The following is a 144,179-nucleotide window of genomic DNA, read 5'->3' on the forward strand; positions in this document are numbered from 1 at the left end:
ACAGTTGAAACTGGAACAGCAGCAAGGCCAGGTGGACTGGGGACAGCAAGGAGTCATCATGCCCGGTAGTCCTGACGCATGGTCCTAGGGCTCAGGTCCTCCGAGAGAGAGAAAGAAAGAGAGAAGGAGAGAATTAGAGAGAGCATACTTAAATCCACACAGGACACCGGATAAGACAGGAGAAGTACTCCAGATATAACCAACTGACCCTAGCCCCCCGACACATAAACTACTGCAGCATAAATACTGGAGGCTGAGACAGGAGGGGTCAGGAGACACTGTGGCCCCATCCGATGATACCCCCGGACAGGGCCAAACAGGAAGGATATAACCCCACCCACTTTGCCAAAGCACAGCCCCCAGACCACTAGAGGGATATCTTCAACCACCAACTTACAATCCTGAGACAAGGCCGAGTATAGCCCACAAAGATCTCCACCACAGCACAAACCAAGGGGGGGCGCCAACCCAGACAGGAAGATCACGTCAGTAACTCAACCCACTCAAGTGACGCACCCCTCCTAGGGATGCCATGAAAGAGCACCAGTAAGCCAGTGACTCAGCCCCTGTAATAGGGTTAGAGGCAGAGAATCACAGTGGAGAGAGGGGAACCGGCCAGGAAGAGACAGCAAGGGCGGTTCGTTGCTCCAGAGCCTTTCCGTTCACCTTCACACTCCTGGGCCAGACTACACTCAATCATATGACCTACTGAAGAGATAAGTCTTCAGTAAAGACTTAAAGGTTGAGACCGAGTCTGCGTCTCTCACATGGGTAGGCAGACCATTCCATAAAAATGGAGATCTATAGGAGAAAGCCCTGCCTCCAGCTGTTTGCTTAGATATTCTAGGGACAATTAGGAGGCCTGCGTCTTGTGACCGTAGCGTACGTGTAGGTATGTACGGCAGGACCAACTCGGAAAGATAGGTAGGAGCAAGCCCATGTAACGCTTTATAGGTTAACAGTAAAACCTTGAAATCAGCCCTTGCCTTAACAGGAAGAGTGTAGGATGCTTTGTTGCGAAATAGAAAGCTGATTCAAGATTTAATTTGGATTGGAGATGCTTAATGTGAGTCTGAAAGGAGAGTTTACAGTCTAACCAGACACCTAGGTAGTTGTCCACATATTCTAAGTCAGAACCGTCCAGAGTAGTGATGCTAGACGGGCGGGCAGGTGCGGGCAGCGATTGGTTGAAGAGCATGGATTTAGTTTTACTTGCATTTAAGAGCAGTTGGAGGTCACAGAAGGAGAGTTATATGGCATTGAAGCTTGTCTGGAGGTTAGTTAACAGAATATCCAAAGAAGGGCCAGAAGTATACAGAATGGTGTCCTCTGCGTAGAGGTGGATCAGAGAATCACCAGCAGTAAGAGCGATATCCTTGATGTATACAGAGAAAAGAGTCGGCCCGAGAATTGAACCCTGTGGCACCCCCATAGAGACTGCCAGGGGTCCGGACAAGAGGCCCTCCGATTTGACACCCTGAACTCTGTCTGAGAAGTAGTTGGTGAACCAGGCGAGGCAGTCATTTGAGAAACCAAGGCTGTTGAGTCTGCCGATAAGAATGTGATTGACAGTCGAAAGCTTTGGCCAGGTCGATGAATACGTCTGCACAGTATTGTCTTTTATTGATGGCGGTTATGATATTGTTTAGGACCTTGAGCGTGGCTGAGGTGCACCCATGACCAGCTCGGAAACCAGATTGCATAGTGGAGAAGATACGGTGGGATTTGAAATGGTTGGTGATCTGTTTGTTAACTTGGCTTTCGAAGACCTTAGAAAGGCAGGGTAGAATAGATATAGGTCTGTAACAGTTTGGGTCTAGAGTGTCTCCCCCTTTTAAGAGGGGGATGCCCGCTGCAGCTTTTCAATCTTTGGGGATCTCAGACGATATGAAAGAGAGGTTGAACAGCCTAGTAATAGGGGTTGCAACAATTGCGGCGGATAATTTTTGAAAGAGAGGGTCCAGATTGTCTAGCCCAGCTGATTTGTAGGGGTCCAGATTTTGCAGCTTTTTCAGAACATCAGCTATCTGGATTTGGGTGAAGGAGAAATGGGGGAGGCTTGGGAAAGTTGCTGTGGGGGATGCAGAGCTGTTGACCGGGGTAGGGGTAGCCTGGGGGAAAGCATCGGCAGCTGTAGAAAAGTGCTTATTGAATTCTCAATTATCGTAGATTTATCGGTGGTGACAGTGTTTCCTAGCCTCAGTGCAGTGGGCAGCAGGGCGGAGGTGGTCTTATTCTCCATGGACTTTACAGTATCCCAGAACTTTTGGGAGTTTGTGCTACAGGGATGCAAATTTCTGTTTTAAAAAGATAACTTTTGCTTTCCTAACTGCCTGTGTATATTGGTTCGTAACTTCCCTGATAAGTTGCATATCGCGGGGGCTATTCGATGCTAATGCAGTACGCCACAGGATGTTTTGGTGCTGGTCAAGGGCAGTCAGGTCTGGAGTGAACCAAGATTGTTCGAGAACGACCCATCAACTAGTGGGGGACAGAAGAAGGAAGCCAGATTGGCACACACTGAACAAATCTGATCTAAAAAATTGTGGATATTTGTCAAATCCGTCATGATTGATGTGTTGTAACAGGCCCACAGTGTGAACATGTATTGGAATTGACATCCATACAAGCATTATACTCAGAATTTGTTACCTCAACATAGTGTGAAATACACATAGAAATATTAGCCTAAATGTAGGAAAAGTTTTGCTAGGGTGCAATGAGGAGATTTGGGATCTTTCCCCCACACATTTCCTTGGCATTTTCATTTTTGGGGTCAAGTTCCATTGACCTCTTTACCCATCTATTCCAATTTTAAGATTAGTTCATGCTTTTAAAACTACATTACATTTCAAATTTGTGGTAAAGAGGTCAATCAAACTGGAATGGAATTGCCATGTGTGGGGGAAAGATGCGAGTATCCTCATTGCCCCCGAGAAAAATATGCCTACATTTATTTTGGCTATTTATATGCATTTCACACAATGTTGAGGTAAAAATGTTAGTATAATGCTTGTATGGAAGTCAACCCCAACACATGTTCATGTCATCATTACCAATCAACTGCATTACAGTTAAAAACTACTTTGGCTACCACCGATTTCTGTATGCTAGCTATGCTAACCAGTTTACGAATGGGAGTTAGCATTTAGCAGTCTCTTCTTCAAAACCTTAAAAAGGACAACTTCTACATGTTATGTAGCGAAAACAGTCAAATAGATCCATATCTGGCTTAAGTAACCACATTGTGGGCCTGTTACAATACATAAATCATGACGGATTTGATGACTTTGTTAGATCAGATTTGTTGAATGTGAGCAATCTGGTCAATGCCTTCTATTTACTCTTTTACCGCATCTATGATCACTGAGGGGAGCTACAATCAAGTTCTGTCTCGTGCAGTCCAACCCTCGCAGGCCCAAGAGCATGTGTAGGGAGCTATGGAGTTTTTTAATAACGGAATGAATTAGATGTTTTTATGCTTTTTGTTGTTGTAATAGTGTATGTGTGGATTCATGTTTTTTTCTTCTCCATAATGAATGTACTTTTTTTCTTCACCCCGTCCAGTTGGGGGCGGCAATACAACAATAGTTGTGGTGCACCATAAAATCTCAGAGAAGAAGATAATCTGCGACTCCTCCAGAAAATGAACTGTTAGATGGATTGTATTAATATTTCTCTGCTGTGATTTCTAAATATTGAAATGGAGGAGACAAAGGAAGGTTTAACATGTAAAGGGGTCGCTGAAAGGCTGACACTCGGCATTACCAGAGTACTTGGTAAGCATTCATTTTCGCTGGCTTGCTAGCGTTTGATTTAGCAAACCTGTTGTTGTTGCTGCTAGGCTAGCTTGCTCGCTAGAAGCCTGTTTGGGACGTCCTGTTAGGATTTCTTTTTTCCTTCATTGCATTACAGTTGTGGCTCACATTAATTGTCTTTCTGCTGTATAATATTTTGGTGTCACAGAGAGTATGCCCGGGGTGATGGACGTGCGTTTTGTAGAGAGGGAGCCTGCAGAGAAGCGATGCCTGCTGTCATGGGAACAGGTAAAAACACAGGCTGGCTGCATTTCAATACTAAAATGGCTCCTTCTCTCCATCATGTCAGTGTAGGACAAGTGGAGGGAGAGAGGTTCTTATCCCGGTTTGGGAGGGAATTCTGTGTAAATCCATTTGAATTCAATCATTTTTTGATAGCATCACTTTTTGACAGCAACAGAACTTTCCATACATATTTGCCCATGGAAGAAGTGGTCAGAAAGTGACTTAATGGACCCAGCCCAAAGGCCGGCAGATGACGATATTGAGTTGTCATTTCAAATGCATTGTATGCAGCCTGCAAAACATTAGTATCCCTCGTGGACCGGTATGTACCTAAAACATTATCCATTCAGGCTGCATAGGCTTTGATTGCCTCCTTAGATGGATACTTTGGAATTATACCAATGAGATAGCGCAATGCATGGAGGTCTATGGCTAATGCTAGTTAGTATTTGCCAAACTACCTCTGACGAATGCCTTCATACTGGACATAGGCATATAAAGGTATCCACAATTTCATCTGACTCTGGGGAAGTAAATAAATTGCCTCATTGCCAAAATCCCTTTAATTCTATGTAATGGTGAGAATGTGGAAAATAATAGGAAAATATGCATACTTTCCATATGGAACACCATTTTCCACCACCATGCTATACTGGCTAAATGCTAATCCCGGATGTTGTCTATCATTTGCAGGCAATCAAGTTGCAGCAGCAGGCCTGCCAACTTTTGAACATACTGTAGCCTGGAGTGAGATTTCGATTGTGAATGTCATTGGCTCCACCCCAAGTCCGTGTTCTGACCAAATCAATTAAACAGATAATACAATAGTTCAAATCTGCCTCTACATCCAACCCAAATGATCTTTCAATGTATCCCCCCCTAGAATCAGTTGGGTTCACAATCTGTTTGGGCAAAGATATTGTTCATAATTAGACAAATCAGGTCACCCTACCAAAATGAGATGCTAATAAGGCTGACCTAAAAGAGGCAGAACTCATGGTCTGATAGTTTTCAACCGGATTGGCTAAACGTGATACACAATATCCGGGATTAGCATTTAGCCACTATAGCATGGTGGTGGAAAATGGTGTTTCATAAGGAAAGTACGCATTTTCGGCCTTCTCGCCATTAAATAAAGTTGAGGAGGAAATTGAAGCCTATGCAGCCTGAATGGAGAATGTTATAGGTACGAACCAGTCAACGTGGGATACAAAAAGGACTGCAGTTGGGTCAAGACCCTGGTGAGGACGACGAGCACATATAAGCTTCCCTGAGACTGTTTCCGACAGTTTGTGCAGAAATTCTTTGGTTGTGCAAACACACAGTTTCATAAGCTGTCCGGGTGGGTGGTCTCAGACGATCCCACAGGTGAAGAAGCCGGATGTGTAGGTCCTGGGCTTGCATGGTTACACGTGGTCTGCGGTTGTGAGGCCGAATGGACGTACTGCCAAATTCTCTAAAACAATGTTGGAGGTGGCTTATGGTAAAGAAATGAACATTCAGTTCTCTGGCAACAGCTCTGGTGGACATTCCTGCAGTTAGCATGCCAATTGCACGTTCCATCAACTTGAGACATCTGTGGTATTGCATTTTATTGTCCCCAGCACAAGGTGCACCTTTGTAAGGATCATGCTGTTTAATCAGCTTCTTGATATGCCACACTTGTCAGGTGGATGGATTATCTTGGCAAAGGAGAAATACTCACTAACAGGGATGTAAACAAATTTGTGCTAAAAATGTTAGCGAAATAATATTTTTGTTTATGTGGAACAATTCTGGGATCTTTTATTTCAGTTCATGAAACCAACACCACATGTTGCATATTATATTTTTGTTCAGTTTATTTGGTCACCTCTTGAAGAGCATATCGGCCAGAACAACATGCTCTTCATGATCAGTAAACACCAATTGATTTAGTCATTTCTCAATATTGGTCACTATTATTTGGATATTTGAGTGATATAAAAGTGAACTATACTTGACAAGTATGGGTGATTTAGGTTTAATTTTCCATCTTTTGTGGGCTATGCCTGTCAAGCAGCAGAAGGGGGCATTTGCCGATAGCTTGCAAAGTAAACATTAGGCTATCGGTAGAAACTTTTGGTTAAACATAGCGGTAAGCAGACCTAATGTACTTTTCTCCAACCAACGTAGGCCTACCTAGTAAAGTTATTTAACTTTGTCCCCTATTCAACATGACTTTTAAGAGTGTAGTGTTTAATCACAGTTGCTGCTGACAGACATGAAACAGTGATTTGATGGGCCATGTTTCGTATTATGTTACGAATTTCCAAATGCACTATATATTATGACTTTGCCAAACGTATATGTTACAAATTCTAGCTAGGTGGCTAACGATAGCTAGCTGGCTAACATTACCTAGGTTAGCGGTTAGCATTAAGATTAAGTTTAGGAGTTAGGTTAAAGGGTTAGGGTTAGCAAAAAGGGTTAGGGGAAGGTTTAGGGTTAGAGCTAGGAGAAGGGTTAGCTAACATGCCAAGTAGTTGCAAAGTAGATAAAAAGTAATAAGTTGTTGAAAAGTTGCTAAACTGCCAAAGACCAGACTGAAGCTAAAACATATGCAATTTAAAAAAAATACTTTAAAAAAATGTAAAACTTTTTTTCTTACGAAATTCTAAAATAATTTGACAACGCTGTTTTGTAAGCCCTTAAATTATATAAATCTCAACCATTTATATTTTCCAGTGATGAGACATGGATGTCTCATGGTAGGGTATGCAAAATGGGTCAAATTTGAGCACATTTATCTCTTGATTCAGTTCCAAATAGTCACGTTTTGATCACTTCTACAATGGGAAAATATGTATGGAAAGTTTTGTTCAAATCAATAGGGGTGCTGTGAAAAAGTGATTGAATTTACCCTTCTGTGTTGTCATTGTTTGTGCGGTTTACAGAAAAATACCTGTGTTCTGCCCGAGGACCTCCGAGACTTTTATCTCACAACGGATGGTTTCACCCTTACCTGGAGTGCCAAACTCGAGAGTAGGTAACCCTGACAGTGACACATTCAGCTCCAAACATCCAAAGAAGAACAGACAACTGAACACTACCTGTTCTTCTCTCTGTGACACTCTTTTCTATATTGTACCAGATGAGTCTGTGCCTTTAGGATGCATGGTGCTCAACGGTGTGGCCAACCTGCGTCCTCTTTGCCAGTCATCGTCAGTGTTCTCCCTCCCCAACGCACCCTCACTGGCTGACCTGGACTGGGACGAAGAACAAGTTGAAGGTGACACCACCTCATTCAGCTACTTAGTGGATTCTTTAGTTTCAGCCTCCAATGTTATTGTATACTGAATCTTCTAGCTATGGGTTCCTTGTCGAAATGTTGGACATATTGTAGAATACGGGGCATGGAAGCAAATGTTCCATAAATTGCTACGTCATGTATAGATAGGACTATCTAATTAACATAGTAGGACACACAGACAATTCACACATTCTGTTTCCCTCAGAGTCAGAGTGTGGGCCGGCGGAGCCCCATTTTGATTCCAGGAGCCGTATCTTTGAGCTGGACCCCTGCAGTGGGAATGGCAAAGTCTGCCTGGTCTACAAAGACTGCACAAAAGGTACTTTCCCATTTACCCATGTGATATGCCACATGCAATGTGTGTGTAAAATATAATGAAAGAATAAGAGAGGAAGACAATTTCCATTTGCCATATTTTACACCACACTTTATGAAAGGTAAAAAGCTAAATGGATTTTGACTGGTTAATATTCATGGGAATGTGCCCATAATTATTTCATCCCCCTTGCTCTCTGTCCCATGGCTGTTTGGTTCCAGGTGTGGTGGCCCAGAAGTGTGAGGTGTGGTTCCTGGATCGCTCTCTGTACTGGCACTACCTAACGCCCAGCTTCACTGCCTACTACCGCCTGATGATCACCAACTTAGGCCTGCCAGAGTGGCAGAACGCCTTCACCCCCTACGGCCCCAGTCCCCAGGCCAAGGTAATACACCGTCACCCCCTAGAACAGTGCTTCTCAATTATTTTCTGTTACACCCCCACTAGGAAGAAGTAAACATTTCGCGCCCCCCAACTCTCCGCCGCGACTGTAAATAGTATAATTTGTCTATGAAATTATTATAAGTACACCTCTGCATAACATCGTATCCTTATTAACATTAAAGAAAACAAAAAAAGAAAAACGAAAGAAATATAGATCAACTTACAACAAAGAATAACTTTATTAACATTGTTTTTTAGTCTGTAACAGAAAATACTTAAATTTAAGACTTAAGACTTAAATCAATTTGCCTGAAATTAAAAAAAAAAAAAATCAACCCTTATTTAAACTGTAAACATTTTTTGACCATTTGATACTGAAAAATAAAATAAAATATAATCAATAAATAATAATACATTCAAATTGATCAGCAACATTAACTCAGGAGCACAATATATGAAACACTTTGACCTATAAAACAAAAATGAATAAAACAATTTCTGCTGATTTAAAAAAAAAAGAAATCTAAATGAGGAAGTCAGGATTAATGGCTACAATGAGCACGTTTTGCAGAGCACAGCTTTTCGAAGCGGGGTTTGAAGCATGATACTGCAACTCTCAGCTCCTGCTCAATGTTTAGCTAGGACCTGTACTTGGTCTTCAGTGCAGCAACAGCAGAGAAGCCAGTCTCACAAAGATAAGATGTTGCAAAAGGAAGAAGAATGCCCATGGCCCTCTGCCCTAAGAGTGGATACTGCCTCTCTACACTCATCACAGACACTGAGTGAATTCTGGCTGTGAACCTCAGTCTCAATGTGGAGTCAGACGTCATATCAATGAACTGGTCCTCCTCTGCAGAGCTGAAACCAGTTGGAGCCGGTGCATTGAAAGGATCTCACCCAGTCATATTGGGAACTGTTTTCAGGGAAGTACTTTTTAAAGAATCCCATCAGTGATGAAATATGTTCCTTAATATATGGAATCACTGAGGTGGCATCATAGTCAGTAGTGTCAACAAATTCATGCAGGTTCTCGAATGAATCAGTATTTCCTTCATCAAGTGGCCTGCCCCACATTGCAAGCTTTCGAGTGAAAGAGCTGATCTTGTCTGTGACCTGAGGGAGGTGTTTATCTTTCCCTTGAAGCTGTAGATTTAGTTCATTTAGCTTTCCAAATATGTCACTCAGGTTTTGCCAGGAAGTTCTCATCACTAAATGTTTCTGCGAGGTCATACTTGTGCTCCTGCTCCGAAAACATTCTTATCTGCTCTCTGAGCTCAAACTCGGGACAAGACTTTTCCTCGTGACAGCCACCTTGCTTCACTGTGAAACAGCACAGCTTGATGTTCAGCTCCCATCTCCTCACAGATAGCAGAGAAGACTCTTGTTTTTAGTGGTCTGGTCTTTATAAAATTGACTACACCTACAATGTCAGTCATAACCTCACTTAATTCAGAGGAAAGGTGCCTTGATGCCAGTGCTTCTCTGTGTATAACACAGTGTGTCCACTCAGCATTAGGTGAGGCCTTCTTGATGAGTGCCCAAAGTCCTTTTCTATCCCTGCCATGGTCTGTGCACCTTAACTGCAAACACCAATGCAGTTCTCCCACTTTAGCCCATTCTCAGTCAGGAAGCAGTCCAGCATTTTGAATAGCTCTTCAGCTGTGGCTCTGTCTCTGACATATTTACAAAAAAGTAGATCCTCACACAGGTAGTTTGTCATGTCAAAACGTACATAAGCAATAAACAAACAGTCTTTGTTGCTGTCAGTTGCTTCATCGAACTGTAAGGCAAAACGTTTGTCTTTGAGTTTATCTATCAGCTGTTCTTTAAGATCGTTAGCAATGTCATTTATACGTCTGGCGACAGTGTCATTGGACAGAGGGATAGTTTTTATTTTTGCAGCACTTGCGTCATCCAGCATGACAGAGACCATGTCTAATGCTGCAGGCAGTATCAGCTCCTCTGCTATGGAGTGTTTTTTTGTTGTTGCACTGAGCAATTTGGTACGCCACCTTATATGATGCTAACAGTGCTCGCTGGTTTACTGAAGTAGCATTCACAAAGGGGGACGATTGTTGGCAATATTCGGCACGTTTTCGCTGAAAAAACTCAAGCGGCTTATCAGCGTGAAATGTCTTTAAGTGACGCCTTAATTTATTTGGCTTCATGCTGTCCGCTGCCAACATTTTTAGACACAGTAAACTTACCGGTCTTTCCTCGTCTCCCACCGTAGTCACAGTGAAGCCAAGCGCTACATACGCGTCGTCATATTTCCTCGTCTTAGCTTTCGGGAGACTTACGTTTGTCTCATTATCTCCGTCTCTCTCCGCCTTTCTTTTCATCCCTGTTAAATATTTTTCTATGGTGTCTCTTAAGGGTTTGTTATCTGCACTTCATATCTCCTGCTCTGTGCCTTGTGCTCTTGTTCGGTGCAAAAAAACCCTGCTCCCTGCGGCAAAAAAAGCATGTTCCCCAGGGTCACACGCGCCCCCCTGGCATCGCTCCGAGCCCCCCCAGGGGGGCGCGCCCCACTATTTGAGAAGGACTGCCCTAGAAGGAGCGAGGCTGGGGTTATGGGATTTTGTTGGAATTGGGACAACATTTAAGAGAATACTTTGGGTGTCTAAGAGCACTTCAAATAGTGACCATTGTTCTTATGTATTGCATGTAGATATCATTGTAGATGTGTTACAATTACATGTATTATAGGCCTACTACCATGTATGTAAGTAAAAAAACTAAATCAGCACAGCCAAAAAGGTGATCCATTACATACGAGGTAAACATAGATTTTATTGTTTCTTTCAATGTACAATATGTAGTCATGTCAAACATAACATACCCCAGTTAGGCTATGTATCATCACTTTCCGGCCACATCAGCTAAAACAGGGCCTAGAACGAAAGTGTGACTGAGGTATGTTGTACGTTGACCCCCAAGCTCTGACCCTATGGAGGGTCATTAAGTGCATTTGTTTCATTGCACAGTCGGCCTTACATGCCTTGACTAGGCCTCACAAAAAAATATTAGTATTTTAGTCATTTAAGTGTATCCTAAAATGAGTTATACCGTAGTAAGCAACTTAGAAACGTGTAGCTATACTTTTTGATTAGTAAACTTAACAATAAGGTTTGTTATATATATGTTTAAGACAAGTCCGTCTCATGAAAGAGATTTCTCTCAGCACGCAAACCTAAATAAGTACAGCTTAACAGTAGGAAATAATGCCATGAGTTTTTGTTTGGTTAGTTACTTTACCCATTGTGCTTGTGTCATCTCTCTCCCCAACAGCAGTGGGCGTCTCTCTACCAGCCCCTGAGTTTCCACTGTGAGCCCAGTTTGGCCGACCTCGCCGGAGAGCCGCCTGTCAACAAGTTGGACCCCAGCAAAGCCTTCCGGGGCAAAGCAAAGCTGCCCGCCCCGAAGAAGAAACAGTCGGCCCAGGGAGGGGTGGGGGGCACTACCAAGGGGCAAGGGAGCTCGGGGAGGCATAGTGGGGGCAGGCGATAAGGAAACTTCACCCTCCCCCACCAAAATAAATACATATTCAATGGGCTATGGCAGTGTTTCCCCTGCATTTGTTTCTTGAGTGGGGTGAAAAGGGCCCGGAAGCAACATATTTGGCTGCTATGCTACCATTCAGAATATTGAAGCTAACGTTCTATGTGCTAGCTAATGGGGCTACAGCGCTTGGCTTCTCGAGTAAGTAATGGCAGGGAAACGTTAGCTATGTATTATACCACTATAAATGCTTCTTCTACTGAGAGTGAGTGTGTGTGTGCCTGACATGTTTTTTCTAGCAATGCTGCTATTCCCTGTGAAGCCTTGGGCCATCCTGTTGATCCTATTTATTTCCCTTTTGTGTCTATGGCTGTATGTATTTCCTATTAAAGGCAGATGAGAATCGTTTCGGCTAAACCTGTGTTATTGTCGATGGCCATTTTAATGAGTCCAGATTTCCTCCAGTGTCCTCAGATGTGCTGCATTGTGCTTTGAAACCGATACGAGTAATGAGCGCCAATTACATTCTTGACATAGTCTCTCGCATTTTGCCATCAGTTTCAAGGCTCCATAGTTCTATTGGTTGAGGGGTAAGCTACAGTAAGCTGATCCTAGACTTGTACCTACAGGCAACTTCTATATGCAGCTTTGACTTCTGTTAGAGGTGGTCTCATTCATCCTTCGCCTGGAAGCCAAACTGAATTCATGCTGTTTCACAGTTGTTTCACTTTCACAATTCATTCTGGACTGCCTGTCACTTGGACTTGGACCGTCGAGAGAATAACCAGTCCAATCAGTGTCCTCTCAGAACTACATCCCCAATTGTTCTCCAATGTTTCTGTTCCATTGGATCCTTCTTTAGTTACTTTGGGTGTAGCAAGTGTGTGCACACATAGCAGGGGTGCCTCACACACACACCTCTGGGCTGAGGTATTTCTGCATATCCAGAGGGGCAGCTTCCTCCTCTGCCTCGTCCTCTATTTCCCTCCTGTGTTCACAGGGGGAGGGGTGGTGCAGTTCCACAAAGACCTTGTAGATGGAAGCCCCTGTGACTCCTCCCACCATGGGGGCAAGTACAGGTACCCACCACCAGCCGTTACCTGCCCTGCACAACAGAGAGAAAGAGAGACAACAGTGTGGAGATTGGTTACAGTGGTCAAAGTCAGTCAAATACGAACAAAAATAGCTTTGGAGTTTTGTCCTATTTAATTATATGTTGTATTATTTGGCAGCCCTTGATCTGAATTCAATCTTTTGTCATTTCAAGGCCTATCAGAATTCCTAATTGACAAGTTTTCCTGATTATCACAGTGGGCTTGTTTGACATTTCAGCTGATATTGAAGGTGACCGTAGACTGACTGACTGTACAAATTATCATAAATAACACATTTATATTTGTAGATCAGTCAGTCACAATTTACCCAAAATGTGTCATGTCAGTTGCAATTTCGAATAACCCCAAAATCATTTGAACCATATTATGAGAGGGACTTATTTTTTGTTGCTACCAAAATTGGAACGTAACTGGCCAGTGAGATCCAATTAGATGCCATAATAGGGTGAGATCAAATCAGATGCCACAACAAATGGGCACAGCTCTTTTCCTGTTATGGTAGGAACAAGAGGACAGAACAGTACAAAGAAACATCAAAAAGAAGTGACTGGCTAGGACAGAGGAAATAATGCAGATTGGCATGGGAAACCAGACTGTCTACTCCAAAGTACCTCTACTGTCCTGTAATTGACCCCTGAACCACTGAACATTCTACCAACACCGCCATCAACACCTGGCTGAGTTTAAACTCTGAAGGCAAAACTTGTGAATGTTGCTAATCTAAAACACCAAGGCAATCTCAGTCCTGCCAGTTTGTTGATATACACTACCTTAAGAAAGTATTCTCACACCCCTGCTTTTTTTCTAACATTGGTTAAAAAAATGTATGATAAATCAAACACATATCTTGATTAGATAGCATTCAACCTATCAAATATAAATGTGGCTGTGAGTCTTTCTGGGTAAGTCTTTAAGAGCTTTGTACACCTGGATTGTAAAATATTTGCCTATAATTATTTTCAAACTTCTTCAAGCTTTGTCAAATTGGTTGTTGTTCATTGCTAGAGAATCATTTTCAGGTCTTGGTATAGATTTTCAAGTAGATTTAAGTCAAAACTGTAACTGCCCCTCAGGAACATTCACGGTCTTCTTGGTAAGCAACGCCAGTGTAGATTTGGCCTTGTGTTTTAGGTTATAGGTGAATTAATTTCCTACTGTCAGGTGGAAAGCAGACTGAACCAGGTTTTCCTCTGGGATTTTGCCTGTGCTTACAGTAGCTCCATTCCGTTTCTTTTGTATCCTGAGAAACTTCCCAGTCTTTAACGATTACAAGCATACCCATAACATGACGCAACCCCCACTATGCTTGAAAATATGGTACTCAGTAATGTGTTGTATTGGATTTGTACCAAACATAACACTTTGTATTCAGGCCAAAAAGTGAATTGCTTTGCCAATTAATTAATATTATTATAGAATTATCTTTTTTTGCCATTTTTTTTTTGCAGTATTACTTTAGTGCCTTTATGCAACAGGATGCTAGTTTTGGAATATTTTATTCTGTACAGGCTTCCTTTTCATGCTATCAATTAGGTTAGTATTGTGGTATAACTACAATGTTGTTGTTTCCTCCTCAGTTTTCTCTTATCACAGCCTTTTTTTTAACGCATCTACCAATAGGTGCCCTTCTTTGCGAGGCATCGGAAAACCTCCTTGGTCTTTGTGGTTGAATATGTGTTTGAAATTCACTGCTCAACTGAGGGACCTTACAGATAATTGTATGTGTGGGGTAAAGACATGAGGTAGTCATTCAAAAATCCTGTTAAACACTATTATTGCGCACAGTGAGTCCATGCAATGTATTAATGTTTGTGACTTGTTAAGCACATCTTTACTCCTGAACTTATTTAGGTGTGAATACTTTCTGAAGACACTAAGATAAAAAGCCCTTCCAAGACTAGCAGGCAAGGTTGGGGTCAATTCACTTTTCAATCCACTCAGTTCTGAAAATGGCCAATTCACTTTTGAATCCACAAATTGAATATCAATTAACTAATTAACTGAACCAAAACTGAAACCTGAATTGACCACCACCAAGTCTTACTCCCCTCCAGTCTTACCGGAACACCTCTGGCCCCCAGCCTGCTATAGCGGTGAAGATTCGAGGTCCCAGGTCACGGCTAGGGTTGATTGCGTATCCGCTGTTGCTCCCCAGAGAGACTCCTATGAGCAGTACCAACAGGCCCACAGCGATGGGCTCACCCCCCGATGGAGCAGGCTGGTTCCTTTGGTCAGACAGAGCCATCAGGCACAGCAACAACATGGCCGTGCCGATCACCTGGTACACACAGCGAGAAAGCGGGCATTAGGTTGATATGTCTACTGTCTGTGAGAGAGTTAAACAACCATGATTGACACTATGGGATCAAATCAGACTTAGGAAATGTATGCCTTTTTTCATTCTGATTTAAGCACTTCTCAGTATTTGGTATTCAGACTTATCATATGCATGAGCATAACATGGTTTGCAGGTGTGGCTCTCTTGCACGCACTGAATACATTTAATTCAATCCAACAAAAACACACCTACTGGGTCGACCAATTTGATCAGAGTTTTTCTTCAATATGTTTTTCTGTTCATCTTAAGCAATCCCTCTAAATAATGTGTACCTTTTAACTTGAATTTGATAGGCACAACATTACAATGCAGCCTATGAAAAATGCTTTCAGAATGGATATCAATGAAAGATAGCCATCAAAACATGCATATTTGTCTCTGTTCAGAACCCATGTCTAGATTTCAAAACACTGATATTTTACAGTATGTTTAGGGAAGTTTTCATGAACCGTAGGTAGGCTACTTCATGGAAAAATTAGGGAAAAAAGCAACTGTTTTGATTAATAGTGAACATATAATTATAATAGGGAGAATAGTGTACAGTAGTATACCCTGGCCCATTGCCCGCACTGACCATGGAACTTAAGGTTACCTAATGCAGGGGTTCTCAAAGTGGTATCTGTGGACGAGATAGGCTACTGCAGGGGGTCCGTGACCAGATCTTAAAATAAAAGTAATAACTGTTTTTATACATATTTAATTTTTCAAATGAATATTACTAAACTCATTTTGTCCAAAGATCAGTGGAACAAGTTTAGATGGTGTAATACAATACAATGTAATATTATTCAAAATACAATTTATGTTCTTAACTCTGGGAAACATAGGCCAAACATTATTATTATTATTATATACTTTTTTTTAAAACATAAAATGCATTGTAATTTAAACTTTATAACTGCAAAGTTTTCTTTCTGCCTCATGGCAACATGTGTGGAATTGCAGAAAATTTGCTTGCAAACGGCAACATTTCCTCGAAAAGAGGCAGGCCTTTAAAATGTTCCTCCCGGACTTGGTTCATCCAACCATGCCCTGCCGAAGTCATAGTAACACTCCTTGTATGCTATTGTTATCTTACTGAAGTTGTGTTATCAAATCAAAATGTTTGTCACATGTGCTTTGTAGTCACGGGCGGTGCATTTGCCATACCAAGCGGTGATGCAGCCAGTCAAGATACACTCAATGGTGCAGCTGTAGAAGCTTTTGAGGATTCAAAAGAATCTGAAGAAGCTGTAGAATCTTTTAAGCCTCCTTTTGGGTAAAGAGAAGCTGCTGTGCCCTCTTCACGACTTTGCGGGTGTGTGGATCATGTTAGGTCCTTAGTAATGTGGACGTCAAGGAACTTGAAGCTCTCTACCCGCTCCACAACTGCCCCGTCGATGTAGATGTGCTCTCCCCTCTTTATCCTACAGGCCACGATCAATCCACATTTTGTTCACATCGGCCACAGAGAGAGGGATCACATAGCCATCTGGAAAAACAGGAGCTTTCACGCAAAGCCCAATGTTATATTCCTCGAAGCGAGCATAAAAGGCATTTAGCTCGTCTGGGAGTTCTGTATCGCTGGACAACTCATGGCTGGGTTTACTTTTGTAATCAGTTATCGTTTGCAAGCGCTGCCACATACGACGAGAGACAGCGCCGGTATAATAGGTTTCCACCTTCCTCCTATATTGTCCTTTTGCATTTTTGATGTCTTGTCAGAGTTCGTAGCAGGATTTCTTGATTGCTTCCATGTCCGTGTCCTGTTCCTTGTAAGTGATAGCTCTAGCCTTTAGCCCAGTGTGGATATTGCCTGTAATCCATGGATTTCCCAGTCTGTACTCGCAAAACAGTCTTGTAACCTCGCGTCTGCTTCATCTGACCACTTCCGTAGTGAGCGCATCACTGGTACGTCCTGTTTGAGCGTTTGCTTGTAAACAGGAAGCAGGAGAATTGAGTCATGGTCAGATTTGCCAAAGGTGGTACAAGGGAGGGCGTTGTATGCATTTCTGTGGGTAGAATAAAAGTGGTCTAGAGTTTTGTTGGCAGAAGTGAGGTAGGACGGTTTTAAGTCTCCATCAGTTAAAATCTCCCCCCACCAGAAACGCTGCCTCTGTGTGAGCGATCTCTTGTTTGTTTATGGCCCCATACAGTTTGTTGAATGCCAGAGTTGTGTTGGCTTAGGGCGGGATGTAGACAGCCGTGATAATTAGGGATGATAACTCTCCTGCTAGAAGACAGGGTTTGCAGCTTACCATTAGGTATTCTATATCAGGTGAACAAAAGTTCGAGATTTCCTTCACACTTGAAGCAGCACACCAGTTGTTATATCTGAAAAAACACACTCCACCTCCTTTCGACTTCTCCGAAGGCGCGGTACGATCCTGCCGCTGCATGGAGAATCCATTGAGTACTACATGCATAGCGTCATCATCCGGCCATGTTTCAGTACTCAACGTCACACTCCACGTCAACAAAACAAAAGAGATGATCGTGGACTTCAGGAAACAGCAGAGGGAGCACCCCCCTATCCACATCGACGGGACAGTAGTGGAGAAGGTGGAAAGTTTTAAGTTCCTCGGCGTACACATCACGAACAAACTGAAATGGTCCACCCACACAGACAGCGTGGTGAAGAAGGGGCAACAGCGCCTCTTCAACCTCAGGAGGCTGAAGAAATTTGGCTTGTCACCAAAAACACTCACAAACTTTTACAGATGCACAATCGAGAACATCCTGTCGGGCTGTATCACCGTCTGGTACGGCAACTGCTCCGCCCACAACCGTAAGGCTCTCCAGAGGGTAGTGAGGTCTGCACAACGCATCACCAGGGGCAAACTACCTGCCCTCCAGGATACCTACACCACCCGATGTCACAGGAAGGCCAAAAAGATCATCAAGTACAATATCCACCCGAGCCACTGCCTGTTCACCCCGTTATCATCCAGAAGGCGAGGTCAGTACAGGTGCATCAAAGCTGGGACCGAGAGACTGAAAAACAGCTTCTATCTCAAGGCCATCAGACTGTAAAACCGCCATCACTAACATTGAGTGGCTGCTGCCAACATACTGACTCAAATCTATAGCCACTTAAAAAAAAAAAAATTGGATGTAAGAAATGTATCACTTGTCACATTATTAAACAATGCCACTTTATATAATGTTTACATACCCTACATTACTCATCTCATATGTATATACTGTACTATCTACTGCATCTTGCCTATGTCGTTCGGCCATCGCCCATCCATATATTTATATGTATTGTACATATTCTTATTCATTCCTTTACACTTGTGTGTAAAAGTAGTTGTTGTGAAATTGTTAGATTACTTGTTAGATATTACTGCATGGTCGGAACTAGAAGCACAAGCATTTCGCTACACTCGCATTAACATCTGCTAACCATGTGTATGTGACCAATAAAATTTGATTTGATTTGATTTGCGAAACGCTTAAGTGCAACAGTAGTACCTTTATTGAAAGGCAGTGAATGAACCCGGAACGGGGCAGTGTTCATGGCAACTGAAACCTTGTTTTCCGGCCTCTGACAGATCAAACAAGGGTGTCGAGTGGAGAGCTACAGTATGAAGGGCACTGTGGGGGAAAGTGGGCTGTCTCCATCTTCCCTGTGTCTAGACACAAAACAATGTGTTGCAGCAAGGGGGAAAGTGTTCTGACAAAATAGACATGCCCCTCTTGCAATTTGCGTCAGGTGAAAAGTCTTTAGCCCGAGAGGGTGAAGGGCCGGACACTATATGAGCCGTGCTCTGCTCCCCTTTGCCACTGTGGAAGGACCCCTAGGACGGTCTCCCCCTCAGGGGAACCTTTGGGGTGTGACCTCAAAGCGGCTGCTGCGTAGGAACGTCTGCCCCCAGTTTCGTCTGCCTCTAGTCTGAACACTTACTTGTGGGCTAGCAGTCTGCTGGGCCTGGTGCCCCTGGCGGAGGAGTACTGGCCTCTTCCTGCTGAGTAGGCACGCTGGCTCATGGCTGTGGAGGTTGGACCGGGGTGGGACCCGGGTTGGCGGGGCAGGCAGAAGTTGGAAGCTTCTCCTTCTGCTCTGTACAGTTGCAGTCATTAGGGCCAAACAGTTCCTTTGGCTCAATAGGAGCATCCAGGAAGTCTGCCGTCTCCTTCTCCGTGAGGCTGGACAGGTTCAGCCACAGGGCTCTATCCTCCACCACTGCAAGGCTAATGACACGCCCACAGCCTTGGATAGCACCCCTGGAGGCACGGAGGTTGAGGTCTGAGGCGACACAGATCTCTTCCCAGAGCAATGGGTTGGGCTCGTTCTTGTTCAGGAGGTTGCCCATCTCTTCCAATAGCTCACCCTGATATGCCATCAGTAGAGTGGTGACGTTCAGAGTCCTAATCTTGAGCTTGGCTCAAGCCCGTTTCCACACATCCACGAGCCCGTACCCCAGGGTAGGAGAGGGGACATCTCTTCCTTGTGTGGGTCTGGGAGCCAGGGCGTCCTCCTCCCCCTCTTCTTCTCCATCACGGAGGAGACGAAGGATGTCGTCTTCATCCTCATCTATGATCAAGTCATCTTCCCCTAATGCTAGGTCGTCAAACCGTATATCCGGGGGGAGACTGTCCATAACCTCATCCCTGTCAACCTCGGTACAGACAGGACGGGGCAGGGGTAGACAGCATTTCAATTGAGTGATGTAATGAAATGAAGGAAACTAACATTAAATTGGCAGTTCAATATGTGTGGTTATTACTGACATTTGAGAACATGATAGAAATAGAAGGAACCAGAGAAAGTTGAGACATATAATTCAAACATTCGAGAGTGCCCAAAGGTTAAATTTGGTGTGACTGTCATTGTGCATCATCATCACATGCTCCAGGCTGCAGTAGCCTACCCATTTGGCTTGCATCTCCAAGTTTCATAACTGGAAGTTAAAAGGCCATACAATTAAAATGATGCATAAGGTCACAGCATGTTGTACTTCACTGTGGGAAAAGGGCAGAAATTCTTGTCATGCTTTTAGTTTGCTTCTATGACTGGTTTCACATTCTCCAGCGATCTGAAGGAAAAGTCTTCTCTTTTTTAACCCTCTTCTCCAAACAGATGGCTCATTTACCTAGCTCTTATCAATTGCTCTTATCAATTTATAAATTACAGTGCATTTAGAAAGGTGTTATTTCTATCTGAAAAAAAATGAAGCATGAGTTTCCACTTGGAACGAACAGGTTCGCTCGACCTTATTCGTGGTTTCCTCAAGCGCAAAAGTGGTGGAATTCTGAGCGAATTAAGTCGAGGTCAGAATACAGATATCTGTAGACACACCTCTACCACACCTCAATTTCCGTGATCTCCACCCCAAACGTATAGCTGGCTGGCACATGCATTTCCCCAAGCTTAAGTTCAAGGTCAGACTACGCATTGAGAGAAAAGTGCATAAAAAGGAAATGAAGTTCCATTTACGTGCACAAAACTTGGGTCTGAATTCCCCCCTATGTGCTTAATATCTGGACTACACACAATTAACACACACACACACACACACACACACACACACACACACACACACACACACACACACACACACACACACACACACACACACACACACACACACACACACACACACACGGTGAGAAAAGAGGAGATAGCTTGAGTTGTCCTCCGTCAGTGGTAGATGAACGTCCAGAGTAAAATATAGATCAGGGTAAACTGGCTTGACAAACCAATTCAACAGGTGTCTTTATGGAGTAAAACGGGGTTGAATTACCCGTTTGATGCTTACCTGGTCTAAGAATCCAGCATGAAGTGAGAGGTAGGTTGCTGGGTAGGTAGCAAAGATCCCAGCTGTAGCCTTAGGGCCAGACACAGTCAGATTCCCTCCACAGTAGTGGTATATGGCATCTGGAAATACAGTGACACAGCAAGTTTCACAGCATTGCACAGCGCCTCATAACCATATTCAACCAACACACTACTACTATCTGTAGGATTTCAAGTGTTAAGGTTGGGAAATGTACATGTATCTCAAACAATATTATTGAAACAAACATTTCCGGCCCTCATAGTGATGTTTAATGCACACAAGTGCTTCCTTGTACTGGCTGTATGATTTCCCAAATGTTGTCATTATGTTTTTACCATAGTAAAGGGAATATATGGTCCCAGCAGCCAAGAAGGAGCCTATCAGCTGACTGAGGATATAGACTGGAAGCATCCTCCAACCCAAACGACCAAAGAGACACATGGAGAATGATACTGCTGCGTTCATATGGGCCCCTAGGAGGTAGAGGAAGAGAGAGAGAGAAGTATTTTTATTTTGCACTTAAATGTGCTGTATAAGAGGCACCATACATGAAAACAATTTAAACCATTACCCATGACAAAAGGAGTGGTGTTGTGTTATGTACCTGAGACCCTCCCGCCAATATGCACTCCCATAGCCACGCCCAGGCCGAAGCCCAGGTTGACACTAAGGTACTCTCCGAATACACCCCGTCCAGTCACGACCTGTGCCACAGAGCCCAAGCCAAACACCTTGAATATAAACACAACATAAACACAACCCGTCAAAAACAGACATCCAGAGAGGCAGTGGGAGAATTGATTACAATCATTTATTACAGCTGAATACATCCAAGCGTGTTTTGTGGGTCTACATAACGTATTCCTTCTGGTGCATTTGGATTCACTAACTCAATTAAACAAAGGATTACTGTTAAAGTAAAAACATGTCACTTCATAAATCTTCCAACAAGCTTTGTCACAAGTTTCAATTCCCTCATTAGGAAATGTGAATGAGAACTAGATTTGGGTCTTGGATGCGTCTTTGATGTGAGTGTCTCTTGCAGAGGTGTCATGTCAATAGGGGGCACAAGAGCACATTCCCCCTCAGATTTGTCCAGTTAAAAAATTTTCTGATGTTAAATTACTTATTAAACTTAAACATAATTATTTATAAAAAAATATCTGTCAGCGGTATTTTGTGGAGGGGCACACTGACTGGACCAGGCAAAGAGTATCCCCATTCTCCCTAATAAGTGTTTCCTTCCAAGGCCACCATGGAGCAAAGACACAGCATTTGATTTGATTTTAGCTGCCGATGATCGGCAGGAGTCACAGGAGGTATGTTGATTCCTATTGATTCCTTCTTGATGAATAAATAAAACTAAAAAAAAAGTATTTTTATGTTATACAAGACACCTAGCCATTTTATGGAGTTGGTTTTAGTTAGCCAGCTAGATATTCCCAATCTCCCAACCTCATAGCTAGCTACTAAGTCATTTCAGGCTACCAATCAACTTAGAGTAGCTTGTCTAATTACGGTATCTTAGCTGGCAGGCTGCTGGCAAAGTTGCTAGAATTTAGGAAAGTGTACAATTACTTAATGTACTCAATAAGACTCACATTCCTTTCACCTTTTATCCAGATTTTTCTTTTTTCAGGTGTTTGAAAAATGCAAAATTATACAATGTAAATGTGACAATATGTTAATGTTGCTCATCTTTGAGCTGTATTTGTATCTGAATTTCTACAAATAATAGTTGTTTGAGGTTTTTAAGTCACTGGAATTTGGAGCTATTTACATTTAAAATGACTGTCCAATGTACATTGTGTAATTTACTGATTGTCCCTAACTAGCCCTCATAGGGATATCGAACGTCAAACCAAATTGACCATGAGCATTACGATGGGGTCGTGTGCAGCTGCGCTCCAAATTTATGATTAGCTGTGGGAGTGTGGGCAGGATTGAAATAAACCCAACCCAAGGAAAACTGTTATGGTACCCTTGATTCCGTGACATACTTTCCCCTCCTAATTATCTTACAAATCTCCGTTTTGGATGAGACTGACTTTATGACCATAATTATCCTATTTGCACTTTGTAGGCAATTTTGACACTAGAACAAAAAACATCGGAATAATAGCACTGCTCTATAGGCCATTTTCTACTAGAGAAGTTGTTCATTGCCCTCAGTTGCTCTTTAAGACGTTTAAGGTAATTATCACGTCTTATCCTTGAAACCTGTCAACTCATTTTGAGTGATGTACCTAATTAGTTATAAGAATATAATCAGTTTAGGCCTTAGGGGGATGTGATTATTGTATGAATATTGTATCTATGTAGGTCACTAAGGTGATGACTTACTTCCAACCCACACGTATGCCCCAAGGCTACTCTTTTGGATCAACCCCCCCAAAAATATTTTAACTGGTTACTAGTAAATTCGTTTTTGAAACCAAATATATGATTCAATGTCAACTGTTGAATTTGATTATTACCAAACCTATATTTCAAGTTGCAAACTATTTATTTGAACACTCATAAACCTAATATATAACTAATATAAATGAATATTTCATGTAAATACAACACATTTTTTCATCTTGTTCCAAGTTCACTTTTTAATTTGGAATTACCTATAACAATTTCAACAATTGGGTTACAAGCAATTAAATAATTCCCTGTAAATCAAGATATTAAGTTGGTTCAAAATAATGTTTCCACATTTAGTAGCCACAATATCATAACCAAGCATTGTGTACAGTAACATAGAAACCATATCAGGATCTTTTGTATCAAATATAATTATGCTAGTATGGTTACTGATGCTATTGGTGAAAAAACGACTACAAAGACCAGATTTACATGGAATGACATTCACTCTCACGGGTGTGCAAAAAGAACCAACTGAAAGCCACAACCCCAATAAGCCACGCCTCCAACTCTTCTGAACGGCTGCTTCCGCTACATTTCCCCCAATGCTATTCAATGTGCAAGCGCATGAGGTGTTGAAAGCGTTTTAGAACCTTTTAATCAATTAAAAAATCACATTGATCTGTCAAATTTGTTATTTGATTTCTGACAAATTTAACAGTGTCATTTTCGAACATTCCATTCAGTAAAAGCACTTAAGATTAACAACAGCATCGTCCTATTTTTTAGTGTAGGTAAGTCACAAAGGAAAGGGAAAGCTCCTTATATAATTACTGTATAGTAGTAAAGACAACATCACACAACTACCACGTGTGTGTCTTCTGTCTGTGTCCTAAGCTCTAAGAATAGGATTCGTTGTCAGGCATGTGACAAACAGGCAGCAGACCCCGGCTATGAGACTATTGACTGCTTTCGCAAGGGACCCAATACCACGTGTCTGGGACTGTGTGTGTGCGCGTGTGCATGTGTGTGTGTGAGAGAGAGAGAGTGCATGCCGCCAACTGGCCAGCCGTGTTATCACAGGGTCAAGCGCATGACAGTGACAACCAATGCCACATGATAAGCATCTACATGGGGAGCGTATTGCATCATGCAATGTGTATGAATATTTCTAAGCAGAATCACAGTTGAGTGGAAATCTATCAATGAATTTACACACTTGTAGTAATAATAGTAGTAATAAACTAGTAATACTAAATACCTTTAAATACAACATTTTATTTATTCATTTATAATCCTTGTCTTTCTGGAAATATGCAACAACCAAAACATATTACATGCAAATGTAAAATGCAAATAACCAAGGGAGTCAGGGTGAGGCCAGACTGACGCGTGGATACGGACACCAAATTAGAACGGATACATTTTTCTCCTTGCTTGTGTGAAGTGTGTGATGTAAGTGATGTAAAACACCTCCTCTTTTCTAATTGGCTAAGCGGATGGTTACGTATCCGTCGGCCCATCAAAAGTTCAACTCATCTGAACTTTTTGTCCGTGAAAATACGTTGACGGTCATCAACGTATGACTCCCATTGAGAAAGCATTGGAAATCACGGATACGGATCAAATCTTACGGGCCAGTCTGGCCTTGCCCTTAAGAAGTGAGAGGTTGATGGTGTCCTCGAACCCTTTCTCTCTCTCTTTCTCTCTCTATCTTTCTCTTACCATCATGACATAGGTGCTGAGGGTTTCTGCGAGTCCCACTCGAACATGTTCATTTATCACCCAGATCTTGGACAGTTTTCTACTTCTTCCATGCTCTTGAACGCTCCCCTGCTCCATCGCATGCATTGAGTCTTTTCTTCTTCTGTCTGTCTTGTATACCCGCTGCTTGTTTTTCCCTTATTTCCACAGAGTCACACTCAAGTTTACAGTCCTTTGTAGGTTGTCAAGTTATCCGGAAGAATTTGGGCTACGACTTTCAAAATCGCAATCGACACACAGCCTTGTTTGTTTCTCTTTCTCTTTCTCTTCCCACTTCCTTTCTCTCGCTTCCTTTTGGCTCGTATTTTATGGCCTCCTCTCCTCTCCCACCTTCCTAATCTCACACACCCTCTTTCCTCCACGCACAGACACACACACACACACAGTCACACACATACCCTACAATGGACATATGTCTGGGAGGGGTGTATGCTTAAGGGGGAGGGGTAGAAAAACAATGTGGCTTGTCACAGAGAAATGTTCCTAATCAAATGTGCTGAATACAACAGCTGTAGATTTTACCGTAATACTGTATGTTAACTTAGGAACCCTATCCCAACGATGCAGAGTAAAAAAATATATATTTAAAAGAGGAATGAAAATACACAACAATTAAGCTATGTACAGGGAGTACCAGTACCAGATCAATGAGGTAGATATGTACGTGAAGGCATGGTATAGATAATAACAAGAGTAAAAAAGGAACAGAGTAGTAGCAGCATTTTTGATGAGTGTGAAAGAATGTGTGTGTGTGTGTGTGTGTGAGAGTGTCAGTGTGGTGAGTGTGTGGGTGGAGTCTTATGAGTGTGCATAGGGTCAGTGCAGATAGTCTGGGTAGCCGTTTTGATGAACTATTTAGCCGTCTTGTGGATAGATGCTGTCACGAATCCTGTTGGGTCGAGACTCGATGCTCCGGTACCACTTGCCAGGTCTCTGACCTCCTTCCTGTAGGCTGTCTCATAGCCGTCGGTGATCAGGCCTACCACCGTTGTCATCAGCAAACTTGATGATGGTGTTGAGGTCATGCGTGGCCACGCAGTCGTGGGTGAACAGAGAGTACAGGAGGGGACTAAGCACACACTCCTGAGGGACCACTGTGTTGAGGGTTAGCGTGCGGAATGTGTTGTTGCCTACTCTCACCACCTGGGGGTGGCCCGTCAGGAACTCCAGGATCCTGTTGCAGAGGGAAGTGTTCAGTCCAAGGGTCCCAAACTTGGTGATGAGCTTGGAGTGGGCTATGGTGTTCAACGCTGAGCTGTAGTCATTGAACAGCATTCTCACATAGCTATTCCTCTCAGGTGGGAGAGAGCAGTGTGAAGTGCAATTGAGATTGTGTCATCTGTGGATCTGTTGGGGTGGTATGTGAATTGGAGTGGGTCTAGGGTGTCTGGGATGATGGTATTGTTAGGTTCTAAGTAACAGGGTAAAAACTGACAGACAACTATGAAAAGCTCAAAACAAGTTTATTCACCCAAAGGGTCAGACAGCTGAACAGACAAAGACATGTTCACACAAGCACTGGTATTTAACACTTCCTCCTATGCTGAGTCTCCTCCTTACACGTCTGAACAGCCAATACACCTCTGTTGCTAGACAGAACTTTAGTGATATCTGTTCTTCCTCACTACATCTGACCCGACCTCGGCCCAAATTTCTCACTCCTCCCCAACTCACGACTGTCCTGTTGACTTGTACCAGACTGTGGCCCTTCTCCTTTCCATAGGCTCCCTGATATCTAACAATAACATTTTCTGACAGAATGTAAACATTCTACATTCCCCACTCTCCCTCTGTAACGTTCGTCTTCCTCCTCGTCTGAGGAGGAGCAAGGATCGGACCAAAGCGCAGCGTGGTTTGAATACATACTATCGTTTATTAAACGAAGACGAAAAAACACTTGAACAAACTACAAAACAATAAACGACGTGAATAGACCTGAACTTGAGAACATATAAAACATGAACACACGAACGAACGAAACAGTACCGTGTGGCGAACAAACACAGACACAGCAACAATCACCCACAAACAAATAGTGAGAACAGCCTACCTTAATATGGTTCTCAATCAGAGGAAACGTAAAACACCTGCCCCTGATTGAGAACCATATCAGGCTAATACAATGAACCCAACATAGAAACACATAACATAGAATGCCCACCCAGCTCACGTCCTGACCAACTAAACAAGGCTAAACAAAGGAAATAAGGTCAGGAACGTGACACCCTCAGTAACATGAATAAGGATATTACCTATTTTCAAGTTTAGAAGTGAGAACCCATCAGTATTGATTTGTGACATGACCAGCCTTTAAAAGCACTTCATGATTACAGATGTGAGTACTATGGGACGATAGTAATTTAAAAGCAGGTTACATTGGAGCTCTTGGGAACAGGGACAATGGTAGTCTTGAAAACTTGAATTATACAACTAGACTCAGCACCGGATTAACAACCCCAGTCGGGGGAAGACAAGGTCTCAATTTACTACAATTTAGAAATGTTGTTGAGCCTCAGCAGTTTTTTCTCTTGTTGTGTCAGTCACTGACAGTCACTCAATTAGCCATGTCAGCTAAAAAAAATTAGATTGTAAAGTTAATCTAGCCAGCTCTCTAAACGTGTAGTAATCATGGCTGAATACCGACTGGGAATGCAGGGCATGTGCCCAGGGGCCTGTGAGGGCATTTTCTGTTAAACCTTACTAATGCTTGTGTACTAAAATATCCTTCTTTAAGCCTAGGCATTGGGCTTAAGATTGTTAAAGAAACTAAATAAGTGTGTGTGTGTGTGTGTGGTAGTATAGGCCTGTTCTAACTGTTGTGTGTGTGTGTGTGTATGTGTGTGTGGTATGACCCCATGATGTCTGGGCGCTCAGCCAAGAGCTGATAGAAACTAACTAGTTCCTCTTAGCTTAACTGGAGAAAGAGCAAAGTGTTATATCCTGCACACCAGGATATTGTTGTTCTGTGTGGAGCCTGTTTCTGGGCGAAAGGTTCATGCTTGTGTGTATGTGTGTAGGGGTAGGACCATACATCATCTGGGCCGAAAGTCAAAGGTGCTTGCTTGCCCAACTTGGGGGAACCGTTGAGCTACTGTTAGAGGAAGTACGTCTGACTTCCTGTCACTTTGGCACCTATTGTCCTCCCTCAGTTGCGACAGAATGAGACAAGCTTTTCATTATAGCCTGTACCCTGTAACCCAGTTGCGTTTCTCCCCACATACACATACACATACATAAAGTCACGTGTTTTGCTGATGCTTGTATAAGACAGCTTGACTATATAAGGCTTCCGTACTCTTTGTGCGTGGGCTCTCACTCCATTCACTTGTGTGTGGTGTGACCAGCTCCCTTATTGCAATAAGTTTATTAATAAAAGTAATACCTTGATTGATTGTTGACCTTGCCTCTCCTCATTATTAATTAAAGGTAGAATTTGCACCACAGGCTCGGATATCCAGGGGGCCCCCATTGATTTTGTTAGTCACTCATATCATTAACATGGCATCATAGCAAAATGTGTAGAATTGCAGAAAATTAGCTTTAAAACTGAAGAGAAAAAAAATATCCGCCCTTTGGCAAAATGTGTCGAATTGCAGAACACTTGCTTTAAAACTGCAGGATTTTCTCTCAGCCCCATGGCAAAATGTGTAGAACTGCAAAAATTAACTTTAAAATGTACCTTTTATCCCCAACATCAAGAGGGGGGCCACTAAAGTGTTTTACCCGCAAGGTGGGGGGCAAAAGGATAGGACTGGCCTTGAGGTAGGTCTACCAAGGTAGGTCCCCCCATCTACTCCCCCCATCTAATGATTATCAAAGTGGCAGTAGGCTACAGACCAGACCACAGGCTGCTGTGGTTGGCGGCTGCAGTAATAAAATATATATATATACACAGTACCAGTCAGAAGTTGACACGCCTACTCATTCAAGGGTTTTTCTTTATTTTACTATTTTCTGCGTTGTAGAATAATAGTGAAGACATCAAAACAATGAAATAACACATATGGAATCATGTAGTAACCAAAAAAGTGTTAAACAAATCAAAATATATTTAAGATTCTATATCATGTTTCAGGGAAGACCCAGATGCAGACAATGTCGAAGTAACAAAAGTGTATTACTAGTACAGGGGCAGTCAAAACAACAGGTCAAGGGCAGGCAGAGGTCAGTAATCCAGATAGGGTGCAAAAGGTCCAGAACGACAGGCAGTCTCAGGGTCAGAGCAGGCAGGGGTCAAAAATCCAGTGTGGTGTGGCAAGGTACAGAACGGCAGGGAAGATCAGGGTAGGCAGAATGGTCAAAACTAGAAAACAGAAACTAGAACAGACAGGAGCAAGTGGAAAATGGTGGTAGGTTTCACGAAACAAAACAAACTGGCAACAGACAACACAGAAATAAATACACTGGGAATAATGGGGAAGATTTGCGACACCTTGAGGGGGGTGGAGACAAGCACAAAGACAGGTGAAACAGATCAGGGTGTGACACTTCTCCTTGATGACAGCTTTGCACCCTCTTGGCATTCTCTCAACCAGCTCATGAGGTAGTCATCTGGAATGCATTTCAATTAACAGGTGTGCCTTGTTAAAAGTTAATTAATGGAATTTCTTTCCTTCTTAACTTCTCTGGGATATGTGGGACGCTAACGTCCCACTTGGCCAAAAGCCAGTAAAAAATGCAGAGCGCCAAATTCAAATAAATTACTATAAAAATCTAACTTTCATGAAATCACACATGAAAGACACCAAATTAAAGCTACACTTGTGAATCCAGCCAACATGTCTGATTTCAAAAAGGATTTACGGCGAAAGCACACCAAACAATTATGTTAGGTCAGTACATAGCCACAGAAAAACACAGCCATTTTTCCAGCCAAAGAGAGGAGTAACAAAAAGCAGAAATAGAGATAAAATTAATCCCTAACCTTTGATGATCTTCATCAGATGACACTCATAGGACTTCATGTCACACAATACATGAATGTTTTGTTCGGTAAAGTTCACATTTATATCCAAAAATCGGAGTTTAGGCGATACGCTACTGTCTCACTTGGCCAAAAGCCAGAGAAAATGCAGAGCGCCATATTCAAATAAATTACTATAAAAATCTAACTTTCATTAAACCACACATGAAAGATACCAAATTAAAGCTACACTAGTTGTGAATCCAGCCAACATGTCAGAATTCAAATAGGCTTTTTGGCGAAAGCAAACGATGCTATTTGCTGAGGATAGCAACAGAGTAAACAAAGAGAGAGGCATATTTCAACCCTGCAGGCGCGACACAAAACGCAGAAATAAAAATATAATTCATGCCTTACCTTTGACGAGCTTCTGTTGTTGGCACTCCAATATGTCCCATAAACATCACAAATGGTCCTTTTGTTCGATTAATTCCGTCGATATATATCCAAAATGTCCATTTATTTGGCGCGTTTGATCCAGAAAAACACCGGTTCCAAATTGCGAAACGTGACTACAAAATATCTCAAAAGTTACCTGTAAACTTTGCCAAAATATTTCAAACTACTTTTGTAATACAACTTTAGGTATTTTTTAACGTAAATAATCGATAAAATTGAAGATGGGATGATCTGTGTTCCATACAGGATTAAAACAAACTGTAGCTAGCCTTCCTGTCATGCGCCTCTAACAAACAAGACACTCCCAGTGACCCTAGTTCAAGATGGCCGTACTTCTTCATTACACAAAGGAAAAAACCTCAACCAATTTCTAAAGACTGGTGACATCCAGTGGAAGCGGTAGGAACTGCAAGAAGGTCAATTAGAAATCTTGATTCCCAATGAAAATCCATTGAAAAGAGAGTGACCTCAAAAAGAAAAAAATCTGAATGGTTTGTCCTCGGGGTTTCACCTGCTAAATAAGTTCTGTTATACTCAGACATGATTCAAACAGTTTTAGAAACTTCAGAGTGTTTTCTATCCAAATCTACTAACAATATGCATATCTTATCTTCTTGGGATGAGAAGCTGGCAGTTGAATTTGGGTATGCTTTTCATCCAAACATGAAAATGCTGCCCCCTATCCTAGAGAAGTTAATGCGCTTGAGCCAATCAGTTAAGTTGTGATAAGGTAGGGGTGGTATACTGAAAATAGCCCTACTTGCTAAAAGACCAAGTTCCTATTATTGCAAGAACAGCTCAAATGAGCAAAGAGAAACGACAGTCCATCATTACTTTAAGACATTAGGGTCAGTCAATCCAGAACATTTCAAGAACTTTGAAAGTCTCTTCAAGTGCAGTCGCAAAAACCATCAAGCGCCAATGATGAAGCTGGCTCTCATGAGGACCGCCACAGGAAAGGGAGACACAGAGTTAACTCTGCTGCAGAGGATAAATTAATTAGAGTTAACTGCACCTCATATTGCAGCCCAAATAAATGCTTAGCATAGTTCAAGTAACAGAATCATTTCAACATCAACTGTTCGGAGACTGCGTGAATCAGGCCTTCATGGTTGAATTTCTGCAAAAAAACACTTCTAAAGGACACCAATAAGAAGAGGACACTTGCTTGGGCCAAGAAATACAAGCAAAGGGCATTAGACCGGTGGCAATCTGTCCATTGGTCTGATGAGTCCAGTTTGAGATTTTTAGTGTCTTTGTGAGACGCTGTCACGACTTTCGCTGAAGTCGGTCCCTCTCCTTGTTCGGGCGGGATTCGGCGGTCGACATCACTGGCCTTCTAGCCATCGCCGATCCACTTTTCATTTACCATTTGTTTTGTGCTTGTCTTACACACCTGGTTTCAATCCCCCAATTACTTGTTCATTATTTAACCCTCTGTTCCGTGATTGTTTGTTTGTAATACGGTCCGTTATTGTGGGCTCGTTTTATTGTGTTTGTATTTGTGTAATTTTGGTTCATGTTTTGTCTACTGATACCACATTCTCATCTACCGCTCATATGCATATATAATACTGGATTAAAAAATGATGTAGTAATAACTGCTTACTGTACCTCTCTCCACTGATCTCCACAGTGACCTGCTCAAAGGGTTCCAGGACTCTGCACACCTCCTCCACCACCTCCCATTCCTCTTGGGTCAGAGCATCAACAGGTGCATTGACAATGGCCAGGGTAGAGATGATGGCATCCTTTGACTCAAAAAAACGCTTAAACATATAAAATGTTGAATTCCACCTTGTAGTACAGTCTTGTTTAGGCCTCAGCTCAGGCACCCCCATCTGGCGTTGTGTAGACTTTAGTTTTTTAGCAACTACTGTGCTCCTGTGGAAGTACTCCACAGCTGCTTTCACTTTGTCCACTGTGGGATTCATCACCTTCAGAGCATCTCTTACAATCAGGTTGATTGTGTGGGCAAGATATGGATGATGGGTCCATTTAAAAATGTTCATGGCTTTGGTTATGTTAGCTGCATTGTCGCTAACACAACAGACCACTTTTCCATCTACTTGCCATTCTCTGGCCACTCTCAACAGTTCCTCTGCCAAGTTCTCTGAGGTGTGTCTGTCGCTGAACTCAAAGCAGTCCAAAAGACAGCTAGACATCGATAAATCTTCAATGAAGGGACATGTAACCGACATGTAAGAAGTGGTTACCCTTGATGTCCAGCAGTCAGTGGTAAGTCAAACTGCAGTAGCTTTTTGGACTCTTTCCCGCACTGAAGCCTGTGTGCTCTCGTACAGTTGTGGAATAAGTGATTTTGAAAGGGTTTTTCTGCTTGGAATTGTGTACATTGGATTTAGACTATTGTTATAATTTCTAAAACCTCTGTTCTCCATGATCGAAAATGGCTGGAAATTGGTGGCAATCATACAAAATCAATATGGCCTTGTTTTGCTACAGACATAGACTTTGGCATAAACTGGTCCATAAAAGACTGTGTTGCTGTGGGTTGCGGAGAAGGCCTACTTGACTGAGTGGATACATCTCCATGTGTGGAGGTGCTGATTACACCACTATCACTTGCAGGCCCGCTAATTTCTCGACATTCCGCTACAGCTAGCTTCACAGTTGGGTGCACAGTTCGCATATGCCGGTGTAGGTTGTGCATAGAACCGGCTTTATATTACATTTTATTTTGGCAAATTCTACACTGCTCTAACGTTGTTTAAATTACTAAAATGCATCCAAATGCTACTGTGCTTCCAACTCATTTTCCAGCTGTTGTTTTCACAGCTGTCCTTCCTCTCTCTCCTCGGCTGCTGAGTGTGTAACTGTGAATGAGTTGGCTCGGCCCTCCCTCACGCATCTTTGCTTCATTGGTTGACACTGCGTGTCTGATTGACAGTAACAACAGGTGAGGTTGTTAGTCTGAGCTGACAGTCAGAACGAATGTGTGTGCACTTTAGCATTTAGGCCTGTATTATATTTATTTTTTCATTCTTTGAATTAATTAATTCTATTAATTTAAATCTTTTGATTATTCATATCTTAATTTTGTAATGTTTTTAAAAATAGATTCGGCTCTTCTGATATGCGAGCCGGCTCCCAATGTTCACCTACAAGAGCCGGCTCTTAGAGCCGAATGTTTCTGGAGTGAATTTACATAACATGAGCATCTGTGTTTATGTGCTGGAACAACAAGCACATCATAAGGGAACAACTGTGTATGTATGGTGTTAACTCTGCATCTGGATGAATGCATGGTAGGCCCACCTGTCTGTCAGTGGCAAATGTTCTGTCTGTCAGTGGCAAATCTTAATTAGAATAATAGACTATTCATACGATCTTGTCATGTCTTGAATTCTATTTCGCTTTGGTGATCTTGAACATGGAAATATACACTCTACCAACTGCAATTGACATTACTGTGAGATTTATAAAACGTATTTTGTTCAATTAAATAGTACACATTTGACTTATTATTAACCGTTTTAGTTAAAAATTGATAGCACCAGTGCTGTCAAAAATGTGGGTATCCTGTGTTTTATATACATTTCCACACTATGAGGTTGAAATAATACTGTGAAATTGTGAAAATTATGATAATGCCCTTTTAGTGTAAGAGCTGTTTGAAAAGAAGGCTTGTTTTGGTGGGATGGAGTTTTGGCCAACTGTCCCATATTAGCCGGGATGTCCCTTATATTGGGCTAAATTGGTTTGTCCCATACGGGAACTCCCTTGTCCCGTATATTCATCCAATCACAGTATAGCGTAAACGTACCAATTCCTGCAAGGTAATTTCTGTTGTTGTTCTGTCGGTTTGGCATATCAAGGAATATGTATAAACCTGCAAAAAAGAAAAGACAGTGCAGCTACAACAAACAATGGGAAGCAAATAAGACGTGTGTTAAGCCCGTCAGTGGTGACTAGACGAAAGCTTTCTGTACTTTATGCCGTCGGGAATTCTCAATTGGCCATGGAGGGGAGAATGACCTAACTCAGCATGCATACACAGAAATGCACAAGAAGGCCACGCTGGCTAAAGGTGCTAGTAATATCGGTCCATTCTTCGTGACGTCTACTGCGGAAAATGCTTTGTTTCATGACTCACTGTGTTGTGAAGAAGATGCACTTTTGGAAGAACGAAAGCTGAGATGATTGCAATTAATGTTTTAGGACCAAAGAGTGTGCGGGATATTTTGGATGATCTGTCCCCGACCGAAGGTGAGGCGGTGTATTTCTCAGTTGCCAGTGATGCCTCAAACAAGGGAAATAGAAAAATGTTTCCAGTGTGCGTGAGATATTTCTCTGTGTCTGATGGAGTGCAGTGCAAGTCACTTGACGTTTATGAAGACAGTGATGAAACTGAAAATAGCACACATCAAGCTCTGACGAACTGTCTGGAAAAGCGTGAACTGGATATTAGACACATCACAGCCTATGCCGCAGATAATGCCAATGTCAACTTTGGAAAACACCACTCCGTTTACCAGTTATTGAGCAGTGACAACGATCGCATTCTGAAAGCTAATTGCCCAGCTCACGTAGTTCATAATGCCTGCAAGCACGCCTGCGATCAGCTGTCAGTGGATATTGAGACAATTGTTTTAAAGATCTACAGCCACTTCTCAGTTTCTGCTTCCCGAAGAGAGGAACTGCGTGCATTTTTTGCCTCTGTTGACATTGAGTGGCGTGAAATTCTGCAACATGTTTGCAGTAGATGGCCCTCTCTTCATCCAGCTGTCGATCTTCTCCTGCAAAGCTGGCCAGCTCTTACTTCATACTTCAGGTCCCTTGGGGAGATCTGTCCTGTGACACTGAATAGTATTTTTGAGTTTGAAGAAAAAACGGAAGCTGCTGAGATTTATCTGTGCTTTTTCCACAACGTGGGGTGTGTTTTTGACCAACTCATAAAAAGCTGGAGGAAACAACACTCTGCATCACAGATGTTTACGAGGAAGTCCAAAAGTCCAAAATGTAGATGCTTCAGCGGAAACAGGAAATCTTTTTTGGCAACCAGACCAAGCAGCTGATGGACAAACAATTGTCAGCGCAAAGGTCCAAGCAACAACAGGACTTTGAAGTTCGATGACATTGTCATTACATACATTGACAAGTGGTTTGATTTCTCACCAGAAAATGTAATGTTGAAACTGAAACCAATCGGCCTCTATGAGGAGCTCTCCTTCACTGACCTGGAGCAGGTGGTGGTTGCCCTCAAAATGACAGAGACAGTCAGTATGGACCAACTCTATGACGAGTTTTGTGCTAGCTGGGAGGAAATACACAAAGCCAGACAGGATACCACAAAATCCACCAGTGAGAAGTGGGTGGCAGTTTTCCAAAACCTAGGGAAAGCCAACTTGATCAACATGTTCAGGATTATCTCATTTGTCCTCAGTGTGCCAGGCTCAATGCCTTTGTAGAGAGGATTTTCTCTGATGACCATTAAATGGTCAGACTCAAGAAACAGATGCAGCACAGAGCTGATCAAAAGTGAACTTCAAATATCTGTGAACTGTGACTTGTCATGTAAGGACTTCTCTCTGGCAATGCAAAAGGACAAATGACTGCTTGAAACAGTCAAGAGCAGCAAAAAATATCAATGGAAAAAGTAGACTTGGTGAGTGACTCATGCCCCTCTTTTCCTCTTTTGCATTTGGAATGTTTTTTTGTTTGTTGTTGCTGTAAAGGTCCAAATTGTGATTTCTTTGATCATTTATTTTGAGGTTTATTCACATAAGTTTACATGATGATTCAGTTTTAGTAAAGTTATAGACTAATTGGAATATAAAAATGTTTTGCCTTTCCAATTTAATAAGAATTTACACTGTATTCATTCCCACAACACTATACCCACACCGCCGTGACATGGTGCACTGGCACGCCACCTTTTGTCCCTTATTTGGTAGTGAGAAAGTTGGAAACCCTACTGGTGACAGCCTATTTCTCTCTAAAAATATTGGACCAATTCAAAGTGCAATGTAAAATCAAATTCAAACGTTATTTTAAATTGCATTTAAATATGTATTTGCCACAGTACTCTTGCATGTTCTGATGGGACAGGAAGCTTGCCAGAAAGACGGAGACAAAGGAATTACCAGTGACATTACCGATGGGGCTTTTTGAATCGAGATTCCCTAAAAACGCGCCATTTCGATAAAGATACGACTTACACAGCAGGTTAGGAGAATTAACATAGTAGGTTAGGGGAATTAGGTTAAGGTTAGGAAAAGGGTCATCGCTGACCGGACTGTCCGTCAATTTGTGGTGGACGGTACATCACAGGCACACAAACTGCATAGCGCTGCAAAGCTGAGTCTACTGCAGCCATAGGAAGTCTCATCATTCTATATCGATTTTTTAATTTTTTTTAAACTAGAACACAATTTGAAGATGTGATACAAAACCACTTTGTGTTCTTCACAGTGGGATAGAGACGTCAATGAATGAGAGCAGTGCACCGATTGTCCGATTTTCCGACCACTAGTTTTATACCAAAGTATTACAGTGTATAGGTACTGTTCATGGCCCTGTTCATGGCCCTCTCATGAAGATATGTTTTATACAGCCATCCACTACACATTAACATTCAACAGGTTAACTAGCATAAGTTCATCATAATTGACGGTATTTAATCTGCCTATAAACTCTGCATTCTTTTCCACGTCGTGGTGGTTGTACAACATACATACCATCCATCGCGTGACTCCAAGTGTACTTCGATATGATGGTTATTATATCAATATTTGCGCTTAATTGCGTTTCCACTACAATTGTCGCATAATCTATTTCACAGACCTCAAAAATGATCCATCCTTGTGAAGGTTATTTTGTTTTGTCGACATTGGGAAATTTTAGACAAATTTGCCGTTTCCATCAGGCCTTTCGTGAGTTTCTTTTATCCGTCAGGTAATTCATCCCCATGAAGTTGGATGGAAACCTGGTTATATATATAGAGAAAAAGATGGCGATGTCATCAATAGCCATTATTTTTTAAATAATTTTTTTAACCTAAAATGTACCTGGAAATTAAGTCAACTTAAGCGGAAAAGCAACAAAAAAAAGATACAACAATAATGATGCATCAAATTAATGATACAGCAATATTTTATTATATATATATTATAATATTATACAATCATCCCCATGAAATGGTTGGATGGTTATAGAGAGAAAGATGGCGATGTCATAAATAAAATAAAGGCTAACTTAAAATTTACCTGGAAATTAAGTCAATTTAAGCAGAAAAGCTACAAAAAAAGCTACAACAATGTCACATTAATTTTACAGCAATATCAGTAAAACAAAGTATGGTTTAAGATCAGTTTCAGTCATCTTAAGAATTCGGTGAAAGATGCTAGTTTATCTAACACAATTGTACACTGTTGGGTGTTAATGTTAAAAAGTAGCATATATGCACAGCAATGCTCAGTTTATTTTAAAGATTTTCTTGTCACACGAAATGCATACTCAATCAAAATACCTTTCTCCGAGAGCCGCAGATAACTTATTTAGGCTTCTACATGGAAGTGAAATGATACGACCACAATGTAAAAAATATAGAAATAAGGAACTTCATTCCAATCTTAAACTTCAGGGCTCACTAACTAATCTCTTAATACTCATTCTATTTTTAAATTGCATGTTGTTGGAGTTGCCAGAGGTAGTCGTTGGCGAAGTTCATAATCTGAGTCATGGCGTTCAGTATCAGGATATCCATGTCGTTATCCAGCATCCCCTCCTCGTGGTAGTTCTTCACCGGCAGGATGCAGTTCATGGGAAGGCCTAGCTCATTACTGCAGAGCTCCATCTGAAAAACGGAGACAAAAAGGGCACGATCAGTTTTTCTTGAGTGATGATCATTTAATCACGTCAGCACACCCATGATTTAATGGCTGACTACATCGCAGACATTACATTGCGTCAACAGATGGTTGCGTGCCACATCATCATGTCAAGGCTTTGGGTAACTGGTGAAAAGGAGTCAGGCGCAGGAGAGTTGAGATGCGTGAACAAGGTATTAAATACACAAAATAACACCAGTATAGAAACAATACAACGGTGCGTGAAATATATCGGTACCACGAATAAACGTGCGTAAATACAAAACCCGGCAACAAAATACCAGCCGTCATATACAGCCATCAATATAGAACAAACACACACACAAGCATGGGGGAAACCAGAGGGTTAAATAATGAACATGTAATGGGGGAATTGAAACCAGGTGTGTAAAAACCAAAGACAAAACAAATGGAAAATGAAAAGTGGATTGGTGATGTCTAGAAGGCCGGTAACGTCGACCGCCGAACGCCGCTCGGACAAGGAGAGGGACCGACTCCGGCGGAAGTCGTGACACATCAACTGTGCAGTTGGGCATCAGATTGCCTCTTCATATTATACGGTTAGCTGAAATGTTAAACACTTGTCCAAGCAATGTGAAATTTGATCAGGTCTGAAGTCATGTGATTTACCTTCTCTTTGATTGCCTTGCTGTAGTAGATTCTCTTCACATCCTTGTTCACCAGCTCACAAGCCTTGTCTGGCATGGTCATGACAACAACTTGAGGGATTTCTGCCGTAGAAATGAATATTTAATGAATTGAAGGACTAGCATAAGTAACACTGTATAATGTAATAGTGAAAAGTCAAGAGCTGCAGCTGAAAGGTGACAACTGATCGCCAGCCATAGTTGTAGTTACCATTGAGAAACAGAGTTTAAAGAGCGTACTTACTCAGTCTGCTGGCTTCTGCCCTGATGTTCTTCATCTTGTCTATGACATCCTTTGACATGATAGAGATTTTGTCCGCTGACACAATACTCACCAGGCAGTGAGTTTTGTCACTTAACCTGGGATTCTGAATGAATTCCCTTTTTTGGTCCGATAATGGGTGGAAAGGATTGAACTGGCCAAGAAAATATAAGATTTGTTAGTGTGTGTGTGTGTGCGTGTGTGTTTGTGTGTGTGTGTGTGTGTGTGTGTTTGACTTTTGCATTACCTCATAGCCCTCTGGTAGATGGCCCTTCAGAGCATTGACGATGTCATCAGGGTGCAACCCATTTTTTTGTGTTTCCAGACCCATGACATCATTGAATGCAAAGGGAAGACGTTTTTCTCCTGAACGGCCTTGAATGTAGTGTGTGTCATACTGAAAATACATTTTTTATTTATTAACATGTATCTTTTTTTTCTATGGAAAGGATAAATACCCTCACACACATGAAACATACCAAACTGAGGCTCAGAATCAACAAATATATACACTGAGTGTACAAAACATTAGGAACACCTGATCTTTCACCTGATCTCTACCTACAGTACATGTACATAATACCTCGACTAACTGGTGCCCCCGCACATTGACTCTGTATTGGTACCCCCAGTTAATAGCCTCGCTATTGTTATTTTACTGCTGCTCTTTAATTATTTGTTACTTTTATTTGTAATTTTTTATTTATCTATTTTTTTCCTTAGCACTTATTTTTTCTTAACTGCATTGTTGGTTAAGGGCTTGTAAGTAAGCATTTCACTGTAAGGTGAAACAACATCTGTTGTAGTCGGCACATGTGACAAATAAAATTTGATTTGATCTTTCCATGACAGACTGACCAGGTGAAAGCTATGATCCCTTGTTGATGTCACTTGTTAAATACACTTCAATCAGTGTAGATGAAGGGGAGGAGACAGGTTAAAGAATATTTTTAAGCCTTGAGACAATTGAGACATGGATTGTGTATGTGTGCCATTCAAAGGGTGAATGGGCAAGACAAAATATTTTAAGTGCCTTTAAACAGGTTCTGGTAGGTTCCAGGCGCACAGGTTTTTGTCAAAAACTGCAACGCTGCTGGGTTTTTCACGCTCAACAATTTCCCGTGTGTATCAAGAATGGTCCATCACCCAAAGGACATCCAGCCATCTTAACACATCTGTGGGAAGCATTGGAGTCAACATGGGCCAGCGTCCCTGTGCAACGCTTTCGACCCCTTGTAGAAAATACCCTGACGAATGAAGGCTGTTTTGAGGGGAAAAGGGGGTTCAACTCAATAGTAGAAAGCTGTTCCTAGTGTGTGTGTGTGTGTGTGTGTGTGTGTGTGTGTGTGTGTGTGTGTGTGTGTGTGTGTGTGTGTGTGTGTGTGTGTGTGTCTGTGTGTGTGTGTGCGTGTGTGTGTATACAGTACCAGTCAAAAGTTTGGACACCTACTCATTCAATGGTTTTTCTTTATTTTTACTGTTTTCTACATTGTAGAATAATAGTGAAGACATCAAAACTATGAAATAACACATGGAATCATGTAGTATCCAAAAAAAGTGTTCAACAAATCAAAATATATTTTATATTTGAGATTCTTCAAAGTAGCCAACCTTTGCCTTGATGACAGCTTTGCACACTCTTGGCATTCTCTCAACCAGCTTCACCTGGAATGCTTTTCCAACAGTCTTGAAGGAGTTCCCACATATGCTGAGCACTTGTTGGCTGCTTTTCCTTCACTATGTGGTCTAACTCATTCCAAACCATCTCAATTGGGTTGAGGCTGGTTGATTGTGGAAGCCAGGTCATCTGAGGCAGCAGTCAATCACTCTCCTTGGTCAAATAGTCCTTACACAGCTTGGAGGTGTGTTTTGGGTCATTGTCCTGTTGAAAAACAAATAATAGTCCCACTAAGCGCAAACCAGATGGGATGGCGTAGTGCTGCAGAATGCTGTGGTAGCCATGCTGGTTAAGTGTGCCTTGAATTCTAAATAAATTAGCAAAGCACCACCACACCTCCACACCTCCTCCTCCATGCTTCACGGTGAGAACCACACATGTGGTAATCATCCGTTCACCTACTCTGCGTCTCACAAAGACACGGCGGTTGGAACAAAAAATCTCAAATTGACCAAAATACAGATTTCCACCGGTCTAATGTCCATTGCTCCTGTTTCTTGGTCCAAGCAAGTCTCTTCTTGGTGTCCTTTAGTAGTGGTTTCTTTGCCACAATTCGACCATGAAGGCCTGATTCACGCAGTGTCCTCTGAACAGTTGAAGTTGATGTGTCTGTTACTTGGATTTTGTGAAGCATTAATTTGGGCTGCAATCTGAGGTGCAGTTAACTCAAATGAAGCAGAAGTAATTCTGGATCTTCCTTTTCTGTGGCGGTCCTCATGAGAGCCAGTTTCATCATAGCACTTGATGGTTTTTGCTACTGCACTTGAAGAAACTTTCAAAGTTCTTGAAATGTTCTGGATTGACTGACCTTCATGTCTGAAAGTAATGATGGACTGTCATTTCTGTTTGCTTATTTGAGCTGTTCTTGCCATTAGATGAACTTGGTCTTTTACCAAATAAGGCTATCATTTGAATATCAACCCTACCTTGTCACAACCCAATTGATTAGCTCAATTGCATTAAGAAGGAAATAAATTCTACACATTAACTTTTAACAAGGCACACCTGTTAATTGAAATGCATTCCAGGTGACTACCTCATGAAGCTGGTTGAGAGTATGCTGTCATCAAGGATAGGGTGACTACTTTGAAGAATCTCAAATATAAAATATATTTTGATTTGTTGAACACTTTTTGGTTACTACATGATCCCATGTGTTATTTCATAGTTTTGATGTCTTCACCATTATTCTAAAATGTAGAAAATAATAAAAATAAAGAAAAACCCTTGAATGAGTAGGTGTATCCAAACTTTTGACTGGTACTATAAGTTCAGAGCCTTTACTCAGGCCCTTTATATGAAATTGATTTAGGGCACAGTACCCCGAAATGTGCATAAAGTAAAAATGCAAGACCAACGTTTCAGTTTTTAACTCAAAGTATATAACTAAGCAGTAGAATACTGGGTGGTTCGAGCTCTGAATGCTGATTGGCTGACAGCCGTGGTATATCAGACCGTATACCATGGGTATGACAAAATATTTATTTTTACTGTTCTAATTATGTTGGTAACCAGTTTATAATAGTAATAAGGCACCTCAGGGGTTTGTGATATATGGCCAATATTCCACGGCTAAGGGCTGCGTCCAGGCACTCTGTGATGCGTCATGCTTAAGAACAGCCCTTAGCCGTGGTATGTATATATATCCTACTTTTGCAAACCTACACCCCTGTAATTGACTACGTTTTGCAGTTAAATTAGCACAGACAACCTCTCTTTGTTCCTGTAAGTCCCTCTTCAAGTCTCTGCCTGTTTGTAGCTCATGAAATACTGTGTCTTAGTGTACCAGGGTATATTAGGTAGCCATATCCCATGCCATTGTGTCTGTTAAATGTATTAGGCACTGCAGCTTACTGTCATGGTGAAGCTTGTGCCGGAGGTAGAAGCTACCAGGGCACTACTTGTTATCCGATTTTGGAAGACATTGTTGACTGAGTTGATGAAGCTGGACTTTCCTACACCGACTGGTCCATATAGCAGGCATCTGAGCTGACCCACGTCAGGATCACTCAGTTTAAAGTTCCTCAGTTCATCCACCATGTGGTCTCTCTCTTCTTTACTGTGAGAGACAATGAAGAGTACCTGTTACTTCTTGTTTTGTTTACCTGGCCACTGTTTCCAAATGCTAACCTTTTAGCATTTGTGGCACAGATTCAATGCCAATAAATGGTACCGATTGTTTTTGCATGATTCATGTCCTAATCATCCTACAGTATTTCAAATTGATTGTGTAGCTCAATTAAGTTACTTATAGGTGATTGACATGAAGCGTGGAAAATGCTAATTTCGGTACCATTAACTTGCAATGGATTTGTGCCACAAATGCTAAACATTTAGGATTTTGAAACAGTGGCCATAGACTGCTTATAATTATGTACAGGGATATATTGTATCAAGATAACACCAGGACTAATTTAAGATGGTGGGAAAACTGATATCAGCAATTTAGTATAGCACACCATTCACACAACACAACCCTTGATAGTGATTGTAATTATAACCTAAACGTTTGTTTTACTTTCTCTTTCATCCTCCATATTGGTCAGTCAGTACAGTACTTACCTCCAACATGTTTTCCTCCATTGTTGGTCAAATTCTGTGTGAACACATGGAACACATTTTGATTAAATTAGTTCATTATTGTTTTCCACATTCCAACACCCCCCATCTCTTATTTTCAAAAGAATTTGAAGATTGATTACAAAGACACATAATTAATGAGAGTAGGCTACAGTCAATGATACAGGGTATGTACTATATATGTAATGCCTTGGGGCTGTGGTCAATGCATGCACTAAAACGGTGTAAGCAGGTTCCCAGAACAAGTAAAAAGAATTGGGACCGATGCATTGTGCTTGAACAGAATTTGCACTCACACCTTCTATTAACTATCAGGGGTTCACTGTATTTTACAGATATGTCATCTCTCTCTTACCCTTCTTTGGTGGGGGTGGTGATGGTGTCCGTGCTGGCGTTGATTCTTCTCCACCCATGTTTGCTTTTCTGAGAGGGAATGTAACAGGGTTGGGGTCAATTCCAATTTCATTAGAAATTCCAATATAATTATTGAATTCACTGATGGAAGGGGAGAATTTATATTGAATTAAATTTCAACAATCTTTCAAGTTATTGAATTGGAATTAGACTGCATGCACTTTTTTTTATTGGAATTTAATCGGAATTGTAAAACATTTAATCTGTGGAATTGAATTAAATTGGAATTCAGTATTTTTACATTTCCCAGTTAATGCAATGTATCAAACATTGACTGCAGGATTTGTATTTCTATAGTTCCAGTATAGTTAGGCTGTCTGAACAGTCACATGATCAATCTGAAAGCCTGAGGGAATTGAATTTTAATTTGTGGAATTGTTGTGACCTAATATTGATTTGGGAATTGATTTCTTGGAATTTACCTAACGTTGGAATGGAGAAGAATTTAGTTATCTAAATTCAAAGACTGACATGGAATTATAATTGAATTAAATCGAAATTACAGATATAATTAAATTATTTCTAATTGAATTTGTGGAATTAGAGGCCCAGTGCAGTTAAAAATGTGATTTCCCTGTGTTTTATATATACTAACACACTTTGAGGTTGGAATACTGTGAAATTGATGATAATGTCCTTTTAGTGTAAGAGCTGTTTTAAAAGACCGCTTGAAACTTCAGCCTGTTTTGGTGGGATGGAGTGTTGGCCTCCCTGGTGACATCCCCAGGTGGTAAATTAGTTAGTAGACCAATAAGAAAGAGCGTTCCAAACCTCAATGCCAATAACAGATCGTTTTCACCTCCCCACTAAGACCACTGCCAGACAGTCCTATCAACATTTTTGCTTGAGAAATTGCTCTCTGCTAAGAAGCTATTTGTGTTAGTTTTTAACCATTTTAATTGAAAACAATCACAGAAAGGTACTTAATTGTTAGCCAAAAATGATTTGATAGTGAAATAAAACCGGCTGCATTGGACCTTTTAACTCAACCCTGGAACAAAAAAATACTATTTGGGTTGAATAGTACGCCATGTCTGCACTGAAGCTATTAGGGCTGGGTGGATACCAGTATTACAATATTTTTTCCATGGCAAAAATGAAAATACGAAGCAGACCTTTGGTCCTTTAAATACCTGCTGTATGTAAGATATTGTGTGCTATAGCTTGAAAAGTAAATACTTGTGACTCTGAATGGCAACATAATGATGTTTGTTTCCAACATTAGGGCTGTTTTCCTAAAGAAGTTTAATCCACTTCATGTTTTGTTTCCTTGCCACGATACTAAGGAATATTGTGATATTGGTATCGTCACGGCCCTAGTAGCTACACTACATGGCCAGATGTATGTGGACACCCCTTCAAATTAGTGGATTCAGCTATTTCAGCCATACCCATTGCTGACAGGTGTATAAAATTGAGCACACAGCCATGCAATCTCCATAGAGAAACATTGGCAGTAGAATGGCCTTACTGAAGAGCTCAGTGACTTTCAACGTGGCACCATCATAGGATTCCCCCTTTCCAACAAGTCAGTTCGTAACATTTTTGCACTGTAGAGATGCCCTGGGCAACTGTAAGTGCTGTTATTGGGAAGTGGAAATGTCTAGGAGCAACAACGGCTCAGCCGCAAAGTGGTAGCCCACACACGCTCACAGAACAGGAACAAGAGTGCTGAAGCGTGTAAAAATCCTCTGTCCTCAGTTGCAACGCTCACTACCGAGTCCCAAACTGCCTCTGGAAGCAACATCAGCACAAAAACTGTTTGTCGGGACCTTCATTAAATGGTTTTCCATGGCCGAGCAGCCGCGCACAAGCCTAAGATCACCATGCGCAATGCCAAGCGTTGGCTGGAGCAGTGGAAACACATTCTCTGGAGTGATAAATCACCCTTCACCATCTAGCAGTCCGACGGACTAATCTGGGTTTGGTGGATGCCAGGAGAACGCTACTTGCCCCAATGCATAGTGCCAACTGTAAAGTTTGGTGAGGGAGGAATAATGGTCTGGGGCTGTTTTTCATGGTTCGGGCTAGGCCCTTTAGTTCCAGTGAAGGGAAATCTTAACGCTACAGCATAAAATTACCTTTTAGATGATTCTGTGCTTCCAGCTTTGTGGCAACAGTTTGAGGAAGGCATTTTCCTCTTTCAGCATGACAATGCCCCCATGCACAAAGCGAGGCCCATACAGAAATGGGTTATTGAGATTGGTGTATAAGAACTTGACTTGCCTGCACAGAGCCCTGACCTCAACCCCATCGAACACCTTTGGGATGAATTGGAACGCCAACGGCAAGCCAGTTCTAATCGCCCAACCTCACTAATGATCTTGTGGCTGAATTGAAGCAAGTCCCTGCAGCAATGTTTCAACATCTAGTGAAAAACCTTCCCAGAAGAGTGGAGGCTGTTAAAGCAGCAAATGGGTACGCCATATTAATGCCCATGATTTGGAATGAAATGTTTGACAAGTAGGTGTCCACGTACTCAAGGATCGGAAACTGTTGCAAATTATGTTAAATGCAGTAATACAATCAGTACATGTATAACATAAGTGGAACTATCATTTAACGGCACTCAAATTTTTAAAACTTATTTTGCAGATCTACAATGAGAAAAGAAGGCAGTTCAGCCTGGTAAAGAATTATCCTTATGAGATGGTGGAGAAGGGAGCGTCAGACATCGAGAAGCTACTGGTCAAGACATGCAAAACTGATGTAAGTCAGCAATTTGACTTTCTTTATTTCACAAAAAAACACTACATTTAGTGTCAGTTTGACAGACACAGATTTAGCTCGGTTCTGGGCTAAAAGCAAGTTCAGCAGTGAATCTCCATTGAAAATGCTTCTTAATCCAGGATTCCCTACTGGATATTTCACCCAAAATGTACACATTGCGTTCGCAATACTAACATATTCCATGGCATATGAAATTACTTGATAACCTGTTTCAGTATATTTAGTAACAAAAAATACACCCCAAACCAGGTGTTTGTGAAAGCAAAGACAGGTGTGATGCATTTTTAGCAAGTTACAATTCCATTTGTGTTACAGTAAACATTTATTGTATAGGTTTAATATATGTCCAGGAAACTGCCCCATAATGTAGAAGATGTATAGGAACAATTGAAGACAAGGTTACAGATTTCCTTTCTGCACAAATTATAGGTAGCTTCTACAAACATTGCAGTATAGCAATTAGATTTTTCCTTTTGCAATGCAAATATTGTACTGTATATCGATCAGGTCTACCAATTTTTTTCTATCAGAAGAATAAGTTGTTTATAAAAGATAATATAAAAAATGAATTTAAAAAATGTGAATAGACTTACCTTGTTGGTACTAGTTCCTCCTGAGATTCTGATATAGTTCTGAAATAAGGATTGCACCAGCACCTATTTATAAAGGCACAACAGAAAGTGAAAGTCAAGTGAGGACGACTGTCTAGCTCTCCTATTTCTCTACCCATTTCCTGTAAATGGGGCCATTATAGTAATAGAGGGACCATAGTTTTACTTTCACTTTTATTTGACAAATAAGAACATCAGGTGGTTATGTGGTTTACACAGAAAGACACTCAGCTCGTATAGTCTTCTAAACCCATTACATTTCTATGAAGTCAGACCATTTATGAACACAATTGTTTATATTTTATCAATATCATTACAAGTGAGAGATGGTCAGTGAACTATTAACATAAATATTGACAGTATTATATTATGTGAACTGCTGTCATATAATATGCTTATGTTTCTCATAATACTTGTGTGGTTAATTTGTCCTGAAACTTCCAGTACGTATAGAGTTCATCCAGGCTACTTTAGAAATGGGCTTATGAGGTGAAATAGAACCAGAACCGCCCATGTCCTCCGTCCTCCGCGAGCACTATGAGGTAAAATAGAGCTAGCAACCAGCATAGCAACCAGAATAGCAAGCTGCATAGCAACAGACGCTTTGGTTCATTGCGTAGGCCGGTCAGGATTTGACAGGTTCTAGCCACGTCCCCAGCAACAAACGCTAACAGCTAATTGACCCAGGGGTGGAAAGCATTTGGCAGTGGACACTATTTGACATGGCAGGCCTTGTTATAAATAATGTGAATATAATTTTTTTTAATATCCCTCCCATTCAACTAGGCCTATTCAAAATAAAGGGTAGGACCTTTTTTTTCTCTGTTCTCTAACCTGCACTCTTGAACCTGCAGAGGCTGGCCAGTGAAGCAGAACGTGTCCAGCGAGACCATCCCTGGCACGATAGCATCAAGGTAACACTACTGTAACACACCCTACCAGCAGACTGTCTGCATTTGTAATGTATAAAAGATTCAGCAGGGGGTCATGATACAAAGCACATCCCCTATTGATGTAATGATTATATCAACAGTAAATGTTCACACAACCATCATCATGCACTCCTCAAAGTCATCAGTGACCTCACCGCTGCTGGTGCCCTCAACATCCTGATTCTCCTTGATCTTAGTGCCACCTTTGACACTGTGAGACATCATATCCTACTCAGCAGGCTGGAGGGTCTGGGTGTTGAGGGCACTGTAGTCTCCTGGCTACAATCCTACCTCACCAACCGGACCTCCTACATCTCCCTCAATGGCCACATCTCAGACTCACTGCAGTTTCACTGGGTGTCCCCCAAGGCTCTGTGCTGGGCCTCTTACTCTTCACCATCTACATCCCCTTTTGGTCAGATCCTCCTTCACTTCAACCTTAACTTTCACTGCTATGCTGATGACACCCAGATCTACCTAGGCACCAAATCCCTCCTCAACCCACCTTTGACCCACATTGAATCATGCCTCTGCAATAAAAACCTGGATGCAACAAAACTTCATCAAGCTCAACAGTGCTAAAACGGAACTCCTCCTCATAGGCACCAAATCCATCCTCACCGAAGTTGGCACCCTCACCATTGATGACACCACTGTCTCTTCCTCCCCCCTTGCACGCAACCTTGGCACTATCCTGGACTCCACCCTCTCCTTCGACCACCACATTCAGCAGACTCTCAAATCCGTATTCTTTAACCTCTGCAACATTGCCAAAGTCAGGTCTCCTCCCGTCTCGACTACTTTACTCTCAGGCTTCAACTTAAGCTCCCTCCATAAGCTCCAAATGGTTCAGAACTCTGCAGCCTGATTTCTCACCCACACTAAGTCCTGGCACCACATCACCCCTGTACTCCATGAACTCCACTGTCTCCCTGTCTCCCACTAGATTGAATACAAGATCCTCCTCCTGACCTACAAAACTCTCCAACACCTTCGCCCCCCCCCCCCTCTTCTCCCCTAGCAACCCACATGCTCACTCTGTTCCACCACAGCAGGCCATCTTGTTGTCACCAAGTCCAAGCTTCATAGCTTCGGTGATAGGGCTTTTTCAAGGGTTTCTCCATGGCTCTGGGCCTGGTTGCATAAAACACCTTAACGTTACCAGTGCTGCCAACTTTCACGCATTGGGCATGAGACACATGCAATTGACCCTCTTCTCACGCTCACTTGCCACACCTCCTATTTCTCACATATTGAAAAAAGCACTGCTTTTATCCAGTGTATCAATCCGCAACTTTTCAACTGTGACTCTAAATTATTTACAAATTGGAGCCTGATATTCTACATCACAAGCATTGTAACTTCAGCAGCTTCATGATTGCTCATGCTGTAAACACAGTCCAGTTCAAAGTGAACGGCACAGATCCATATATGGCAATTATTTGTATATAGGTCTACTGCATCTCTGATTGGTTATTCCACAGCGCAGGGAGTCAGGAAGCAGGTGCAGAAGGTGAGTTTAATAATAATAAACATGACGATAATACAAAACAGGAGATGCGTACTAAATGTAACCAAAAAAACAATACTGCCTGATGACACAGGCTGCTGAGGGCTATATGAAGGGAGAGTAATCAGGGTGGTGATGACGTCCAGGTGTGTGTAATGATGGGGAGCAGATGTGCGCAATGGTTGCCAGGTGTGCACAATGTGGGTTGCCAGGACCTGTGGTTAGTAGACCGGCGACATCAAGCTCCGGAGGGAGGGAGCAGGAGTAGTCGTGACAGCTGGCATTCGCAGATTCTGCTGTTACGATCCTCGAGTTGCCGGTAGGTAATAGGCTACACCAGGCAACCTTTTCCATTTGGAGTGCCAATTTTCTTACCATTTCTACCGATTTGCGTGCCAGTTATAATTTCCATATGCACATTTTCGTGGAACAGTTTTATTTAATTTATAAGAAAGTCTTTATATCTCAAAATCATTAACATGTGGTTAAAAACTTCTTATGGATGTAACGACGGGTGAGTGAAATGAGTGAGGAGTCAAATGCAGAGAGCGAAATGAACGGGAAAACGCTTCAAAACGTCCTTCAAAACGTAACAGGTCCAAAACATGGGTGAATGCCCAAAACACTGGCGCTAAACAAACCCCAAACCTCGTTACAAACACTGGACAGCGAAAACCCAAAACAAAACACGATACATCACCAAACGTAACAACCAACAAGCCCGCACAAACACCAGCGGGCAAAACTAACATAAATAACACCCATCCCAAAACCCCAACAAGGAACAGGTGAAAACAATTAGACAGAAACAAACGAAAAGGAAAAAGGGATCGGTGGCAGCTAGTAGACCGGCGACGACGTCCGCGCCACCAGAACAGGAAGGGGAGCCACCTTCGGTGGTATTCGTGACAATGGATCAAATCCCTTTAGCGGGATCGATTTGACAACATCCGGTGAAATGGCAGACCGCCAAAATCAAATTAAATTACTATAAAAATTTAACTTTCATGAAATCACACATGCAATACACCAAATTAAAGCTACACTTGTTGTGAATCCAGCCGCAGTGTCAGATTTCAAAAATGCTTTACAGCGAAAGCAAACCGTGCTATTAACTGAGGACAGCACCCCATCAAACAAAGACAGACAATCATAATTCAACCCGCCAGTCGATATAATTCATGCCTTACCTTTGACGAGCTTCTTCTGTTGGCACTCCAATATGTCCCATAAACATCACAAATGGTCCTTTTGTTCGATTTATTCCGTCGTTATATATCCAAATTATCCATTTATTTGGCGCGTTTGATCCAGAAAAACACCGGTTCCAACTGACGCTACATGACCACAACATCTCTCATAAGTTACCTGTAAGCTTTGTCCAAACATTTCCAAAACTTTCATAATACAACTTTAGGTATTTTTTAACGTAAATTATCGATAAAATTTAAGACGGGATAAACAGCGTTCAATACCGGACGAAAACAAAGAAAGCATGTTCTAGGTCGCACGCTCCAAATCATTAGAGTGCCCCTGGAGTGACACAGGAAAATAACAGGGCTACTTCTTAATTTCTCTAAAGAAAAACCTGAATTTCTAAAGACTGTTGACATCTAGTGGAAGCTATAGGAACTGCAAGGATATTTCTATTAAAACGGCCTTGCCATAGAAACCCAATGGAAAACAGATTGACCTCAAAAAATGTTTTCCCTGGATGGATTGTGCTCGGGGTTTCGCCTGCCAAATCAGTTTTGTTTTACACAGACTTTATTCAAACAGTTTTAGAAACTTTAGAGTGTTTTCTATCCAAATCTACCAATTATATGCATATCCAAGCTTCTGGGCCTGAGTAGCCGGCAGTTTACTTTGGGCACACTTTTCATCCGGACGTGAAAATAGCGCCCCCAAGCCATAAGTTAATCAAAATTCTAAAACTTCTATTGCCATTGACAACTATGAAAAAATAGCCTACATAAAGACAACAAGTAAAAACCTTGCAGCCTGCAGGTAGAAAATATCCTGCTAAAAGCAAATATCATAAATCACAAATCGCTTCGCATGGCTTGTCTGCAAGGAACTTGAAACATTGTATCAACTATTAACTTGGGTCCAGCATGAAGCTCACACTAGTAACTTGCAACATTGGATAAAATATTCTGGGCCCTCTATTTGCATCAGGGATAATAAGTAATCAGGTAGGCCTATTTTTGACGTTTCCACCGGATCAGAGCATTACTATTTTTTCACTTTCATGCTGAGTGGTTATCAAATAGGCTACATTGAGGAACTATTGTCATTCTCAATGGATCTAAAAACAGACTTTGTTTACTTGCTGTTGGAGGTGAGAGAAAAAAAGTACTTTGTCTTAACTTACCACCACAGTGGAGCTTCTCAATCAGAAATAATATCAGATCCCCAAATGGCCACATGTATAGGCCTACATTTGCACGCAGGCCAGGTAGCCTAGACCTACTTCTATGCATAATCAGATGCGCGTCTTTACTCAACATTGACAGGAGCACTACAAACAAAAGACAATGAATAAAATTGACAACTCATAAATGGAATGAAAAAACAAAACTTGTTCCTCACAAGTGTACTGTAGCATCGGTTGTTGCGGTCCGCAAACATTGTGTCCACTACGACAATGATAACGGTAAAACACTATAATATATATTTTTAATGAATTAACAGAAATTGCCGAAACCATACAAACATTGTAGATAAGAAATTATGGTAAATGTACTACTGGTGATACTGGTGTGCCATCCCCGCGGCCTTCGCAATGGATTAGTCCACTGAGACAGGCGTGAATCAGACAGGTGTCTCATTTGCCATAAAATACATCTCTCACACACACACTTCGGAAAGTATTCAGCCACCTTGACTTTTTCCACATTTTGTTATGTTACATCCTTTTTCTAAAATTGATTAAATATTATTTTTTTTCTCAGCATTCTACACACAATACCCATAATGACAAAGCGAAAACAGTTTTTTATACATTTTTGTTTAAAAAAAGCTGAAATACCTTATTTACATAAGTATTCAGACCCTTTGCTATGAGACTCGAAATTGAGCTCAGGTGCATCCTGTTTCCATTGATAATACTTGATGTTTCTACAACTAAATTGGAGTCCACCTGTGGTAAATTCAATTGATTGGACATAATTTGGTAAGGCATACACCTGTCTATATAAGGTCTCACAGTTGACAGTGCATATCAGAGCAAAAACCAAGCCATGAGGTGGAAGGAATTGCCCATAGAGCTCCGAGACAGGATTGTGTCGAGGCACAGATCTGGGGAAGGGTACAAAACATTTCTGCATCATTGAAGGTCCCCAAAAACACAGTGGCCTCCATCATTCTTAAATGGAAGAAGTGTGGAACCACCAAAACTCTTGCTAGAGCTGGCCGCCGGGCCAAACTGAGCAATCGGGGAAGAAGGGCCTTGGTCAGGGAGGGGACCAAGAACCCTATGATCACTCTGACAGAGCTCCAAAGTTCCTCTGTGGAGATGGGAGAACCTCACAGAAGGACAACCATCTCTGCAGCACTCCACCAATCAGGCCTTTATGGAAGAGTTGTCAGACGGAAGCCACTCCTCAGTAAAAGGCACATGACAGCCTGCTTGGAGTTTGCCAAAAGGCACCTAAAGACTCTCAGACCATGAGAGTCTCTGTTCTGACGCTGAATACCAAGCGTCACGTCTGGAGGAAACCTGGTACCATCCCTACGGTGAAGCATGGTGGTGGCAGCATCATGATGTGGGGATATTTTTCAGCGGCAGGGACTGGGAGACTAGTCAGGAGTGAGGCAAAGATAAACGGAGTAAAGTAAAGAGAGATCCTTGATGAAAACCTGCTCCAGAGCGCTCAGGATCTCAGACTGGGGCGAAGGTTCACCTTCCAACAGGACAACGACCCTAAGCATACAGCCAAGACAACACAGGAATGACTTCGGGACAAGTCTCTGACTGTCCTTGAATAATCCAGCCAGAACCCTGACTTGAACCAGATTGAACATCTCTGGAGAAATCTGAAAATATCTGTGCAGCAACTCTCCCCATCAAAGCTGACAGAGTTTGAGAGGATCTGCAGAGAGGATTGGGAGAAACTCCCCAAATTCAGGTGTGTCAAGCTTGTAGCATCATACCCAAGAAGACTCGAGGGTGTAATCGATGCCAAAGGTGCTTCAACAAAGTACTGTGTAAAGGGTCTGAATACTTATGTAAATATGATATTTCAGTGTTAAATTAGTTTTACATTTGCAAAAATTTCTAAAAACCTGTTTTTGCTTTGTCATTATGGGGTATTGTGTATAGATTGATGGAGGGGGAAAAATATAATCAATTTTAGAAAAAGGCTGTAATGTAACAAAATCTCAAAGGGTCTGAATACTTTCCGAATACACTGTATATTTGCGACTGCTCGACCAAAAAAATCTTGGTCGGCCAACAGCCCATCGACAAAACAATCGACAAAATTGTGTCAGCCCTAAAGTCAACACACCGATATTTTAGCAATAATTATCTTTAAAAAATGCTACATTTTCTCTAAGCCTCATATCAAAATGTGTAGAATAGCATGAGATTAGATAGAAAACTCCACATTTTTCTCTTTGCTTAATGGCAAAATGTTAACAAATTTCTGTCTATGCCACTGGTGATTTAATCCACAGGCTACATGTTTCACCTTGTTTGGTCATTGGCAATTTAGCGCTAGGTTCATTTGGCTGTAACAACGAAAAGGCATCATTCAGCAGGCATTTTGGTAGTGTCACGTCCTGACCATAGAGAGCCTTTTTATTCTCTATTTTGGTTAGGTCGGGGTGTGACTAGGGTGGGTAATCTAGGTATTTTTATTTTTTTGTTGGCCTGGTATGGTTCCCAATCATAGGCAGCTGTTTAGCGTTGTCTCTGATTGGGGATCATATTTAGGCAGCCATTGTCCTGCTGTTTTTTTTTGTGGGATCTTGTTTATGTGTAATTGCCTGTGAGCACTCCATAGCTTCACGTATATTTTGCTTTTTATTGTTTTGTGCATTTCACGTCAATAAATATGTGGAACCCATATCACGCGCTTTGGTCCAAATGTTCTTACGACGATCGTGACAGGTCGGGTGAACATTATTTTGCCCAAACAGATTGTGAACCCAAATGTGTAACTGATTCTAGTGGGGGGGGGAGAATACAGTGCCTTCAGAAAGTATTCACACCCCTTGACTTTCTCCACATTTTGTTGCATTACAGCCTCACTTTAAAATGTATTAAATGTAGATTTTTTTTACACACACAATACCCCATAATGTCAAAGTGGAATTATGTTTTTCAAAAATGTTTGTCAATAAGTATTCAACCCCTTTGTTATGGCAAAGCTAAATAAGTTCAGGAGTGAAAATGTGCTTAACGAGTCACATAATAAGTTGCATGAAGTAACTCTGTGTGCAATAGTAGTGTTTAACATAACTCTGTACCCCACACATGCTGTACAGTTATCTGTAAGGTCCCTCAGTCGAGCAGTGAATTTCAAACACAGATTCAACCACAAAGACCAGAGAGTTTTTCCAATTCCTCGCAAAGAAGGGCACCTATTCTGCCCTACAAAGCAGAAGAGCATTAACTGCACATTTGGTCAGAAATGTGTTATTGACATTTTTGATGGTGCTTTATCATGTGGAGAAATATCCTGCCTCCACTGTGTTGTTTTGGAGAAAAGGTTACAGTGAAACCACAGAAAAAAATCAGTAACAAAAACCATCACTCACTTCAGTTACTGCCTTTAACCTTGGTTTCACCGAGATTTGGGCTGCAGTTACTACGGTTGACCTAGTTATTATTTATTGTTGTTTGCTGATACAAGTTTCAAACTATATAACACTGACAGCCACATACAAATAAATCTATGAACACATGTTTTGTAAAAAAAAAACTATCATAATGGACATGTATTCCAGTGGGTGTACCAAGCAAGAAGGCAGTAACTGCTGTCTATGGTCAAAGGTCATGTCAGAGGCCAGGGTCAATATGAATAAAAAATAACCTCATAGTTAAACAGATAACTACATCTCCAATGATCAGACTACAATTCATTTGACTGGAAAATGTAAAAATGTTTAAGTCCTTTTTCTCAGTTTCAATCTATGAGCAGTCCCTGCTCTTTTACTTGGTAGGGCAGTATCGGTAGATGGGTAAAAAAAACATTTAATATCCCTTTGAGCATGGTGAAGTTATAAATTATACTTTGAATGGTGTATGAATAGACCCATTCGCTACAAAGATACAGGCATCCTTCCTAACTCAATTGCCAGAGAGGAAGGAAACCGCTCAGGGATTTCACCATGAGGCCAATGGTCCCTTTATAACAGTTAGAGTTGAAAGGCTGTGATTGGAGAAAACTGAGGATGGATTAACAACATTGTAGTTACTCTACAATATTAACCAAATTGACTGAGTGAAAAGAAGGAAGCCTGTACAGAATACAAATATTCCAAAACATGAATCCTGTTGCCAACAAGGCACCAAAGTAATACTGCAAAATATGTAGCAAAGCTATACTGAAATGCCCCTTTCCTCAAATAACCTCTTTTGCTGCTAGGCAAAAATGGTAGGCATAAATGCAGAAGAGCTTGCCTATGCAGAGTAAGATGATGGCAAGGTTTTGCAAATCAGCCTCAACCACCTGAAAATCAAATGAATATCAATTTTTCTTCAAAAAGGCTTTACAGCGAAAGCACAACATATGATTATGTTAGATCAGAGCCAAGTCAAAAAATCACACAGACATTTTTCCAGCCAAAGTTAGGAGTCACAAAAATCAGAAATATTGATAAAATGTATCACTAACCTTTGATGATCTCCATCAGATGACACTCATAGGACATCATGTTACACAATATTTGTATGTTTTGTTCGATAATGTGCATATTTATATCCAAAAATCTGTTTACATTGGCGCGTTACGTGCAGTAATGTTTTGATTCCAAAACATCCAGTGATTTTGCAGATAGCCACATCAAATCCCAGAAATACTCATAATAAACATTGATAAAAGATATAAGTGTTATTCACAGAATTAAAGATAGACTTCTCCTTAATGCAACCACTGTGTGAGATTTCAAAAAAACTTTACGGAAAAAGCATAATCTGAGTACGGCGCTCAGAGCCCAATCCAGCCAAAGAAATATCCGCCATGTTGGAGTCAACAGAAGTTAGAAATAACATTATAAATATTCACTTACCTTTGATGATCTTCATCAGAATGCACTCCCAGGAATCCCAGTTCGACAATAAATGACCGATTTGTTCCATAAAGTCCATAATTTATGTCCAAATAGCCACTTGTTGTTAGCGTGTTCAGCCCAGTAATCCGTCTTCATGAGGCGCGAGCACTGCGTCCAGACAAAAACTCAAAAAGTTCTGTTACAGGTCGTAGAAACATGTCAAACGATGTATGGAATCAATCTTTAGGATGTTTTTAACATAAACCTTCAATAATGTTCCAACCGGAGAATTCCATTGTATGTAGAAAAGCACTGGAACGAGAGCTAACTCTGTCGGGACTGCGCGTCACGAGCCTGAGACACTCTGCCAGACCCATGACTCATTCAGCTCCCATTTCCCCCTCCTTTATAGCAGAAGCCTGAAACAAGTTTCTAAAGAAGGTTGACATCTAGTGGAAGCCTTAGGAAGTGCAACTTGACCCCATAGACACTGTGTATTCAGTAGACTAAGCTTTGAAAACCTACAAACCTCAGATTTCCCACTTCCTGGTTGGATTTTTCTCAGGCTTTCGCCTGCCATATGAGTTCTGTTATAATCACAGACATCATTCAAACAGTTTTAGAAACTTCAGAGTGTTTTCTATCCAATACTACTAATAATATGCAGGTATTAGCATCTGGGACAGAGTAGCAGGCAGTTTACTCTGGGCACGCATTTCATCCAAAAGTGAAAATGCTGACCCCTATCCCAAACAGGTTAATGTATTTCGCCTTTGAATTGTCTCGCTGAAATTCTTACTCTTTCAAATGACTGCTCGACTTGAACTTGTTTAGTTGTTGGAAGTGTGCGCTTATATTTTTCTGCAATGTTATAAGTAGTCGCTGAACGTCTGGGGGTGATGCACATTCAAATGAGTAATTAGGTTTGTGGTATTGAAAGATTCCACCTTCTCCCCTCCTCGGGAAATAATTGTCACGCCTGCTCCCACTCTCCCTCCCTGGTGCTTGAGGGTGCCAGGCTGCCTTTCATTACTCACACCTGTCACCATCATTGGACTCACCTGGACTCCTTCACGTTTTGATTGCCTTCCCTATATCTGTCTGTTTCTTCTGTGTCATCCATGTCAGCATTATTGTCGTTTCCATTTCCCCTGTCCAAACACTGTCTGTATTCTCTTCATGTCCGTGGTTATTAAATGTTCACTCCCTGTACCTGCTTCTCGTCTCCAACGTGGATCCTTACAATAATAGCAGCTCAAACATTGCATATGGCCTTTTTGTTATCTTCCTTTGAAACTTCAAAATAGATCCACACAGCAGACATTGTGGGCTAGGTTAGGAATGCTGTGTTGCACGTGTAATGCTGTATTTTTCATTACATCATTACATCCTCTACCTAAGTTATACAGGTATTTTGCAAACTGCAGACATGCAGCAATGTTTTTTTGGACAGCAGTGGCTTCTTCTGTGGTGTCCTCCCATGAACACCATTCTTGTTTAGTGTTTGATGTATCGTAGACTCGTCAACAGAGATGTTAGCATCTTCCAGAGATTTCTGTAAGTCTTTAGCTGACACTCTAAGATTCTTCTTAACCTCATTGAGTATTCTGTGCTGTGCTCTTGCAGTCATCTTTGCAGGACGGCCACTCATAGGGAGAGTAGCAACAGAGCTGAACTTTCTCCATTTATAGTCAACAAGCCTACCAGACGAGCTAAACTACTTCTATGCTCACTTTGAGGCAAATAACACTGAAACATGCATGAGAGCACCAGCTGTTCCGGAAGACTGTGTGATCACGCTCTCTGCAGCCAAATTGAGTAAGACCTTTAAATAGGTCAACATTCACAAGGCCGCAGGGCCAGACTGATTACCAGGACGTGTACTGCGAGAATGCGCTGACAAGTGACTTCACTGACATTTTCAACCCCTCCCTGTCTGAGTCTGTAATACCAACATGTTTTAAGCAGACCACCATAGTGCCTGTGCCCAAGAACTTCTAGGTAACCTGCCCAAATGACTACCGACCCGTAGCACTCATCTCTGTAGCCATGAAGTGCTTTGAAAGGCTGGTTATGGCTCACATCAACACCATCATCCCAGAAACCCTAGACCCACTCCAATTTGCATACCGCCCTAACAGATCCAAAGATGATGCAATCTCTATTGCACTCCACACTGCCCTTTCCCACCTGGACAAAAGGAACACCTATGTGAGAATGCTATTCATTGACTACAGCTCAGCGTTCAACACCATAGTACCCTCAAAGCTCATCACTAAGCAATGGACCCTGGGACTAAACACCGCCCTCTGCAACTGGATCCTGGACTTCCTGATGGGCCGCCCCCAGGTGGCAAGGGTAGGTAACAACACATCCGCCACGCTGATCCTCAACTCAGGGGTGCATGCTCAGTCCCCTCCTGTACTCCCTGTTCACTCATGACTGCACGGCCAGGCACGACTCTAACACCATCATTAAATTTGCTGATGACACAACAGTTGTAGGCCTGATCACCGACAACGACGAGACAGCTTATAGGGAGGAGGTCAAAGACCTGGCTGTGTGGTGCCAGGACAACAACCTCTCCCTCAACGTGATCAAGACAAAGGAGATGATTGTGGACTACAAGAAACGAGGACTGGGCACTCCCCTATTCTCATTGATGGGGCTGCAGTGGATCAGGTTGAGAGTTTCAAGTTCCTTGGTGTCCACATCACCAACAAACTAACATGGTCCAAGCACACCAAGACAGTCGTGAATAGGGCACGACAAAACCTATTCCCCCTCGGGTGACTGAAAATATTTGGCATGGGTTATTATTACCTAAGGTCCTGTAACCAGGCCCTGGAACTCCCTCTGACTCTGAGTCCATCACCACCTTTCAGTTCCACCTAAAGCCCCACCTCTTCACCATGGCCTACCCATAAGCCCCCCGTCACATACACACACTCTCTCCTATACACACTCTTACACGCACACAGAACATTTTTTTTTTACTATCCTTGTGGGGAACAAACAATTGATTCCCAAACCTAACCCTTAACCCCTAACCCCGAACCTAACCCTAACTCCTAAACCTAACCCCTAACCTTAATTCTAACCCTAATTGTAACCCAAACCTAACCCCTAAGCCTAAAATAGTCTTTTAATGTGGGGACCGGCCAAATGTCCCCACTTGTCCGAATTTTCATGGTTTTACTCTCCTTGTGAGGACTTCTGGTCCCCCCCACACACACAACACCTGCTGGTTCACTCATACACTGACTCATCACACTCTTACCCTTCCTTGAGCTCTACCCCCCTTCTCTTTGTTTCATGATTTTTCTCCCTGCATTTTAGTCTGCCATTGTTTTCTTTGGATATCTGTTTTTTTGTTTTGTTTCTACAATTGTAAAGTGACTTTGGGTCCCTGATAAGCACTATAAGTCCCATGTATTCTTCCTCTTCTTCTTCTCATCAGATTCCATGCCCCTTATTCACCATGAAACTCAAAGGTTTACCACCATGTCTGTTTACAGCTGCTGGAGTTCAATTGTACTATTTCCTAGTGTTGGGTTCGACCTTTTGAACATTGAGATATTAAATAAATGAAAGAGAAAGAAGCATAGAATCAAAGGACAAAGTTAAGTATTCTCTGTGTCATGACGTTGGCCTGTGGGTAGGTTTATGACAGTCATAAATACCTCTTTCCCCCTTTTTCTCTCTCCCTACTATAACTGATGTGACATAAGAAAACCCCTTGTTTAACATAGAGGTTCTGGGAACATCAGAAGTGGGGGGAAATGAACTATATTCTGGTAATCCGACCAACTGAACATATGCGGTGGTACTTAAGGTATATTATGTCAGTTCGGTTGCCCTCTGACACATTCTCATCAATGATAGAATGACATAAACTCTACTGTGGAAAGTCTAAACGTCAGAGGTATCGGATTCACATGGAATTGTTGTTTAATTCAAATGTTTGAATATGACATTATTTGTGAAGAGGTGAAATGTAATTTTAGCTTCCAAATGAGAGATCTGGACTTTCATAAGTGTTCCTCTGCTCACAGTGGCCCGCCCCTGTGAAGAGGCATGGGTTATAAACTTTTCAGACACACCCCTCTCCCTCCACTATAAAAGCCATTGACAAGAATATAACTTCCTGTTCCGGGCACACCAGGATGACGGTTCGGTGTCAGAATGGTTCAGATAATAACTACAGAACTAAGCCAACATCAGCATGGACTTTGATTGTGAATGGTATGAACTTTGAACTCGTATTCACTACAGAAGTGATATCTCCTAGCCGTTGAGTTAGCAACAGCTAAACGCAGGTTAGGAAGGACAGTCCGAGTAACCAACGTTCCTCCAACGTATCCAGTAAGGCACCAGAGACATTCTTCAAAGGACAGAGGACTCGGGTTGGCGACACGGTCCATCTACCACCAACCTACTGAAGCGCAGCTCAGAGTAAATATTTATTGCATTTTCCTCTTCAAATGGGCGGTAATTTAGAATGCATAAGATACTGTATTTACGATAGCACAGCTCGCCTATGTTCCAGTCTCCCGCTCTTTCACTAGGACTCAGCCCCTTCCCTTTTGTGTAACAAGCTGTCATATCTATTCCACCCGCTAGGGACGTTTTTCTGTATGACGTAATTTGTGATCAAGTTATGATTTAATTGTATATGTGTGATTCTGTGTGATTAGTTAGGTATTTAGTAAATAAATAATTAAACCCAATTTTGTATTGCTGATTCAACTTGTTAGCCAGGATTCTTGCAGATAATCAAGGATTTACAACTTTCAGATGAGACTGAATAAAATGACGATTAATGTGACTGTTATGGATGTAAAATCTTACTAAATCTTTAAGAGTTTATTCGGAAGATAACAGCTCTATAAATATTCTTTCGTGGTGTCCCTCTCTAGTTAATTAATATTTACATGATTAGTTCAATCAGGTAATATTAATTACGGAGAAATTATTTTATAGAATAGCATGTCATAGCAATTAATCTGGCATAGTCAAAGACACGACATAATGATGCCCCGTTGCGTGGAGTCTAAGATATAATGAGGTTTTCATTTTGATTCTGCCTGTATAAAATTCGAAAAGCAGATTACATAATATACCACGTTTATTATACACATTTTTGGAGTGATAGAAAAGCATTGTTGGGTGTGTGTGCGCGGAGATTCCCCGCCCCGCGCTGTTCTCTGACGTAGTCAGTGGATAACGTAAGCGAATACATTTCTTGTATGAGGCTGAGAAAGCTAATTATAGAAATCTGAGAAATTGTGCGTTTGGCCAAACGCAGGGCTATTTCTGCCTGGCGCCTTTCATACGCTGGTAGGGCAGGTCATTATTAATTTCTCGAGCGAGGACAAAGAGCCAGCCGATTGAAATTCAGGAGATATAGCTCGACCAGCGATAATATTATCTCTCTCTCTCGCACTTCATGTTTGCCGCGTGTTCCGGTTAAAACATTGTCAAAAAACGCCGAAAAGGGTTTGAACATAATACGTTATTAGTAAAACCTTTTCCCTGCCAAGGGAATCCTAAGTGCTACATTTTCAGGCACATAGGAGGGTTAGCTGGCACGAGGTGCTAAAGCTAACAGGGAAAATAGCAAAACTAAAAAAATCTGGTGCCACGCTGAAATTCCTCCGCCTCGCGGAACAGAAGTCCCGCACCGGGTAGTTCCGTTTTATTTCAGCGTGTAAAGTCAGTGACCGCTGAAGTGTGCCCAGTATATTCGTTCATGAAGAATTATCCAGGTCACACTCAAGTCATTACTTATGATATCCAGACGAATATCAATGTCTTATCCAATTGACCTAAAAAGTGTAAATCTGGCCATTTACATTCTGAAATAGATATTTTAAATAATATCCAAATTGTTGAGTTCTCTAAATAAGACATTGCAAACTTTTTCCAAACTTATCTAGATGAAGCAACTTCTCATGTTAATTAAAGTTTAATTCACAAATTGCCTATACAGGTTTGATTTATCATTAAATTGATTAATCAGTAAAATTTGGGTTTTCAAAACCCATTCAGTAATCCAGTACTGACAGAAGCCCCGCCCCAGCGGGAATCCCATGTGGTTTCGGCCTTAGGGAGAAGTGCCACAGTGTTGAATGTTCCCAACATTTGGTCTACTGTTTACACTTATGATATCCAATCAACAGAGATTTTATGGATTATCGTCTCATTCAATTTAATAAGTTAAATTGTTGAACATAATTTAATGTTCTTCCAATCAAATGAGACACTTTTAAACTTCTCATATTAACCTAGATGAAGCCACATCTCATGTTAATTAAAGTTTAATACCCAGATAGCCTACACAGGTAGGATTAATCATTGGCATTGATTAATTAATTCAATTTGCTTTTGTAAATTCATTCACGTCCAACTTCCACATTACTGGTACAGTACTGGTAGTTCGTCAACATCTATAAATAGATTAAACTTGTCTTTGCAGCTTTCAATTAATTCAAAATCCAAACTTTGAATAAATTTAGGGAACATTTTTCCTCAACTTTTCTAATAATGTGCAAGCTATCAAAGGAGGTGGTCACCACTCCTCCGCTAAGTAGTGAACCTTCACCCATAAAAGGATTGATCTCTGACCTCAGCAGCGATACCAACCCTAATTATATCATTAGCGAAAAAACAGCCGAAATTGCGAACGCTCTCCAAAATCAATCATCAAACACAAGCTTTGTGACGGTTCTCCCCACTTTTGCACTGATGTATCGCCATAAAAATGTGGCATCGGTTCAATACCACCGTGCACAGCTGAAGCACGTACCAGTCATGGCTAGCATCAGGGGACAGGTGGAGAGAACTGAGCAACTATTGACAAAAGCAGGAAATGAAAACATTCTGCTAGTCGAGGAACTGCGTGTAAAATCTGAACAATTGAAAGTAATTGCAAATACTTATGACGATGAACGAGCACAAACTCTTCAACAAAATCGTTGTCTCCAGGAACAACTCGAATTAGCCAAAACTAAATACGAGGTAGTCCACTCCAAACTAGATAAATCTGTTGAGTTATCTACAAATAGGGGCGCACAATTTAATAACATGCAGGCAGTTTTATTGAACGTTACTCAGAGTAACACGGCGCTACTCAAAATTCTGCAGACCAAAGACGATCAGTTGATGAACACAATGACGAAGTTGGATGACAAATCAGCAGAACTCATTGAAGTCGCTGAACAAATGAATGATGAGAGAACTCGGGTGATGAAGATGGAAATCTTGATTTCTAAGCAAGCGGAAGAAATCTCATCACTGAATCTCTCGCTCCGTACTCAAGACCTCTATTTGCAAACCATGACAGATAAGTTTGAGCAAGTGCGACACTCACGTGTCCAAAATCAGTACTCTAAGCGCTCAAGTGGACTCTGCAATGCAGCAGAATACCACCCTTAGGTACCATCTGGAGGAAGTCCAGAGGGGTCACGCTCTACAGCGTGACTATCCATCCAAGCAACCGGAGCCCGGTACTCAGAGGAGTGAAGACGATAGGTTTCAGACATTGCCTCCGTCAGGTGTCCCCCAGTCTTCTCCGCTTGGCTATTTGGCACTGAGTAATATGGCGCCTCTTGGCCAACAAAGCCAAAGCTTGGCTTCTCCTCTTGGCCTTTTGGCCCCACTTTCCCCACAGGATAAAGCCCACCCTCTCCGCCCGCTTGACACGGAATACCTTGACAAACTCGTCAAGTATTTCCCCACCTTTGACCCCGTTCCAGGTCAGCCAAACGATACTGAGACGTTCCTAGCTGACATAGAGGACGCGTTGGATGGCTACCCGAACGCTACGGGTTCTGACAGGGTTTACCTGTTGAAGCGAACGTCGAATAGACACGTGACAAGGTTCATTCGCCTACAACAGCAACACGTGCTAAATGACTACGCTAAACTTGCCACAGCTTTGAAATTAGAATTCAGTGGTTCTGCACCTCGCAAACACGATAGCTCACTGGCTAACACGGTCAAACAAGCTCGGAATAAACACCCACAAGCTTACTATCATAGGCTTCGTTCAGCTTACTTTGGCCTACTCACTGAAACAGGCATGGAAGACCTGTTACCATTTAAACAAATGTTCCTGTCGAACATGTATCCCACCTTCATTACCTACTTGGGCACTGCAGCCCACATTGGCTTGCCTATCTTACAACTCAGAGAGCTTGCAAGCACAGTTTTTGAGGCATCAAAAGCTCGCAACGCCAAGAGCCCTGACCACTCGGTTTTGAAGTTTGACCAGGAGCACTCACTCCAGTCAGAGGGTGCATTATCAGGTATTGGAGCGTTAAGAGATGACGCACAACAACAGTTTCTACCACGAAACCATGATTACAATAACCTCCGCGGTCGAAATAACTGTAAAGCACGTCGCCATCAAAACGACTACCGCTACAATCGACCGGTTCACTACGTTCCTGCACCCAACCCACGCAAAGTGTCAGAGCACAAGGGTAACAAAGGGTTGAAGGATGATCAAAACGTAGACCAATGTTCTCCAGAAGTTCCACTACGTGAAGAACTAAAGCGAGAAACATTTGAGAAAAGGGTAAAAGATAAGTCACCAGGACTAGACAGGGAATTACCGGACTCCAGGTCCGCAGGAATTAACACCCATAGCAAGGACGTTAAAATTCAAATCCCTCCTGCTTTCACTCGAGACCCTATCCAGGGCCCGATTGACCAAGAAACAAGCCCACGGGCTTCGTCTATAAACTCTGATACAAAGGTTGCGAAGAAAAAGGTCAAACGCTTCGTTAAAGCCAAGCCCACTCAAAATCGTAAAAGTCAATCTGCTTCCACCTTGAACAGAATTGACACTTCACGTTGTTGCGAACAATCACTCCACTTTGTGGGGAATATGTCCACTACCACGAATCTAAACGCCCGTACCTTGAAACAGTCCTGGAGGACTGCTTAACCTTTCACGAGTATCTACCCCGGGTCCGGGAGCACCCCCCACCCCCCCCACACTGAGTAGCATAGCCTAGCATAGCGTCACAATTAAATAGTAGCATCTAAATATCATTAAATCACAAGTCCAAGACACCTAATGAAAGATACAGATCTTGTGAATAAAGCCACCATTTCAGATTTTTAAAATGTTTTACAGGGAAGACAAAATATGTAAATCTATTAGCTAACCACGTTAGCAAAAGACACCACTTTTCTAACTCCATCAGTTTCTTACTCCATCAGGTGCTATCACCAATTCGGCTAAACTAAGATATTGATAGCCACTAACCAAGAAAAAACCTCATCAGATGACAGTCTGATAACATATTTATGGTATAGGATAGGTTTTGTTAGAAAAATGTGCATATTTCAGGTAGATATCATAGTTTACAATTGCACCCACCGTCACAAATGGACTAGAATAAATACATAGAGCAACGTGTTTACCTAATTACTAATCATCAAACATTTCGTAAAAATACACAGCATACACTAATCGAAAGACACAGATCCTGTGAATACAGACAATATTTCAGATTTTCTAAGTGTCTTACAGCGAAAACACAATAAATCGTTATATTAGCATACCACATATGCAAACGTTACCAGAGCATTGATTCTAGCCAAAGAGAGCGATAACGTAAACATCGCCAAAATATATTAATTTTTTCACTAACCTTCTCAGAATTCTTCAGATGACACTCCTGTAACATCACATTACAACATACATATACAGTTTGTTCGAAAATGTGCATATTTAGCCACCAAAATCATGGTTAGACAATGACAAAAGTTGCCCAGCTGGTCAGACAATGTCGTGCGCCATATTAGACAGTGATCTAGTCGTATACATAAATACTCATAAACGTGACTAAAAAATATAGGGTGGACAGCGATTGATAGACAATTTAATTCTTAATACAATCGCTGATTTACATTTTTTAAATTATCCTTACTTTTCAATACAGTTTGCGCCAAGCGAAGCTACGTCTAACAAGATGGCGTCATAAGCATTAACATTTTTCGACAGAAACACAATTTATCATAATAAATTGTTCCTACTTTGAGCTGTTCTTTCATCAGAATCTTGGGCAAAGAATCCTTTCTTGGGTCTAATCGTCTTTTGGTCGAAAGCTGTCCTCTTGCCATGTGGAAATGCCAACTGCGTTCGGCATGAACTGGAAACCTGCCCGGCGCTTCAAAGTGTCTCAGAAATAAATGTCCCAAAATGCGCACTAAACGGATATAAATTGCTATAAAACGGTTTAAATTAACTACCTTATGATGTTTTTAACTCCTATAACGAGTAAAAACATGACCTGAGAAATATTACTGGCTACACTAATGCTTGGAAAAAGAGCAGGTCGGTGTCCACCGCGCGCCCGACGCAGCTGGAAAAGAGTTCCTACCTACAGGTTTTTTTCATTTATAGTGGCTGTGATTGCGCAATCGATACCATTCAAATCGTCATCACGTAAAGGCATCCAGGGGAAGACGTAAGCAGTGTCCGTATCCTGATAGCGTTCACAGTGGCCTTTAAACTGACTCCAGATCAGGGGCCAAAATGTGTGAAATCTGACTCCATGTCAGGGAAATTGCTGTAGAATGAGTTCTGTTCCACTCAGAGACAAAATTCCAACGCTTATAGAAACTAGAGAGTGTTTTCTATCCAATAATAGTAATAATATGCATATTGTACGAGGAAGAATTTAGTAGGAAGCCGTTTAATCTGTAATGCAATTATGCTAATGAGAAAACAGCACCCCCTGTAGTCGCAAGAAGTTAACTTGTCATGCCCTAATTGATTCGGGTGTGACAATATCACTCATCTCTCAAACATTGTTTGATGATCTAAAAAGGGCTTTGAAGCCAACTAAACATTGGTTAAAAGTGGAACGATGCGACACTACACTTCGAGGGGTCACTCAGACTACCTCGCCTCTCACATTGAGAGTCATGCTGAAACTACACTTCAAGGACGTTTCGCTCATTCACCCTGTGTATGTTACCAGCCTCGAAACTGTACCCCTGCTAATTGGAGCAGACTTGATGGATCAGTTACTCCCATTGATGGATTGGAAAACCAACCAGGTATGGTCACAGGCCACAGTGCCTTCTCCACTGACCACACTGTCTTCCCCTAACGCTAGCTGCAACGCAGTCAGTCACGAGGGATATCTGTCAAAAGCACCCCTTGGGAAAAAGACGTTTAAAAACCTCTTGGGGCAGAATCCGATCCAAGGAGATATTACGATACCTCGACACATTCCATCAGCCAACCTGATTGACCATTCTTTTCAGGATTTCGAGGCAACTGTCTCTGTTAATAAGCAACTTCCCTCCTCCGTGCAGTCGTGCAATACGGTAGTTGAGATTAACTCCTCTTGCCCTTCAGACATTTCCGCAAGCACTGCGGCCGTCTCAGCAAGAAAAACATTGATGCGCAGAGTATACTCTGCTTCCAATGATACAACTTCCGCTTTGTTGGGGACTGTCAACCCTTACAATGACACTAATGGCGTCAGTCCAGCAACTGACCCGATGATTCCCACTGGTGAAACACTTTGCGATATCACAGACCGATATCCTCGTCTCAGTTCGCAGGTACTGAAGAGGTTGCCACGCGCGGACGCGGTGATGACTGACAGACCTCGACAGCCACTGAGGGTGTTGAAGCACAAACACCAGGAGATTTGGTTGAAAGGTTACAGCCATTCTCATAATAACGCGGCCACTAACAACTCATACATAGGGTCCGAACCTTTCGTTTGCGCCTCGGATACCAACACCACATGCTGGTAGGGGGGGTCCCGAGACACAAAGGGGGGGAATAGTAGCCCAGACCCATGATGAGCCTTATCGAGGCCGGTGGGGGGGTCGAGACTACGGACAACACCGTACGAGGCCGCCAGAGCATAAACCAAATCTAGTTGTAAACTCCCCTTTGAGAACAGTGAGGAGCAGACAGGCCCCTAGACGGGGATTATCTTAGAACACGTCTAAGATAGTACTGAGGTGTACCACACTGGTCGTAAAGGAAGTCCAGTGGACTTGTCCACCTCCAAAACAAATGGCAACAATAATCATTCCTTGCCATGTGTAGTAGTCACTACAAGACAACTAGTAAAATGCTCTAATCATGTATTCCTGTAGGATAACATTTCAGAATAAATCGGTAGGATGACTGGACCCCTTGAGTACACTTACATTTACATTTAAGTCATTTAGCAGACGCTCTTATCCAGAGCGACTTACAAATTGGTGCATTCACCTTATGATATCCAGTGGAACAACCACTTTACAATAGTGCATCTAAATCTTTTAAGGGGGGGGGGGGGGTTAGAAGGATTACTTTATCCTATCCTAGGTATTCCTTAAAGAGGTGGGGTTTCAGGTGTCTCCGGAAGTGTGAGCAGAACCAGCGGTGTCGTTTGACTTAGCAAACGAGGATCGGATGTCGTCGACCTTCTTTTCAAAATGGTTGACGAAGTCATCCGCAGAGAGGGAGGAGGGGGGGGGGGGGGATTCAGAAGGGAGGAGAAGGTGGCAAAGAGCTTCCTAGGGTTAGAGGCAGATGCTTGGAATTTAGAGTGGTAGAAAGTGGCTTTAGCAGCAGAGACAGAAGAGGAAAATGTAGAGACGAGGGAGTGAAAGGATGCCAGGTCCGCAGGGAGGCGAGTTCTCCTCCATTTCCGCTCGGCTGTCCGGAGCCCTGTTCTGTGAGCTCGCAATGAGTCGTCGAGCCACGGAGCAGGAGGGGAGGACCGAGCCGGCCTGGAGGATAGGGGACATAGAGAGTCAAAGGATGCAGAAAGGGAGGAGAGGAGGGTTGAGGAGGCAGAATCAGGAGATAGGTTGGAGAAGGTTTGAGCAGAGGGAAGAGATGATAGGATGGAAGAGGAGAGAGTAGCGGGGGAGAGAGAGCGAAGGTTGGGACGGCGCGATACCATCCGAGTAGGGGCAGAGTGGGAAGTGTTAGATGAGAGCGAGAGGGAAAAGGATACAAGGTAGTGGTCGGAGACTTGGAGGGGAGTTGCAATGAGATTAGTGGAAGAACAGCATCTTGTAAAGATGAGGTCAAGCGTATTGCCTGCCTTGTGAGTATGGGGGGAAGGTGAGAGGGTGAGGTCAAAAGAGGAGAGGAGTGGAAAGAAGGAGGCAGAGAGGAATGAGTCAAAGGTAGACGTGGGGAGGTTAAAGTCACCCAGAACTGTGAGAGGTGAGCCATCCTCAGGAAAGGAACTTATCAAGGCGTCAAGCTCATTGATGAACTCTCCAAGGGAACCTGGAGGGCGATAAATGATAAGGATGTTAAGCTTGAAAGGGCTGGTAACTGTGACAGCATGGAATTCAAAGGAGGCGATAGACAGATGGGTCAGGGGAGAAAGAGAGAATGTCCACTTGGGAGAGATGAGGATCCCAGTGCCACCACCCCGCTGACCAGAAGCTCTCGGGGTGTGCGAGAACACGTGGGCAGACGAGGAGAGAGCAGTAGGAGTAGCAGTGTTATCTGTGGTAATCCATGTTTCCGTCAGTGCCAAGAAGTCGGGGGACTGGAGGGAAGCATAGGCTGGGATGAACTCTGCCTTGTTGGCCGCAGATCGGCAGTTCCAGAGGCTGCCGGAGACCTGGAACTCCACGTGGGTCGTGCGCGCTGGGACCACCAGGTTAGAGTGGCAGCGGCCACGCGGTGTGAAGTGTTTGTATGGTCTGAGGAGAGAACAGGGATAGACAGACACATAGTTGACAGGCTACAGAAGAGGCTACGCTAATGCAAAGGAGATTGGAATTACAAGTGGACTACACGTCTCGAATGTTCAGAAAGTTAAGCTTACGTTGCAAAAATCTTATTGACTAAAATGATTAAAATGATACAGTACTGCTGGCTGGTGAAGTAGGCTAGCTAGCAGTGGCTGCGTTGTTGACTTTGTTGGAAAGTGTTGCTGGCTAGGTAGCCTCGATAACTGGCTAGGTAACCTCGATAACTGGCTAGATAATTACTCTAAACTACACAATTATCTTAGATACAAAGACAGCAAAGACAACTATGTAGCTAGCTAACACTACACTAATCAAATCGTTCCGTTGTAATGTTTCGGTAGAAGTTGGCTAGCTGGCTAGCTAGCAGTGTTGACAACGTTAGGACGACGAAAATAGCTGGCTAGCTGACTTTGTTTGAAAGTGGAGCTGGCTAGGTAACTTCGATAACTGTCTAGATAATTACTCTAAACTACACAATTATCTTAGATACAAAGACAGCAAAGACAACTATGTAGCTAGCTAACACTACACTAATCAAATCGTTCCGTTGTAATGTTTCGGTGGAAGTTGGCTAGCTGGCTAGCTAGCAGTGTTGACAACGTTAGAAGATTCGATAATTCGATAATAATCTAAACTACACAATTATCTTTGATACAAAGACGGCTATGTAGCTAGCTAATAAAAAAGTTCTAAGATCAAACAAATCAAACCGTTGTACTGTAATGAAATGAAATGTAATACTACCTGTGGAGCGAAGCGAAATGCGACTACTCGCTCCAACCCGGAAGTCCTCGCTATGTGCCAGTACCAATACCACAGTCAGCCCAGCAACACTCAGTAAAAGGATTAGTAACCTCACAAGTTAAATTGCGATCGATAATAGCAACATAGGAGTCACTCAGAGTGCAACGCGGGGAAGGGAATCTCCATTGCACTCATCCAATGGTTACACACGCCACTAATAAATAGAATCCTCCGTACAGGAGAAAAAGTTATTAGAAGTCAGGAACCACGATCACACCACGTACGACTGGTCTAATACTTACAGTACTTCCGTCATGAGGTTAGCTCCTCCGTGGATAACGTAGCTATGAAGTTTATTTCTTCATACCTACTGCCACTACAATAGTGGAAGACAGTGACTGGTAGTAAAACCACTACAGACTCCCTCGACACCAATTCTGACTGACCTCCAGGCATTGACCTGAAAATTACCTGACTACGTCAGACTCATTCTGAACAAGTTGTAATCTGCCAGGATACTTGGTTTCCTTCCCTTGGCATGTGTGCTTGCGTAAGCATAAACGCACATGTGCAACGGAACATCCAATTAGGATTTATGCTAGGATCACTTAAGGGTCCGAGCAAAATACCAGCCTTAGTAAAGTTGAACATTTATTTTGAGGCCTTTAACCCTACAGCTACAGAACTCACCAGTTTTCTTCTCAGAAGTCCATAGGTCATCCCTGTAGACTGCCCAAAACTAGTGCCTTACAGCTGTAGACGTATCATATAGTTATCAACTTAGGATAGTACCCTAACCAACACCCCGCAAATTCGGGTTGGCGACACGGTCCATCTACCACCAACCTACTGAAGCGCAGCTCAGAGTAAATATTTATTGCATTTTCCTCTTCAAATGGGCGGTAATTTAGAATGCATAAGATACTGTGTTTACGATAGCACAGCTCGCCTATGTTCCAGTCTCCCGCTCTTTCACTAGGACTCAGCCCCTTCCCTTTTGTGTAACAAGCTGTCATATCTATTCCGCCCGCTAGGGACGTTTTTCTGTATGACGTAATTTGTGATCAAGTTATGATTTAATTGTATATGTGTGATTCTGTGTGATTAGTTAGGTATTTAGTAAATAAATAATTAAACCCAATTTTGTATTGCTGATTCAACTTGTTAGCCAGGATTCTTGCAGATAATCAAGGATTTACAACTTTCAGATGAGACTGAATAAAATGACGATTAATGTGACTGTTATGGATGTAAAATCTTACTAAATCTTTAAGAGTTTATTCGGAAGATAACAGCTCTATAAATATTATTTTGTGGTGTCCCTCTCTAGTTAATTAATATTTACATGATTAGTTCAATCAGGAGAAATTATTTTATAGAATAGCATGTCATAGCAATTAATCTGGCATAGTCAAAGACACGACATCTGTACTGTGGAATGTGTTGGAATGTTTTGGGGGACGGGAGCAGAGCACCGTGTTTATGTAGGGAAGAAAGATGGATATCTGTGGATCAAGAGGTGAGGGGTGAGGTCAGTTCCCTTTAAGGGAGTTATCATGGTTAGTATCTGGTTACCTTCTTTCTCTTGGGCATAAACTAAGGATTGGAGAGAAGGAGTGTCTTAAGTAGGATGTTTATAACAAATGGAGAGAAATGTTTTGCTGTCTGATTACAGCTGTACAGAACCTTTGGGAAGAATTCAACTTGGTTAAAGCTTCTCTAGTGTCCGTGGGTTATTTATTCTGAAAAAGAAGAACCTAACACTAGTAATCTAGTGCTTAGTCCACTGCTGAGTCCTACACACATTGACATTCCACTTTTCCACATGGTTTGGTCCATTAGCCCATTGAGGCAGGACAGGCCCTGTGGACTCATCCCCCATCCTCCCTCCCACCCCTGCCACACTACACCACCCCAGCCCTCCCAGCAGCAGTGACTCCCTCTGTGAGCCTCACCACCACTGGCTCGCTCTCTGTGTATGAACCAGCAGAGCTCACAAGTAACAACTCTTCCCATCCTTATGCACCAACAAAAAAGAGTTTGGTTGGATGATTCAGTGGGTTTGACCACACTGTCGTATTCAGTCGTGGGTGTATTATGTATATGAAATACAGGGGTGTAGTTTGGTGTTCCTTCATGACAGCAGGACAGGTTGTTTCAGATGAGCATTTACAATTAATTTTATACTTGTTGAGGGAGTATGGTCGTTAACTCTGGTTACCTTATTATAAGATTGTGACAAACGTAGGGTTGCAAAGAGAGGGTATATTACTGGAAACTTTAGAAGTTTACCAGTAAACTACCAGACGTTTGGTAACTTTCAAGTTTTTATTTTATTTGATCAGATTACATCTAGGGGCCTTTTTAGAAACTCCAGATTATCACAGGTGTCTAAATCAATAGTTAGAAGAGTTGCTTGGTTCATTGAAAATAATGCCATTGTTGATTAGATGCTTTCTTTTCATTAATTTGGTTATTTTCACTTGAACTATATGGTCTGTCCACTAGAAAATCAAGGTCAATATGGACACATATACAAAAAATGAATACTATGTATGAATACATTTTTATAAATTACCAAAATGACCATAGTTTGCCATATATCTTTGGTAAATTACCATTAGCTTTGCAATTCTATGCTAACTTGTCGTCATCCATGTTATACAGTTGAAGTCGGAAGTTTACATACACTTAGGTTGGCGTCATTAAAGCTTGTTTTTCAACCACTCCACAAATTTCTTGTTAGCAAACTATAGTTTTGGCAAGTTGGTTAGGACATATACTTTGTGCATGACACAAGTCATTTTTCCAACAATTGTTTACAGAGGGATTATTTCACTGTATTGAATTTCAATCACAGATTTAACTACAAAGACCAGGGAGCTTTTCGAAAGCCTCATACAGAAGGGCAGTGATTGGTAGATGGGTACCAATAATAAATCAGACATTGAATATATATTTAAGCATGGTCAAGTGAATAATTATGCTGTGGATGATGTATTAAACCACCCACACACATCACAGATACAGCCTTCCTTCTGAACTGAGCTGCAGGAGAGGAAGGAAACTGCTTAGGGATGTCACCATGTCACCAAAACATTATAAATAACATGGATCAATGGACAATAATGACCTAAATGAAAGAGTGAAAAGAAGAATAGAAATATACAAAACATGCATCTGTATGCAACAAGGCACTAAAGTAATACGGAAAATGCAAAGTCTTATGTTTGGGGAAAATCCAACGCAGCACATCACTGAGTAACTGCAACCTTATTTTCGAGCATGGTGTAGTTGCATCATGGTATAGGTATGCTTGACATCGGCAAAGACCGGGGAGTTTTTCAGAATGAAAAGAAATGGGATGGAGCTAAGCACATGCAAAATCCTAGAGGAAACCCTGCTTCAGTCCGCTTTACACCAGACACTAAAAGAGGAATTCACCTTACAGGAGGACAATAACCTACAATATATATACAAAAGTATATGGAAACCCTTTCAAATTAGTGATCTTGGCTATTTCAGCCACACCCATTGCTGACAGGTGTATATAATCAAGCACACAGCCATGCAATCTCCATAGACAAACATTGGCAGTAGAATGGCCTTACTGAAGAGCTCAGTGACTTCAACGTGGCACCAACAAGTCAGTTTGTCAAATTTATTCCCTGCTATAGCTGCCCCGGTCAACTGGAACTGCTGTTATTGTGAAGTGGAAACGTCTAGGAGAAACAACGGCTCAGCCGTGAAGTGGTAGACCACACAAAGTCACAGAACGGGACCTCAGAGTCCTGAAGCGCGTAGCACATAAAAAACGTCTGTCCTCGGTTGCAACACTCCCTTCCGAGTTCCAAACTGCCTTTGGAAGCAACGTCAGCACAAGAACTGTTCGTCGGTGAGCTTCATGAAATGGGTTTCCATGGCCGAGCAGCCGCACACAAGCCTAAGATCACAATGCGCCATGCCAAGCGTCGGTTGGAGTGGTGTAAAGCTCGCCGCCATTGGACTCTGGAGCAGTGGAAACACGTTCTCTGGAATGATGGATCACGCTTCACCATGTGGCATTCCGACGGACAAATCTGAGTTTGGCGGATGCCAGGAGAACGCTACCTGCCCCAATGTATAGTGCAAATTGTAACGTTTGGTGGAGGATGAATAATGGTCTGGGTCTGTTTTTCATTGTTTGGGCAAGGCCCCTTAGTTCCAGTGAAGGGAAATCTTAACACTACAGCATACAATGACATTCTAGACAATTTTGTGCTTCTAACTTTGTGGCAACAGTTTGAAGAAGGCCCTTTCCTGTTTCAGCATGACAATGCCCCCGTGCACAAACCGAGGTCCATACAGAAATGGTTTGCGAGATTGGTGTGGAAGAACTTGGCTGGCCTGCACAGAGCCCTAATGTCAACCCCATCGAACACCTTTGGGAAGAATTGGAACGCAGACTGCGAGCCAGGCCTAATCACCCAACATCAGTGCCGACCTCACTAGTGCTCTTGTGGCTGAATGGAAGCATGTCCCCGCTGCAATATTCCAATATCTAGTGGAAAACCTTCCCAGAAGAGTTGAGGCTGTTATAACAACAAAGGGGGGACCAACTCCATATTAATGCCCATGATTTTGGAATGACGAGCAGGTGTCCACATACCTTTGGTCATTTAGTGTATCTGGACATTCAAAGACTTTCTGGACTCCCCTTTGTTGCTGCAATAACACTCTCCATCTCCAACATCCTAACCAATAACAAGTTATTACTACTGATAATGGGATTATGAAATCATAAACGGACTCATTATGCAACCAAAAATGAGCTCAAATCAAATAGTCTCCAACAGAATAATGGGCAAATATTGCACAATACAGTGGGCAAAGCTCTTTTGAGACTTACCCAATAGGACTCAGCTGTAATCGCTGCCAAAGGTGTTTCTAACATGTATTGACTCAGGAGGTGAATACTTATCTAATCAAGGTGTATTAGTGTTTGATTTTTCATGAATCTTTTAAAAATATATATAATTTTTCTTTCAATTTGACATGACAGAGTATTTTGTGTAGATCGTTAAACCAAAAAATTGCAATTAAATCCAGTTTAATCCCACTTTGTAACAAAACAAAATGTGAAAAAGTTCAAGGGTGTGTAGACTTTCTATAGGCACTGTAAGTGAGATCAATCCGTCTTCTACCTGGTCTTTCCCTTCAGCCCCAGTGATTCTAAATGAGCTGAACTGGACCCAGGCGCTGGAGAAGGTGTTTATGGAGAACAGTCAAGAGGATCCTTCACTACTCTGGCAGGCGTTTGGTAGCGCCACTGGGGTCACCCGCTACTACCCAGGTACATTATGTCCTTATTACAAGAATACATGGTGCCCTTATTACAGGACATACAGGATGCCCTTATTACAGGAATAAATTATGTCTTTATTACAGGAATGTAGGATGCCCTTATTACATGAAGACAGGATGTCCTTATTAGAATTATAGGATCTCTTTGGTTCTTTCCTTCACGACAATGCAATATACTGTAAAGCAATAAAAGTTTACTTAAATGTGAATGGTTATATGGTTATATGAATGGTTGGAAATATGCTGGGTTGTGAAACTAAACTGAATGTCAGCAAGTCTGCACAATTGAAGTGTTCCATAATAAACCCTTTCTGTCTCATATATCTGTGTCCCAAATGTCCCCTATTCCCTTTTATTGTGCTTTATTTTTAAACAGTGCACCCTATTCCCTTTATAGTGCACTATTTTTTTTACCAGGGCCCCTAGTAGTGCAGTACAGTATATAGGGAATAGGGTACCATTTGAGCTATAAACCTGTTATTTATCTATCATTTCTGGGCAACAATGAAGTATATTACAGTGATTTTTTTTCAATTCAAATTGTAAAAATTAACTAAAATAGATTTTTGGCAAAAAACTATTTCTCAAGCAAGAATTTTGCTAGGACTGTCTGGGAGGGGTCTGAGTGGGGAGGTGAAAACTAGTTGTTACTGGCAGAAAGGTTTGGAACTCTCAGGGTCTACTAACTAATTTACTGTGTGCGTGCGTGCGTGCGTGCGTGCGTGCATCTCATGATACCTGTCCCCCCTCAGGAGTGGCAGTGTGAGCGGCCTCACTTTGAAGCTGATCAAGTCATCAGTGATGGAGATGCTGGACACTGTCTGATGACGACTATGTCAACGTGGCCAGGATGAGTGTGTTTGTGATAGTGTGGTAGTTACTGTAGTTACACCTGGGATTGGCATTTCATTGGTTATACATTACATTTTTTTGTAGAATTCTATTTCGTACTATTCTCATAGACATCACTATAAAACATGTTGCACAACCTTAAACAACACAGCAATCACTCATATGAACAGTTATACATTTGTTCATAACCAATTTCCTCTTTCACTAACAGTCTTTATCTCTTGCTGTCTATCTAGCCTGGTCTCTCACTGTCTTTATCTCTTGCTGTCTATCTAGCCTGCTCTCTCACTGTCTTTATCTCTTGCTGTCTATCTAGCCTGCTCTCTCACTGTCTTTATCTCTTGCTGTCTATCGAGCCTGCTATCTAATTGTTGTTCCTCAATCCCACTTCTGCTCTGTCATTCTCTTTCCTTTCTTGTTTCAGTTTAATGAAAAGGCAGAGGCAGTGGTCCCTTGCTTCAAACACCTGGTCCAGGCCAACGTTCGCAACAAGAAGATCTTCAAAGAGGCTGTGAAGCTCATGCAAGCTAAAGGCACCACAGACTAGAAGTCTGGTTTCCACTTTGCCTTCAATCAGCTACTAAACGTAAATGACTTAAAGCTCAACACTCTGAACGACCGCATTCTGTACAAGTGATGCCCAATTCTTTAGGGCTTCTACTATTAAATAGACAAGGACATTTTCCAAATAACCTGTGTGTGTTTTGAGCAAGCACATGAAGGACATTTCATTACAGATAACAGGCCAACCAGCAGAACATTTAAGAGTGGCTCTCAATGACGCGATGCATCATGCCTAAGAACAGCCCTTAGCAGTGGTATATTGACAATATACCACACCCCCTCTTTCCTTATTTTTTGGGAAAATGTCCTTGTCTATTTCATAGTAGGACGTACACAACCGCAGACCACCTGTAACCACGCCAGCCCAGGACTTCCACATCCGGCTTCTTCACCTGCGGGATCTGAGGAATATTTATATCTGTAATAAAGCCCTTTTGTGTGGAGAAACTCATTATGATTTGCTGGGCCTAGCTCCCCAATGGGTGGGCCTATGCCCTCCCAGACCCACCCTGCCAAGTCATGTGAAATCCAAAGATTAGGGCCCAATTAATTTATTTAAATTGACTGATAAATCAGTAAAATCGTTGAAGTTGTTGCATTTTGTGTTTCTATTGTTGTTCAGTATAGTTGTTTAAGGTCATACAAAGACAGGGTGCAGTATCTGCATTTTATGGGTCATAGGTCAAATCAGTGGTCATGGTTGATATGCATAACACATTACTTCATAATAAGATAATACATCAGTGCATTATCACATATCTACCTACAACATGCTGAATTTGGCTGGACAGCAAATACACTTTAAGCCATTTTTCTCAGTTTCACTGTTTGCATAGTTACTGCTCTTTGCCTTTGTAGGGCATCATAGTGAAAGCCATATTAGGGGAGCAGCTCATCTTATTCCCTATATAGTGCACTACTTTTTTAACAGATCTCTATTTTTAAATAGGGTGCCTTTTGGGACATAGACACTGTTTGTACCTTGCCTGCTTCATTCGTCACCTACTTACAGTCTGTATTAATCATTCACTTGCTGTGTTTTGTATTAATGTTAGCACACACTCTTTCTGTTTCTCTTTCTAGAAGACCAATGTCCCGCGAGCTCATGCAATAAAATTATCATGCTGTTCACTGATGGAGGAGAGGATCGAGCTCAGGACATCTTTGAGCAGTACAACTGGCCCAACAAAACGGTCCGTTTCTCAGAAACTAAACACACACACAAAACACATAAGCTGACATTTCAATCACAATTTCATTGGTAACTTCATTCTTGGTATCCATAAATGCGTCACTAGGGTTTAAAAAATTCCTCCTGCTTATTTCCTCCTGATTACAGGAATCTTCCAAATGGGATTTCTGGTCAAAGGATACCACAATGGATATCACAGTTGGCCGTGTATCTCTGTGTTAATGTCAAAGAATAAATATGAATGGGTTCTTTGAATTCTCTTTCTCCTAAGGTGCGGGTCTTTACATTCTCTGTGGGGCAGCACAACTATGATGTCACACCCTTGCAATGGATTGCGTGTGCCAATAAAGGTGAGTGGGATCTGTGCAGGGCTATTTTTCCTAACCAGCATCAGTGAAGATCCCTCTTGTCCAAAAATAGATGCAGTAGGGAGTTGTAACAAAATTGCCTTTTTCATTTCCTTGTGCCCTCATAAAACATGACACTTGTCTGCTTAAGAGAAGTTACTGTAGTCTTTCAGTTTATAACCACTAGCCTAGTTTAAGCGCCTGATACACAACCTCCATCTTCACTCTCCCTCATCTGTGCCATAATTATGAGCTCTGTTTCTCATCCTATCTCTCGTTTTATCCCCCTCTCTCTCTCTCTCCCTCTCTTTCTCTCTGCTTTCCCTCTAGGTTTCTATTTTGAGATCCGCTCCATCTGTGCCATAAGGATTAACACCCAGGTGGGTTTGTCTAGTGCCTCTTACACAGCTGATCCTGGGTCAGCCAGTTCTCCTCCTGGCACTACTTCCTGGAATTGTTGTTGTTTACCAGAGACTGACTCTAATGTAGCGTATATATTATTACCCTGAGGTTATTACCGTGAAGTGTTTTTCACTTACAGCTGGATGACAGGCAAAGATATAAAGTTGGACAAACTTTACTGAGCATCTTTCCATCAGCAACAGCACATAATCATGTGAAATATTTTTCAGTTTCTTGTGTAACATAAGCATGAGTGCGTCCCAAATGGCACCCTATTTTCCATACAGTGCACTACTTTTAACCATAGCCCTGTGTTCCCTGGTCCAAGGTAGTACACTATAAAGGGAATACAGTGTCATTTGGGACGTAGACTACAGAATGTGTAACATCATTATTGCTACACAGCTGATGCCTGACTGTTTGCTATTCCTGTGTGTTGTTACCAGGAGTACCTGGATGTGCTGGGCCGCCCCATGGTCCTGGCAGGCAGCCGTGCCAAGCAGGTTCAGTGGACCAATGTCTATCAGGATGCCTTGGTGAGATCACTTAGCTCAGAACATTCAGCTATACCTAATCTATAGCCTGAATGCCAATCTGTTTGTGCTATCATGCCAACTTCATTGCAGTCAGTCGCTGTTTGGTATGACATTGAGTGACAAGGAGTTGGCATGACAGCACAAACAGACTGGCACTCGTGCTAATTCATCTACATTGGACTTAAAGAGCGACTGCACTTCCTTCTTTGGCCAAATTCTTGTCGTCAGGTTTGCTTGATTATGAGCTAGCTAGCTAATGTTAGCTAGCAGGGATAAAACCTTTCTTCAGGTTCAACGATAGCTATGCAATTCTATCTCTGACATTACCATTACCTACCTGTCCCAGACCTGCTGTTTTCAACTCTTAATGATCGGCTATGAAAAGCCAACTGAGATTTATTCCTGATTATTATTTGACCATGCTTGTCATTTATGAACATTTTGAAAATCTTGGCTCTCTCTAATTTTCTCCTTCTCTCTTTCTCTCGGAGGACCTGAGCCCTAGGACCATACGTCGGGACTACCGGCCGTGGTGACTCCTTGCTGCCCCCAGTCCGCCTGGCCTTGCTGCTATTCCAGTTTCAACTCTTCTGCCTGCGGTTATGGAACCCCTACCTGTCCCAGACCTGCTGTTTTCAACTCTTAATGATCGGCTATGAAAAGCCAACTGAGATTTATTCCTGATTATTATTTGACCATGCTTGTCATTTATGAACATTTTGAAAATCTTGGCTCTCTCTAATTTTCTCCTTCTCTCTTTCTTTCTCTCGGAGGACCTGGGCCCTAGGACCATGCATCGGGACTGCCGCCCGTGGTGACTCCTTGCTGTCCCCAGTCCGCCTGGCCTTGCTGCTATTCCAGTTTCAGCTGTTCTGCCTGCGGTTATGGAACCGCCACCTGTCCCAGACCTGTTGTTTTTCAACTCTTAATGATCAGCTATGAAAAGCCAACTGAAAATTATTCATGATTATTATTTGACCATGCTTGTCACTTATGAACATTTTTGAACATCTTGGCATAGTTCTGTTATAATCTCCACCCGGCACAGCCAGAAGAGGACTGGCCACCCCTCATAGCCTGGTTCCTCTCTAGGTTTCTTCCTAGGTTTTGGCCTTTCTAGGGAGTTTTTCCTAGCCACCGTGCTTCTACACCTGCATTCTAGCTGTTTGGGGTTTTAGGCTGGGTTTCTGTACAGCACTTCGAGATATTATCTGATGTACGAAGGGCTATATAAAATAAAATTGATTGAAAATTGATTGATTACCAATAAGCAAGAGGCTATGTATTTAGCTAGTTACACCACAGTATCACAGCCTAGTATCATAGCGGCATAACCTACAATGACATGTAGCTGTTTGACGGTGACAGCCCAAGAAGAAACTAGTCGGATATAATCCATATCCTGGCCATCTGCCCAAGATTGTTGAACAACTTTCTGGAAGCCCATTTTCTCTAGAGCAGCTACTAACCACACGTCTTGTCTGGGGATGAGGTTCCAGTGGGCGAGTTCGTTTTGCGCAGTGGTGGAAAAAGTAGGCTACCCAATTTTTATACATGAGTAAACGTAAAGATACCTTGATAGAAAATGACTCAAGTAAAAGTGAGTCACCCAGCAAAATACTACTTGAGTAAAAGTCTAAAAGTAATTGGTTTTAAATATACTTAAGTTTAAAAAGTAAATGTAATTGCTAAATATAAAATGTATCAAAAGTAGAAATAATTTCACATTCTTTATATTAAGCAAACCAGACGGCACCATTTTCTTGTTTTTTATATTTACGGATAGCCAGGCTCACACTTCAACACTCAGACATCATTTACAAATGAAGCATTTTTGTTTAGTGAGACCACCAGATCAGTGGCAGTAGGCATGACCAGGGATGTTCTCTTGATAAATGTGTGAATTGGACCATTTTCCTGTCCTGCTACTTTTGGTTTGGTTTGCTGCTATTGTTGTTGTTGGCTTGGGACAGCGTTTCCTCTCCTTGTGCGCAGTCTTCCATGTCACTGTAACGGCTGTCGTAGTCGTTCTCCTCCTCAGACGAGGAGGAGCATGGATCGGACCAAGATGCGGATTGGTAAGTATTCATTATTTAATGGAAAAACAACAAACACTACAAAATACAAAAACCAACAAACGTGACTAACCCGAAACAGTCCTGTGTGGCCCAAACACTGACACAGGAACAAACACCCACAAAACACAAGTGAAACCCTGGCTGCCTTAGTATGATTCTCAATCAGGGACAAACGATCTACAGCTGCCTCTGATTGAGAATCATACCAGGCCGAACACAAAATCCCAACATAGAAAATCAAACCTAGACCAACCCACCCAACTCACGCCCTGACCAACTAAAACAAATACATGACAAAGGAAAACAGGTCAGGAACGTGACAGAACCCCTCAGTCAGGTGCTACCCCTCCTCTAGGGGAGGGTCTGGGTGGGCGTCTGTCCATGGTGGCGGCTCTGGCGCTGGTCGTGGTCCCCACCCCACCATAGTCAACCCCCGCTTCCGTGGCCTCCTCCCAATATTCACCCTCCATGTCAATCCCACTATTCCAAAGGGCAGTAACAGACTGAGGGGTAGCACCTGACTGAGGGGTAGCACCTGACTGAGGGGTAGCACCTGACTGAGGGGTAGCACCTGACTGAGGGGCGGATCCTGGCTGGCTGGCTCTGGCGGATCCTGGCTGGCGGAAGGCTCTGGCGGATCCTGGCTGGCGGAAGGCTCTGGCGGATCCTGGCTGGCGGAAGGCTCTGGCGGATCCTGGCTGGCGGAAGGCTCTGGCGGATCCTGGCTGGCGGAAGGCTCTGGCGGATCCTGGCTGGCGGAAGGCTCTGGCGGATCCCGGCTGGCGGAAGGCTCTGGCTGGTCCCGGCTGGACGGCTCTGGCTGGTATCGGCTGGACGGCTCTGGCTGGTCCCGGCTGGACGGCTCTGGCTGGTCCAGGCTGGACGGCTCTGGCTGGTCCCGGCTGGACGGCTCTGGCTGGTCCCGGCTGGACGGCTCTGGCTGGTCCCGGCTGGACGGCTCTGGCTGGTCCCGGCTGGACGGCTCTGGCTGGTCCCGGCTGGACGGCTCTGGCTGGTCCCGGCTGGACGGCTCTGGCTGGTCCCGGCTGGACGGCTCTGGCTGGTCCTGGCTGGACGGCTCTGAACAGACGGGCAGCTCTGACGGCTCGGGACAGACGGCCAGCGCTGGGCAGGCAGACAGTTCAGACCACGCTGGGCAGGCAGACAGTTCAGGCAGCGCTGAGCAGGCAAGCAGCGCAGGCGGCGTTGGGCAGACGGCCGACTCTGACCTGCTGAGGCGCACAGTAGGCCTGGTGCGTGGTGCCGGAACTGGAGGCACTGGGCTGGAGACACGCACCACAGGGAGAGTGCGTGGAGGAGGAACAGGGCTCTGGAAACGCACTGGAAGCCTGGTGCGTGGTGTTGGCACTGATGGTACTGGGCTGGGGTGGGAAGGTGGCGCCGGATATACCGGACCGTGAAGGAGGACACGCGCTCTTGAGCACCGAGCCTCCCCAACCCTACCAGGTTGAATGGTCCCCGTAGCCCTGCCAGTGCGGCGAGGTGGAATAGCCCGCACTGGGCTATGCAGGCGAACCGGGGACACCACCTGTAAGGCTGGTGCCATGTACGCCGGCCCGAGGAGACGCACTGGAGGCCAGATGCGTTGGGCCGGCTTCATGACATCCGGCTCGATGCCCAATTTAGCCCTACCAGTGCGGCGAGGTGGAATAGCCCGCACTGGGCTAAGCACGCATACTGGGGACACCGTGCGCTTTACCGCATAACACGGTGTCTGACCAGTACGACGCCCTCCCACTCCACGGTAAGCCCGGGGAGTTGGCTCGGGTATCCAACCCGGCTTCGCCACACTCCCCTTAAGCCCCCCCCCCAAGAAATTTTTGGGTGAGCCTCTCGGGCTTCCAGCCGCTCTGCCTTGCTTTCGCCTCATAAAACCTCCTCTCCGCTTTCGCTGCCTCCAGCTCCGCTTTGGGGCGGCGACACTCCTCTGGCTCTGCCCAGGGTCCTTTCCCGTCTAGGATTTCCTCCCAAGTCCATTCCTCTTTTCCCCATTGCTGTTGTTCTTGCCTTCCTTCTCCACTCCGCTTGGTCCTGTTTTGGTGGGTGTTTCTGTAACGGCTGTCGTAGTCGTTCTCCTCCTCAGACGAGGAGGAGCATGGATCGGACCAAGATGCGGATTGGTAAGTATTCATTATTTAATGGAAAAACAACAAACACTACAAAATACAAAAACCAACAAACGTGACTAACCCGAAACAGTCCTGTGTGGCCCAAACACTGACACAGGAACAAACACCCACAAAACACAAGTGAAACCCTGGCTGCCTTAGTATGATTCTCAATCAGGGACAAACGATCTACAGCTGCCTCTGATTGAGAATCATACCAGGCCGAACACAAAATCCCAACATAGAAAATCAAACCTAGACCAACCCACCCAACTCACACCCTGACCAACTAAAACAAATACATGACAAAGGAAAACAGGTCAGGAACGTGACAGTCACCTCATGTTTTGTACAGATGACTCAAAGCAGTCAACGGAAGGAGGCCAACGTTGTACAACATTTTGTCTGCTACATGAAAAAAAAAATCTCTAAATGTTTATATATGATATTTGGTGATTAAATGCTATTGATATTTTTCACTTTAGCTCTTTGTGATTTGTGTCCCTTTGATTTAATACTATTGTGGTGTGCAGTACATCTGATAACTTCTGTTTTATAGTACTGTAAGTGTTATGACTGACCTACACAATTGAAATATTATACACACACACAGTGTACAAAACATTAAGGACACCTTCCTAATATTAAGTTGCACCCCCTCCTCTTTTCCCTTAGAACAGCAAGGTGTCGAAAGCGTTTGACAGGGATGCTGGTCCATGTTGACTCCAATGCTTCCCACAGTTGTGTCAAGTTGGCTGGATGTCCTTTGGGTGGTGGACCATTCTTGATACACACGGAAAATTGTTGAGTGTGAAAAACACCGCAACGTTGCATTTCTTGACAAAAACCGGTGCGCCTGGCACCTACTACCAGACCTCATTCAAAGGCACTTAAATATTTTGTCTTGCCCATTCACCCTCTGAATGGCACACATACACAATCCGTCTCAATTGTCTCGAGGCTTAAAAATCCTTCTTTAAATCTTTCTCCTCCCCTTCATCTACACTGATTGAAGTGGATTTAATAAGTGACATCAATAAGGGATGATAGCTTTCACATGGATTGACCTGGGCAGTCTATGTCATGGAAAAGCAAACGTCCTTAATGTTTTGTATACTCAGTGCATACATACATACATACTCTTAGAATGGCAGACTAAGGCCTAGTTTTCTGTGACATTTTAGAGGCAGAAAGTATGAATAGGAAGGCCCCACTCACACACACCCATGAAGAAGTTTTACTTACACTCACTTGGAGCACAAAGAAGAACGAACAGAGAAAAATTGACAATGCCTTAGAAAATTTTAAAAAGAAGAAGAAATTCATTGGGACTGGAATTTATTAAAATAATAATTAAAGTTATGTTGAATGTTAAAGGTTGACTATATATAGTCAAATGGTTAAGGATGAAATGTTGGTTTTAAGGTATATTTGGACTATGTCTATTAGGATTGGAGGATAAGGTCTTAGGAGGTTGATAGTGATACGTTAGAATGTTGAAATAAGAGAATGGTGGGATGTTGGATGTTTAAGATGTAACTGGAGAAATAGAATTAGGTTAGAGTGAGATTAGAATTGAGGGAAATTAGAATAGTCAAGGGAATAAGAAGTGTTAATGTTTAAAACTAGTAATGGTGATGATATGTAGCTAAAAGTATATTAAGGGTGCAAGCTTGACCGAGAACAACCCCAGCCAGCATAGACTGTTAGGAGGCAGGAAATCCTGTGGACGCGAGGGGGGAGGATCTTGTGGTTTTAGAATGCCTAGGGTGAAAGTAAAAGTAGGGGTTAGTGGGTGGCTGAAAAATAGTTTGCTGATGCAAGTGCAAAAATAGGTGTTAGGCTGAGAATAATGATAGATAGATAGGGGTGGGGCTAGGACCACAGATACAGTGCATTCGGAAAGAATTCAGACCCCTTCACTTTTTACACATTTTGTTGTTACAGCCTTATTTTAAAATAGATGAAAGAAAAACATTTTCTCATCAATCTACCCACAATATCCCATAATGACAAAGCAAAAGCTGTTTAAAAAAAAAAAAGCTTGCAAACTGAAATATCTCATTTACATAAGTAGTTAGACCCAGTACTTTGTTAAAACACCTTTGTCAGCGATTACAGCCCCGAGTCTTCTTGGGTATGACGCTACAAGCTTGGGGTCTGAATACTGTTAAACAAATATATTTTAGATTCTTCAAAGAACTCCTTCAAGACAGTTGGAAAAGCATTCCTCATGAAACTGGTTGAGAGAATGCCAAGACTGTGCAAAGCTGTCATCAAGGCAAAGTTTGGCCACTTTGAAGAACCTAAAATCTATTTTAATTTGTTTAACACTTTTTTGGTTACTACATGATTCCATATGTGTTATTGCATAGTTTCGATATCTTCACTATTATTCTACAATGTAGAAAATAGTACATATAAAGAGAAACCCTGTAATGAGTAGGTGTGTCCAAACTTTTGACTGATCCTAATATATATATATATACATACATACACACACATAGATAGATACATACATACATACATACATACATACATACATACATACATACATACATACACACGCAGCATGCAAATCCTGTATCCAAGATGGTAGAATGTCAAGTCGTTTGTGACTAGTAGTTTTTAAACTATGTGTTTATGGTGGAGCAAATCTACACTTTACTTGTTGTATAGTGCAAATTATTTCGTTTTGCTGGTGTAAAGATCGCGGGTCCCCCTCAACTCGGATAATTTTTTATTATCGCTATTTGCACCTCCCTATTCGAAGTTTACCAAAGTAAAACTCTCCTCTGTCTGGCCTGGGTGCTATCATCTGCTTTCCCTCCGCGGAGACTCTCGTCCAAGCTGCTCCTCTTCGCTCTCCACCTGGCTTTCAGCGGCAGCTCAACAATCCCCAACCCGTTTCTCTCAATCTACTCACACTGACATACAGACTCATACATACACACAGTTCCTCTCTCTCCTTACCTTTCCTTGGCCTCTATTTCTTACATCTCTCAGAGAAAATGACAATTTTCGTGGAATTGCTTTGCGCACTGATTTTACTGAACTCTGGAGAAAACAAACATTGTCACTGGGTGAGTACATCTGACAATATGCTCTCCTCTCCATTAGACATTGTGTCGGCGGGAACTCGCTCTTTCTCACTCGGTCCACTCGTCCAAGTGCCGATGCGTTTGTGTCATGATTTGAACAGTACGAACTTGTGTCACTACCAAAATCCAATGGTTGTAAATGACTGTTTTGTATTGTCTGGAAGCTCACTTGTAGAATTCGCTTGCAGTAGTAGGTCTCTTAAAAAAGAGAAGCCGCGGAAGGTTATTAAACAGAGATGCCTAGTTATTCTTATTTTGATGAAATCAGGTAACGTGCAACCTAATCCTGGCCCTGGTATGCAATTTCTCCAAACCCCCTCTGATTTTAAATCTAGATCTGGTCTTGGTATTTGTCATTTAAATGAACGTAGCCTGTTGTCTAAAATGTATGGAGTTAGGATTTGGCCTAAATCAACTGATGCTGATGTAATGAAACCTGGCTCAAAAAGTATGTTCTTGATAAGGATATTTGTATAAATGGTTACAATGTGTATCGCACTGATCTAGTAATGTTGGGGGTGTGGCTATATATGTAAAGACTAAATTCCTTGTAAGTGCAGCAAAGTCAAACTATTTGTAAACAGTTTGAATTTCTTGCTTTGAATCTTGAGGTTTCAATGTTGACCCTAATGTCACACAATGGCCCCTTTATTTAGAGAAAGACCCATTTACCCAAACAGGCTTCCTAGGCACATCATGCTGAAATTATAAAGGAAATAAAGAAACAAGCAGATCAATACAAACCAAGCTTTTGACATGCTAGCCTGTATTTTATGTACCTAAGCAGGCTTCCAAGGATTGGTATTGTTGCAGACACGAGAGCCCCCAAACGTTTGATTATCTGAAGCTAAGCAGGGTTGGTCCTGGTCAGTCCCTGGATGGGAGACCAGATGCTGCTGGAAGTGGTGTTGGAGGGCCAGTAGGAGGCACTCTTTCCTCTGGTCTAAACAAAGATCCCAATGCCCCAGGGCAGTGATTGGGGACACTGCTCTGTGTAGGGTGCCGTCTTTCGGATGGGACGTTAAACGGGTGTCCTGACTCTCTGAAGTCATTAAAGATCCCATGGCACTTATCGTAAGAGTAGGGGTGTTAACCCCGGTGTCCTGGCTAAATTCCCAATCTGGCCCTCAACCATCACGGTCACCTAATAATCCCCAGTTTACAATTGGCTCATTCATCCCCCTCCTCGTTGCTGCAAATGAGAACGTGTTCTCAGTCAACTTACCTGGTAAAATAACAGATAAATAAATTAAATAAATTAAATTGACCTGCAAGAGAGAGAGAAAAACCTAATAGTCACAATGAACAGAGGAGGAAACCAAGAAGGGTTGGGTGATATGGCCTAAAAACACTTTCCTAATATTGAGTTGCAACCCCTTTGCCCCCAGAACAGCCTCAATTCGTCTGGACATGGAATTTACAAAGGGTTTGGGACCCAAATTCGAAATTCTGTGTTTTCCTGGGACCCAACCACTTCACTCCACAAAACACATTGTGGGCGCTCCTCGTTATTTCTCAAAGTTTTTATTAAACCAAGAGAAAAAAACTCATTGCCTTACTTGCTTTTCATGACAATTGAGCTGGGTCAGAACCTGTGACTAGCTTGAGTACATTCGATGACAGCGGCGAGTGTGTATGACAAGCCAGTGCAGTGGCTGACAGCGCATCATCTGCTGCTGAACAACAGCACTGCCCGGAGTGGGTCGCGGAGTGATCTTCAAGGACACTACCGAAAAAAGACACCGGCATCTTCCACCCACTCGCGCAGCTGCCAAACTGAGCAGACACTGCTGCTTAAAATAGAGCGCACTGGACAGAGTGCAGTTTCACTTGGCCAAAATCTATTCCAGTAATTAATGAAATAATTATCAATTTACTCTGACACGTCGCGACCCACCATTAACAGATCCGTGACCCGCTTTGGGTCGCGACCCATACTTTAGGAAAGGCTGCGCTAGAGCAATTACTGTGCTTCTTGGCAGCAAGAACATTACGGTTATTCTCTACACTTGTTTTATTATTCCACTTCTTCACAATTTTACCAGTGTAATCACATATTTGAAATCTGATATGCCTACGTGAGTCTTTAAAAACGATTTATATGAGGCTATGTATTTTTGCATGCGGTCATGAATAAGTAATACAAATAAGCATGGGTTATTAAATGCTCCAGGAATCAAATATAATTTTTGACATTTTAGTATTGTGTACATGCTAGGCGGAGAGATTGGTAGGGGGACTCAGAACTCCTAAACACATCACATTTTATCTGTGTAGAGCAGTCCTTCTCAAATAGTGGGGCGCGCCCCCCTAGGCGTATGTAGCGCTTGGCTTCACTGTGACTAAGGTGGGAGACGAGGAAAGACCGGTATGTTTACTGTGTCTAAAAATGTTGGCAGCGGACAGCATGAAGCCAAATAAATTAAGGCGTCACTTAAAGACATTTCACGCTGATAAGCCGCTTGAGTTTTTTCAGCGAAAACGTGCCGAATATTGCCAACAATCGTCCCGCTTTGTGAATGCTACTTCAGTAAAACAGCGAGCACTGTTAGCATCATATAAGGTGGCGTACCAAATTGCTCAGTGCAAAAAAAAACACTCCATAGCAGAGGAGCTGATACTGCCTGCAGCATTAGACATGGTCTCTGTCATCAGGTCCCAGCTAAACATTGAGCAGGAGCTGAGAGTTGCAGTATCATGCTTCAAACCCCGCTTCGAAAAGCTGTGCTCTGCAAAACGTGCTCATTGTAGCCATTAATCCTGACTTCCTCATTTTGATTTTTTTTAAAATCAGCACAAATTGTTTTATTCATTTTTGTTTTATAGGTCAAAGTGTTTCATATATTGTGCTCCTGAGTTAATGTTGCTGATCAATTTGAATTTATTTATTGATTATATTTTATTTCTCAGTATCAAATGGTCAAAAAATGTTTACAGTTTAAATAAGGCGTGAATTATTATTATTATTATTTTTTTAATTTCCGGCAAATTGATGCACTTTAAGTCTTTTCTGTTACAGACTAAAAAACAATGTTAATAAAGTTATTCTTTGTTGTAAGTTGATCTATATTTCTTATGTTTTTCTTTTTTGTTTTTCTTTAATGTTAATAAGGATACAATGTTATGCAGAGGTGTACTTATAACAATTTTATAGACAAATGATACTATTTACAGTCGTTGGGGGGCGCGAAATGTTTACTTCTTCCTAGGGGGGGCGTAACAGAAAATAATTGAGAAGCACTGGTGTAGAGTAAGACGATGGCAAGGATCTTCAACTAGTAGGCATAAACCACCTGAATATTGATATTTGTAAAATATTTCTTGAAGGTTGGGTGATTTTGAGAAATTAGCCCTATTTTAAAGAGAGAATTCACCCAAATTACAAAATACAAAATGTTTGTGTCCTTACCTTGAAAGCAGTCTATGGACAAGGACACTGCAATCAATATGATTTGGTTACCAACTGCCAACCATTAATATAAAAAAGTCCTGATCAGAGCCTTGGTGTAGTGGTAACACTTCCCTGCACATGTTGCTTACATCTTTCCACCTGAGAACAGGGATCAATCGCTGTGTCCAACCTTCCATCTGTTTCTAGCATTTGCCTGTCACTTTATCACATTGTATTACTGTCTGAACAACTTGTCAAACCACTTAAAAAATATGTTTACAAAAATATTAGCATACTTTAAATTTCATCCCCCCAAAATCTCAAAGTAACAAAATCATCAAATATTGAGTGTTCATTTAATGTTCAAAGCATCCTGAATACACCTGACCTGTGGTTTTTATATTCCACACAGGCCTAAGCCATGTAAAAAAATACGTACAATTTCATGAAATTAGCTATAAAACAGTCAAATGTTCCTGATGGAGGACCCCCAGTCCCCCATCTAGAGGTTGTACCAGGGGGCAAGGAAATTCACATAGAAAATCTCACTCATTGCAAATTAGTCAACTTAGGCTGCTACATCAGTGGTTCCCAAACGTTTTATAGTCCCGTACCCTTTCAAACATTCAACCTCCAGCTGCATACCCCCTCTAGCACAAGGGTCAATGCACTTTCAAATGTTGTTTTTTGCCATCATTGTAAGCCTGCCACACACACACACACTATACGATACATTTATTAAACATAAGAATGAGTGTGAGTTTTTGTCACAACCCGGCTCATGGGAAGTGACAAAGAGCTCTTATAGGACCATGGCACAAATAATAATATAATAATAAATAATTTTGCAATCTGACAATCCACTCTTACATAGGCATGTGGTTGCAAAGGGCATCAGTGTCTTAACAGCGCAATTTGCCAAGACAGGATACTCTGAGCGCAGCCCAATCCAGAAATCTGGCAGTGGCTTCTGATTAAATTTTCACAGAACCGCTTGTTGCAATTTCGATGAGGTTCTCTTGTTCAGATATCGGTAAGTGGACTGGAGGCAGGGCATGAAAGGGATAACGAATCCAATTGATCGTTTCGGGAAAGTACCTGCTTAATTGCGCACCCAACTCACTCAGATGCTTCACTATATCACAGTTGACATTGTCGGTAAGCATGAGTTCATTTGCACATAAAAAAATCATACAATGATGGAAAGACCTGTGTGTTGTCCTTGTTAATGCAGACAGAGAAGAGCTCCAACTTCTTAATCATATCCTCAATTTTGTCCTGCACATTGAATATAGTTGCGGAGAGTCCCTGTAATCCTAGATTCAGATCATTCAGGCGAGAAAAAACATCACCCTGATAGGCTGTTACGTGACTAGGAGTAGTGGGTGCGGAGACAGGCGCAGAGAGCAGAGGGTTAAGGACAACCGTATTTATTCCGGTGAAAGAAAGGTCACGCCAAAACACCAGGCGCATAAAATTACCGGCCCAAAAACAGGACACAAACAGTCCGGAGAAATACAAAAATAACACATCCACAAAACCGAACAGAGAAACAAGCCCGCACAAAAGCAGGCGGGCATAACCGGCTTAAATAGCCCTAAACAAACCCCAAACAAGAAACAGGTGTAACCAATAAGACAAAACCAACAGAAAAGGAAAAGGGGATCGGTGGCAGCAAGTAGACCGGTGACGACGACCGCCCGAACAGGAAGAGGAGCCACCTTCGGTGGAAGTCAAGACATAGGCCAGTGGTGTGAGAAACTCATCATCATGCAAGCAGTTAGACAAGTGAAAATTATGGTCAGTAAAGAAAACTTTAAGCTCCTCTCTCAATTAAAAAAAACATGTCAATACTTTGCCCCTTGATAACCAGCTCACTTCTGTATGTTGTAAAGCGTTACATGGTCACTGCCCATATCATTGCATTGTGCAGAAAATACATGAGAGTTCAGGGGCATTGCTTTAACAAAGTTAACCATTTCCACTGTAGTGTCCAAAACCTCTTTCAAGCTGTCAGGCATTCCCTTGGCAGCAAGAGCCTCTCGGTGGATGCTGCAGTGTACCCAAGTGACGTCATGAGCCACTGCTTGCACGCGCGTTACTACTCCACTATGTCTCCCTGTCATGGCTTTTGCATCATCAGTACAGATACCAACATGAGCAGCAGCAACATTTGGCTACATACGGACCGTTCGTGGAATTCCCGCGAGAGAGTAACGGTTAATGAGATTGGATGTTAATTATTTGACTAGGCTACCTGTATTTGACATTATGTTGTTATTTTGCTGAACACTAGAAACGAGGTTACTCAGGCGAGAAAAAAACCTCACCTAAATGTATAGCCCCGTTGTAACATGTAAATGGACTGTTTGAAAGTGTGAAGATTATTATTTTATTTTTTAAATCACATTTTTATTTGGCGTACCCCCGACGGCATTGCCAGGGGTACTCGTACCCCAGTTTGGGAATACCTGGGCTACATCATCGAATGACTGATTTTAATTCATAAACAAATACATAGGTATATACAGTTTTGATGCAACCAACAGAGTTTTTACATTGTGCATGATGTAAAAACTCTTGGTTGCATCGCACAGTATGCATGACCATACTGTTAGCTGTTTACATAGCTAGCTGAATTTAATTTACTTAAATGGGCAATAACTTATCCTTTGTAACGTTAGCAGATTTAATTATATTTTAGATCTCACCAACTTTGACAGTTCTCTATGAAAATCTATGCTAGAGCTACTGTAACGTTCCTGTACCATTACCATGCTAGCTAGCTAGCTAGCTTGCCAGGCAGCTAAGCTAAGCAGCAACTATAGCTACAAGTTAGCAGTTGCTATTTAAATTCTACTGTTGGAAAACAAGTTGGCTCTGGTTAATATCACCATTGCAGTATAAGTCATGTTTTTCATCTTACCTTGTGGTATGAATTGATGATAGTCCAGGAGAAAGTTGGAGAAGGCTGGCCAGCTAGCTAGCTACAGTTCTGTCTTGATCCTGCACTGACTGGAAGTCTCTCTTTTTTCCCCAGGTGGTTCGCTGAGTCAACCAATAGTGTCGCACCCCTCCATCTTTTCAATGCTACTGGATGTGTCCTTCTATCAAAGAAGGGGAAGATATACATGATTGGCTTACGAAACATGGACAACTGGATGGTGATTGGACATGTTTGACAGACTTATGTGAGTTAGGAGGCTTTTAAAAACAATTACCTGCACTCCAGATAGACAAATCGGCCAATAGATGGTATGGGCATACTAGAACACATCCATCCGTTTATATCATCATGACAAAGTATGCCTCTCCTTCCAGTTCTCTGCTGCCAATGACTGGAACGAACTACAAAAATCTCTGAAACTGGAAACACTTATCTCCCTCACTAGCTTTAAGCACCAGCTGTCAGAGCAGCTCATAGATTACTGCACCTGTACATAGCCCATCTATAATTTAGCCCAAACAACTACCTCTTTACCTACTGTATTTATTTATTTATTTATTTTGCTCCTTTGCACCCCATTATTTCTATCTCTACTATCTCTACTTTTTTTATTTTTTTATACTTGCTATATTGTATTTACTTCGCCAGCATGGCCTTTTTATATTTTTATTTATTTATATATATATTTTGTTTGCCTTCACCTCCCTTATCTCACCTCACTTGCTCATATTGTATATAGACTTATTTTTCACTGTATTATTGACTGTATGTTTGTTTTACTCCATGTGTAACTATGTGTTGTTGTATGTGTCGAACTGCTTTGCTTTATCTTGGCCAGGTCGCAATTGTAAATGAGAACGTGTTCTCAATTTGCCTACCTGGTTAAATAAAGGTGAAATAAAAAATTTAAAAAAGTATATATTTTGCTTAGATGTGCACAATCTAAACAGTTCCCCAAATGATTTGTCGTGTCTTTGGCTTTGCCGAATTAAGTGATATGACATGCTATTCTATAAAATAATTTCTCTGTAATTAATATTCCCTGATTTAGCTAATCATGTAAATGTAATTAACTAGAAAGTCAGGGCACCACAAAATAATGTTTATAGAGCTGTTATCTTCCGAATAAACTCTTAAAGAGCTAGTAATTTTTTACATCAATAGCAGTCAATATTTAATCGTCACCTTATTTAGTCTCATCTGAAAGTTGTAAATTCTTGGTTATCTTCATGAACCCTGGCTAACAAGTTGAGTCAGCAATACAAAATGTGGTTTAGTTATTTATTTAGTAAATAATCACACAGAATTACATCTACATATAATGGCCTGCTCGCCTCCCTACCTCTGAGGAAGTACAGTTCCCGCTCAGCCCAGTCAAAACTGTTCGCTGCTCTGGCACCCCAATGGTGGAACAAACTCCCTCACGACGCCAGGTCAGCGGAGTCAATCACCACCTTCCGGAGACACCTGAAACCCCACCTCTTTAAGGAATACCTAGGATAGGATAAAGTAATCCTTCTAACCCCCCCCCCCCTTAAAAGAGTTAGATGCACTATTGTAAAGTGGTTGTTCCACTGGATATCATAAGGTGAATGCACCAATTTGTAAGTCACTCTGGATAAGAGCGTCTGCTAAATGACTTAAATGTAATGTAAATATAATGGATCATACATTGATTACAAATGATGTCATAAAGGAAAACGTCCCTAGCGCTTCGGTAGATTGGTCGTTGATAGAAGGAGGGTTGGTCCAGCATGGATCTCTGGTCCTCTGAAGAATGTCTCTGGTGGTCAACTGGATACGTTGTAGTATCGTTGTGTATGTTAGACTGGATACGTCGTCCGTCCTTTCCTAGCCCACGTTTACAGCGACGGCTGCTAACTCAACGGCTAGGAGGTATCACTTCTGGAGTGAATAAGAGTTCAAAGTTCATACCAAGTTGCCATACTTTTAAGCTCATGCTATATTCTGGCGGGTATAGTCGAAATTCATCCTTTCGGCGTGTTGACCGTCATCTTCACATTGAAATTCGATGCTAATTTCGTTAGGTTATTATCTGAGCCCTTTTAACGTAGGACAGTCGCCCTAACGTCCTCAGAACAGAAAGTTACATTTTCGTCAAGGGGCTTTAATAGGATTGGGAGAGAGAGCCGCGTTTCATAGTTTACAACCAGTGTCTGTTCACATGGGCGGGGCCACTGAGTTGAGCATAGTTCACTCATGAAAACCAATTCTCTCATTTAGGAGCTAAAATTACATTTAATCTTTTCACAAATAGTTTCACATTTAAACATATAAATTGCACAACAATTCCATGTGAATCTGATAACTAGAATGTGTAGACTTTCCAAGATACAGTTTATGTCATCCTATCATCAGTAATCATGTCTCCGACGCCAACTGACGTGACATCATATTCATTAAGTCCCAACGCATATTTTCAACTGGTTGGATTACTGAAATATGTTTCCGTTTCCCATCTTTTGATGTCACCAGACTCTTTCTCAATGTTAACAAAGGCTCTACTAGAGTCACGTCGGTAGAGTAGAGAGAGGAAAAAGGGGAAAGGTATTTATGGGGGTCATAAACCTCCCCCATCAGGCCAACGTCATGACATATTCAAGTTAGTTTCTCCTTCAAGTACCATCTCGCAATGCTCCCATGTGTCTGTGGGAAACGTGGGAAAAGTTAGTTGTTGCCATAAGCAACATGCTCTGCACTAGCTTTGGGCAGATAGGAACTGCAAGTTGTACTCTGTGAGATATACTCCTAAATTGATAGTGGAGTTTGTTCTGGCGATTTTACAGCTAGCTAACTACTTCATCCTGATATTGAGGTTGGTATTTTTGTGTGTAGCTACTATGCTAGCTACCCAGCTAGCTAGCCAGCCAGCCCAAAGAGAGAGCATTTCATTCAGGGTTTTGTAGTCGACTTGAGCTGGGGTAGATTTTCACATGTTGCTACCAACCTTGTTATAACAACAAAAGGAAACATCTGTCCACATAAAATATTGTTAGATTAGTGTTATTTAACACTTTAACACTGTTAATAATAGGAATAAGTCATTTGGGGTGGATTATCCCTTTAATCTTTGTAATGTTTTGAACATGTCATGCAAAAACAAAGACACATTTCCTTAGAAAAATGTAACAACGATTGACATTGTCCTTGGTTCATCCACCCAGGACTCATCCATGAACATTGAGGAATATACATCACAGGCTTCATTAGGAAATATGTTGGTAACGTTGTACCCACAATATCAATCCGGACCAGTGGAGGCTGATTAGAGGACTTTGATACAAAACATAGGAGGCTGGTGGGACTCACCCCCTTCCATAGACATACATGGTAATTATGACCACTTCTGGAGGGCGTCCTCCAACCAATCAAAGATTTTGCAGTACTCTTTCTCAGTGTTAACAAAGGCTCTACTAGAGTCACATGTTGTCCATCCAATCATAGATGTAGGATCAGATAATGAACCTAGTGTGTTGTATTGGGATTGTGCCACAGAGCATTATGGGGGTTCTATGTGTTGAGAAGCTTGGTGACATTGTTAGATAGAGATTAAGAGTGAAGAGTAATAGTTAAGCATTTTTGGGACATTATTCAATCGAAATTTGTTTTTTCAAATTACAGGAGATGGAGGAGGTATATTATACATTGTTTTCTTGGGTTTAGAACTTTATTTTTGTGTCCAGTTAGTGCAATTTATTTAAATTTGCCTTACTAACTTCAGTAGCTAGCTAACTGTTAGCTATTAGCGTCAGAGTGCAGTTTTCTCTGCCAGAATGGTAGAATGGCCAACTCTGCCGAAAATGTTGTGGACCTTTTGTTGAAGAACCCGTTTCATTCTCTGGGGTACACGGAAAAGGTTTGAAATAAAAGCAAGGGTCGAATTCTGCCTGAGATCAGTTTCATGAAGAAGGGTGAAAAGGTGAGGGCGTTCAATACCAACTGGTATCAAATGTATTAGTCGGCTCTTGTAGGTGAACGTTGGGAGCCAGCTCGCATATCAGAAGAGCCGAATCTATTTATAAAAATATTTAAAAATTAAGATATGAATAATCAAAAGATTTAAATGAATAGAATGAACTAATTCAAAGAACGAAAAAATAAATAATAATATAGGCCTAAATGCTCAAGCGCACACACATTCGTTCTGACTGTCTGCTCAGACTAACGGCATCACCTGTTGTTCCTGTCAATCAGACACTCAGTGTCAACCAATGAACCAAAGATGTGTGAGGGAGGGCCGAGCCAACTCACTCACAGTCACACACTTAGCAGCCGAGGAGATAGAGGAAGTCCTCCTGTGAAAACAACAGCTGGAAAATGAGTCGGAAGCACAGTAGCATTTGGATACATTTTAGTAATGTAGACAATGCTAGAGCACAGTGTAGAATTTGCCAAAACAAAATCTCATATGAAGCCGGTTCTACGCACAACCTACACTGGCATATGCGAACTGTGAAGCTAGCTGTTACGGAGCTTCGAGAAACTAGCGGGCCTGCTAGTGATAGTGGTGGAGCCAGCACCTCCACACGTGGAGATGTATCCACTCAGTAAAGTAGACCTACTCCGTGACCCACAGCAACACAGTCTTCTATGACCAGTTTATTCCAAAGTCTATGTCTATAGCAAAACATGGCCAAATTGATATTGCACTGGCTAAAATGATTGCCACCGATTTCCAGCCATTTTCGATCGTGGAGGACAGAGGTTTTAGAAATTATAGCAATAGTCTAAATCCAATTTACACAATTCCAAGCAGGAAAACCCTTTCAAAATCACTTATTCCACAACTGTACGAGAGCACACAGGCTTCAGTGCGGGAAAGAGTCCAAAAGGCAACCGCAGTTTGCCTTACCACTGATTGCTGGACATCAAGGGTAACCACTTCTTACATGTCAGTTACATGTCACTTCATTGAAGATTTTTTGATGTCTAGCTGTCTTCTGGACTGCTTTGAGTTAGCGACAGACACACCTCAGAGAACTTGGCAGAGGAACTGTTGAGAGTGGCCAGAGAATGGCAAGTAGATGGAAAAGTGGTCTGTGGTGTTAGCGACAATGCAGCTAACATAACCAAAGCCATGAACATTTTCAAATGGACCCATCATCCATGTCTTGCCCACACAATCAACCTGATTGTAAGAGATGCTCTGAAGGTGATGAATCCCACAGTGGACAAAGTGAAAGAAGCTGTGGAATACTTCCACAGGAGCACAGCAGGTGCTGAAAAATTAAAGTCTACACAACGCCAGATGGGGATGCCTGAGCTGAGGCCTAAACAAGACTGCACTACAAGGTAGAATTCAACATTTTATATGTTGAAGCGGTTTCTTGAGTCAAATGATGCCATCATCTCTACCCTGATCATTGTCAATGCACCTGTTGATGCTCTGACCAATGAGGAATGGGAGGTAACCACAGGACATGTGACAGAGTTGATGGACACCCTACGTTCATCAATGGACAGAAAGTTCCACAGAATGGAATATAATCACGTGCTATCAGAAACCGCTGCACTTGACCCCAGGTTTAAGAAGTTAGCCTTCAGTGATGCCAGAGCGATTGATGAGGCTCTTCAAAGAATAACCTCAGCAGCATGGAGGGACAGCCCCATCAGTCAGCTGGCTCAGGCACCAGGGCAACAGGAAGAAGAGGGATCAGATGCAGCACCAGCAGCAGTGCCACACACGTCTGCTGTTTGACGAGAGAGCAACTGGGGTTGCAGCACGAAGGAATCCCTCAGCAGATGCCATAATGGAGGTCCGATCCTATTTGGAGGAGCCCCTCCTCGAAAGATCTGCAGATCCTCTGAGCTGGTGGAAGAACAAGGCCTCTGTCTACCCACGGCTTACTAAAGTCATGACAGGGATACTCTGCATAGTGGCAACATCCGTTCCCTCTGAGAGGGTCTTCTCGAAAACGGGACAAACAATTACTGAGAGAAGAAACCTCATCAGCCCCTCAAGTGATGCATTTTGCATTTCTGAATGCAAATCTCTCATAAAAGCAAGATATGGTCAGCATTGCTGTGTGCTGCTAGTTATAACATGGCAATAAAGAAGAGAGAGAAAAGAGGGACCAGTTTAATGTTTTAAGTGGGATGCTGCAGTTTTGCACATTGTTATTTATTTTTCTTTGACACGGTACAATATTCTATTATTATGTTGTTCAGATTGTATTAGTTTTGAATGGTTAGATTTATATGCACTTTGTTTGTATACATTAAAAAGTTATACTTTAAATGCAAATGTTTAATAGCATTATTTTTCATAACAAACCAATGCATTGTTAAATACATTGTGGTTAAGGTAGAGTATGATTTCGTTTAATTATTTAATTAGAAATGTTTTAACACCAATCATAGTCAAACTATCGCAAACTGTTTGACTTGAAAAAAATACAAAACATATTTTTTTTAAAGAGCCGTTTGGGAGCCAAAATAGACGGCTCTTTTTGGTGAGCTGAGCCGAACGAGCCGGCTCACTGAAAAGAGCCGCAATGCTCATCACTAAGTTTGGTCATTCTCATTGAAAGCAGGTCTACGCCGTAGATCTGTACCATGTGCGTTATTTCTATACGTCCCGTTAACAAATTTCGTGTTTGCATCTTTTACTTTCGGTTTTGTACACCAGCTTCAAACAGTGATGTTATGTTTGATACCGGTTTGGTGTTCGGGTGCAGAGACGCAGAGTGAGGGACAGCATGATTCGTGTTAACCCGAGGCCAGAGCCATGTCTCAGAGGCTACCTAGAAGGTCATACCGTGTTACTGGGCCAAACTCGTTATGGCACCTTGATGGAAACCACAAACTGATAAAGTAGATGTATCTTTGTGATAGACACAATTATCTATATCACTGGTGAGAAGTAGAAGTACATTGTAACATCTCAAATTGTTCAACAACAGTTCAGTTTAGCAAGCAATGGCCCAGTATGTCAATCATGTCGATAATAATTGTTTTATTGTGTTTCTGCTACTTCTGTGATCAATAGAATATCTGCATCATGAAATTAACAAACATGCTTATATTGAGGACATACGGAGACAAAAATGGTTGGAACAAAGTATTTGTTCTTAAGGGTGAAAAACAGGAGAGTCTGTCCTCTTGAGTCATTAACTTGATTCATTAATAACATTGTTCCACATTTTGGATGTTAATTTAATATATGGTCTGCTGTTTTGCTATATACTGCAGGAACCTGATGCAGCATCTAAGTGGTAAAGGAGGATGGTGATGTTTGTATATTTCATGTTTTCGGCTTTTGTATCAACCAGTGCTGTGTTTTCTGATTTAGGTGGAGGACAGTCATACATGGTAGCATTGATGGGTGCAGCTGCCTCGTTGTGCTTCTCTGTGCTTCCAGCAACAATCACAGCAGTATTGTAATGGATTGCTATATGAATGCTGTCTCTAGATATGGCGTTCCCTCCAGTTAGGACGGACTTTCTGTAAATCATTTTCAGAACGCAATCACATTGTTTGACAGCTTTATTGCTTTCTCCATGTTTTTGAAATGTATAAGCCTTTAAATGACCTTTTACAGACGACTTCTACAAACGAGGCTACACTTGTGGCAGCACCTATTCCTGTGGCACCCCATCTTCTGCACCACTTCTTGTGGCTCCCCTCCACCTATACCACTTCCTGTGGCCTCCCCTCCACCATTCCCTGAGGCTTATCGTCCACCTTCACCACACTCTTCTGTTGATGTTGGTGATGACAATGAGTAAGTCATCCCTGTAAATAATTAAATGTCTTGTTATTACAGATGAATTGTGGGAAGTATCTGAACTTTGTTATTCTGAATGTCTCTTTTAGTGTTGACCTCCAAACACTGCTGAAGTTAATGAGATGCCAACCAAATGAATGTGATGAGGGACAGCTTTTATGATTGTGCAATGAGAGGCTTTAAGAGAGCCCGCTTTAATCCGGAGGCAAAAATAGACATGGTTTTTAGGGATGCTAACGGAAAAGGGGCAGCTGATGAGAGGGGTCCCTCAAGAGAATTTCTCCGGCTGCTATTGAGTGCCATCCATTCCTCTGCAATATTTGAGGGACCTGATTGACAAAAATGCCTTAAGGTGAGTTAACCTTTTACACCAACAAAGACACGTTTGTTTATGGCACTATATATGACTTGAGTAAGACATTTGATTTTTGTATGTAATGTGTCCTTTATTTATTGTTTGTCTTCTGTGTGACAGCAACATGGGTGTGTAGAGCCACATTTTTTCAGAGAGGCTATACAGGCATGTGTGGCCTACAACCTGTGCCAGAACTGAAAGAAATTGCGGAATATGACTTTAGAGAGAAGTTGGAGAAGGTAAGTACTTTATACTATGATAGATGTCATGTTACTGTTAATTTGCACTAAGTTTGAAAACATTTTGGGTTGTAGTTCATGAGAACTTTTCCAGCTGGATTTGGTTTATTTTTGTTGGCAGTCAATCTTTAAGGGTAGTGATAATCAGTTTATTGTTTTGCTAATATGTCCCAAAACACAGTTCAATAAACAATCTAAGATCCAGTAGCACAAACTGTTGACGAGGCACAGGAAGTGGTCATGTTGGGTCCAGTGCGATACATTCGTACAGTGGAGAGGGATGCCCTGGTGGAGTCAGCCACAACGTTCTACTTAGAAAGCAGGATACGGGATGCTCTTGAGTAGTGAGTTTCCATATATCTAAGGAATCTCAAGTTTAGTTAAATTCTTCAGGGCAAATACATATACTTTTTTTTCCCTTTATAGATTCAAAGAGGGTCTGGAGTGTCTAGGTCTCCTGTCTTACATGAATAGACACTCAAGCCTCTTCAGATAGGTTTTCATCTATGCTGAGAAACCTCTTTTGGCCAAAGACATAGCTTTTCTCTCCAAAGCAGAGCGCTCCCCACCTGGTACCAATCAAAGAGCAATAGAGAGAGGAGTCATATGTTTCCGGAGGGACTGACTTCTGGAGGTGGAAGGTTAGATGCAAAACCATGATCATTGAAGTAACACGGCCCACATCAGTAAAACATCACCTAATCACTCACAACTGTGGGACAGCATTTTGTAGCCTTATTCTTCCATGGGCCCCCTAAGAATGTAGTAGATAAATTAAATCACAAACTACTTTCACTTAAGAGTATTGTGTTCTCCAACAAGTGTTACTTATGGACTTTAATGTCCCCCCCTTTACTTTTTTCAGGGGGGAACACATAACCTCCGTGGTTAAAGGGTTTCATTTTCACTTTCGGGGCTTCAGCATTCCTAGGCTGGGATTGCCAGTGGAGCCACAGCTACAGTTCTCTGCAACCGCACGGCAAGCTGTACCGGAGCACCAAGTCTAGGTCCAAGAGGCTTCTAAACAGATTCTACCAGATTCTACAGACTACTGAACATCTAATCAAATGGCTACACAGACTATTTGCTGCTACTCTATCTATGCATAGTCACTTTAATATCTCTACCTACATGTATATATTAACTCGACTAACCAGTGCCCCCGCACATTCTCTGTACCGGTATCCCCTGTATATAGGCTCGCTATTGTTATTTTACTGATGCTCTTTAATTATTTACTTTTCTTGTAACTGCATTGTTGGTTAAGGGCTTGTAAGTAAGCATTTCACTGTTGTATTTGGCGCATGTGACAAATACAATATTTGATTAAAAAAAATAATTTAAGGGGAATTATCCAAAACGTTTATTGCATGACCACCTAGCATGTTCGGAATACTGCAGTCAATGTTAATTAGGTGTCCCAAAATAATTGATATTATGAAAGTTTCCGACAGGATTGTCCATCAGCAAAAAAAAGTTGTGTAGTGAAAGTTTTCAAAAACATTACAACCAAACAGAATCAATTGGACACAGTAATACATAATGCAGCTTTAAAATTTAAATAAATGTATGATTTCTTAGTGGGTAAACTGAGCATTATGCAAAGTAGTTAAGTCATGTATGTCAAGGGACTGTTACAACATGTGCAATGTTACCATAAATAAATCTTACAGTAAATATGGACATTTCATTTACATGTGTTATGGCAATAAGACACTGTAGTTGGTACACAGGTCGTGGGTGCAGCAAGTTTGAGGGTAGTGGAGAAGCACAAGTGGGACTTTGAGTGAAGTAACTAAGGGCAGAAAAGGATATCAGGGTGCCCAGGAACTTGAAGCTGCTGATCATCTCCATGTCAATGTACAGTAGATGGGAGAATGGTCAAGTATCACCATCTACTTTGCTTTGCTAATGCTGAGACTGTTGTCCTATCACCATTATGTCAGGTCCCACAGCTCCTTCATGTACTCGTGTGTAACGTGGTAGTGTCGGGTCCATTCTGTAGATACACATTCTTATAATGTAAAAAATCGAATTTGTTATTACAGGATTTACACCCAGAGCCTGCTAACCAGCTTGTGGGTAAGGATGGCATTGAAAGCAGAGCTATAAAAGAAAATGCACTCTGATGTATTTAAAAATGTATAATTGACATTTGTTGGGACAATAGGCAAACTGGAGTTGTGCATAGTGTAGCACAATCTATTGTTCCAGTTTGTTTTTTAAAATGGATATCGACTGGGCTGCAGTAAGAAGCTTCGATATCATAACTTCTTACGTACTTTCCTGGTACACCCACAGACACTGCAGTCAAATGCCAACCTGCGGCACTCGGTCCTACGGTGGCTGAAGACATTTTGCCTGACGTCAAACATTAAGAGTGTCAGATTAAAGGGATCTGGAAAAAATGTAAACAGAACCATAAGAGCAGATTACTTTGTCATCTTTACTGGCACAGTTTTAAAATGTCTAATTGTAGTCACTTTCAATCAATTCATTGACTCCAAGAACTATAGATTGTTTGTAGTTCATAACATTAACACAACTGACAAACGTTGCTTGACTGTAAATTGGGATACATGTTTTAATAACATTGGATATTTGATTGGGCTTAATGTTGCATACCTTGTCGTGTTGTGCATGCATGCCAACCAGGTGAGAATCAACAAAATCAATTGATACTTGATGAATCAGGTATTCTCTGCTGCTTTATCAGCCTCTCCCTTGCCCACTCCAAGCTCCTCTTCATGGTTCCCTTCTGCAAGAGACAATTGTGAAAATAAAGCAGAAGGAATGGGAAACTATTCCTTTGAAGCAGTACTGGGTATATGCCTGAAGTTATTTTACCCTAATAAGCTTTGATGGAATATATTCAAAAAATGAACGTGCACATTGAAGTCTACTCTGTTCGAAAGCTGACATGTAACGTTAGATGTTAGCAAAGGTTTAACAAGGTTGTCACTAGCCAAATTTGCTTTGTGTGAGCTTTTCTGTGTCATCATTCTAATCGCGAGCTAGCGCGGCTAACGCTAGCATTTAAATGAAAGCCAGTCAGGAGGAAGAAGTTGGCTACCTTAAGTTGTTTTGCTTAAATACAAGGCTTTGGGCTAAAAACGTAACTCAAAAACATGTCCTGCTTCAGTACTAGCCGATAAGTCACATTTAGGTAGTTTGTCTTAAGTCAATGATAAAGCAAAATAAAGACAATAGTCCAAAAATCGAGAACTACCAGGATTTTGAGCATCTCTGTTGTCTAATCTATGTATGCCTGGCCCTGCATGCAAGCAACAATCTTGCTAGTATGTAAGTTAATTTACCTTGATAGTATTAACACAGTCCAATGTGTTTCCGTGGCTGTTATAGTTTACATGTTTTTTCAGCAGGACTTTTAAGAAAACACAAGACGGTGTCGTTCACTGCGGCTAGCAGTATGACCTGGCAAAATTTGAGGCTAACTAAATGATATAATATGGCCGGCGTTCGAGGCTACCGACGTTAGCTAAATTAGCTAGAAAAATATCTGATTTGGCTTATGTTAAGCACTGCTGATCCTGGTGCTAGATTAATGTTAGCTGAATTTTATAGCCAGGGAGAAACAGATCCTTCCACTGTAAACTAGCTGATAAACTTTAGATTCAGTAACAACACATTTCAAAGACAAACCCGTTATCTTGTAAAGGCTGAAAACTCAGCTTGCAGTGGAAAAGGAAGTTCCTTCAAACTGTGAAATCTGGTTGAAAGGAGGATCTAGGGAAATTGTCTAGTAAAATTAGCATATTAAGGAATGTGTTAAATTAGCGTGTGTAGGTGTATATTTAGGCTGTAGGCACCTTTTTGGGATAGGGGGCAGCATTTTCACTTTTGGATGAATAGCGTGCCCAGAGTGAACTGCCTCCTACTCTGTCCCAGATGCTAATATATGCATATTATTATTCGTATTGGATAGAACACACTCTGAAGTTTCTAAAACTGTTTGAATTATGTCTGTGAGTATAACAGAACCCATATGGCAGGCAAAAACCTGAGAAAAATCCAACCAGGAAGTGGGAAATCTGAGGTTTGTAGTTTTTCAAAGCTTGGCCTACCGAATACACAGTGGGATATGGATAAAGTTGCACTTCCTAAGGCTTCCACTAGATGTCAACCGTCTTTAGAAACTTGAATGAGGATTCTACTATAAAGGAGGGGCTCATGAGACCTGTTTGAGTCAGTGGTCTGGCAGAGTGCCTTGGTCTCATGACGCGCGGTCACGAGAGAGTTAGCTCTCGTTCCAGTGCTTTTCTTCAGACATAGGAATTCTCCGGTTGGAAGTTTATTGATGATTTATGTTAAAAACATCCTAAAGATTGATTCCATACATCGTTTGACTTGTTTCTACGACCTGTAACAGAACTTTTGAGTTTTTGTCTGGTCGAAGTCCTCGCGCCTCATGAAAATGGATTACTGGGCTGAACACGCTAACAACAAGTGGCTATTTATAATGATGGACTTTATGGAACAAATCAGTCATTTATTGTCGAACTGGGATTCCTGGGAGTGCCTTCTGATGAAGATCATCAAAGGTAAGTTAATATTTATAGTGTTATTTCTAACTTCTGTTGACTCCAAAATGGCGGATATTTCTCTGGCTCTGAGCACCGTTCTCAGATTATGCTTTTTCCGTAAAGTTTATTTGAAATCTGACACGGCGGTTGCATTAAGGAGAAGTCTATCTTTAATTCTGTGAATAACACTTGTATCTTTTATTAATGTTTATTATGAGTATTTCTGCAAAATTACCGGATGTTTTGGAATCAAAACATTACTGCACGTAACGCACCAATGTAGACTGAGATTTTTGGATATAAATATGCACATTATCGAACAAAACATACATGTATTGTGTAACATGATGTCCTATGAGTGTCATCTGATGAAGATCATCAAAGGTTAGTGATTAATTGTATCTATATTTCTGCTTTTTGTGACTCCTATCTTTGGCTGGAAAAATGGCTGTGTGTTTTTTTGACTTGGCTATGACCTAATAAAGTAATATGTTGTGCTTTCGCTGTATTGCATTTTTGAAATGGGACACGATGGGTAGATTAACAAGATGTTTATCTTTCATTTGCTGCATTGGACTTGTTAATGTGTGAAAGTTACATATTTCAAAAAAATATTTTTGAATTTGCGCGCTGCCTTTTCAGCGGAATGTTGTCGAGGTTCCGCTAGCGGAACGCCTGCCCTAGAAAGATTTTTTAACGTCTTCATGCGCTAAATTAACGCCTACACGCGTCATATAAGCACGTGCAAATGTGCTTGCAGGTGGTTCAACATGTGTTAAATAAACGGCTGCAAGCGGTCCTGCACGTCAAGTTAATGTAACGCGTGTACGCGTTAATTTAGTGCCTGCACCTGTTTACTTTACACACGAAGCTGTCACGACTTCAACCGAGGCAGGCTCTCCTTCCCGTTCGGGTGGCGTTCGGCGGTCGTCGTCACCAGCCTACTAGCTGCCACTGACTCTTTTTCCTCCCCCCTCCTTATGTGTTTATTTGTTACACCTGTGTTCAGTTAAGTGGGTAATTAGTATGGCTTTATTTGTCAGCCAGCCCGTAGGCGTCTTTGTGCGGGATTGTTACTTTGTAAACCTTTTGGATTTCGGGAGTGGAGATTGTATTTGTGGACTGGGATTGTTGCTCGTGTCGTTGGACCGTCGTGTATGTTCACCCAGTTCGTCCGTGTTGGACATTTGTGTTGGACAGTTGGGGATTAAAGACTCAACTTATTGAAGCTCTGCTGTCTCCTGCGTTTGACTTCGCACCCCCCCGACACCCAGGTCGTTACAGAAGCATTAAAAATATCGCGTTTTGACCACGTGCTTTCAGACCCAAATGGCGTTCCATAGTGTACGTGTGTGAGTAGATTGAGAGAACGGGTTGGGGATTGTTGAGCTGCCGCTGAAAGCCAGGTGGAGAGCGAAGAGGAGCAGCTTGGACGAGACTCTCCGCGGAGGGTAAACTTTGAATAGGGAAGTGCAAATAGCGATAATAAAAAATGATCCAAGTTGAGGGTGTCCCGCGATCTTTACACCAGCAAAACTAAATAATTTGCACTACACAACAAGTAAAGTGTAGATTTGCTCCACCATATACACATAGTTTAAAAACTACTAGTCACAAACGACTTGACATGCTACCATCTTGGATACAGGATCTGCATGCTGCGTGTGTATGTATGTATGTATCTATGTGTGTGTGTGTGTGTGTGTGTGTGTGTGTGTGTGTGTGTATACAGTGGGGCAAAAAAGTATTTAGTCAGCCACCAATTGTGCAAGTTCTCCCACTTAAAAAGATGAGAGAGACCTGTAATTTTCATCATAGGTACACTTCAACTATGACAGACAAAATGAGAAAAAAAATTCTAGAAAATCACATTGTAGGATTTTTAATGAATTTATTTGCAAATTATGGTGAAAAAAAGGATTTGGTCACCTACAAACAAGCAAGATTTCTGGCTCTCACAGACCTGTAACTTCTTCTTTAAGAGGCTCCTCTGTCCTCCACTCGTTACCTGTATTAATGGCACCTGTTTGAACTTGTTATCAGTATAAAAGACACCTGTCCACAACCTCAAACAGTCACACTCCAAACTCCACTATGGCCAAGACCAAAGAGCTGTCAAAGGACACCAGAAACAAAATTGTAGACCTGCACCAGGCTGGGAAGACTGAATCTGCGATAGGTAAGCAGCTTGGATTGAAGAAATCAACTGTGGGAGCAATTATTAGGAAATGGAAGACATACAAGACCACTGATAATCTCCCTCGATCTGGGGCTCCACGCAAGATCTCACCCTGTGGGGTCAAAATGATCACAAGAACGGTGAGCAAAAATCCCAGAACCACACGGGGGGACCTAGTGAATGACCTGCAGAGAGCTGGGACCAAAGTAACAAAGCCCACCATCAGTAACACACTACGCCGCCAGGGACTCAAATCCTGCAGTGCCAGACGTGTCCCCCTGCTTAAGCCAATACATGTCCAGGCCTGTCTGAAGTTTGCTAGAGAGCATTTGGATGATCCAGAAGAAGATTGGGAGAATGTCATATGGTCAGATGAAACCAAAATATAACTTTTTGGTAAAAACTCAACTCGTCGTGTTTGGAGGACAAAGAATGCTGAGTTGCATCCAAAGAACACCATACCTACTGTGAGGCATGGGGGTGGAAACATCATGCTTTGGGGCTGTTTTTCCGCAAAGGGACCAGGACGACTGATCCGTGTAAAGGAAAGAATGAATGGGGCCATGTATCGTGAGATTTTGAGTGAAAACCTCCTTCCATCAGCAAGGGCATTGAAGATGAAACGTGGCTGGGTCTTTCAGCATGACAATGATCCCAAACACACCGCCCGGGCAACGAAGGAGTGGCTTCGTAAGAAGCATTTCAAGGTCCTGGAGTGGCCTAGCCAGTCTCCAGATCTCAACCCAATAGAAAATCTTTGGAGGGAGTTGAAAGTCCGTGTTGCCCAGCAACAGCCCCAAAACATCACTGCTCTAGAGGAGATCTGCATGGAGGAATGGGCCAAAATACCAGCAACAGTGTGTGAAAACCTTGTGAATACTTACAAAAAATGTTTGACCTCTGTCATTGCCAACAAAGGGTATATAACAAAGTATTGAGATAAACTTTTGTTATTGACCAAATACTTATCTTCCACCATAATTTGCAAATAAATTCATAAAAAATCCTACAATGTGATTTTCTGGATTTTTTCCCTCATTTTGTCTGTCATAGTTGAAGTGTACCTATGATGAAAATTACAGGTCTCTCTCATCTTTTTAAGTGGGAGAACTTGCACAATTGGTGGCTGACTAAATACTTTTTTGCCCCACTGTATACACACACACACACACACACACACACACACACACACACACACACACACACACACACACACACACACACACACACACACACACATAGATACATACATACATACACACGCAGCATGCAGATCCTGTATCCAAGATGGTAGCATGTCAAGTCATTTGTGACTAGTAGTTTTTAAACTATGTGTATATGGTGGAGCAAATCTACACTGACTAAATACTTTTTTGCCCCACAGTATATATATATATACACTGCTCAAAAAAATAAAGGGAACACTTAAACAACACAATGTAACTCCAAGTCAATCACACTTCTGTGAAATCAAACTGTCCACTTAGGAAGCAACACTGATTGACAATAAATTTCACATGCTGTTGTGCAAATGGGTTAGACAAAAGATGGAAATTATAGGCAATTAGCAAGACACCCCCAATAAAGGAGTGATTCTGCAGGTGGTGACCACAGACCACTTCTCAGTTCCTATGCTTCCTAGCTGATGTTTTGGTCACTTTTGAATGCTGGCGGTGCTCTCACTCTAGTGGTAGCATGAGACGGAGTCTACAACCCACACAAGTGGCTCAGGTAGTGCAGCTCATCCAGGATGGCACATCAATGCGAGCTGTGGCAAGAAGGTTTGCTGTGTCTGTCAGCGTAGTGTCCAGAGCATGGAGGCGCTACCAGGAGACAGGCCAGTACATCAGGAGACGTGGAGGAGGCTGTAGGAGGGCAACAACCCAGCAGCAGGACCGCTACCTCCGCCTTTGTGCAAGGAGTAGCACTGCCAGAGCCCTGCAAAATGACCTCCAGCAGGCCACAAATGTGCATGTGTCTGCTCAAACGGTCAGAAACAGACTCCATGAGGGTGGTATGAGGGCCCGACGTCCACAGGTGGGGGTTGTGCTTACAGCCCAACACCGTGCAGGACGTTTGGCATTTGCCAGAGAACACCAAGATTGGCAAATTCGCCACTGGCGCCCTGTGCTCTTCACAGATGAAAGCAGTTTCACACGTGACAGAGTCTGGAGACGCCGTGGAGAACGTTCTGCTGCCTGCAACATCCTCCAGCATGACCGGTTTGGCGGTGGGTCAGTCATGGTGTGGGGTGGCATTTATTTTGGGGGCCGCACAGCCCTCCATGTGCTCGCCAGAGGTAGCCTGACTGCCATTAGGTACCGAGATGCGATCCTCAGACGCCTTGTGAGACCATATGCTGGTGCGGTTGGCCCTGGGTTCCTCCTAATGCAAGACAATGCTAGACCTCATGCGGCTGGAGTGTGTCAGCAGTTCCTGCAAGAGGAAGGCATTGATGCTATGGACTGGCCCGTCCGTTCCCCAGACCTGAATCCAATTGAGCACATCTGGGACATCATGTCTCGCTCCATCCACCAACGCCACGTTGCACCACAGACTGTCCTGTCCAGGAGTTGGCAAATGCTTTAGTCCAGGTCTGGGAGGAGATCCCTCAGGAGACCATCCGCCACCTCATCAGGAGCATGCCCAGGCGTTGTAGGGAGGTCATACAGGCACGTGGAGGCCACACACACTACTGAGCCTCATTTTGACTTGTTTTAAGGACATTACATCAAAGTTGGATCAGCCTGTAGTGTGGTTTTTTTTTGTGTGATTTTGTTGTCAGCACATTCAACTATGTAAAGAAAAAAGTATTTAATAAGAATATTTCATTCATTCAGATCTAGGATGTGTTATTTTAGTGTTCCCTTTATTTTTTTGAGCAGTGTATATTAGTACCAGTCAAACGTTTGGACACACCTACTCATTACAGGGTTTCTCTTTATTTGTACTATTTTCTACATTGTAGAATAATAGTGAAGACATCAAAACTATGAAATAACACATGGAATCATGTAGTAACCAATTTCTTTTAAACAAATTCAAATAGATTTGAGACTCTTCAAAGTGGCCACACTTTGCCTTGATGACAGCTTTGCACACTCTTGGCATTCTCTCAAGCAGCTTCATGAGGAATGCTTTTCCAACAGTCTTGAAGGAGTTCTTTGAAGAATCTAAAATATATTTGTTTAACAGTATTCATATCCCAAGCTTGTACTGTCATACCCAAGAAGACTCGGGCTGTGATCGCTGACAAAGGTGCTTTAACAAAGTACCGAGTAAAGGGTCTAACTACTAATGTAAATGTGATATTTCAGTTTGAAAACATTTCTAAAAAACAGTTTTTGCTTAGTCATTATGGGATATTGTGGGTAGATTGATGAGAAAATGTTTTTCTTTAATCTATTTTAAAATAAGGCTGTAACAACAAAATATTGAAAAAGTGAAGGGGTCTGAATTCTTTCTGAATGCACTGTATCTGTGGTCCTAGCCCCACCCCTATCTATCATTATTTTCTGCCTAACACCTATTTTTGCACTTGCATCTGCAAACAATTTTTCAGCCACCCACTAACCCCCACTTTTACTTTCACCCTAGGCTTTCTAAAACCACAAGCTCCTCCCCCCTCGCATCCACAGGATTTCCTGCCACCTAACAGTCTATGCTGGCTAGGTGTAAAGGCAGTCAATGTTGTTCTCCCCCTTTAACGAGGAGGAGCATGGATAGGACCAAGATGCGGATTGAGGGAAATAAGCCATCTTTTAATGAACACACAGCAAACAAGACACTACAAACTACAAAACAACAAACGTGACTAACCTTCAACTGTCCTGTGAGGACACAGGAACAAACACCCACAAAACACCAGTGAAACCCTGGCTGCCTTTGTATGACTCTCAATTAGAGACAAACAATACACACCTGTCTCTAATTGAGAATCATACCAGGCCGAACACAAAACCCCACATAGAAATACAAAACATAGACAAACCCACCCAACTCACGCCCTGACCAACTAAAATGAATACAAAACAAAGGAAAACAGGTCAGGAACGTGACAGAACCCCCCCCTTAAGGTGCGAACTCCGGGCGCACCAGCACAAAGTCTAGGGGAGGGTCTGGGTGGGCGTCTGTCCACGGTGGCGGCTCTGGCGGTGGACGAGGTCCCCACCCCACCATAATCAATCCCCGCTTCTTTATCCCCCTCCCAATGACCACCCTCCCACTAACCCCACCTAAATGAAGGGGCAGCACCGGGATAAGGGGCAGCACCGGGACAAGGGGCAGCACCGGGACAAGGGGCAGCACCGGGACAAGGGGCAGCACCGGGACAAGGGGCAGCACCGGGACAAGGGGCAGCACCGGGACAAGGGGCAGCACCGGGACAAGGGGCAACACCGGGACAAGGGGCAACACCGGGACAAGGAGCAGCACCGGGACAAGGGGCAGCACCGGGACAAGGGGCAGCACCGGGACAAGGGGCAGCACCGGGACAAGGGGCAGCACCGGGACAAGGGGCAGCACCGGGATAAGGGGCAGCACCGGGATAAGGGGCGGCAGGTCCTGGCTGAGGGACTCCGGCAGGTCCTGGCTGAGGGACTCCGGCAGGTCCGGGCTGAGTGGCAGCTCCGGACTGTAGGGCAGCTCCGGACTGTAGGGCAGCTCCGGACTGTAGGGCAGCTCCGGACTGTAGGGCAGCTCCGGACTGTAGGGCAGCTCCGGACTGTAGGGCAGCTCCGGACTGTAGGGCAGCTCCGGACTGTAGGGCAGCTCCGGACTGGCGGGCAGCTCCTGACTGGCGGGCGTCTCTGGCAGCTCCTGACTGGCGGGCGTCTCTGGCAGCTCCTGACTGGCGGGCGTCTCTGGCAGCTCCTGACTGGCGGGCGTCTCTGGCAGCTCCTGACTGGCGGGCGTCTCTGGCAGCTCCTGACTGACGGACGGCTCTAGCGGCTCCTGACTGACGGACGGCTCTACTGGCTCGGGACAGACGGGCGGCTCTAATGGCTCGTGGCAGACGGCTGACTCAGATGGCGCTGGGCAGACAGATGGCTCAGACGGCGCTGGGCAGACAGATGGCTCAGACGGCGCTGGGCAGACAGATGGCTCAGACGGCGCTGGGCAGACAGATGGCTCAGACGGCGCTGGGCAGACAGATGGCTCAGACGGCGCTGGGCAGACAGATGGCTCAGACGGAGCTGGGCAGACGGGCCGTTCAGGCACCGCTGGGCAGACGGCAGACTCTGGCCGGCTGAGACGCACTATAGGCCTGGTGCGTGGTACCGGAACTGGAGGTACCGGGCTGAGGGCACGCACCTCAGGGCGAGTGCGGGGAACAGGAACAGGGCACACTGGACTCTCGTGGCGCACTCTAGGCCTGGTGCGTGGTACCGGAACTGGAGGTACCGGGCTGAGGGCACGCACCTCAGGGCGAGTGCGGGGAGAAGGAACAGTGCGTCCAGGGCTCTGGAGACGCACAGGAGGCTTGGTGCGTGGTGCCGGAACTGGAGGCACTGGGCTGGAGACACGCACCATAGGGAGAGTACGTGGATGAGGAACAGGGCTCTGGAGATGGACTGGAAGCCTGGTGCGTGGTGTAGGCACTGGTGGTATTGAGCTGGGGTGGGAAGGTGGCGCCGGATATACCGGACCGTGAAGGAGGACACGTGCTCTTGAGCACCGAGCCTCCCCAACCTTACCAGGTTGAATGGACCCCGTAGCCCTGCCAGTGCGGCGAGGTGGAATAGCCCGCACTGAGCTATGCAGGCGAACCGGGGACACCACCTGTAAGGCTGGTGCCATGTACGCCGGCCCGAGGAGACGTACTGGAGGCCAGATACGTTGGGCCGGCTTCATGGCATCCGGCTCGATGCCCAACCTAGCCCTCCCAGTGCGGCAAGGTGGAATAGCCCGCACTGGGCTAAGCACGCGTACTGGGGACACCGTGCGCTTCACCGCATAACACGGTGTCTGACCAGTACGACGCCCTCTTACTCCACGGCAAGCCCGGGGAGTTGGCTCAGGTATCCAACCCGGCTTCGCCACACTCCCCTTTAGACCCCCCCCAAGAAATTTTTGGGTGAGCCTCTCGGGCTTCCGTGCTAGCCGCGTACCCTCATACCTGCGCTCCTGGGCTGTGGCTGCCTTCTTCTCCTCCCGAGAGCGGCGATTCTCTCCCACCTTAGCCCAGGGTCCTTCTCCATTGAAAATTTGCTCCCAACTCCATTCCTCTTCTCTCCATTGCTTTAGTTCTTTCTCTCTCTCCTCAATCCGCTTGGTCCTGTTGTGGTGGGTGTTTCTGTAAAGGCAGTCAATGTTGTTCTCCCCCTTTAACGAGGAGGAGCATGGATAGGACCAAGATGCGGATTGAGGGAAATAAGCCATCTTTTAATGAACACACAGCAAACAAGACACTACAAACTACAAAACAACAAACGTGACTAACCTTCAACTGTCCTGTGAGGACACAGGAACAAACACCCACAAAACACCAGTGAAACCCTGGCTGCCTTTGTATGACTCTCAATTAGAGACAAACAATACACACCTGTCTCTAATTGAGAATCATACCAGGCCGAACACAAAACCCCACATAGAAATACAAAACATAGACAAACCCACCCAACTCACGCCCTGACCAACTAAAATGAATACAAAACAAAGGAAAACAGGTCAGGAACGTGACACTAGGGGTGGTTCTCGGTCAAGCTTGCACCCTTAATATACTTTTAGCTACATATCATCACCATTACTAGTTTTAAACATTAACACTTATTATTCCCTTTACTATTCTAATTTCACTCAATTCTTATCTCACTCTAACCTGATTCTATTTCTCCAGTTACATCTTAAACATCCAACATCCCACCATTCTCTTATTTCAACATTCTAACGTATCACTATCAACCTCCTAAGACCTTATCCTCCAAGCCTAATAGACATAGTCCAAATATACTCTACCTTAAAACCAACTTCTCATCCTTAACCATTTTACTATATTACTTAAGTCAACCTTTAACATTCAACATAATTAACCTATAATTATTTTTTTAATAATTTCCAGTCCCAATGAATTTCTTCTGTTCAACGTCAATTTTTCTCTGTTCGTTCTTCTTTGTGCTCCACGTGTGAGTGTAAGTAAAACTTCTTCATGGGTGTGTGGGTGCGTGAGTGGGGCCTTCCTATTCATACTTTCTGCCTCTAAAATGTCACAGAAAACTAGGCCTTAGTCTGCCATTCTGAAAGTATGTATGTATGTATGCACTGAGTATACAAAACATTAAGGAAACTTGCTCTTTCCTTGACATAGACTGCCCAGGTGAATCCATGTGAAAGCTATGATCCCTTATTGATGTCACTTATTAAATCCACTTCAATCAGTTTAGATGAAGGGGAGGAGACAGATTAAAGAAGGATTTTTAAGCCTCGAGACAATTGAGACGGATTGTGTATGTGTGCCATTCAGAGGGTCAATGGGCAAGACTAAGTATTTAAGTGCCTTTGAATGGGTTCTGGTAGTAGGTGCCAGGCGCACCGGTTTTTGTCAAGAACTGCAACGTTGCTGTGTTTTTCACGCTCAACAGTTTTCCGTGTGTATCAAGAATGGTCCACCACCCAAAGGACATCCAGCCAACTTGACACAACTGTGGGAAGCATTGAGTCAACACGGACCAGCATAACTGTCAGACGCTTTCGACACCTTGCTGTTCTAAGGGAAAAGAGGAGGGGGTGCAACTTAATATTAGGAAGCTGTCCTTAATGTTTTGTACGCTGTGTGTGTGTGTGTGTGTGTGTGTGTGTGTGTGTGTGTGTGTGTGTGTGTGTGTGTGTGTGTGTGTGTGTGTGTGTGTGTGTGTGTGTGTGTGTGTGTGTGTGTGTGTGTGTGTGTGTGTGTGTGTGTGTTTCTGTGTGTGTGTGTGTGTGTGTGTATAATATTTCAATTGTGGAGCTTAGTCTTAAGTTACAGTACTATAAAACAGAAGTTATCAGATGTACTGCACACCACAATAGCATTAAATCAAAGGAACACAAATCACAAAGAGCTGAAGTGAAAAATATCAATAGCATTTAATCACACATAAACATTTAGAGATAATTTTTTTCATGTAGCAGACAAAATGTTGTACAACGTTGGCCTTCTTCCGTTGACTGCTTTGAGTCATCTGTACAAAACACGAGGTGACTGTGTCACGAACGTTGTTGTAAGAATCGGACCAAAGTGCAGCGTGGTTTGAGTTCATCATCTTTATTAAACGTGAACTGGCAAAAAACAATAAAGAACAAAACGAACGTGAGGCTATGCAGTGCTCAAGGCAACTATACACAAACAAGATCCCACAACCAACAGGTGGGAAAAGGCTGCCTAAGTATGATCCCCAATCAGAGACAACGATAGACAGCTGCCTCTGATTGGGAACCATACCAGGCCAACCTAGAAATAAAGAAACTAGAATGCCCACCCTAGTCACACCCCGACCTAACCCAAAAATAGAGAATAAAGGATCTCTAAGGTACGGGCGTGACAGACTGCGCACAAGGAGAGGAAACGCTGTCCCAAGCAAACAACAACAATAGCAGCAAACCAAACCAAAAGTAGCAGGACAGGAAAATGGTCCAATTCACACATTTATCAAGAGAACATCCCTGGTCATGCCTACTGCCACTGATCTGGTGGTCTCACTAAACAAAAATGCTTCATTTGTAAATGATGTCTGAGTATTGGAGTGTGAGCCTGGTTATCCGTAAATTTAAAAAACAAGGAAATGCTTAATATAAAGAATGTGAAATGATTTCTACTTTTACTTTTTATACTTAAGTATATTTAAAACCAATTACTTTTAGACTTTTACTCAAGTAGTATTTTCCTGGGTGACTTTCATTTTTACTTGAGTCATTTTTTATCAAGGTATCTTTACTTTTACTCATGTATAAAAATTGGGTAGCCTACTTTTTCCACTGCTGCGCAAAACGAAGTCGCCCACTGGAACCTCTTCACCAGACAAGACATGTGGTTAGTAGCTGCTCTAGAGAAAATGGGCTTCCAGAAATCTTGGGCAGATGGCCAGGATTTGCATTACATCGGACTAGTTTCTTCTTGGGCTGTCAACCGTCAAACAGCTACATGTCATTGTAGACTATGCCGCTATGATACTAGGCTGTGATACTGTGGTGTAACTACCTAAATACATAGCCTCTCGCTTATTGGTAATGTCAGAGATAGATTTGCATAGCTATCGTTGAACCTGAAGAAAGGTTTTATCCCTGCTAGCTAACGTTAGCTAGCTAGCTAGCTCCTAATCAAGCAAACCTGACGACATGTTTGATGCATGTTGCCAGATTGCTTTCAATGTTTCAACTCGAAATAGCTAGCTACTTTCATTGTTTGTTGTGATTGACTGGCAAAGACAAACCCAAGAAAGACCCACCTCAAACCACACCACCAAGATAACTCGTGTTTGCCTTCAGTCATGGCCGCTAGCAGTTCTTAATGAGCATTGATAAAGAATTTGGCCAAAGAAGGAAGTGCATTTGCCCTTTAAGTCCAATGTAGATGAATTAGCATGAGCGCCAGTCTGCTTGTGCTGTCATGCCAACTCCTTGTCACTCAATGTCATACCAAACTGCGACGGACTGCAATGAAGTTGGCATGATAGCACAAACAGATTGGCATTCAGGCTATAGATTAGGTATAGCTGAATGTTCTGAGTTAGGTGACCTCACCAAGGCATCCTGATAGACATTGGTCCACTGAACCTGCTTGTCACGGCTGCCTGCCAGGACCATCGGGCGGCCCAGCATATCCAGGTACTCCTGGTAACAACACACAGGAATAGCAAACAGTCAGGCATCAGCTGTGTAGCAATACTGATGTTACACATTCTGTAGCTTGTGTCCCAAATGGCACTGTATTCCCGTTATAGTGCACTACTTTGGACCAGGGCACACAGGGATCTGGTTAAAAGTAGTGTACTATGTAGAAAATAGGGTGCCATTTGGGACGCACTCATGCTGATGTCACACTCATGCTGATGTCACACAGGAAGCTGAAAAATATTTCACATGATTATGTGCTGTTGCTGATGGAAAGATGCTCAGCAAAGTTTGTCCAACTTTATATCTTTGCCTGTCATCCAGCTGTAAGTGAAAAACACTTCACAGTAATAACCTCAGGGTAATAATATATACGCTACATTAGAGTCAGTCTCCGGTAAACAACAACAATTCCAGGAAGCAGTGCCAGGAGGAGAACTGGCTGACCCAGGATCAGCTGTGAAAGAGGCACTAGACAAACCCACCTGGGTGTTAATCCTTATGGCACAGATGGAGCGGATCTCAAAATAGAAACCTAGAGGGAGAGCAGAGAGAAAGAGAGAGAGAGAGAGAGAGAGGGATAAAAAGAGAGATAGGATGAGAAACAGAGCTCACAATTATGGCACAGATGTAACTGTAAAGTATATTTAAGCAATAAGGCAAGAGGGGGTGTGGTGTATGGCCATTATACCACAGCTAAGGGCTGTTCTTAGGCACGATGCATCGCGGAGTCATTGAGAGACACTCCTAAATGTTCTGCTGGTTGGCCTGTTATCTGTAATGAAATGTCCTTCATGTGCTTGCTCAAAACACAAAATAGAAAGCACACACAGTTTCTTTGGAAAATGTCCTTGTCTATTTAATAGTAGAAGCCCTAAAGAATTGGGCATCACTTGTACAGAATGCGGTCGTTCAGAGTGTTGAGCTTTAAGTCATTCACGTTTAGTAGCTGATTGAAGGCAAAGTGGAAACCAGACTTGTAGTCTGTGGTGCCTTTAGCTTGCATGAGCTTCACAGCCTCTTTGAAGATCTTATTGTTGCGAACGTTGGCCTGGACCAGGTGTTTGAAGCAAGGGACCACTGCCTCGGCCTTTTCATTAAACTGAAACAAGAAAGGAGAGAGAATGACAGAGCAGAAATGGGATTAGGGAACAACAATGAGAGAGCATGCTAGATAGACAGCAAGAGATAAAGACAGTGAGAGAGCAGGCGAGATTGACAGCAAGAGATAAAGACAGTGAGATAGCAGGCTAGAGAGACAGCAAGAGATAAAGACAGTGAGATAGCAGGCTAGATAGACAGCAAGAGATAAAGACTGTTAGTGAAGGAGGAAATTGGTTATGAACAAATGTATAACTGTTCATATGAGTGATTGCTGTGTTGTTTAAGGTTGTGCAACATGTTTTATGCTGATGTCTATGAGAATAGTACGAAATAGAATTCTACAAAAAAATCGAATGTATAACCAATGAAATGCCAATCCCAGGTGTAACTACAGTAACTACCACACTATCACAAACACACTCATCCTGGCCACGTTGACATAGTCGTCATCAGACAGTGTCCAGCATCTCCATCACTGATGACTTGATCAGCTTCAAAGTGAGGCCGCTCACACTGCCACTCCTGAGGGGGGACAGGTATCATGAGACGCACGCACGCACGCACGCACGCACGCACGCACGCACGCACGCACGCACGCACGCACGCAGTAAATTAGTTAGTAGACCAAGAGAGTTCCAAACCTCTCTGCCAGTAACAGCTAGTTTTCACCTCCCCACTCAGAGCCCCCCCCCAGACATTCCTAGCAAAATTCTAGCTTGAGAAATTGTTCTTTGGCAAAAATCAATTTTAGTTTATTTTTGACCATTTTAATTGAAACAAATCACAGTAAGGTACTTCATTGTTGCCCAGAAATGATAGATAAATCACAGGTTTATAGCTAGATACTCAGTGGATGCATCCCAAATGGTACCCTATTCCCTATATACTGTAGTCCACTACTAGGGGCCCTGGTAAAAAATAGTGCACTATAAAGGGAATAGGGTGCCCTGATTAAAAATAAGGCACTATAAAAGGGAATAGGGTGACATTTGGGACACAGATATATGAGACAGAGGGGGGTTATTATGGAACACTTCAATTGTGCAGACTTGCTGACATTCAGTTTAGTTTCACAACCCAGCATATTTCCAATCATTCATATAACCATATAACCATTCACATTTAAGTAAACTTTTATTGCTTTACAGTATATTGCATTGTCGTGAAGGAAAGAACCAAATAAGTCCTATAATACTAATAAGGACATCCTGTATTCCTGTAATAAGGTTATCCTGTATTCATGTAATAAGAACATATTGTATTCCTGTAATAAGGACATCATGTATTCCTGTAATAAGGGCATCCTGTATTCCTGTAATAACAACATCTTGTATTCCTGTAATAAGGACATAATTTATTCCTGTAATAAGGACATCACATATTCCTGTAATAAGGGCATCCTGTATTCGTGTAATGAGGGCATCCTGTATTCCTGTAATAAGGGCATCCTGTTTTCCTGTAATGAGGACATCATATATTCCTGTAATAAGGGCATCCTACGTTCCTGTAATAAGGACATCATATATTCTTGTAATAAGGGCATCCTGTATGTCTTGTAATAATGGCATCCTGTATGTCCTGTAATAAGGACTTCATATATTCCTGTAATAAGGGCATCCTACATTCCTGAAATAAAGACATAATTTATTCCTGTAATAAGGACATCATATATTCCTGTAATAAGGGCGTCCTGTATTCCTGTAATAAGGGCATCCTGTATTCCTGTAATAAGGGCATCCTGTATTCCTGTAATAAGGGCATCCTGTTTTCCTGTAATGAGGACATCATATATTCCTGTAATAAGGGCATCCTACATTCCTGTAATAAGGACATCATATATTCTTGTAATAAGGGCATCCTGTATGTCTTGTAATAATGGCATCCTGTATGTCCTGTAATAAGGACTTCATATATTCCTGTAATAAGGGCATCCTACATTCCTGAAATAAAGACATAATTTATTCCTGTAATAAGGACATCATATATTCCTGTAATAAGGGCATCCTGTATGTCCTGTAATAAGGGAACCATGTATTCTTGTAATAAGGACATCATGTACCTGGGTAGTAGTGGGTGACCCCAGTGGCGCTACCAAACGCCTGCCAGAGTAGTGAAGGATCCTCTTGACTGTTCTCCATAAACACCTTCTCCAGCGCCTGGGTCCAGTTCAGCTCATTTAGAATCACTGGGGCTGAAGGGAAAGACCAGGTAGAAGACGGATTGATCTCACTTACAGCGCCTATAGAAAGTCTACACCCCTTTTTTCACATTTTGTTTTGTTACAAAGTGGGATTAAACTGGATTTAATTGCAATTTTTTTGTCAACGATCTACACAAAATACTCTGTCATGTCAAATTGAAAGAAAAATATATATTTTTAAAAGATTAATGAAAAATCAAATACTAATACACCTTGATTAGATAAGTATTCACCTCCTGAGTCAATACATGTTAGAAACACCTTTGGCAGCGATTACAGCTGAGTCCTCTTGGGTAAGTCTCAAAAGAGCTTTGCCAACTGTATTGTGCAATATATGCCCATTAATCTGTTGGAGACTATTTGATTTGAGCTCGTTTTAGTTGCATAATGAGTCCGTTTATGATTTCATAATCTCATTATCAGTATTAATAACTTGTTATTGGTTAGGATGTTGGAGCTGGAGAGTGTTATTGCAGCAACAAAGGGGAGTCCAGAAAGTCTTTTAATGTCCAGATACACTATATGACCAAAAGTATGTGGACACCTGCTCGTCGAACATCTCATTCCAAAATCATGGCCATTAATATGGAGTTGGTCCCCCCTTTGTTGTTATAACAGCCACTAGATATTGGAATATTGTAGCGGGGACTTGCTTCCATTCAGCCACAAGAGCAGTAGTGATGTCGGCACTGATGTCGGGCGATTAGGCCTGGCTCGCAATCTGCGTTCCAATTCATCCCAAAGGTGTTCGATGGGGTTGACATTAGGGCTCTGTGCAGGCCAGTCAAGTTCTTCCACACCAATCTCGACAAACCATTTCTGTATGGACCTCGGTTTGTGCACGGGGGCATTGTCATGCTGAAACAGGAAAGGGCCATCCCCAAACTGTTGCCACAAAGTTGGAAGCACAGAATCGTCTAGAATGTCATTGTATGCTGTAGTTAAGATTTCCCTTCACTGGAACTAAGCGGCCTTGCCCAAACAATGAAAAACAGCCCCAGACCATTATTCCTCCTCCACCAAACTTTCCAGTTTGCACTATACATTGGGGCAGGTAGCGTTCTCCTGGCATCCGCCAAACTCAGATTTGTCCGTCGGACTGCCACATGGTGAAGCGTGATCCATCACTCAAGAGAACGCGTTTCCATTGCTCCAGAGTCCAATGGTGACGAGCTTTACACCACTCCAACCGACGCTTGGCATGGCGCATTGTGATCTTAGGCTTGTGTGCGGCTGCTCGGCCATGGGAACCCATTTCATGAAGCTCACCGACGAACTGTTCTTGTGCTGACGTTGCTTTCAAAGGCAGTTTGGAACTCGGTAGTGAATGTTGCAACCGAGGACAGACGTTTTTTTATGTGCTACGCGCTTCAGGACTCGGCGGTCCCGTTCTGTGAGCTTGTGTGGCCTACCACTTCACGGCTGAGCCGTTGTTACTCCTAGACGTTTCCACTTCACAATAACAGCAGTTCCAGTTGACCGGGGCAGCTATAGCAGGGCATAAACTTGACAAACTGAGTTGCTGGTGCCACGTTGAAAGTCACTGAGCTCTTCAGTAAGGCCATTCTACTGCCAATGTTTGTCTATGGAGATTGCATGGCTGTGTGCTTGATTTTATACACCTGTCAGCAATGGGTGTGGCTGACTTAGCCAAAACCACTAATTTGAAGGGGTGTCCATATACTTTGGTACGTTATTGTCCTCCTGAAAGGTGAATTCCTCTTTCAGTGTCTGGTGTAAAGAGGACAGAGGATCTCGCAAGAATGGAGAATGGATGATTGATGATGCAGTGTGGCATGGAATGAGCGCATTCTAAACTTTGCAAATCTGAGTATATTACTACTCTAGTAACAGCTGCACTTAGGGAGAAAGGAGGAGGGGCCAGTCACCGCAGCAAGGCCCCGGTGTTCGCACCGGGGGATCGGGTCAGGCTCTCGACCCGAAACCTGCCCCTCCGCCTGCCCTGCCGGAAGCTGGGTCCGCGGTTTGTGGGACCATTTAAAGTCCTGAGGAGACTGAACGAGGTATGTTACAGGTTACAGCGCCTCGTCCTCCGGGTTGTCCCTGAGTGTCAAGGGGGGGTACTGTCACGACTTCCGCCGATGTCGGTCTCTCTCCTTGTTCGGGCGGCGTTCGGCGGTCAACGTCACCGGCTTTCTAGCTACCGCCGATCCACTTTTCATTTTCCATTTGTTTTGTCTTTGTTTCACACACCTGTTTTCAATCCCACAATCACTTGTTCATTATTTAACCCTCTGTTCCACACATGGTTTTTGTGAGTGATTGTTTATTTTGTATTTTCGGTCTGTCATGGTGTGCATGTATATGTTACTTTGTATATTTTATATTTTGAGTAAAGTACGTTTGATTACTCATATCTGCTGTCCTGCGCCTGACTCTCTACACCAGCTACACCTAGGACCCATTACAACAAGTTTTGCACACCTGAATTTGGGGAGTTTCTCCCAAGTTCCTTGCAGACAAGCCATGCGAAGCGAATGTGATTTATAGGATTTTTTAATTTTTATATCAGGATATTTTCTACCTGCAGGCTGAAATGTTTTTATTCGTTGTCTCTGTAGGCTATTTCTACATAGTTGTCAATAGCAATAGAAGATACTTTTAGAATTTTGATTTACCACATGATAATGATTTTGAGATACAAAGACTTTATTATAAATTAAATGAAACTGTTCCACAAAAATGTGCATATGAAAATCATAACTGGCACGCAGATCAGTAGAAATGGTAAGATAAATTGGCACTCCAAATGGAAAAGGTTGCCTACCCCTGGTGTAGCCTATTACCTACCGGTAACTTCAGGATAGTATGAGCAGAATCTGCGAATGCCAGCTGTCACGACTACTCCTGCTCCCTCCCTACTAATCAGCGGTCCTGGCAACCCACATTGCATACACCTGGAAACCATCATTGTGCACATCTGCTCCCCATCATTACGCACACCTGGACTTCATCACCACCCTGATTACTCTCCCTTTATATAGCCCTCAATAGCCTCTGTCATCAGGCAGTATTGGTTTTTGGTTACTTTTAGTACGCATCTCCTGTTTTGTATTATCATCATGTTTATTATTATTAAACTCACCTTCTGCACCTGCTTCCTGACTCCCTGCGGTGTGGCATAACCAATCAGAGATGCAGTAGGCCTATACAGTTGAAGTCGGAAGTTTACATACACCTTAGCCAAATACATTTAAACTCAGCTTTTCACAATTCCTGACATATAATCTAAGTAAAAATTCCCTGTCTTAGGTCAGTTAGGACCACCACTTTATTTTAAGAATGTGAAATGTCAGTATAATAGTAGAGCGAATGATTTTTTTCAGCTTTTATTTCTTTCTTCACATTCCCAGTGGGTCAGAAGTTTACATACTAATTGAGTGTATTTGGTAGCATTGCCTTTAAATTGTTTAACTTGGGTCAAACGTTTCGGGTAGCCTTCCACAAGCTTCCCACAATAAGTTGGGTGAATATTGGCCCATTCCTTCTGACAGAGCTGGTGTAACTGAGTCAGGTTTGTAGGCCTCCTTGCTCGCACACGCATTTTCAATTCTGCCCACAAATTTTCTATGGGATTGAGGTCAGAGCTTTGTGATGGCCACTCCAATACCTTGACTTTGTTGTCCTTAAGCCATTTTTCCACAACTTCAGAAGTATGCTTGGGGTCATTGCCCATTTGGAAGACCCATTTGCAACCAAGCTTTAACTTCCTGACCGATGTCTTGAGATGTTGCTTCAATATATCCACATAATTTCCCCCCCTCATGATGCCATCTATTTTGTGAAGTGCACCAGTCCATCCTGCTGTAAAGCACCCCCACAACATGATGCTGCCACCCCCGTGCTTCACGGTTGGGATGGTGTTCTTCAGCTTGCAAGCCTCCCCCTTTTTTCTCCAAACATAACAATGGTCATTATGGCCAAACAGTTCTATTTTTGTTTCATCAGACCAAAGGACATTTCTCCAAAAAGTACGATCTTAGTCCTCATGTGCAGTTGCAAACTGTAGTCTGGCTTTTTTATGGCGGTTTTGGAGCAGTGGCTTCTTCCTTGCTGATTGTCTTTCAGGTTATGTCGATATAGGACTCATTCTACTGTGGATTTAGATACTTTTGTACCTGTTTCCTCCAGCATCTTCACAAAGTCCTTTGCTGTTGTTCTGGGATTGATTTGCACTTTTCACACCAAAGTACGTTCATCTCTAGGAGACAGAACGCGTCTCCTTCCTGAGCGATATGACGGCTGCGTGGTCCCATGGTGTTTATACTTGTGTACTATTGTTTGTACAGATGAACGTGGTACCTTCAGGTGTTTGGAAATTGCTCCCAAGGATGAACCAGACTTGTGGAGGTCTACAAATGTTTTTCTGAGGTCTTGGCTGATTTCTTTTGATTTTCCCATGAGGTCAAGCAAAGTGGCACTGAGTTTGAAGGTATGCCTTGAAATACATCCACAGGTACAGCTCCAATTGACTCAAATTATGTAAATTAGCCTATCAGAAGCTTCTAAAGCCATGACATAATTTTCTCGAATTTTCCAAGCTGTTTAAAGGCACAGTCAACTTAGTGCATGTAAACTTCTGACCCACTGGAATTGTGTTACAGTGACTTATAAGTGAAATGATGTCTGTGAACAATTGTTGGGAAAATGACTTGTGTCATGCTCAAAGTAGATGTCCTAATCGACTTGCCAAAACTATAGTTTGTTTACAAGAAATTTGTGGAGTGGTTGAAAAACGAGTTTTAATGGCTCCGACCTAAGTGTATGTAAACTTCGACTTCAACTGTATACAAATAGACCATTGCCATATATGGATGTGTGCCATTCACTTTGAAATGGACTGTGTTTACAGCATGAGCGGTCGTGAAGCTGCCGTAGTTACAATTCTTGTGATATAGAACATCAGGCTCCAGTTTCAAAATGATTTGGAGGCACAGATGAAAAGTTGTGCATTGATACACTGGATAAAAGCAATACTTTTTTCAATGTGTGAGAAATAGGAGGTGTGGCAAGTGAGCGTGAGAAGAGTGTCAATTGCATGTGTCTCATGCCCAATGCGTGAGAGTTGGAAGGACTGCTAACGTTAAGGTGTTTTTTGCAACCAGGCCCAGAGCCATGGAGAAACCCTTGAAAAAGTCCTGTCCATGAAGCTCTGAAGCTTGGACCTGGGGACAACAAGATGGCCAGCTGTGGTGGAACAGTGAGCATGTGGGTTGGTAGGGAAGAAGGAGGGGAGGGGGGCAAAGGTGGTGGAGAGCTTTGTAGGTCAGGAGGAGGATCTTGTATTCAATCTAGTGGGAGACAGGGAGACAGTGGAGTTCATGGAGGACAGGGGTGATGTGGTGCCAGGACTTAGTATGAGTGAGAAGTCGGGCTGCAGAGTTCTGAACCATTTGGAGCTTATGGAGGGAGCTTAAGTTGAAGCCTGAGAGTAAAGTAGTCGAGACGGGAGGAGACCTGACTTTGGCAATGTTGCAGAGGTTAAAGAATAAGGATTTGACAGTCTGCTGGATGTGGTGGTCGAAGGAGAGAGTGGAGTCCAGGATAGTGCCATGGTTACATGCATGGGGGGAGAAAGAGACAGTGGTGTCGTCAATGGTGAGGGTGCCAACTTTGGTGAGGATGGATTTGGTGCCTATGAGGAGGAGTTCCGTTTTAGCACTGTTGAGCTTGAGGAAGTTTTGTTGCATCCAGGTTTTTATTGCAGAGGCATGATTCAATGTGGGTCAGAGGTGGGTTGAGGAGGGATTTGGTGCCTCGGTAGATCTGGGTGTCATCAGCATAGCAGTGAAAGTTAAGGTTGAAGTGACTGAGGATCTGACCAAAGCGGGATGTAGATGGTAAAGAGTAAGAGGCCCAGCACAGAGCCTTGGGGGACACCCAGTGTAACTGCAGCGAGTCTGAGATGTGGCCATTGAGGGAGATGTAGGAGGTCCGGTTGGTGAGGTAGGATTGTAGCCAGGAGACTACAGTGCCCTCAAAACCCAGTCCCTCCAGCCTGCTGAGTAGGTTATGATGGCTCACAGTGTCAAAGGTGGCACTAAGATCAAGGAGAATCAGGATGTTGAGGGCACCAGTACCAGCAGCGGTGAGGAGGTCACTGATGACTTTGAGGAGTGCATGATGATGGTTGTGTGAACATTTACTGTTGATATAATCATTACATCAATAGGAGATGTGCTTAGTATCAAGACCCCCTGCTGAATCATTTATACATTACAAATGCAGACAGTCTGCTGGTAGGGTGTGTTTCAGTAGTGTTACCTTGACGCTGTCGTGCCAGGGATGGTCTCGCTGGACACGTTCTGCTTCACTGGCCAGCCTCTGCAGGTTCAAGAGTTCAGGTTAGAGAACAGAGAAAACAAAGGTCCTGCCTTTTATTTTGAATAGGCCTAGTTGAATGGGAGGGATATTAAAAAAATTATATTCACAATATTTATAACAGGGCCTGTCATGTCAAATAGTGTCCACTGCCAAATGGTTTTCACCCCTGGGTCAATTAGCTGTTAGCGTCTGTTGCTGGGGACATTGCTCGAACCTGTCAAATCCTGACCGGCCTACGCAATGAACCAAAGCGTCTGTTGCTATGCAACTTGCTATACTGGTTGCTATGGTGGTTGCTAGCTCTATTTTACCTCATAGTGCTCGCGGAGGACGGAGGACAAGGGTGGTTCTGGTTCTATTTCACCTCATAAGCCCATTTCTAAAGTAGCCTGGATGAACTCTATACGTACTGGAAGTTTCAGGACAAATTAACCACACAATTATTATGAGAAACATAAGCATATTATATGACAGCAGTTCACATAATATAATACTGTAAATATTTATGTTAATAGTTCACTGACCATCTCTCACTTGTAATGTCATTGATAAAATATAAACAATTGTGTTCATAAATGGTCTGACTTCATTGAAATGTAATGGGTTTAGAAGACTATAAGAGCTGAGTGTCTTTCTGTGTAAACCACATAACCACCTGATGTTCTTATTTCTAAAATAAAAGTGAAAGTAAAACTATGGTCCCTCTATTACTATAATGGCCCCATTTACAAGAAATAGCTAGAGAAATAGGAGAGATAGACAGTCCTCCTCACTTGAATTTCACTTTCTATTGTGCAAGTATAAATTGGTGCTGATGAAATCCTTTTTTCACAACTATATCAGAATCTCAGCATCAGGAGGAACTAGTGCCATCAAGGTAAGTCTATTCACATTTTTTAATACATAGTTTATTTTATATTTTATAAACAATAGAAAACAATTTATTCTGCTGAAAGGCAAAATTGGCAGAGGACCTGATTGATATACAGTACAATATTTGCATTGCAAAAGGAAAAATCTAATTGCTATACTGTAATGTTTGTAGAAGCTGTCTATAATTTGTGCACAAATGAAATCTGTAACCTTGTCTTCAATTGTTCCTATACATCTTCTACATTATGGGGCAGTTTCCTGGACATATATTAAAACTATACAATAATTATACAATAACAAATGTTTACTGTAACACAAATTGAATTGTAACTTGCTAAAAATGCATTCCACCTGTCTTTGCTTTCACAAACACCCGAAAAGCTGGTTTGGGGTGCATTTTTTGTTCCTGAATATACTGAACAAAAATATAATATATATATATATGTAAAGTGTTGGTCTCATGTTTCATGAGCTGAAATAAATTATTCCAGAAATTTTCCATACGCACAAAAATCTTATCTCTCTCAAATTTTGTGCACAAATTTGTTTACATTCCTGTTAGTGAGCATTTCTCCTTGCCAAGATAATACATCCATACAACAGGTGTGGCATATCAAAAAGCTGATTAAACAGCATGATCATTACACCGGTGCACCTTGTGCTAGGGACAACAAAATGCCACTCTAAAATGGGAAGTTTGTCACACAACACAATGCCATAAGTTTTGAGGGAGCGTGCAATTGGCATGCTGACTGTAGAAATATCCAACAAAGCTGTTGCCAGAGAATTTAATGTTAATTTCTCTACCATAAGTCGCCTCCAACGTCATTTTAGAGAATTTGGCAGTGCGTTCAACCGGCCTCACAACCACAGAACAGGTGTTACCACGCCAGCCCAGGACATCCACATCCGGCTTCTTCACCTGCGGGATTGTCTGAGTCTGAGACCAGCCACCCTGACAGCTAATGAAACTGAGGAGTATTTCTGTCTGTAATAAAGCACTTTTGTGTGGAAAAACTGATTGGCTGGGCCTGGCTCCCCAGTGGGTGCGCCCCTGCCCAGTCATGTAAAATACATAGATTAGGCCCTAATAAATGTATTTCAAATGACTGATTTCCTTATATGAACTGTAACTCAGTAAAATCTTGGAAATTGTTGCATGTTGCATTTATATTTTTGTTCAGTGTAGATAAAAAATGTATTGGAAACAGGTTATCAAGTAATTTCACATGCCATTGAATATGTTAGTATTGCAAATGCAATCTGTTCATTTTGTGTGAAACTTCCAGTAGGGAATCCTGGATTAAGAAGCATTTAATGGAGATTCATTATTGATCTAAATCTGTGTCTGTCAAACTGACACTAAATGTAGTGTTTTCTTGTGAAATAAATAGTCAAATTGCTGACTTACATCAAGTGCTTTGCGTTTTTTGGCCAGTAGCATCTCGATGTCTGAAGCTACCTTCTCCACCATCTCATAGGGAAAATTCTTTACCAGGCTGAACTGCCTTATTTTCTCATTGTAGATCTGCAAAAAGAGTTAAAAAAACAGACATCAATTTGAGTGCAGTTAAAGGACAGTTCCACATATGTTGTACATGTACTGAATGTATTAGTGCATTTAACATCATTTGCAACAGTTTCCGATCCTTGAGTATGTGGACACCTACTCGTCGAACATTTAATTCCAAAGTCATGGGCATTACTATGGTGTACCACTTTGCTGATATAACAGCCTCCACTCTTCTGGGAAGGTTTTCCACTAGATGTTGGAACATTGCTGCGGGGACTTGTTTCCATTTAGCCACAAGAGCATTAGTGAGGTCGGGCGCTGATGTTGGGCGATTAGGCCTGGCTCGCAGTTGGCGTTCCAATTCATCCCAAAGGTGTTCAATGGGGTTGAGGTCAGGGCTATGTGCAGGCAAGTCAAGTTCTTCTACACCGATCTCGATATCCCATTTTTGTATGGACCTCGCTTTGTGCATGGGGGCATTTTCATGCTGAAACAGGAAAGGGTCTTCCTCAAACTGTTGCCACAAAGCTGGAAGCACAGAAACGTCTAAAATGTCATTTTATGCTGTAGCGTTAAGAAATCCCTTCATGAAAAACAGCCCCAGACCATTATTCCTCCCTCACCAAACTTTCCATTTGGGACTATGCATTGGGGCAGGTAGCGTTCTTCTGGCATCCGCCAAACCCAGATTCATCTGTCAGACTGCCAGATGGTGAAGCGCGATTGATCACTCCAGAGAATGTGTTCCACTGCTCCAGCCGACGCTTGGCATTGCGCATGGTGATCTAAGGCTTGTGCACGGCTGCTCGGCCATGGAAAACCATTTCATGAAGGTCCCAACGAACAGTTTTTGTGCTGATGTTGCTTCCAGAGGCAGTTTGGAACTCGGAGGTGAGTGTTGCAACCGAGGACAGATGATTTTTACACGCTTCAGCACTGGTGGTCCTGTTCTGTGAGCTTGTTACCACTTCGCGGCTGAGCCGTTGTTGCTCCTAGACGTTTCCACTTCCCAATAACAACACTTACAGTTGCCCAGGACAGCTCTTGCAGGGCAGAAATGTTAAGAACTGACTTGTTGGAAAGGTGGAATCCTATGACGGTGCCACGTTGAAAGTCACTGAGCTCTTCAGTACAGGCCATTCTACTGCCAATGTTTGTCTATGGAGATTGCATGGCTGTGTACTCAATTTTATACACTTGTCAGCAACGGGTGTGGCTGAAATAGCTGAATCCACTAATTTGAAGGGGTGTCCACATACTTCTGGCCATGTAGTGTAGCTACTAGGGTCGTGACGATACCAATATCACAATGTTCCAAGATGGCGTAGCAGTCGGACGTGTGTTTTGTCTTGTCCCGTCCCGTTTAAATATCGTTTTCTTTTCGAATATATTTTAATCTCACTTTAGACCCAAACTGTTATAGACCTATATCCATCCTGCCCTGCCTTTCTAAAATCTTCGAAAGCCAAGTTAACAAACAGATCACCGACTATTTTGAATCCCACCGTACCTTCTCCACTATGCAATCTGATTTCAGAGCTGGTCATGGGTGCATCACAGCCACGCTCAAGGTCCTAAACGATATCATAACCACCATCGATAAAAGACAGTACTGTGCAGCCGTCTTCATCGACCTGGCCAAGGCTTTCGACTCTGTCAATCACCACATTCTTATCGGCAGACTCAATTGCCTTGGTTTCTCAAATGACTGCTTCGCCTGGTTCACCAACTACTTCTCAGATAGAGTTCAGTGTGTCAAATTGGAGGGCCTGTTGTCCGGACCTCTGGCAGTCTCTATGGGGGTGCCACAGGGTTCAATTCTCGGGCCGACTCTTTTCTCAGTATATATCAATGATGTCGCTCTTGTTGCTGGAGATTCTCTGATCCACCTCTATGCAGACGACACCATTCTGTATACAGCTGGCCCTTCTTTGGACACTGTGTTAACAAACCTCCAAACGAGCTTCAATGCCATACAACGCTCCGTCCGTGGCCTCCAACTGCTCTTAAATGCTAGTAAAACTAAATGCATGCACTTCAACTGATTGCTGCCCGCACCCGCCCGCCCGACTAGCATCACTACTCTGGACGGTTCAGACTTAGAATATGTGGACAACTACAAATACCTAGGTGTCTGGTTAGACTGTAAACTCTCCTTCCAGACTCACATTAAGCATCTCCAATCCAAAATTAAATCTAGAATAGGCTTCCTATTTCGCAACAAAGCATCCTTCACTCATGCTGCCTAACATACCCTTGTAAACCTGACTATCCTACCAATCTTTGACTTCGGCGATGTCATTTACAAAATAGCCTCCAACACTCTACTCAGCAAACTGGATGTAGCCTATCACAGTGCCATCCGTTTTGTCACCAAAGCCCCGTAACCTACCCACCACTTCGACCTGTATGCTCTAGTCGGCTGGCCCTCGCTACATATTCGTCGCCAAACCCACTGGCTCCAGGTCATCTATAAGTCTTTGCTAGGTAAAGCCCCGCCTTATCTCAGCTCACTGGTCACCATTGCAATGCCCACCTGTAGCACGCGCTCCATCAGGTATATTTCACTGGTCATCCCCAAAGCCAACACTTACTTTGGCCGCCTTTCCTTCGAGTTCTCTGCTGCCAATGACTGGAACGAATTGCAAAAATCACTGAAACTGGAGACTTATATCTCCCTCTCTAACTTTAAGCATCAGCTGTCAGAGCAGCTTGCCGATCACTGTACCTGTACACAGCCAATCTGTAAATAGCACACCCAACTACCTCATCCCCATATTGTTATTTATCTTCTTGCTCTTTTGCACCCCAGTATCTCTACTTGCACATCAATTACTCCAGTCTTAATGCTAAATTGTAATTATTTCGCCTCTATGGCCTATTTATTGCCTTACTTCCCTAATATTCTACATTTCCACACACTGTACATAGTTTTTTCTATTGTGTTATTGACTGTACGTTTGTTTATGTGTAACTCTGTGTTGTTGTTTTTGGCACACTGCTTTGCTTTATCTTGGTCAGGTCGCAGTTGTAAATGAGAACTTCTCAACTGGCCTATCTGGTTAAATAAAGGTGAAATAAAAAAAGAATACAAATAAAATATTCCTTAGTATCGTGGCAAGGAAACAAAACATGAAGCGGATTAAACTTCTTTAGGAAAACAGCCCTAATGTTGGAAACAAACATCATTATGTTGACATTCAGAGTCACATGTATTTACTTTTCAAGCTATAGCACACTATCTTACATACAGCAGGTATTTAAAGGACCAAAGGTCTGCTTCGTATTTTCATTTTTGACATGGAAAGAATATTGTAATACTGGTATCCACCCAGCCCTAATAGCTTCAGTGCAGACATGGCGTACTATTCAACCCAAATAGTATTTTTTTGATCCAGGGATGAGTTAAAGGCCTAATGCAGCCGTTTTTATCTCACTATCAAATCATTTCATGGTAACAATTAAGTACCTTTCTGTGATTATTTTTTAACCATTTTAATTGAAAACAAACAAAAATAGCTTCTTAGCGAGCAATTTCTCAAGCAAGAATTGGGATAGGACTGTCTGGGAGTGGTCTGAGTGGGGAGGTGAAAACTAGCTGTTATTGGCTTTTTCTTATTGGTCTACTAACTAATTTACCACCTGGGGATGTCACCAGGCAGGCCAATACTCCATCCCACCAAAACAGGCTGAAATTTCAATTATCATAATTTTCACAATTTCACCGTATTAGTGTGGATATATATATAAAACACAGGAAAATAAAGTTGACTGCACTGAGCCTCTAATTCCACGAATTAAATTATTTATCTCTGTAAATTCTATTTAATTCAATTCAAATTCCAGGCCAGTCTTTAAATTCAGAGATAATTAAATTCCTCCATTCAAATGTTAGGTGAATTCCAATAACTAAATTCCCAATTCTATATTAGGTCACAACAATTACACAAATACAAATTCAATTCCCTCAGGCTTTCAGGCAGATCATGTGACTGTTCAAACAGCCTACCTATACTGGAACTATAGAAATACAAGTTGAAAGTATTGAAAACAAATCCTGCAGTCAATGTTTGATACATTCCATTCCATTGTTTGGACTTTAAATGTCCAATTCCAATTAGTCTAATTCCAATTCAATAACTTGAAAGATTGTTGAAATTATAATTACATTGGAATTGACCCCAACCCTGTTACATTCCCTCTCAGAAAAGCAAACATGGGTGGAGAAGAATCAACGCCAGCACGAACGCCAGCACCGACGCCAGCAAGGACACCATCACCACCACCACCACCAACCCCACCAAAGAAGGGTAAGAGAGATGACATATCTGTAAAATACAGTCAACCACTGATAGTGAATATCAGGTGTGAGTGCAAATTCTGTTCAAGCAAAGTGCATCGGTCCCAATTCTTTTTACTTGTTCTGGGAACCTGAATACACCGTTTTAGTGCATGGATTGACCACAGCCCCAAGGCTTTACTTATAAAGCACATGCCCTGTAGGGGTGGCAGGTAGCCTAGTGGTTAAAGCATTAGGCCAGTAACTGAAAGGTTGCTGGATCGAATCCACGAGCTGAAAAATCTGTCATTCTGCCACTGAACAAGGCACTTGATGGCCTATTGGGGAACAGTGGGTTATTGTAAATAAGAATTTGTTAACTCACTTGCCTAGTTAAATAAAGAGAAAATGTAACCCTACCCTCATTAATTATGTGTCATTGTAATCAACATTTGAATGTAATTGGAATGTGGAAAACAATAATTAAGTGAATTTAATCAAAATGTGTTCTATGTGTGTCACACAGAATTTGACAATCAATGGAGGGAAACATGTTGGACGTAAGTACTGTACCGACTGACCGATATGGAGGATGAAAGTAAAACGAAAGTTTTGGTTATTTTAAAAGTTGTATTTAACCTTTAACTAGTCAAGTCAGTTAAGAACAAATTCTTATTTACAATGACAGCCTAGCCCAGCCAAACCCTAAACCAGAAAACACTGGGCCAATTGTGCACCACCCTATGGCACTCCCAGTCACGGCCAGTTGTGATACAGCCTGGAATCAAACCAGTGCGTGATACCTCACGCACTAAGATGCAGTGCCTTAGACCGCTGCGCCACTCGGGAGTTATCCTGTTGAGGATGGGGGCGCTGTTGTGACTATTTATGCTAATTGGGTAATTTTTGAAACGGCTTCCCACAAAGTTCTTGATCATACAATATGCATATTATTATTATTATTGGATAGAAAACAGTCTATAGTTTCTATAGGAGTTGAAATTTTGTCTCTAAGTGGAACAGAGCCCATTCTACAGCAATTTCCCTGACATGGAGTCAGATTTCAGAAATGTTGGCCACTGTTCTGGAGTCAGTTAAAAGGGCACTGTTATTGCTATGACTATACGGACACTGCTTACGTCTTCCCCTGGATGCCTTTACGTGATGACGATTTCAATGGGGTCGATTGCGCGTTCACAGGCACTACAAATGAAAAAACCCTGAGACTAGTCACTCTTTTGGAGCTGCGTCATGCGCCTAGAGGACACCGACCCGCGCCTGTTCCAAGCATTAGTGGAGGGAGTAATATTACTCGGGTCATGTTTCTACTCGTTATGGGAGTTAAAAACATCATAAGGTAGTTAATTTAAAGCGTTTATAGCAATTTATATCCGTTTAGTGCGATTTTGGGACATTTATTTCTTTAACGCTGTGAATAGCTGGGCACGCTTTCAGTTCATCCCGAACGCAGTTGGCATTTCCACATGGCAAGAGGACAGCTTTCCACCAAAAGACGATTACTCCCAAGAAAGGATCCTTTGCCCAAGATACTGATGGAAGAACAGCTCAAAGTAGGACATTTTTATTATGATAAATCGTGTTTCTGTCGAAAAATGTTAGTGGCTTAGGACGCCATGTTTTTTGACGTAGCTTCGCTTGGCGCAAACTGTATTGAAAAGTAAGGATAAATTAAAAAATGTAATTCCGCAATTGTATTAAGAATTAAATTGTCTATCAATCCCTGTCCACCCTATATTTTTTAGTCACGTTTATGAGTATTTATGTATAAGAGTAGATCACTGTCTAAGTGGCGCACGGACATTTTCTCACCAGCTTGGCTACATTTCACATTGTCTAACCATGATTTTGGTGGCTAAATATAAACATTTTCGATCAAACTCTATATGGATTGTGTAATATGATGTTACAGGAGTGTCATCTGAAGAATTCTGAGAAGGTTAGTGAAAAAATTAATATATTTTTGGCGATGTTGACGTTATCGCCCACTTTGGCTAGAATCAATGCTGGGCTGCTATGTGCTATGTGCTATGCTAATATAACGATTTATTGTGTTTTCGCTGTAAGACACTTAGAAAATCTGAAATATTGTCTGTATTCACAGGATCTGTGTCTTTCGATTCGTGTATGCTGTGTATTTTTACGAAATGTTTGATGATTAGTAAGTAGGTAAACACGTTGCTCTAAGTAGTTTTTCTATTCCATTTGTGACGGTGGGTGCAATTGTAACCTATGCCATCTACCTGAAATATGCACTTTTTTCTAACAAAACCTATCCCATACCATAAATATGTTATCAGACTGTCATCTAATGAGTTTTTTTCTTGGTTAGGGGCTATAAATATCTTAGTTTAGCCGAATTGGTGATAGCTACTGGTGTTGGTGGACAAATAAAAGATGGTGGATTATGCTAATGTGTTTTTAGGTAATAGATGTACATCTTTACATATTGTGTCTTCCCTGTAAAACATTTTAAAAATCGGACATGTTGACTGGATTCACAAGATCTGTGTCTTTCATTAGCTGTATTGGACTTTAATGTGTGAAAGTTAAATATTTAAAAAAAATATTTTTTTTGAATTTCGCGGCACTGGTTTTTCAGTGGGGGTGGGGGGGGTGTGCCGCTAGCGGCACACTCATCCTAGACAGGTTATCATTACAATCACTATCAAGGGTTGTGTTGTGTGAATGGTGTGCTGTGCTAAATTGCTGATATCAGTTTCCCACCATCTTAAATCAATTAAGTCCTGGTGTTATCTTGATGCAATTTCCCTGTACATAATTATAAGCAGTCTATGGCCACTGTTTTGCATTGAATCTGTGCCACAAATGCTAAAAGGTTAGCATTTGGAAACAGTGGCCAGGTAAACAAAACAATAAGTAACAGGTACTCTTCATTGTCTCTCACAGTAAAGAAGAGAGAGACCACATGGTGGATGAACTGAGGAACTTTAAACTGAGTGATCCTGATGTGGGTCAGCTCAGATGCCTGCTATATGGACCAGTAGGTGCAGGAAAGTCCAGCTTCATCAACTCAGTCAACAATGTCTTCCAAAATCGGATGACAAGTAGTGCCCTGGTAGCTTCTACCTCTGGCACAAGCTTCACCATGACAGTAAGCTGCAGTGCCTAATACATTTAACACAGACACAATGCAGGTATGGGATATGGCTCCCTAATATATCCTGGTACACTAAGACACAGTATTTCATGAGCTACAAACAGGCAGAACAGAGATATGAAGAGGAACTGTAGAAACAAAGCGAGGTCGTCTGCGCTCTTTTAAATGCAAAACGTAGTCAATCACAGGGGCGTAGGTTTTGAAAAAGTAGGACCATAGAAAGGACTGTTGGAGACTCAAATGCACAAATATGTATAATTTCTATGTTTTCATATAAAAAGGTGCATAAAGAAAATGAACAAGACAAATGAAAGCACACAAATCTGGCTATAAAGAAAACATAAATTAGTTGATTACATCACATAATAAAGCCTAGATTAATGCAAAGGATGTAACTATTCAGTAGAATAGGAAGTAGAAACGAACACAGTATCAATGTAATATTATGTATTCTACTGCTTAGTTACATCCTTTGACTTAAAAACCGAAACGGTCTTGCATTTTTACTTTATGCACCTTTTTGCACGTCGGGGCATTGTGCCCAAGATAAATGATATATACAGTACCAGTCAAATGTTTGGATACACCTACTCATTCAAGGGTTTTTCTTAACTTTTACTATTTTCTACATTGTAGAATAATAGTGAAGACATCAAAACTATGAAATAACACATATGGAATCATGTAGTAACCAAAAAGTGTGAAACAAATCAAAATATATTTTATATTTGAGAGTCGTCAAAGTAGCCACCCTTTCTTTGCCTTGATGACAACTTTGCACACTCTTGGCATTCTCTCAACCAGCTTCATGAGGTAGTAACCTGGAATGCATTTCAATTAACAGGTGTGCCTTGTTAATTTGTGGAATTTCTTTCCTTCTTAATGTGTTTGAGTCAATCAGTTGTGTTGTGACAAGGTAAGGGTGGTATACAGAAGATATCCCTATTTGGTAAAAGATCAAGTCCATATTATGGCATGAACAGCTCAAATAAGCAAAGAGAAACGACATATGGTCAGTCAATTCGGAAAATTTCAAGAACTTTTAAAGTTTCTTGAAGTGTAGTCGCAAAAACCATCAAGCGCTTAGATGAAACTGGCTTTCATGAGGACTGCCACAGGAAAGGAAGACCCAGAGTTACCTCTGCTGCAGAGGATAAGTTCATTAGAGTTACCAGCCTCAGAAATTGCAGCCCAAATAAATGCTTCACAGGGTTCAAGTAACAGATATCTCAACATCAACTGTTCAGAGGAGACTGCGTGAATCAGGCCATCATGGTTGAATTACTACAAAGAAAACACTACTAAAGGACACCAATAATAAGAAGAGACTTGCTTGGGCAAGAAACATGAGCAATGGACATTAGACCAGTGGAAATCTGTCCTTTGGTCTGAGGAGTCCAAATGTGCAATTTTTGGTTCCAACCACTGTGTCTTTGTGAGACGCAGAGTAGGTGAACGGATGATCTCCGCATGGGTGTTTTCCACCGTGAAACATGGAGGAGGAGGTATGATGGTGTGGGGTGTTTTGCTGGTGACACTGTCTGTGATTTATTTAGAATTCAAGGCACACTTAACCAGCATGGCTACCACAGCATTCTGCAGCGATATGGCATCCCATCTGGTTTGCGCTTAGTGGGACTATCATTTGTTTTTCAACAGGACAATGACTCAACACATCTCAAGGCTGTGTAAGGGCTATTTGACCAAGGAGAGTGACGGAGTGCTGCATCAGATGAGCTGGCCTCCACAATCAACCAACCTCAACCCAATTGAGATGCTTTGGGATGATTTGGACAAGTGAAGGAAAAGCAGCCAACAAGTGCTCAGCATTTGTGGGAACTCCTTCAAGACTGTTGGAAAAGCATTCCAAGTGAAGCTGGTTGAGAGAATGCCAAGAGTCTGCAAAGCTGTCATCAAGGCAAAATGTGGCTACTTAAAGAATCAAAAATATAAAATATATTTGGCCTTGTTTAACACTTTTTTGGTTACTACATGATTCCATATGTGTTATTTCATAGTGTTGATGTCTTCACTATTATTCTACAATGTAGAAAATTGTAAAAATTAAGAAAACCCCTTCAATGAGTGTCCAAACTTTTGACTGGTACTGTACACACACACACACACACACACACATTTACACTAGGAACAGCTTTCTACTATTGAGTTGCACCCTCTTTTGCTTTCAAAACAACCTCAATTCGTCGAGGCATGGACTCTAAAAGTTGTCGAAAACGTTGCACTGTGTCATGACAGGGACGCTGACTTATGTTGACTCCAATGCTTCTCACAGTTGTGTTAAGTTGGCTGGATGTCCTTTGGGTGGTGGACCATTCTTGATACACACGAGAAACTGTTGAGCATGAAAAACGCAGAAGCGTTGCAGTTTTGACACAAACCGGTGCGCCTGGCACCTACGACCAGACCCCGATCAAAGGCACTTAAATCTTTTGTCTTGCTCATTCACCCTCTGAATGGCAAACATACACAATGCCATGTCTAAATTGTCTCAAGGCTCAGAAGTTTACATACAGTAAGTTGACAGTGCCTTTAAACAGCTTGGAAAATTCCAGAAAATTATGTCATGGCTTTAGAAGCTTCTGATTTAATAATTGTTAATAAATGCACTAATTGACATAATTTGAGTCAATTGGAGGTGTACCTGTGGATAAATTTCAAGGCCTACCTTCAAACTCAGTGCCTCTTTGCTTGACATCATTGAAAAATCAAAAGAAATCAGCCAAGACCTCAGAAAAAAAAAACTTGTAGACCTCCACAAGTCTGGTTCATCCTTGGGAGCAATTTCCAAATGCCCGAAGGTACCACATTCATCTGTACAAACAATAGTACGCAAGTATAAACACCATGGGACCACACAGCCGTCATACCGCTCAGGAAGGAGACGCGTTCTGTCTCCTAGAGATGAACGTACTTTGTTGCGAAAAATGCAAATCAATCCCAGAACAACAGCAAAGGACCTTGTGAAGATGCTGGAGAAAACAGGTACAAAAGTATCTATATCCACAGTAAAACAAGTCCTATATCGACATAACCTGAAAGACCACTCAGCAAGGAAGAAGCCACTGCTCCAAAAAAAAAAAAAAAAACAGACGACAATTTGCAACTGCACATGGGGACAAAGATCGTACTTTTTGGAGGAATGTCCTTTGGTCTGATGAAACAGAAATAGAACTGTTTGGCCATAATGACCATTGTTATGTTTGGAGGAAAAAGGGGGAAGCTTGCAAGCCGAAGAACACCATCCCAACCGTGAAGCACGGGAGTGGCAGCATCATGTTGTGGGGGTGATTTGATGCAGGAGGGACTAGTGCACTTCACAAAATAGATGGCATCATGAGGGAGGAAAAGTATGTGAATATATTGAAGCAACATCTCAAGACATTAGTCATGAAGTTAAAGCTTGGTCGCAAATGGGTCTTCCAAATGGGCAATGACCCCAAGTGTACTTCCAAAGTTGTTGCAAAATGGCTTAAGGACAACAAAGTCAAGGTATTGGAGTGGCTATCACAAAGCCCTGAACTCAATCCTATAGAAAATGTGTGCGCAGAACTGAAAAAGTGTGTGCGAGCAAGGAGGCCTACAAACCTGACTCAGTTACACCAGCTCTGTCAGGGGGAATGGTCCAAAATTCACCCAACTTATTGTGGGAAGCTTGTGGAAGGCTACCCGAAACGTTTGACCCAAGTTAAACAATTTAAAGGCAATGCTCCCAAATACTAATTGAGTGTATGTAAACTTCTGACCCACTGGGAATGTGATGAAAGAAATAAAATCTGAAATATATTATTCTCTCTACTTTTTTTCTGACATTTCACATTCTTAAAATAAAGTAGTGATCCTAACTGACCTAAGACAGGGAATTTTTACTTGGATTAAATGTCAGGAATTGTGGAAAAACTGAGTTTAAATGTATTTGGCTAAGATGTATGTAAACTTCCGACTTCAACTGCAGCTTTTACCTGGATTCACCTGGATTCACCTGGTCAGTCTGTCATGGAATGTTTTGTAGTCTGTGTATATATTTGTTGACTCTGAGCCTCAGTTTGGGATGCTTTTCATGTTTCTGAGTGTGAGGGTATCTATCCTTTCCATAGAAATGTTATTAAATAAAATGTTTATTTTCAGTATGACACACACTACATTCAGGGCCGTTCAGGAGAAAAATGTCTTCCCTTTGCATTCAATGATGTCATGGGTCTGGAAACACAAAAAAATGGGTTGCACCCTGGTGACATCATCAATGCTCTGAAGGGCCACCTACCAGAGGGCTATGAGGTAAAGCAGACGTCAAACACACACACACACACACACACACACACACACACACACACACACACACACACACACACACACACACACACACACACACACACACACACACACACACACACACACACACACACACACACACACACACACACACACACACACACACTAACAAATCTTATATTTTCTTGGCCAGTTCAATCCTTTACACCCATTATCGGACCAAAAGAACGAATTCATTCAGAATCCCAGTTTAAGTGGCAAAACTCACTGCCTGGTGAGTATTGTGTCAGCGGACAAACTCTCTATCATGTCAAAGGAGGTCATAGACAAGATGAGGAACATCAGGGCAGAAGCCAGCAGACTGAGTAAGTACCCTCTTTAAACTCTGTTTCTCAATGGTAACTACAACTATGGCTGGCGATCAGTTGTCACCTTTCAGCTGCAGCTCTTGACTTTTCACTATTACATTATACAGTGTTACTTATGCTAGTCCTTCAATTCATTAAATATTAATTTCTACGGCAGAAATCCCTCAAGTTGTTGTCATGACCATGCCAGACAAGGCTTGTGAGCTGGTGAACAAGGATGTGACGAGAATCTACTACAGCAAGGAGATCAAAAAGAAGGTAAATCACATAACCTCAGACCTGATCAAATTTTACATTGCCTGGACAAGTGTTTAACATGTCAACTAACCATATAATATGATGAGGCAATCTGATGCCCAACTGCACAGTTGATGATGTGGCACGCAACCATCGGTTGACGCAATGTTATGTCTGTGATGTAGTCAGCCATTAAATCTTGGTTGTGCTGACATGATTCAATGATCATCACTCAAGAAAAACTGATCCAGCCGTTTCTGTCTCCAACGTTTTTCAGATGCAGGAATGCAGTAATGAGCTAGGCGTTCCCATGAACTGCATCCTGCCGGTGAAGAACTACCACGAGGAGAAGAAGCTGGTTAACGACATGGATATCCTGATACTGGACGCCATGACTCAGATTATGAACTTCGCCAACGACTACCTCTGGAAACTCCAACAACATGCAATTCAAAAATAGAATGAGTATTAAGAGATGAGTTAGTGAGCCCTGCAGTTTAAGATTGGAATAAAGTTCTTAATTTCTATAGTTTTGACATTGTGGTGGTATCATTTTACTTCCATGTAGAGGCCTAAATGGGTTATCTGCGGCTCTGGGAGAAATGTATTTTGAGTGAGTATGCATTTCGTGTGACAAGAAAATCTTTAAAATAAACTGAACATTTCTGTGCATATATGCTACTTTTTAACATCAACACCCAACAGTGTACAATTGTGTTAGATAAACTAGCATCCTTCACTGAATTCTTTCGATGACTAAAACTGATTTTAAACCATACTTTGTTTTACTGATATTGCTGTAACATTAATTTGATGTGACATTGTTGTATCTCTTTTTGTAGCTTTTCTGCTTAAGTTGAGTTAATTTCCAGGTAAATTTTAAGTTAAATAAATACATTTTTTAAATGACATTGCCACCTTTCTCTCTATAACCAGGTT

The 144,179-nt window shown here is 42.3% G+C and overlaps 5 protein-coding genes and 1 long non-coding RNA gene across 13 annotated transcripts; 4 read left to right on the forward strand and 2 right to left on the reverse strand.

Annotated features, from left to right (window-relative positions):
* The first annotated feature begins 3,586 nt into the window (after positions 1-3,586).
* tpgs2 (tubulin polyglutamylase complex subunit 2) lies at positions 3,587-11,921 on the forward strand. The gene is made up of 7 exons (XM_055910428.1): positions 3,587-3,779; positions 3,967-4,046; positions 6,959-7,046; positions 7,156-7,293; positions 7,520-7,633; positions 7,852-8,015; positions 11,306-11,921. Exons 1-7 carry the CDS (start codon positions 3,704-3,706, stop codon positions 11,522-11,524), a joined length of 879 nt encoding a protein of 292 aa, XP_055766403.1. The 5' UTR covers positions 3,587-3,703; the 3' UTR covers positions 11,525-11,921.
* On the reverse strand, positions 10,779-25,241 carry aqp7 (aquaporin 7). Its single transcript, XM_055910417.1, has 6 exons — positions 24,811-25,241; positions 21,338-21,464; positions 21,069-21,206; positions 20,713-20,831; positions 14,691-14,908; positions 10,779-12,620 (listed from the first exon to the last, which is right to left on the reverse strand). The coding sequence occupies exons 1-6, from the start codon at positions 24,934-24,936 to the stop codon at positions 12,422-12,424; spliced, it is 927 nt and encodes a 308-aa protein (XP_055766392.1). The 5' UTR covers positions 24,937-25,241; the 3' UTR covers positions 10,779-12,421.
* A 12,050-nt stretch (positions 25,242-37,291) lies between these two features.
* On the reverse strand, positions 37,292-71,911 carry LOC129842057 (interferon-induced protein 44-like). 2 transcript variants are annotated; one of them, XM_055910449.1, is made up of 9 exons: positions 71,830-71,911; positions 46,966-47,028; positions 43,584-43,651; positions 43,211-43,244; positions 42,503-42,707; positions 39,218-39,367; positions 38,953-39,124; positions 38,692-38,792; positions 37,292-38,027 (listed from the first exon to the last, which is right to left on the reverse strand). In XM_055910449.1, exons 3-9 carry the CDS (start codon positions 43,639-43,641, stop codon positions 37,851-37,853), a joined length of 897 nt encoding a protein of 298 aa, XP_055766424.1. In that variant the 5' UTR covers positions 43,642-43,651; positions 46,966-47,028; positions 71,830-71,911; the 3' UTR covers positions 37,292-37,850. The 2 variants fall into 2 exon arrangements, with proteins under 2 accessions (XP_055766424.1, XP_055766414.1); XM_055910439.1 differs by lacking the exon at positions 71,830-71,911 and having other exon boundaries at positions 46,966-47,229.
* Positions 71,912-71,946: 35 nt separating this feature from the next.
* LOC129842098 (uncharacterized) lies at positions 71,947-77,326 on the forward strand. Its single transcript, XR_008757462.1, has 3 exons — positions 71,947-72,005; positions 76,340-76,471; positions 77,235-77,326. It is a non-coding gene; the product is annotated as an uncharacterized LOC129842098 (long non-coding RNA).
* A 431-nt stretch (positions 77,327-77,757) lies between these two features.
* Positions 77,758-104,045, forward strand: LOC129842066 (voltage-dependent calcium channel subunit alpha-2/delta-2-like). 7 transcript variants are annotated; one of them, XR_008757450.1, is made up of 10 exons: positions 77,758-77,920; positions 78,982-79,091; positions 79,362-79,440; positions 79,768-79,817; positions 79,979-80,053; positions 80,286-80,375; positions 101,583-101,765; positions 101,858-102,120; positions 102,244-103,003; positions 103,228-104,045. XR_008757450.1 is itself a non-coding variant. In XM_055910466.1 (7 exons), the coding sequence occupies exons 2-7, from the start codon at positions 79,020-79,022 to the stop codon at positions 97,309-97,311; spliced, it is 471 nt and encodes a 156-aa protein (XP_055766441.1). In that variant the 5' UTR covers positions 77,758-77,920; positions 78,982-79,019; the 3' UTR covers positions 97,312-101,676. The 7 variants fall into 7 exon arrangements, 3 of the variants coding, with proteins under 3 accessions (XP_055766441.1, XP_055766462.1, XP_055766453.1); XR_008757453.1 differs by having other exon boundaries at positions 102,244-102,362; XR_008757457.1 differs by lacking the exon at positions 79,979-80,053.
* Positions 104,046-129,344: 25,299 nt separating this feature from the next.
* On the forward strand, positions 129,345-144,106 carry LOC129842105 (interferon-induced protein 44-like). The gene is made up of 8 exons (XM_055910501.1): positions 129,345-129,418; positions 135,134-135,237; positions 135,733-135,766; positions 138,135-138,339; positions 142,492-142,641; positions 142,829-143,000; positions 143,161-143,261; positions 143,518-144,106. Exons 2-8 carry the CDS (start codon positions 135,144-135,146, stop codon positions 143,698-143,700), a joined length of 939 nt encoding a protein of 312 aa, XP_055766476.1. The 5' UTR covers positions 129,345-129,418; positions 135,134-135,143; the 3' UTR covers positions 143,701-144,106.
* Positions 144,107-144,179: the final 73 nt, after the last annotated feature.

The sequence above is a fragment of the Salvelinus fontinalis genome, chromosome 3 (assembly GCF_029448725.1).
Source record: "Salvelinus fontinalis isolate EN_2023a chromosome 3, ASM2944872v1, whole genome shotgun sequence".
In the NCBI taxonomy this organism is placed as follows: domain Eukaryota; kingdom Metazoa; phylum Chordata; class Actinopteri; order Salmoniformes; family Salmonidae; genus Salvelinus; species Salvelinus fontinalis.

Excerpts from the sequence above, each read along its gene's own strand:
- tpgs2 (XM_055910428.1), top strand. The coding sequence starts at position 3,704 with ATGGAGGAGACAAAGGAAGGTTTAACATGTAAAGGGGTCGCTGAAAGG. Across the intron at positions 3,780-3,966 it reads CGGCATTACCAGAGTACTTG|AGAGTATGCCCGGGGTGATG; the intron begins GTAAGCATTCAT and ends TTGGTGTCACAG. Across the intron at positions 7,294-7,519 it reads GGACGAAGAACAAGTTGAAG|AGTCAGAGTGTGGGCCGGCG; the intron begins GTGACACCACCT and ends TGTTTCCCTCAG.
- aqp7 (XM_055910417.1), bottom strand. The coding sequence starts at position 24,936 with ATGCATGCGATGGAGCAGGGGAGCGTTCAAGAGCATGGAAGAAGTAGA. Across the intron at positions 21,465-24,810 it reads TCAGCACCTATGTCATGATG|GTGTTTGGCTTGGGCTCTGT; the intron begins GTAAGAGAAAGA and ends TTTATATTCAAG. Across the intron at positions 21,207-21,337 it reads TATTGGCGGGAGGGTCTCAG|GGGCCCATATGAACGCAGCA; the intron begins GTACATAACACA and ends TCTACCTCCTAG.
- LOC129842057 (XM_055910439.1), bottom strand. The coding sequence starts at position 47,102 with ATGGGTAGAGAAATAGGAGAGCTAGACAGTCGTCCTCACTTGACTTTC. Across the intron at positions 38,793-38,952 it reads GGCAGAAGCCAGCAGACTGA|AAATCCCTCAAGTTGTTGTC; the intron begins GTAAGTACGCTC and ends TTTCTACGGCAG. Across the intron at positions 38,028-38,691 it reads GCAAGGCAATCAAAGAGAAG|ATGGAGCTCTGCAGTAATGA; the intron begins GTAAATCACATG and ends TCCGTTTTTCAG.
- LOC129842066 (XM_055910466.1), top strand. The coding sequence starts at position 79,020 with ATGCTGTTCACTGATGGAGGAGAGGATCGAGCTCAGGACATCTTTGAG. Across the intron at positions 79,092-79,361 it reads ACAACTGGCCCAACAAAACG|GTGCGGGTCTTTACATTCTC; the intron begins GTCCGTTTCTCA and ends CTTTCTCCTAAG. Across the intron at positions 79,441-79,767 it reads GATTGCGTGTGCCAATAAAG|GTTTCTATTTTGAGATCCGC; the intron begins GTGAGTGGGATC and ends CTTTCCCTCTAG.
- LOC129842105 (XM_055910501.1), top strand. The coding sequence starts at position 135,144 with ATGGGTGGAGAAGAATCAACGCCAGCACGAACGCCAGCACCGACGCCA. Across the intron at positions 135,238-135,732 it reads ACCAACCCCACCAAAGAAGG|AATTTGACAATCAATGGAGG; the intron begins GTAAGAGAGATG and ends TGTGTCACACAG. Across the intron at positions 138,340-142,491 it reads GCACAAGCTTCACCATGACA|TATGACACACACTACATTCA; the intron begins GTAAGCTGCAGT and ends GTTTATTTTCAG.